The 142500-nt window shown below is 45.5% G+C and overlaps 2 protein-coding genes across 2 annotated transcripts in view; both read right to left on the reverse strand.

The window, feature by feature from the left end:
• Positions 1-17404: 17404 nt before the first annotated feature.
• LOC139575499 (CD82 antigen-like) lies at positions 17405-90210 on the reverse strand. The gene is made up of 9 exons (XM_071400497.1): positions 90052-90210; positions 62565-62637; positions 58896-58968; positions 34147-34271; positions 31016-31090; positions 23425-23523; positions 21047-21223; positions 19930-20013; positions 17405-17630 (listed from the first exon to the last, which is right to left on the reverse strand). The coding sequence occupies exons 2-9, from the start codon at positions 62625-62627 to the stop codon at positions 17553-17555; spliced, it is 774 nt and encodes a 257-aa protein (XP_071256598.1). The 5' UTR covers positions 62628-62637; positions 90052-90210; the 3' UTR covers positions 17405-17552.
• A 19779-nt stretch (positions 90211-109989) lies between these two features.
• LOC139575473 (tumor protein p53-inducible protein 11-like) overlaps positions 109990-142500 on the reverse strand; it is an 80791-nt gene continuing 48280 nt past the window's right edge. The window contains exons 6-7 of the mRNA XM_071400470.1: positions 120322-120423; positions 109990-111852 (exon numbers count right to left, since the gene is read on the reverse strand). Coding sequence (XP_071256571.1) covers positions 111695-111852; positions 120322-120423 — 260 coding nt within the window. The 3' untranslated portion in view covers positions 109990-111694. The remainder of the gene's footprint in view (positions 111853-120321; positions 120424-142500) is intronic.

The following is a 142500-nucleotide window of genomic DNA, read 5'->3' on the forward strand; positions in this document are numbered from 1 at the left end:
GGGGAAGGGTACTAACAAATATTCTGTAGCTTTGAAGGTCCCCAAGAACACAGTGGCCTCCATAAATGGAAGAAGTTTAGAACCACCAAGACTCTTCCTAGAGCTGGCCGTCAAGCCAAACTGAGCAATCGTGGAAGAAGGGCCTTGGTCAGGGAGGTGACCAAGAACCCAATGGTCACTATGACAGAGTTCCAGAGTTCCTCTGTGGAGATGGGAGAACCTTCCAGAAGGACAATCAGGCCTTTATGGTAGAGTGGCCAGACGGAAGCCACTCCTCAGTAAAAGGCACATGGCTGCCCGCTTGGAGTTTGACAAAAGGCACGTAAAGACTCTCAGACCATGGGAAACAATATTCTCTGGTCTGATGAAACCAACTTGAACACATCTGGAGGAAACCTGGCACCATCCATATGGTGAAGCATGGTGGTGGCAGCATCATGCTGTGGGGATGTTTTTCAGTGGCAGGGACTGGGAGACTATTCAGGATCGACAGAAAGATAAACGGAGCAAAGTACAGAGAGATCATTGATGGAAACCTGCTCCAGAGCACTCAAGGCCTCAGACTGGGACGAAGGTTCAACTTCCAACAGGACAACAACCCTAAGCACACAGCCAAGACAACGCAGGAGTGGCTTCGGTAATGTCCTTGACTGACCCAGCCAGAGCCCGGACTTGAACCCGATCGAACATCTCTGGAGAGACCTGAAAATAGCTGTGCAGCGACGCTCAACATCCAACCTGACAGAGCTTGAGAGGATCTGCAGAGAAGAATAGGAGAAACTCCCCAAATACAGGTGTGCCAAGCTTGTAGCGTCATACCCAAGAAGACTCAAGGCTGTAAACACAGCCGAAGGTGCTTCAACAAAGTACTGAGTAAAAGGTCTGAATACTTATGTAAATGTGATATAATTTTTTTCTATACATTTACAAAAATGTATAAAAACCTGCTTTTTCTTTGTTACTATGGAGTATTTTGTGTAGATTGATGAGGGGGAAAAACGTTTGAATCCATTTTAGAAAAAGGCTTTAACGTAACAAAAAACACATTTAATGTGGAAAAAAGTCAAAGGGGTCTGAATACTTTCCAAATGCACTGTATAGGGAAAAGCCCGAGACCAGGGGTGCGTGCCCATGTAGAGGATGACCTGTCTCTGTCAATTAACTCACATACTGCTCCCCTGTCAGTAGTGACAGCCCTGCCGTTTCTCCCTCCACACACACGCACACACACAAAGAGCGCGCACCCACACACCAATACATACCACATACCCAACCTGCAGCTGTCTGATGGATCAGCCCTGACAGCCCGGCCCACCGGAGGGGGAAATGGAGGCTAGAAGGAGTCTGTGAGAGGGAAGGAAGGTGGCCCACCGGAGGAGGAAGTGGAGGCTAGAAGGAGTCTGTGAGAGGGAAGGAAGGTGACCCACCGGAGGGGGAAGTGGAGGCTAGAAGGAGTCTGTGAGAGGGAAGGAAGGTGGCCCACCGGAGGGGGAAGTGGAGGCTAGAAGGAGTCTGTGAGAGGGAAGGAAGGTGACCCACCGGAGGAGGAAGTGGGGGCTAGAAGGAGTCTGTGAGAGGGAAGGAAGGTGACCCACCGGAGGAGGAAGTGGAGGCTAGAAGGAGTCTGTGAGAGGGAAGGAAGGTGGCCCACCGGAGGAGCAAGTGGAGGCAGGAAGGGGTCTGTGAAAGGGAAGGAAGGTGACCCACCGGAGGAGGAAGTGGAGGCTAGAAGGAGTCTGTGAGAGGGAAGGAAGGTGGCCCACCGGAGGAGGAAGTGGAGGCTAGAAGGAGTCTGTGAGAGGGAAGGAAGGTGACCCACCGGAAGAGGAAGTGGAGGCTAGAAGGAGTCTGTGAGAGGGAAGGAAGGTGGCACACCGGAGGAAGAAGTGGAGGCTAGAAGGAGTCTGTGAGAGGGAAGGAAGGTGGCCCACCGGAGGAGGAAGTGGAGGCTAGAAGGAGTCTGTGAGAGGGAAGGAAGGTGACCCACCGGAGGAGGAAGTGGAGGCTAGAAGGAGTCTGTGAGAGGGAAGGAAGGTGGCCCACCGGAGGAGGAAGTGGAGGCAGGAAGGAGTCTGCGGTTACTAGATGGTGGTAGTACAGGGTTACTAGATGGTGGTGGTACAGGGTTACTAGATGGTGGTGGTGGTACAGGGTTACTAGATGGTGGTGGTACAGGGTTACTAGATGGTGGTGGTGGTACAGGGTTACTAGATGGTGGTGGTGGTACAGGGTTACTAGATGGTGGTGGTACAGGGTTACTAGATGGTGGTGGTGGTACAGGGTTACTAGATGGTGGTGGTGGTACAGGGTTACTAGATGGTAGTGGTGGTACAGGGTTACTAGATGGTGGTGGTGGTGGTACAGGGTTACTAGATGGTGGTGGTGGTACAGGGTTACTAGATGGTGGTGGTACAGGGTTACTAGATGGTGGTGGTGGTACAGGGTTACTAGATGGTGGTGATGGTACAGGGTTACTAGGTGGTGGTGGTGGTACAGGGTTACTAGATGGTGGTGGTACAGCGTTACTAGATGGTGGTGGTAGTACAGGGTTACTAGATGGTGGTGATGGTACAGGGTTACTAGGTGGTGGTGGTGGTACAGGGTTACTAGATGGTGGTGGTACAGGGTTACTAGATGGTGGTGGTACAGGGTTACTAGATGGTGGTGGTACAGGGTTACTAGATGGTGGTGGTGGTACAGGGTTACTAGATGGTGGTGGTGGTGGTACAGGGTTACAAGATGGTGGTGGTACAGGGTTACTAGATGGTGGTGGTGGTACAGGGTTACTAGATGGTGGTGGTGGTACAGGGTTACTAGATGGTGGTGGTGGTACAGGGTTACTAGATGGTGGTGGTGGTACAGGGTTACTAGATGGTGGTGGTGGTACAGGGTTACTAGATGGTGGTGGTGGTGGTACAGGGTTACTAGATGGTGGTGGTACAGGGTTACTAGATGGTGGTGGTACAGGGTTACTAGATGGTGGTGGTACAGGGTTACTAGATGGTGGTGGTACAGGGTTACTAGATGGTGGTGGTGGTACAGGGTTACTAGATGGTGGTGGTGGTACAGGGTTACTAGATGGTGGTGGTGGTACAGGGTTACTAGATGGTGGTGGTACAGGGTTACTAGATGGTGGTGGTACAGGGTTACTAGATGGTGGTGGTACAGGGTTACTAGATGGTGGTGGTACAGGGTTACTAGATGGTGGTGGTGGTACAGGGTTACTAGATGGTGGTGGTACAGGGTTACTAGATGGTGGTGGTACAGGGTTACTAGATGGTGGTGGTGGTACAGGGTAACTAGATGGTGGTGGTACAGGGTTACTAGATGGTGGTGGTGGTACAGGGTTACTAGATGGTGGTGGTACAGGGTTACTAGATGGTGGTGGTGGTACAGGGTTACTAGATGGTGGTGGTACAGGGTTACTAGATGGTGGTGGTGGTACAGGGTTACTAGATGGTGGTGGTGGTACAGGGTTACTAGATGGTGGTGGTGGTACAGGGTTACTAGATGGTGGTGGTGGTACAGGGTTACTAGATGGTGGTGGTGGTACAGGGTTACTAGATGGTGGTGGTGGTACAGGGTTACTAGATGGTGGTGGTGGTACAGGGTTACTAGATGGTGGTGGTGGTACAGGGTTACTAGATGGTGGTGGTGGTACAGGGTTACTAGATGGTGGTGGTACAGGGTTACTAGATGGTGGTGGTGGTACAGGGTTACTAGATGGTGGTGGTGGTACAGGGTTACTAGATGGTGGTGGTGGTACAGGGTTACTAGATGGTGGTGGTGGTACAGGGTTACTAGATGGTGGTGGTGGTACAGGGTTACTAGATGGTGGTGGTGGTACAGGGTTACTAGATGGTGGTGGTGGTACAGGGTTACTAGATGGTGGTGGTGGTACAGGGTTACTAGATGGTGGTGTTGGTACAGGGTTACTAGATGGTGGTGGTGGTACAGGGTTACTAGATGGTCATGGTGGTACAGGGTTACTAGATGGTGGTGGTGGTACAGGGTTACTAGATGGTGGTGGTGGTACAGGGTTACTAGATGGTGGTGGTGGTACAGGGTTACTAGATGGTGGTGGTGGTACAGGGTTACTAGATGGTGGTGGTGGTACAGGGTTACTAGATGGTGGTGGTGGTACAGGGTTACTAGATGGTGGTGGTGGTACAGGGTTACTAGATGGTGGTGGTGGTACAGGGTTACTAGATGGTGGTGGTACAGGGTTACTAGATGATGGTGGTGGTACAGGGTTACTAGATGGTGGTGGTGGAAAAGGGTTACTAGATGGTGGTGGTGGTGGTACAGGGTTACTAGATGGTGGTGGTGGTGGTACAGGGTTACTAGATGGTGGTGGTGGTACAGGGTTACTAGATGGTGGTGGTGGTACAGGGTTACTAGATGGTGGTGGTGGTACAGGGTTACTAGATGGTGGTGGTACAGGGTTACTAGATGGTGGTGGTGGTACAGGGTTACTAGATGGTGGTGGTGGTACAGGGTTACTAGATGGTGGTGGTGGTACAGGGTTAGTAGATGGTGGTGGTGGTACAGGGTTACTAGATGGTGGTGGTACAGGGTTACTAGATGGTGGTGGTACAGGGTTACTAGATGGTGGTGGTGGTACAGGGTTACTAGATGGTGGTGGTGGTACAGGGTTAGTAGATGGTGGTGGTGGTACAGGGTTACTAGATGGTGGTGGTGGTACAGGGTTACTAGATGGTGGTGGTGGTACAGGGTTACTAGATGGTGGTGGTGGTACAGGGTTACTAGATGGTGGTGGTGGTACAGGGTTACTAGATGGTGGTGGTACAGGGTTACTAGATGGTGGTGGTACAGGGTTACTAGATGGTGGTGGTGGTACAGGGTTACTAGATGGTGGTGGTGGTACAGGGTTACTAGATGGTGGTGGTGGTGGTACAGGGTTACTAGATGGTGGTGGTGGTACAGGGTTACTAGATGGTGGTGGTGGTACAGGGTTACTAGATGGTGGTGGTACAGGGTTACTAGATGGTGGTGGTGGTACAGGGTTACTAGATGGTGGTGGTGGTACAGGGTTACTAGATGGTGGTGGTGGTACAGGGTTACTAGATGGTGGTGGTGGTACAGGGTTACTAGATGGTGGTGGTGGTACAGGGTTACTAGATGGTGGTGGTGGTACAGGGTTACTAGATGGTGGTGGTGGTGGTACAGGGTTACTAGATGGTGGTGGTGGTACAGGGTTACTAGATGGTGGTGGTGGTACAGGGTTACTAGATGGTGGTGGTGGTACAGGGTTACTAGATGGTGGTGGTACAGGGTTACTAGATGGTGGTGGTACAGGGTTACTAGATGGTGGTGGTGGTACAGGGTTACTAGATGGTGGTGGTACAGGGTTACTAGATGGTGGTGGTACAGGGTTACTAGATGGTGGTGGTGGTACAGGGTTACTAGATTGTGGTGGTGGTACAGGGTTACTAGATGGTGGTGGTGGTGGTACAGGGTTACTAGATGGTGGTGGTGGTACAGGGTTACTAGATGGTGGTGGTGGTACAGGGTTACTAGATGGTGGTGGTGGTACAGGGTTACTAGATGGTGGTGGTGGTACAGGGTTACTAGATGGTGGTGGTGGTACAGGGTTACTAGATGGTGGTGGTGGTACAGGGTTACTAGATGGTGGTGGTGGTACAGGGTTACTAGATGGTGGTGGTGGTACAGGGTTACTAGATGGTGGTGGTACAGGGTTACTAGATGGTGGTGGTACAGGGTTACTAGATGGTGGTGGTACAGGGTTACTAGATGGTGGTGGTGGTACAGGGTTACTAGGTGGTGGTGGTACAGGGTTACTAGATGGTGGTGGTGGTACAGGGTTACTAGATGGTGGTGGTGGTACAGGGTTACTAGATGGTGGTGGTGGTACAGGGTTACTAGATGGTGGTGGTGGTACAGGGTTACTAGATGGTGGTGGTGGTACAGGGTTACTAGATGGTGGTGGTGGTACAGGGTTACTAGATGGTGGTGGTGGTACAGGGTTACTAGATGGTGGTGGTGGTACAGGGTTACTAGATGGTGGTGGTGGTACAGGGTTACTAGATGGTGGTGGTGGTACAGGGTTACTAGATGGTGGTGGTGGTGGTACAGGGTTACTAGATGGTGGTGGTGGTACAGGGTTACTAGATGGTGGTGGTGGTACAGGGTTACTAGATGGTGGTGGTACAGGGTTACTAGATGGTGGTGGTGGTACAGGGTTACTAGATGGTGGTGGTGGTACAGGGTTACTAGATGGTGGTGGTGGTACAGGGTTACTAGATGGTGGTGGTGGTACAGGGTTACTAGATGGTGGTGGTGGTACAGGGTTACTAGATGGTGGTGGTGGTACAGGGTTACTAGATGGTGGTGGTGGTGGTACAGGGTTACTAGATGGTGGTGGTACAGGGTTACTAGATGGTGGTGGTGGTACAGGGTTACTAGATGGTGGTGGTACAGGGTTACTAGATGGTGGTGGTGGTACAGGGTTACTAGATGGTGGTGGTGGTACAGGGTTACTAGATGGTGGTGGTACAGGGTTACTAGATGGTGGTGGTGGTACAGGGTTACTAGATGGTGGTGGTGGTACAGGGTTACTAGATGGTGGTGGTGGTACAGGGTTACTAGATGGTGGTGGTGGTACAGGGTTACTAGATGGTGGTGGTACAGGGTTACTAGATGGTGGTGGTACAGGGTTACTAGATGGTGGTGGTGGTACAGGGTTACTAGATGGTGGTGGTACAGGGTTACTAGATGGTGGTGGTACAGGGTTACTAGATGGTGGTGGTGGTACAGGGTTACTAGATTGTGGTGGTGGTACAGGGTTACTAGATGGTGGTGGTGGTGGTACAGGGTTACTAGATGGTGGTGGTGGTACAGGGTTACTAGATGGTGGTGGTGGTACAGGGTTACTAGATGGTGGTGGTGGTACAGGGTTACTAGATGGTGGTGGTGGTACAGGGTTACTAGATGGTGGTGGTGGTACAGGGTTACTAGATGGTGGTGGTGGTACAGGGTTACTAGATGGTGGTGGTGGTACAGGGTTACTAGATGGTGGTGGTGGTACAGGGTTACTAGATGGTGGTGGTGGTACAGGGTTACTAGATGGTGGTGGTGGTACAGGGTTACTAGATGGTGGTGGTGGTACAGGGTTACTAGATGGTGGTGGTGGTACAGGGTTACTAGATGGTGGTGGTGGTACAGGGTTACTAGATGGTGGTGGTGGTACAGGGTTACTAGATGGTGGTGGTACAGGGTTACTAGATGGTGGTGGTACAGGGTTACTAGATGGTGGTGGTACAGGGTTACTAGATGGTGGTGGTGGTACAGGGTTACTAGGTGGTGGTGGTACAGGGTTACTAGATGGTGGTGGTGGTACAGGGTTACTAGATGGTGGTGGTGGTACAGGGTTACTAGATGGTGGTGGTGGTACAGGGTTACTAGATGGTGGTGGTGGTACAGGGTTACTAGATGGTGGTGGTGGTACAGGGTTACTAGATGGTGGTGGTGGTACAGGGTTACTAGATGGTGGTGGTACAGGGTTACTAGATGGTGGTGGTGGTACAGGGTTACTAGATGGTGGTGGTACAGGGTTACTAGATGGTGGTGGTACAGGGTTACTAGATGGTGGTGGTACAGGGTTACTAGATGGTGGTGGTGGTACAGGGTTACTAGGTGGTGGTGGTACAGGGTTACTAGATGGTGGTGGTGGTACAGGGTTACTAGATGGTGGTGGTGGTACAGGGTTACTAGATGGTGGTGGTGGTACAGGGTTACTAGATGGTGGTGGTGGTACAGGGTTACTAGATGGTGGTGGTGGTACAGGGTTACTAGATGGTGGTGGTGGTACAGGGTTACTAGATGGTGGTGGTGGTACAGGGTTACTAGATGGTAGTGGTGGTACAGGGTTACTAGATGGTGGTGGTACAGGGTTACTAGATGGTGGTGGTGGTGGTACAGGGTTACTAGATGGTGGTGGTGGTACAGGGTTACTAGATGGTGGTGGTGGTGGTACAGGGTTACTAGATGGTGGTGGTGGTACAGGGTTACTAGATGGTGGTGGTGGTACAGGGTTACTAGATGGTGGTGGTGGTACAGGGTTACTAGATGGTGGTGGTGGTACAGGGTTACTAGATGGTGGTGGTGGTACAGGGTTACTAGATGGTGGTGGTGGTACAGGGTTACTAGATGGTGGTGGTGGTGGTACAGGGTTACTAGATGGTGGTGGTGGTACAGGGTTACTAGATGGTGGTGGTGGTACAGGGTTACTAGATGGTGGTGGTGGTACAGGGTTACTAGATGGTGGTGGTGGTACAGGGTTACTAGATGGTGGTGGTGGTACAGGGTTACTAGATGGTGGTGGTGGTACAGGGTTACTAGATGGTAGTGGTGGTACAGGGTTACTAGATGGTGGTGGTACAGGGTTACTAGATGGTGGTGGTGGTGGTACAGGGTTACTAGATGGTGGTGGTGGTACAGGGTTACTAGATGGTGGTGGTGGTGGTACAGGGTTACTAGATGGTGGTGGTGGTACAGGGTTACTAGATGGTGGTGGTGGTACAGGGTTACTAGATGGTGGTGGTGGTACAGGGTTACTAGATGGTGGTGGTGGTACAGGGTTACTAGATGGTGGTGGTGGTACAGGGTTACTAGATGGTGGTGGTGGTACAGGGTTACTAGATGGTGGTGGTGGTACAGGGTTACTAGATGGTGGTGGTGGTGGTACAGGGTTACTAGATGGTGGTGGTGGTACAGGGTTACTAGATGGTGGTGGTGGTACAGGGTTACTAGAGTGTGGTGGTGGTACAGGGTTACTAGATGGTGGTGGTGGTACAGGGTTACTAGATGGTGGTGGTGGTACAGGGTTACTAGATGGTGGTGGTGGTACAGGGTTACTAGATGGTGGTAGTGGTACAGGGTTACTAGATGGTGGTGGTGGTACAGGGTTACTAGATGGTGGTGGTGGTACAGGGTTACTAGATGGTAGTGGTACAGGGTTACTAGATGGTGGTGGTACAGGGTTACTAGGTGGTGGTGGTGGTACAGGGTTACTAGATGGTGGTGGTGGTACAGGGTTACTAGATGGTGGTGGTGGTACAGGGTTACTAGATGGTGGTGGTGGTACAGGGTTACTAGATGGTAGTGGTACAGGGTTACTAGATGGTGGTGGTACAGGGTTACTAGGTGGTGGTGGTGGTACAGGGTTACTAGATGGTGGTGGTACAGGGTTACTAGATGGTGGTGGTGGTACAGGGTTACTAGATGGTGGTGGTACAGGGTTACTAGATGGTGGTGGTGGTACAGGGTTACTAGATGGTGGTGGTGGTACAGGGTTACTAGATGGTGGTGGTACAGGGTTACTAGATGGTGGTAGTGGTACAGGGTTACTAGATGGTGGTAGTGGTACAGGGTTACTAGATGGTGGTAGTGGTACAGGGTTACTAGATGGTGGTGGTGGTACAGGGTTACTAGATGGTAGTGGTACAGGGTTACTAGATGGTGGTAGTGGTACAGGGTCACAGATATTTTATCGTTCAGTGTTGTATTAAATTCTGTGCAGACATCCACCAACCACCTCTCTCTCTCTTCTCCTCGCGGCCCGTTAGCGATTTCAACCAGCCATTTCACCTTACAGCCATGTCACCTTACAGCCATTTCACCTTACAGCCATTTCACCTTACAGCCATTTCACCTTACAGCCATGTCACCTTACAGCCATTTCACCTTACAGCCATGTCACCTTACAGCCATGTCACCTTACATCCATTTCAACTTACAGCCATGTCACCTTACAGCCATTTCACCTTACAGCCATTTCACCTTACAGCCATGTCACCTTACAGCCATGTCACCTTACAGCCATTTCACCTTACAGCCATGTCACCTTACAGCCATGTCACCTTACAGCCATGTCACCTTACAGCCATGTCACCTTACAGCCATGTCACCTTACAGCCATGTCACGTTACAGCCATGTCACGTTACAGCCATTTCAACTTACAGCCATTTCACCTTACAGCCATTTCACCTTACAGCCATGTCACCTTACAGCCATGTCACCTTACAGCCATGTCACCTTACAGCCATTTCACCTTACAGCCATGTCACCTTACAGCCATGTCACCTTACAGCCATTTCAACTTACAGCCATTTCACCTTACAGCCATGTCACGTTACAGCCATTTCACCTTACAGCCATTTCAACTTACAGCCATTTCACCTTACAGCCATTTCACCTTACAGCCATGTCACGTTACAGCCATTTCACCTTACAGCCATTTCACCTTACAGCCATGTCACCTTACAGCCATGTCACTTTACAGCCATTTCACCTTACAGCCATTTCACCTTACAGCCATTTCACCTTACAGCCATGTCACCTTACAGCCATTTCACCTTACAGCCATGTCACCTTACAGCCATGTCACGTTACAGCCATTTCACCTTACAGCCATGTCACCTTACAGCCATGTCACCTTACAGCCATTTCACCTTACAGCCATTTCACCTTACAGCCATTTCACCTTACAGCCATGTCACCTTACAGCCATTTCACCTTACAGCCATGTCACCTTACAGCCATGTCAATAAGTCCAGCTCGGTGAGACTCATCCTAAATGACACTCTATTCCCTATATAGTGCACTACCCTCGACCAGGTGCCACAGGGCCCCCGTAGATTCAGCCCTCGGGGAGGAAGTGAATAGTTTGCCTTGACTCAGGATGGAGTTGTGAGTTCCCCTCAGACTCTTCTGAAGACAGTGAGTGAAGGGGCAGATGTTGAGCTTTGAGACACTAAAGGGATAGAAGGAACATGAGATGGGAACAAGATGTATGTTGAGTCTGAGATATGCATGTAGGATAGGACTCAGCTGGAGAGGAAGTGGATGTGCCTTAGACCCAGGTTGGATGTATGAGTCATGGTCTTCAAGACTCTTCTCTCAACAGTAGCCTATGTCAGTGTCATTGAGTTGGCTGGCTTGGTGTTGGAGTCTCCTACAGACCAGCAGCAGTAGAGACTGTTCTCTCAACAGTAGTCTATGTCCGTGTCATTGAGTTGGCTGGCTTGGTGTTGGTGTCTCCTATAGACGAGCAGCAGTAGAGACTCTTCAACAGTAGTCTATGTCAGTGTCATTGAGTTGGCTGGCTTGGTGTTGGAGTCTCCTATAGACCAGCAGCAGTAGAGACTGTTCAACAGTAGTCTATGTCAGTGTCATTGAGTTGGCTGGCTTGGTGTTGGAGTCTCCTATAGACCAGCAGCAGTAGAGACTCTTCAACAGTAGTCTATGTCAGTGTCATTGAGTTGGCTGGCTTGGTGTCTCCTATAGACCAGCAGCAGTAGAGACTCTTCAACAGTAGTCTATGTCAGTGTCATTGAGTTGGCTGGCTTGGTGTTGGAGTCTCCTATAGACGAGCAGCAGTAGAGACTGTTCTCTCAACAGTAGTCTATGTCAGTGTCATTGAGTTGGCTGGCTTGGTGTTGGAGTCTCCTATAGACCAGCAGCAGTAGAGACTCTTCAACAGTAGTCTATGTCAGTGTCATTGAGTTGGCTGGCTTGGTGTTGGAGTCTCCTATAGACCAGCAGCAGCAGTAGAGGGTCTAGATCCCCCCCATAAGACAATAGTCTTTGTTTGTTTATTTCCAATCAGGATGTGATTAATGGAGATGTTGACTAGGATTGTACCCTGGCTCCCTCCTCCACTCCACTGTACCCTTTGTGAATGAATACACCCCCATCAGGCCCTGTCCTGTTAATAGTACTAAATGACTTCCTGTCTGGCTCCTCATTACCCCTCATAGTGAGGTGAAATTACATTACTCTGGTTAGGGTTAGTGTCTGAACTCTGAGTGTGTGTGTCTGAACATACAAGACACAGAGCTCGTCTTTCATACAGATACTATCCCTCTCTACACACTCACACACACACACACACACACACACACACACCTGTTTCCTGTCAGCTGTTGTTCCTCACACAGAGAACTGCCATGATCCCATGTATGACCAACATGTCCCAGACACACACTCCACTACTCAACCAATCTACTCTGCTGTCCCAGACACACACCACTACTCAACCAATCTACTCCGCTGTCCCAGAAACACACCACTACTCAAACAATCTACTCCACTGTCCCAGACACACACCACTACTCAACCAATCTACTCTGCTGTCCCAGACACACACCACTACTCAACCAATCTACTCCGCTGTCCCAGAAACACACCACTACTCAACCAATCTACTCTGCTGTCCCAGAAATGGAAACCACTGTGGATCCAGAGTTACCTATCTAACAGAACACAGAGGCTGTTCTTTAATGGAAACCACTGTGGATCCAGAGTTACCTATCTAACAGAACACAGAGGCTGTTCTTTAATGGAAACCACTGTGGATCCAGAGTTACCCATCTAACAGAACACAGAGGCTGTTCTTTAATGGAAACCACTGTGGATCCAGAGTTACCCATCTAACAGAACACAGAGGGTGTTCTTTAATGGAAACCACTGTACTTTTGGTTCACCATTATATTTAGTCTGCAAAGACTCTCCAAACCTTTTTTTGTTTTTTATTCAGAAATACTTTCCTAACACTAGAAAACATACAAGAATATAGTTTTTTTTTTAAATCTACCAATTGGTGTTGAAAAGGAGTAGTCATGGCTCTATGTAGTACTGTGCACCTCCCAGAGTCTGTTCTGGATTTGGGGACTGTGAAGAAGAGACCCCCCTGGTGGCATGTCTTGTGGGGTGTGCATGGGTGTCCCAGCTTTGTGTTCAGCTGTTTGAATAGACAGACACGTCAATGCCTCCCACAAAGACAAGTGGTGATGCAGTCAATCTCTGCTCTACTTTGAGCCAGGAGAGATTGACATGCACGTTATTGATGTTAACTCTCTGAGTACATCTAAAGGCCAGCTGTGCTGCTCTGTTCTGGGCCAACTGGAATTCGCCTGTGTTCTATTTTGCAGCACTTGACGATATAACTGGACAGGAGTCCAGGTGGGATAAAACTAGGGCCTGTAGGACTTGTTTAGTTGATGGTGATGTCAAGACAGCCGAGCAGCACTTTATTACAGACAGACCTCTCCCCATCTTAGCTTGGGGCTCCCGAGTGGCGCAGCGGTCTAAGGCACTGCATCTCAGTGCTAGTGGCGTCACTACAGACCCTGGTTTGATTCCAGGTTGTATCACAACCGGCCGTGATTGAGAGTCCCATAGGGCGGCGCACAATTGGCCCAGCGTCGTCCAGGTTTGGGTTTGGCCGTGATAGGCCGTCATTGTAAATAGAAAAGTGTTCCTAACTGACTTGCCGAGTTAAATAAAGGTTCAATAATATTATTTTTAAATTATAATAATCTATGAGCAGAATTATCTCAATTAGCCACAAAATCCCTAAATCCCGAAAGTGATTGTTATTCTAGCAGCTGTGCTGCATCATTTTCCCTACATTTTCCCCCACGTGGGCCAGCCGCCCAGCAATTAGAGTTCAACCAATGAGCTTCAGCCCCTCGCCGTATGAGTGACAGCTAGTAATAAGCATATGATGCCCCCACAGCAGAGCGAGAGGAAGAGCAATGACGCGGTGCACAAATCTGAACACATATGCGATTTTCGGGGACCACTTTTGGCTCGTGAACCACTACTTTCACTATCTTTAAAAAGTATACAAATGTACCAGAGAATCTCTTTAACCTCAACGTCAACTTGTTTTAACTTCACATTGCTGTTTTTAGCTGTATAGATCATGTATTTAGGATGTTTACAGTGTATTTTGATTGTAAAAAAAATAAATAAATGTGTGCACTAAAATTGAACTGGAATGAACTGATTGACTCTGACAGCCCCAACACATACAGTATACCATACAAGACATACACTCCTATATACTACTAGTACACAAGCATGTGCTATCCCTCCAGCACACAGTGTACATGCATGCACAATGCTCTCACAGACAAGGGGCAACGTCCTCCAACAGACCATAGATCATCGCCAAGGGGCAACGTCCTCCAACAGACCATAGATCATCGTCAAGGGGCAACGTCCTCCAACAGACCATAGATCATCGTCAAGGTGCGACGTCCTCCAACTGACCATAGATCACCGTCAAGGGGCAACGTCTTCCAACAGACCATAGATCATCGTCAAGGTGCGACGTCCTCCAACTGACCATAGATCATCGTCAAGGTGCGACGTCCTCCAACTGACCATAGATCATCGTCAAGGGGCAACGTCCTCCAACAGACCATAGATCATCGTCAAGGCGCAACGTCCTCCAACAGACCATAGATCATCGTCAAGGGGCAACGTCTTCCAACAGACCATAGATCATCGTCAAGGGGCAACGTCCTCCAACAGACCATAGATCATCGTCAAGGCGCAACGTCCTCCAACTAACCATAGATCATCGTTAAGGGGCAACATCCTCCAACAGACCATAGATCATCGTCAAGGTGCGACGTCCTCCAACTGACCATAGATCATGTAGGAATGCTGGAATGAAGACTCTCAGCCAGTTTGTGATCAGAGTCCTATAGCTCCCCCTACTGGATTAATGCTTTAACAGCTGGGTAGGAGATCATCACCGTGAGCTGGCACAACGTCTACACTACATCTACAGGGGCGTTGGGCCAGTAACTGAAAGGTTGCTGGATCGTTCTGAGCAAGGCAGTTAACCCACAGTTCCCCGGGCGCCAAAGACGTGGATGTCGATCAAGGCAGCCCCCCACCGCACCTCTCTGATTCAAGAGGGGTTAAATGAGGAAGACACATTTAAGTTGAAGGCATTGAGAACTGAAATGAGTCTTCCACCATTAACCCAACCCCTCTGTTGGCCAGCAAGTGGGAGGGGTTTTCAGAGGTTAAATGAAATGTATTCGGTATGCACAAGGGAACCACACCTGCAAAGCCCATTACGCCTAAAAGGTACTGTAAGTCTGAATGGGGAAATGGAAATACCAGTCCCCAGTCTGCCCCTGAAGTGTCTCCAGGATGTTGAGACAACCCCTAGAAACTCCTGTCCTCATCTGGACCCTTTCCACATGGACACTCCTTCTGCTGGACTCCCTCTCCAGGAGGGCATGTTGAGACAACCCCTAGAAACTCCTGTCCTCATCTGGACCCTTTCCACATGGACACTCCTTCTGCTGGACTCCCTCTCCAGGAGGGCTTGTTGAGACAACTCCTAGAAACTCCTGTCCTCCACCTCATCTGGACCCACATGGACACTCCTTCTGCTGGACTCTGACCGGTGTTCAGCGCATCTTTAACCATTAAAACACTAAGACTTCTACTAGTCTCCTCTTCCTGTTTGCAGTGTGTGTGTGTGTGGTGATGATGACGTGTGTGTGTGTGTGTGTGTGTGTGTGGTGATGACGTGTGAATTGTACCCCCGTCTCTTACTGGTTCTCTCTAACTGGATAGTTGTACCTATATCTGAACCGCCACTTCTCTTCCAGGGTGAACAGCACGCTACATGTTTCTCAGATCAGATTCTCTCGAACACGGCCATTGAAAAATCGACAGACACACACAAGCCAGTCTATTCAATGTTTATTGACAAAATCAAAACCAGAATCAAATGGGGTGAGTATACTTCAACTGATCAAGCTAGCAGACACAAGTTCATCGAGTTCTAAATTAATAGTCCTACGGGTAAAAAACAAAAATTACTCTAAGGTCAAGGAAGGTTTATCAAATCAGACAACAAAAAAGTCTAAATATAAAACAAAAACCTTAATTCAAAGTTAAAAAATATACATGATTTTAATTCTGAATGATTTACTGTACATAAAGAATTTCTGGTCCAAAATGGATATTTTCTCAAAAACAAAACGGATGTTTTTCCTCTTAAAAAAAACAAAAAACAGAACCCAGCTTCTGTTATTTAAATTTGCTCTTCACTCACAGAAAAAGGTTACATAACCATGATTTTTTTATTGTTAAAACAAAATGGTTCATTTCTTAACGAAACACGTTTGTTTGTCTTTCTGAAGGAAAATTAGATATTTACGCGAAAGTCGTCATCACAGAAAAAGATGAAAAGCTTCAGAGTAACTCACAACCGAGGAGACGCCACAATCAACATATAATTCATTACAAACTATTCTGTTTGTCATCAAAAGACAATTGTAAACTGAGACTTTCCTTTGCCAATATGGGAGGTGGATTATTGGAGCACAGCCCCTTTAAAAGCAGTCATCCACTAGATTCATCCACTAGATTCATCCACTAGATTCAGCAGAGGGATGATTTGTTTCTTGAGCGGATGGTCAAGGGGCCGGAACATAATTACAAATCATTTGTAGACTGAAAATTGACAGCAAGAAGACCAAACAGATATAATATTTAACTTAAACTTGATCATTTCAAAGCTTGCTTAGATTTGTATACAGTCACATATATCCCTCTGTTATGCGTGGGAATACTACGGAACAAATTTCCAAAATGAAAATCACTTGGAGTTGATTTATTTATATCTAGCTCAGAAAACTTGGGGGGAACCCCCCCTACGGGCCACCAGTTGGGGGAATCCCCCCCTACGGGCCAAGCCACCCCCCTACTTTAAAGTATCTGAATCTCTTTAGTATCTCATTATTCCTATTACTTTAAACAAAATTATCAAGAAAAAAATCTTAAACTGCACCGACAAACATAAATGAAATACATAAAAAAGAAAACATGCAATGAAAAAACCTTTTGAAAAACAAACATCTTCACAAAAACATGGATTCAGACGCTCACGAAATACCAAACTAAATTATATACAAGGTACTATAACAAACAAAAATGTATAACAACTCAAAACAATGTAGTTTATTTTCCCAGGAGTCCAATAACCCGGACCCTTCCTCTTCTAGTCAGGTCAACTCAATAAAGACCGTTAAACCTAACTTGAGATCTGTGAACACAACTCACATTTTCACAAATCTCCCAATTAAATTCTCCAATTGAAAAATCTCATATTTGACATTTTCAATACATGAAAGTTACCCATGCATATCTGAAGTTAGGATTGGGACCCGACGAGAGCTGACAAACAATGACGATCATGATTGACTCCTGATGATAAAACGGATGTTCCCCAGAAGTCAAGGATGTGGTAGACTGTATCTGCCGAGGAGACAACCCCTCCATCTCTTTCTACATCTCCTCTGTCCTCTCTTCACGCTTTCCCGTCCTACTTTCTCCACATCTCTCTTTTCTGTTGTCTCTGTGACCCGCGGGTCTGCTCTCGTCCCGTCTTCCTCTCTAATCCATGACTACAGTCTCTAAAGTGCTCCAATGGAAACTGGACTGACAGAAAAGACACAAGTGCCTCCAAAAACAAAAACGAAACAAATGAAACAACGTGTGTGTGTGTGTGTGTGTGTATGTGTGTGTATGTGTGTGTATGAGTGTGTGTGTGTGTGTGTGTGTATGTGTGTGTATGAGTGTGTGTGTGTGTGTGTGTGTGTGTGTGTGTGTGTGTGTGTGTGTGTGTGTGTGTGTGTGTGTGTGTGTGTGTGTGTGTGTGTGTGTGTCATAGCGTCCCCCGTCATCATCTTCAGTACTTTGGCACTTTGGTGTACTCCTCAGTGTGTATGCTCTTACACAGCCCTATGGACAGGATCATACCCAGGAGCTGTAGGGGTCAGAGGTTAGAGGTCAGGTTAACAGTATCACTACATCTGAAGCCTTTCAGGAGGGTTCTCTCCATAGCTGTGATCAACGTACGCTCCTGTAGCAGGAAGTGTCTACATACACTGAAAAACAAGAGCTGCTGTCCTGGAAGTCACGTGGATTAAGTCAGAGGTCAGAAGCTGTTTCTGACAGGCATTTATTCCTCTTAATGATAAATATCTGTCTGGCTGAGATACCTGCCTGACAGACGTGATAAACATCTGTCTGGCTGAGAGACCTGCCTGACAGACGTGATAAACATCTGTCTGGCTGAGAGACCTGCCTGACAGACGTGATAAACATCTGTCTGGCTGAGAGACCTGCCTGACAGACGTGATAAACATCTGTCTGGCTGAGAGACCTGCCTGACGGACGTGATAAACATCTGTCTGGCTGAGAGACCTGCCTGACGGACGTGATAAACATCTGTCTGGCTGAGAGACCTGCCTGACAGACGTGATAAACATCTGTCTGGCTGAGAGACCTGCCTGACGGACGTGATAAACATCTGTCTGGCTGAGAGACCTGCCTGACAGATTCTATAGAATGTATATGTTGTTCTGATCCTATAGAATGTATATGTTGTTCTGGTCCTATAGAATGTATATGTTGTTCTGGTCCAGTAGAATGTATATGTTGTTCTGGTCCAGTAGAATGTATATGTTGTTCTGGTCCTATAGAATGTATATGTTGTTCTGGTCCAGTAGAATGTTGTTCTGGTCCTATAGAATGTATATGTTGTTCTGGTCCAGTAGAATGTATATGTTGTTCTGGTCCTATAGAATGTATATGTTGTTCTGGTCCTATAGAATGTTGTTCTGGTCCTATAGAATGTATATGTTGTTCTGGTCCTATAGAATGTATATGTTGTTCTGGTCCTATAGAATGTATATGTTGTTCTGGTCCTATAGAATATATATGTTGTTCTGGTCCTATAGAATGTATATGTTGTTCTGGTCCTATAGAATGTATATGTTGTTCTGGTCCTATAGAATGTATATGTTGTTCTGGTCCAGTAGAATGTATATGTTGTTCTGGTCCTATAGAATATATATGTTGTTCTGGTCCTATAGAATGTATATGTTGTTCTGGTCCAGTAGAATGTATATGTTGTTCTGGTCCTATAGAATGGTGTTCTGGTCCTATAGAATGTATATGTTGTTCTGGTCCAGTAGAATGTGGATCTGGTTCTATAGAATGTTGTTCTGGTCCTATAGAATGTTGTTCTGGTCCTATAGAACGTATATGTTGTTCTGGTCCTATAGAATGTATATGTTGTTCTGGTCCTATAGAATGTATATGTTGTTCTGGTCCTATAGAATATATATGTTGTTCTGGTCCTATAGAATGTATATGTTGTTCTGGTCCAGTAGAATGTATATGTTGTTCTGGTCCTATAGAATGTTGTTCTGGTCCTATAGAATGTATATGTTGTTCTGGTCCAGTAGAATGTGGATCTGGTTCTATAGAATGTTGTTCTGGTCCTATAGAATGTTGTTCTGGTCCTATAGAACGTATATGTTGTTCTGGTCCAGTAGAATGTATATGTTGTTCTGGTCCTATAGAATGTTGTTCTGGTCCTATAGAACGTATATGTTGTTCTGGTCCTATAGAATGTATATGTTGTTCTGGTCCAGTAGAATGTGGATCTGGTTCTATAGAATGTTGTTCTGGTCCTATAGAATGTTGTTCTGGTCCTATAGAATGTATATGTTGTTCTGGTCCTATAGAATGTTGTTCTGGTCCTATAGAATGTATATGTTGTTCTGGTCCTATAGAATGTATATGTTGTTCTGGTCCTATAGAACGTATATGTTGTTCTGGTCCTATAGAATGTTGTTCTGGTCCTATAGAATGTTGTTCTGGTCCAGTAGAATGTATATGTTGTTCTGGTCCTATAGAATGTACATGTTGTTCTGGTCCTATAGAATGTATATGTTGTTCTGGTCCTATAGAATGTATATGTTGTTCTGGTCCTATAGAATGTATATGTTGTTCTGGTCCTATAGAATGTATATGTTGTTCTGGTCCTATAGAATGTATATGTTGTTCTGGTCCAGTAGAATGTATATGTTGTTCTGGTCCTATAGAATGTTGTTCTGGTCCTATAGAATGTTGTTCTGGTCCAGTAGAATGTATATGTTGTTCTGGTCCTATAGAATGTATATGTTGTTCTGGTCCTATAGAATGTATATGTTGTTCTGGTCCTATAGAATGTATATGTTGTTCTGGACCAGTAGAATGTATATGTTGCTCTTTACCTCGATGACAGCCACTCCCAGGCAGACCCCCAGGATCACTCCAACGTTGGCAAACAGCCAGCTCTCTACACTGGAGTTACAGCCCTGAAAGACAGACAGACAGAGAGACAGACAGACGAGACAGACAGAGAGACAGACAGAGAGACAGACAGACGAGACAGACAGAGAGACAGACAGAGAGACAGACAGAGACAGACAGACAGAGACAGACAGAGACAGACAGAGACAGAGATGTATATTAAACACAGTCCAATATATTAACAGATGATGGTGGTGTTGAGTGGTGTTCAGTAACTCAGTGATGGAGTCAAACACTGTGACCATAATTCAACGCCATTTGAAGTTGACAGACTTACATTCAGTACTGATACATGTGTAGCACAAGTACTATGAGAAGCCTCTCTGTAGGACTGTTCTCTTAATCAATCAATCAACCAATATAATATATATCTGGAGTATTTCTCCTCTCTTATCCGGTGTCCTGTGTGAATTTAAGTATTCTCTCTCTAATTCTTTCTCTCTCTCGGAGGACCTGAGCCCTAGGACCATGCCTCAGGACTACCTGGCCTGATGACTCCTTGCTGTCCCCAGTTCACCTGGTCGTGCTGCTGCTCCAGTTTCAACTGTTCTGCCTGCGGCTATGGAACCCTGACCTGTTCACCGGACGTGCTACCTGTCCCAGACCTGCTGTTTTCATTTCTAGAGAGACAGCAGGTGCGGTAGAGATACTCTGAATGATCAGCTATGAAAAGCCAACTGACATTTACTCCTGAGGTGCTGACCTGTTGCACCCTCGACAACTACTGTGATTATTATTATTTGACCCTGCTGGTCATTTATGTACATTTGAACATCATGGCCATGTTCTGTTATAATCTCCACCCGGCACAGCCAGAAGAGGACTGGCCACCCCTCATAGCCTGGTTCCTCTCTAGGTTTCTTCCTAGGTTCTGGCCTTTCTAGGGAGTTCTTCCTAGCCACCGTGCTTCTACACCTGCATTGCTTGCTGTTTGGGGTTTTAGGCTGGGTTTCTGTACAGCACTTTGTGACATCAGCTGATGTACGAAGGGCTTTATAAATACATTTGAAATGTGATTAATATATGTAGTGTTCTTACCCTGTCGTAGACGGGCCAGTCAAGTGACTGTGCCTCACAGAAACCACTGTCAGAGGAGGAATTACCCTCAACCAGAGACGCGTTCTGGCAGGAACACGGGAACAACAGCTGGGAACTGTTCACTACGACAGCATTACCATGCCAGTCCATACGACCACTCCATCCACAACACTCCATCTGGAGAGAGAGGGGGGATGGACGGAGGGAAGGAGAGAGAGGATGAGAGAGAGAGAGAGAGGGATGAGAGAGAGGGAGAGAGAGAGAAGGGGGAGGGAGAGAGAGACAGAGCGAGAGAAACAAAGCGAGAGAGAGGTAGAGAGGGATTAGAGGTAGAGAGAGAGGGAGAGGGGGGGAGAGAGAGAGGGGGGGAGAGAGAGAGAGGGGGTAGAGATAAAGGTGATAAAACAATGGTGATTAAAGGCAGACAATAATAGAGAGGAAACATGTCCAGAAAGAGAATGGAAGGGGGGGAAACCCAAGAAGTCCAGTCGTTTTCAGATAGATTATCGCTGACTAGCAACCCTATACTGTAAGTATTGCTTTACAATGAACTAGGACAAAGAAATGTTCAAGCTGCTGAAGGGGTTTTTACAAGGAGCTGAGAGGTGAAGTATTCTCCACTTCCTTTGTTTGAAATAACTTTTCCCAGACGGACGGAGCTTTAAGAGCTTGGCGTAAGGTTCTTCGTGTCGATCCATTTCTAACCAGCTACGGTTTGGCTCCACTGAACAGTCCATGTAGATGTCTTTTACGACTGCGTCAAATGACACAGGGTGTAATTTCTGTACAGAGAGCCTTATACCAAGCACTAGACTCCTTCCGTCAGACAGTTGGTTTCACTTCAGGTAACTGACAATTCTATGCAAATGAACGGTTGTATTGTATTTTATAACATTTTTACACCACTTGGCACTTTACCGTAAAGCTACAGGTAATGTTAAATCGCTTAACCGTAAAGCTACAGGTAATGTTAAATCGCTTAACCGTAAAGCTACAGGTAATGTTAAATCTCTTTACCGTAAAGCTACAGGTAATGTTACATCTCTTTACCGTAAAGCTACAGGTAGTGTTAAATCTCTTTACCGTAAAGCTACAGGGAATGTTAAATCTCTTTACCGTAAAGCTACAGGTAATGTTAAATCTCGTTACCGTACATCTACAGGTAAATGTTAAATCTCTTTACCGTAAAGCTACAGGTAATGTTACATCTCTTTACCGTAAAGCTACAGGTAATGTTAAATCTCTTTACCGTAAAGCTACAGGTAATGTTAAATCTCTTTACCGTAAAGCTACAGGTAATGTTAAATCTCTTCACCGTAAAGCTACAGGTAATGTTAAATCTCTTTACCGTAAAGCTACAGGTAATGTCAAATCTCTTTACCGTAAAGCTACAGGTAATGTTAAATCTCTTTACCGTAAAGCTACAGGTAATGTTAAATCTCTTTACCGTAAAGCTACAGGTAATGTTACATCTCGTTACCGTAAAGCTACAGGTAATGTTAAATCTCGTTACCGTAAAGCTACAGGTAATGTTAAATCTCGTTACCGTAAAGCTACAGGTAATGTTAAATCTCTTTACCGTAAAGCTACAGGTAATGTTAAATCTCTTTACCGTAAAGCTACAGGTAATGTTAAATCTCTTTACCGTAAAGCTACAGGTAATGTTAAATCTCCTTACCGTAAAGCTACAGGTAATGTTAAATCTCTGTACCGTAAAGCTACAGGTAATGTTAAATCGCTTTCCCGTAAAGCTACAGGTAATGTTAAATCGCTTTACCGTAAAGCTGCAGGTAATGTTAAATCTCTTTACCGTAAAGCTACAGGTAATGTTAAATCTCTTTACCGTAAAGCTACAGGTAATGTTAAATCTCTTTACCGTAAAGCTACAGGTAATGTTAAATCTCTTTACCGTAAAGCTACAGGTAATGTTAAATCTCTTTACCGTAAAGCTACAGGTAATGTTAAATCTCTTTACCGTAAAGCTACAGGTAATGTTAAATCTCTTTACCGTAAAGCTACAGGTAATGTTAAATCTCTGTACCATAAAGCTACAGGTAATGTTAAATCTCTGTACCGTAAAGCTACAGGTAATGTTAAATCGCTTTCCCGTAAAGCTACAGGTAATGTTAAATCTCTTTACCGTAAAGCTGCAGGTAATGTTAAATCTCTTTACCGTAAAGCTACAGGTAATGTTAAATCTCTTTACCGTAAAGCTACAGGTAATGTTAAATCTCTTTTGGTCGACTGGTGAGTTGACTTTTGAACTGGTTGGAATTGACCTCCGTTGCAAGTCAAAATAACCCCCCCCCCCCCCCCCTCTTAGTTCAAAACGGTTCGAGTTCAGGGAAGATGATCCTAGATCTGTGCTCTCCACTCACCGTCCTCTGTACGTAATCCCAGGCCTGCTCGGTGGTGCTGTTCTTGCCAGGGTAGTTGTTTAGGATCTGGGTCACGATGTTGGACATCTCCTTATTTAGCTGAGACGGAGAGAAGGGGGGAAACCAGTCAGTAAACCCAGTCATTCAGTGAGTCAAATCAGACAGTGTTGGTTTCTAAACTACTCTAAAAGTTTCCAAACACAAAACCTGGAGAGAAAACACAAGGTCCAGAACTAGAGATAAAAATCAGTTGAATAAATCTGAGTAAATTCCTGGAGGAGAAATATCCCGGATCATTGAAAACTAGCCCTGTTCTGTAATGTGTAGATCTTATGTCTCCCACTCATCTCTGACCCCTCCCCATTCCTTCTCTGTTGAAACAGGTCATATAAAGTGCAGAGACTTTCTCCCAAATGACACCCTATTCCCTTTATAGTGTGCCACTTTTAACAAAGCTGCATAGGGCTCCAGTCAAAAGTAGTGCACTATATAGGGAATAGGGCTCTGGTCTATAGTAGTACCACTATATAGGGAATAAGGTGCCATTTGGGTCAGAGTTTCCAGCCTAAAAGCTTTCAGGTGTTTGTCGTTAAAGACCAGAACAGGAAGTTCATGTACGATGTTGAAACACGTTTTGTTTTGAACCTTCATTGAACCAGGAAGTCCCATTGAGGTCAGAAGGGAGACCTGGCATGTCTTCCTATGGTGAGACATGGGCTCTCTCTCAATGAGCCAACCCACCATTCCTCACTTCCTACATCCTCACCTCCTTCTCAATCGTATTGGAGGAGAAGGTTCAAGGTCCCTCCCTTCTGACCTCACTGTCCAATGGGTTTTGATAAGGAAATGAGGAGAGCGGAAGGGAGGAATCGACGGAAAGAAATTGAGAAAGAGCGCTGACATGTCCTCCTGTGGGGAGACTCTAGAGACAGGCCCAGCGACGACAGGCCCAGCGACGACAGGCCCAGCGACGACAGGCCCAGCGACGACAGGCCCAGCGACGACAGGCCCAGCGACGACAGGCCCAGCGACGACAGGCCCAGCGACGACAGGCCCAGCGACGACAGGCCCAGCGACGACAGGCCCAGCGACGACAGGCCCAGCGACGACAGGCCCAGCGACGACAGGCCCAGCGACGACAGGCCCAGCGACGACAGGCCCAGCGACGACAGGCCCAGCGACGACAGGCCCAGCGACGACAGGCCCAGCGACGACAGGCCCAGCGACGACAGGCCCAGCGACGACAGGCCCAGCGACGACAGGCCCAGCGACGACAGGCCCAGCGACGACAGGCCCAGCGACGACAGGCCCAGCGACGACAGGCCCAGCGTGATTAGCTACATGATTTGGACATGTCTGTTGTGTTGAAATGCTTAGTTACAGTGAACAGAGTATTACTGAGAAATCTGATGTTGTTTAAAGTACTGAAGCAACATGTACAGTCTTGAAAGTCCACTTGGCAGAGAGGCTGCTGCCGCAAAATTGACGAATTGCAAAAAACACTGAAGCTGGAGACGCTTAAAGTTAGTGAGGGAGATAAACATCAGCTGTCAGAGCAGCTTACAGACCATTGCATCTGTAAATAGCCCATCCTACTAGCTCATCCCCATGTTATTTTAATTTTTTTGCTCCTTTGCACCCCAGTATCTTTACCTGCACACTCATCTTCTGCACATCGATCACCCCAGTGTTTAATTTGCCATACTGTAATAATTTCGCCACTATGACTAATTTATTGCCTCACCCCCTTATCCTACCTCATGTACACTCACTGTATATAGACTTTCTCTGTTGTATTATTGACTGTATGTTTTGTTTATTCCATGTGTAACTGTGTTGTTGTTTGTGTCGCACAGCTTTGCTTTATTCTTGGCCAGGTCTCAGTTGTAAATGAGAACTTGTTCTCAACTGGTCTACCTGGTTAAATAAAGGTGATCTGGCCTACCTGGTTAAATAAAGGTGATCTGGTCTACCTGGTTAAATAAAGGTGATCTGGTCTACCTGGTTAAATAAGGGTGATCTGGTCTACCTGGTTAAATCAAGGTGATCTGGCCTACCTGGTTAAATAAAGGTGATCTGGTCTACCTGGTTAAATAAAGGTGATCTGGCCTACCTGGTTAAATAAAGGTGATCTGGCCTACCTGGTTAAATAAAGGTGATCTGGCCTACCTGGTTAAATAAAGGTGATCTGGCCTACCTGGTTAAATAAAGGTGATCTGGCCTACCTGGTTAAATAAAGGTGATCTGGTCTACCTGGTTAAATAAAGGTGATCTGGTCTACCTGGTTAAATAAAGGTGATCTGGCCTACCTGGTTAAATAAAGGTTAAATAAAGGTTAAAGGTTAAATAAATCAATACATGTTGGATACAGACTTCCAACGATGGTTCTATTTCAGATACAAAAAGCAGGAAGCATCAGGGATAATATCTATGTCTGTCCCAAATGGCACCCTCCTCCCTAAGTAGTGCACTACTTCAGGGATACATCAGGGATATGGCTGTTCCAAATGGCACCCTCCTCCCTATATTAGTGCACTACTTCAGGGATACATCAGGAATATGGCTGTCCCAAATGGCACCCTCCTCCCTATATTAGTGCACTACTTCAGGGATACATCAGGAATATGGCTGTCCCAAATGGCACCCTCCTCCCTATATTAGTGCACTACTTCAGGGATACATCAGGAATATGGCTGTCCCAAATGGCACCCTCCTCCCTATATTAGTGCACTACTTCAGGGATACATCAGGAATATGGCTGTCCCAAATGGCACCCTCCTCCCTATATTAGTGCACTACTTCAGGGATACATCAGGAATATGGCTGTCCCAAATGGCACCCTCCTCCCTATATTAGTGCACTACTTCAGGGATACATCAGGGATATGGCTGTCCCAAATGGCACCCTCCTCCCTAAGTAGTGCACTACTTCAGGGATACGGCTGTCCCAAATGGCACCCTCCTTCCCTATATTAGTGCACTACTTCAGGGATACATCAGGAATATGGCTGTCCCAAATGGCACCCTCCTCCCTATATTAGTGCACTACTTCAGGGATACATCAGGGATATGGCTGTCCCAAATGGCACCCTCCTCCCTAAGTAGTGCACTACTTCAGGGATACGGCTGTCCCAAATGGCACCCTCCTTCCCTATATTAGTGCACTACTTCAGGGATACATCAGGGATATGGCTGTCCCAAATGGCACCCTCCTTCCCTATATTAGTGCACTACTTCAGGGATACATCAGGAATATGGCTGTCCCAAATGGCACCCTCCTCCCTATATTAGTGCACTACTTCAGGGATACATCAGGGATATGGCTGTCCCAAATGGCACCCTCCTCCCTAAGTAGTGCACTACTTCAGGGATACATCAGGGATATGGCTGTCCCAAATGGCACCCTCCTTCCCTATATTAGTGCACTACTTCGGGGATACATCAGGGATATGGCTGTCCCAAATGGCACCCTCCTCCCTAAGTAGTGCACTATAGAGGGAATAAGGTGCCATTTGGGACTCGTCTATATTTGGGTCTGAGAGGTGGATTCCAGCTGTACGGCATTTCCTAGTCAGATGTTTCCCTTCAGGTCCTCTGGGAGAGACAGACAGTGTGTGTGTGTGTGTGTTGTTGAGGTGGCTGAACCAAGCCATTAAACTATCCTATCCAGCCAGGGTGGGTTCTGTTCCATTCCAAGTCTATAGCTTCTGCTACAATCTGCTAGATCATTCCAGACCAGCTAGAAAGTTATAGAAGGTGTGTGTGTGTGTGTGTGTGTGTGTGTGTGTGTGTGTGTGTGTGTGTGTGTGTGTGTGTGTGTGTTGTTGAGGTGGCTGAACCAAGCCATTAAACTATCCTATCCAGCCAGGGTGGGTTCTGTTCCATTCCAGGTCTATAGCTTCTGCTACAATCTGCTAGATCATTCCAGACCAGCTAGAAAGTTATAGAAGGTGTGTGTGTGTGTGTGTGTGTGTGTGTGTGTGTGTGTGTGTGTGTGTGTGTGTGTGTGTGTGTGTGTGTGTGTGTGTGTGTGTGTGTGCGCATGTTTCTCCAATTATCCACATCTGTGTTCACACATCTCTCCAGCTGGTGTGAGTGTGTTCCTACCAGCAGCAGTCACCCTCTCTCTGACACCTCTCTCTCTCTCTCTCTCTCTCTGACTACTCTCTCTCTCTCTCTCTCTGACACCTCTCTCTCTCTCTCTCTGACACCTCTCTCTCTCTCTCTCTGACACCTCTCTCTCTCTCTCTCTGACACCTCTCTCTCTCTCTGACACCTCTCTCTCTCTCTCTGACACCTCTCTCTCTCTCTGACACCTCTCTCTCTCTCTGACACCTCTCTCTCTCTGACACCTCTCTCTCTCTCTGACACCTCTCTCTCTCTCTGACACCTCTCTCTATCTCTCTCTCTGACACCTCTCTATCTCTCTCTCTCTGACACCTCTCTCTATCTCTCTCTCTCTGACACCTCTCTCTATCTCTCTCTCTCTGACACCTCTCTCTCTCTCTCTGACACCTCTCTCTCTCTCTCTGACACCTCTCTCTCTCTCTCTGACACCTCTCTCTCTCTCTGACACCCCTCTCTCTCTCTCTCTCTGACACCTCTCTCTCTCTCTCTGACACCTCTCTCTCTCTCTCTCTGACACCTCTCTCTCTCTCTCTCTGACACCTCTCTCTCTCTCTCTCTCTCTCTGACACCTCTCTCTCTCTCACTGACACCTCTCTCTCTCTCACTGACACCTCTCTCTCTCTCTCTGACACTCTCTCTCTCTCTCTGACACCTCTCTCTCTCTCTCTCTCTGACCTCTCTCTGACCTCTCTCTCTCTCTCTGACACCTCTCTCTCTCTCTGACACCTCTCTCTCTCTCTGACACCCCTCTCTCTCTCTCTCTGACACCTCTCTCTCTCTCTCTCTCTGACACCTCTCTCTCTCTCTCTCTCTGACACCTCTCTCTCTCTGACACCTCTCTCTCTCTGACACCTCTCTCTCTCTCTCTCTCTCTCTCTCTGACCTCTCTCTCTCTCTCTGACACCCCTCTCTCTCTCTCTCTGACACCTCTCTCTCTCTCTCTCTCTGACACCTCTCTCTCTCTCTCTCTGACACCTCTCTCTCTCTGACACCTCTCTCTCTCTGACACCTCTCTCTCTCTCTCTCTCTCTCTGACACCTCTCTCTCTCTCTCTCTCTCTGACACCTCTCTCTCTCTGACACCTCTCTCTCTCTGACACCTCTCTCTCTCTGACACCTCTCTCTCTGACACCTCTCTCTCTCTGACACCTCTCTCTCTCTCTCTGACACCTCTCTCTCTCTCTGACACCTCTCTCTCTATCTCTCTCTCTGACACCTCTCTCTATCTCTCTCTCTCTGACACCTCTCTCTCTCTCTCTGACACCTCTCTCTCTCTCTCTCTCTGACACCTCTCTCTCTCTCTCTCTCTGACACCTCTCTCTCTCTCTCTCTCTGACACCTCTGCTTACTGCCCCTCACTGACAGACACACACCTGGCCAGGCTTTCCTCTGGTCCTCCTGGGGCCTCTGGGACCTCCTGAAACAATAACCACCACTACACTAGTACCCTGCAGTTCTCATAGTGAACAACAGTGGGCACTGTGATACCAAAACACTGCTCAATCAGCTTGACATGACACTGGATATGTCCCAAATGGCCCCGTTTATTTATTTTGATCAGGGCCCGTAGGGATAAGGAATGGCCCGCTGTTCATTTACTTTGATCAGGGCCCGTAGGGATAAGGAATGGCCCGCTGTTCATTTATTTTGATCAGGGCCCGTAGGGATAAGGAATGGCCCGCTGTTCATTTACTTTGATCAGGGCCCGTAGGGATAAGGAATGGCCCGTTGTTTATTTACTTTGATCAGGGCCCGTAGGGATAAGGAATGGCCCGCTGTTCATTTACTTTGATCAGGGCCCGTAGGGATAAGGAATGGCCCGTTGTTTATTTACTTTGATCAGGGCCCGTAGGGATAAGGAATGGCCCGCTGTTCATTTACTTTGATCAGGGCCCGTAGGGATAAGGAATGGCCCGCAGTTCATTTATTTTGATCAGGGCCCGTAGGGATAAGGAATGGCCCACTGTTCATTTATTTTGATCAGGGCCCGTAGGGATAAGGAATGGCCCGCTGTTCATTTATTTTGATCGGGGCCCGTAGGGATAAGGAATGGCCCGCTGCTCATTTATTTTGATCAGGGCCCGTAAGGATAAAGGTTATGGTGCCATATGGGAAACAGCCTCTTTGGGCTTGTGAGGGTTTTTATATGATCAGAAACTCATCTTAGCTAAATGAAACCAACAGGGGGAAATTCTTTACACCGTTATTGACAACACACACATAGAAAGTCCCAGAGAAGCTGGGAACACTTTTCATTCCATGGAAATCACTGTCTTTTCATGGAAGATGTGCTCCAACACAGTCAGGTACAACGTATACAGTACACCAGTCAGGTACAACGTACACAGTACACCAGTCAGGTACAACGTACACAGTACACCAGTCAGGTACAACGTACACAGTACACCAGTCAGGTACAACGTACACAGTACACCAGTCAGGTACAACGTACACAGTACACCAGTCAGGTACAACGTACAGTACACCAGTCAGGTACAACGTACAGTACACCAGTCAGGTACAACGTACAGTACACCAGTCAGGTACAACGTACAGTACACCAGTCAGGTACAACGTACAGTACACCAGTCAGGTAGAATGTACAGTACACGTCATGTAGAATGTAGAGTACCAATCAAATGTTGGGACACACCTACACGTTCGGTCCCGTGTGGCTCAGTTGGTAGAGCATGGCGCTTGCAACGCCAGGGTTGTGGGTTCATTCCCCACGGGGGGACCAGGATGAATATGTATGAACTTTCCAATTTGTAAGTCGCTCTGGATAAGAGCGTCTGCTAAATGACGTAAATGTAAATGTAAGGAGTGTGCAAAGCTGTCATCAAGGCAAAGGGTGGCTACTTTGAAGAATGTCAAATACAAATATATGTGTTATTTCATAGTGTTGATGTCTTCCCTATTATTCTACATGTATATGTTGTTCTGGTCCAGTAGAATGTTGTTCTGGTCCTATAGAATGGATAAATACAGCTTTTGGTAGCGTGTTCTGACTGAAAGTTAAAAAAGGTGTAATCAGTCCTTAAACAAGGTGTAGTCTCAAGGGTGTAGTGAGTCATTTGCTACAGAACAGGTTGTGTTCAACATTCCGGAATGTTCTGGTACACATATACACCGTGTAGAACAGACGTTGGCAGCTAGTCTAGTGGTTAAGAGCAGCGGCAGTTAACAGCTTTGGGCCAGTAACCAAAAGGTCGCTGGTTCGAATCCCCGAGCTGACTAGGTGAAACAATCTGTCGATGTGCCCTTGAGCAAGGCACTTGACCATAATTGCTACTGTAAGTCATGCTGGATAAGAGCGTCTGCTAAATGACAAAATAAAATACTTTTCTGACATGTAGAGTAAGAATGGTAAAGTTATACACAGTATTTCTATCAGCCACAATCAGTAAGTTTCTCTTTACACCTGTTGTTGGTCGGATTCAGGAAACAGGAAGTGACATCACTCACCAGGTCCTTCTGGAAGTAGATGAGTACACCGGCTGCCACCTGACCAATCAGAATCAGCAGCAGGCAGGTGAAGTACTGGGGAGGAAGAGAGGATCGGTGGGATATATGAGACGACATCACCGTGGCAACAGTCCGTCATAACAATACATAAACACATCCGCCCAAATCCCCAACCCACATACCAGACATCCTCACCTGCAGCATCATTCAGACATCAACACCACCTTGCCTTCAAATAGAAATGCATTGAACTACGTATGTAAATAATTGACTAGGATGTGAACTTCCAAACCAAAACTACAGTAGTAACCCTGGAGAGGGTCTGCATCATCTCCTTTCTGCTGCTACAATATCCACTGGAACAGCCACGGGGCTTTCTGCTACAATATCCACTGGAACAGCCACGGGGCTTTCTGCTACAATATCCACTGGAACAGACACGGGGCTTTCTGTTGTTACAATATCCACTGGAACAGACACGGGGCTTTCTGTTGCTACAATATCCACTGGAACAGACACGGGGCTTTCTGTTGCTACAATATCCACTGGAACAGCCACGGGGCTTTCTGTTGCAATATCCACTGGAACAGACACGGGGCTTTCTGTTGCTACAATATCCACTGGAACAGACACGGGGCTTTCTGTTGCTACAATATCCACTGGAACAGACACGGGGCTTTCTGTTGCTACAATATCCACTGGAACAGACACGGGGCTTTCTGTTGCTACAATATCCACTGGAACAGACACGGGGCTTTCTGTTGCTACAATATCCACTGGAACAGCCACGGGGCTTTCTGTTGCTACAATATCCACTGGAACAGCCACGGGGCTTTCTGTTGCTACAATATCCACTGGAACAGCCACGGGGCTTTCTGTTGCAATATCCACTGGAACAGCCACGGGGCTTTCTGCTGCTACAATATCCACTGGAACAGCCACGGGGCTTTCTGTTGCAATATCCACTGGAACAGCCACGGGGCTTTCTGTTACAATATCCACTGGAACAGCCACGGGGCTTTCTGTTACAATATCCACTGGAACAGCCACGGGGCTTTCTGTTGCAATATCCACTGGAACAGCCACGGTCTTTCTGTTACAATATCCACTGGAACAGCCACAGGGCTTTCTGTTGCAATATCCACTGGAACAGCCACGGGGCTTTCTGTTGCTACAATACCCACTGGAACAGCCACGGGGCTTTCTGTTGTTACAATATCCACTGGAACAGCCACGGGGCTTTCTGATGCTACAATATCCACTGGAACAGCCACGGGGCTTTCTGTTGCTACAATATCCACTGGAACAGCCACGGGGCTTTCTGTTGCTACAATATCCACTGGAACAGCCACGGGGCTTTCTGTTGCAATATCCACTGGAACAGCCACGGGGCTTTCTGTTGCTACAATATCCACTGGAACAGCCACGGGGCTTTCTGTTGCAATATCCACTGGAACAGCCACGGTGCTTTCTGTTGCAATATCCACAGGAACAGCCACGGGGCTTTCTGTTACAATATCCACTGGAACAGCCACGGGGCTTTCTGTTACAATATCCACTGGAACAGCCATGGGGCTTTCTGCTGCTACAATATCCACTGGAACAGCCACAGGGCTTTCTGTTGCTACAATATCCACAGGAACAGCCACAGGGCTTTCTGTTGCTACAATATCCACAGGAACAGCCACGGGGCTTTCTGTTGCTACAATATCCACTGGAACAGCCACGGGGCTTTCTGTTGCTACAATATCCACTGGAACAGCTATGGGGCTTTCTGTTGCTACAATACCCACTGGAACAGCCATGGGGCTTTCTTTGCTACAATATCCACTGGAACAGCCATGGGGCTTTCTGTTGCTACAATATCCACTGGAACAGCCATGGGGCTTTCTGTTGCTACAATATCCACTGGAACAGCCACAGGGCTTTGTGAGCGACTCCTCCCTGTACAGTAGCAGTAGTTTGTAATGCATTCACACTAGCATACACTGAGTGGACAAAACATTAGGACCACCTTCCTTATATTGAGTTGCACCCCCTTTTAGTCCTCGGAACAGCCTCAACTTGTCGGGGCATGGACTCTACAAGGTGTTGAAGACGTTCCACAGGGATGCTGGCCCATGTTGACTCCAATGCTTCCCACAGTTGTGTCAAGTTGGCTGGATGTCCTTTGGGATGTGGATCATTCTTGATACACACGGGAAACTGTTGAGCGTGAAAAACCCAGCATCGTTGCAGTCCTTGATAAACTAAATCAGTGCACCTGACACCTATTACCACACCCCGTGCAAAGGCACTTCAATCTTTTGTCTTGCCCTTTCACCCTGAGAATGGCCCACATACACAATCCATGTCTCAATTGTCTCAAGGTTTAAGAATCCTTCTCCTCCCCTTCATCTACACTGATTGAAGTGGATTAAAGAGGTGACATCAATAAGGGATCATATCTTTCACCTGGATTCACATGGTCAGTATTTGTCATGGACAGAGCAGGTGTTCCTAATATTTTGTCCACTGTGTAAGTTTTGGAGATGCCAGCAATTATTTTTATTTTTTATTTTTTTTTGATCCCCTTTTCTCCCCAATTTTTGTGGTATCCAATCGCTAGTAATTACTATCTTGTCTCATCGCTACAACTCCCGTACGGGCTCGGGAGAGACGAAGGTCGAAAGCCATGCATCCTCCGAAACACAACCCAACCAAGCCGCACTGCTTCTTAACACAGCGCGCATCCAACCCGGAAGCCAGCCGCACCAATGTGTCGGAGGAAACACCGTGCACCTGGCCCCCTTGGTTAGCGTGCACTGCGCCCGGCCCGCCACAGGAGTCGCTGGAGCGCGATGAGTCAAGGATATCCCTACCGGCCAAACCCTCCCTAACCCGGACGACGCTAGGCCAATTGTGCGTCGCCCCACGGACCTCCCGGTCGCGGCCGGCTGCGACAGAGCCTGGGCGCGAACCCAGAGACTCTGGTGGCGCAGCTAGCACTGCGATGCAGTGCCCTAGACCACTGCGCCACCCGGGAGATGCCAGTAATTTTTTAAAGATGGTTTTGACTTTAGCTTCATGCACCACTGATTGTAAGTCGTGTGTGTGTGTGTGTGTGTGTGTGTGTGTGTGTGTGTGCTCACCAGGCCCAGCAGACAGCGGATCTCGTAGATAGCCCCCAGACAACCCAGGAAGCCCATCAACATGGAGAGACCACCTACACCTATCAGGATGTAGGAAGCTATCTTCAGCACTGTGGAGGACTCTTCTGTAGAGAGAAACAAGCAACACTCGCAGGTTAGCACATTAGCGTCGCTATGGCAAAAACCATATATAGGCTAGCATTTTAGCATACCTACAGTACACTATGGGAGACTCCTCTGTAGAGGTGGGAACAAGCAGACTCGTTAGCATATCTGCCGTAAACACATATAGGTTAGCAGTGTAGCAATCGACTACTGTGCAGGCTTGTATTTAAGCAGTCTGATGTAGGCTATACACAGGCTAGCATTTTAGCACACCTACAAAGTGACAGGCATTTTAGCACACCTACAAAGTGACAGGCATTTTAGCACACCTACTATGTATACAAAGTGACAGGCATTTTAGCCCATTCATCCCTTAGCAGCCACCATGTTCTGCTTCCTGTCTGACAGGTAGACAGACAGTAGAATATAACAGACATCTTCCTCTAAGGCAACTCATTCCCACAAAACCAAAAAGGAGACCTAGTCTCACACCAACATATCTGTTCATGGAAACAGTTCTGGGAATCCTGGCTTCTAAAAAACATTTTTCTTTAAAGATTCTACTGGAGCCAGAGAGAGATTATGTCTGCATTTCAAAATGGCACCCTTTTCCCTATTTAGTGCACTACTTTTGACCAAAAAGTTCACTTAAAAACTGTTAAAGTATTGTGCACTATATAGGGAACAGGGTGCAATTTGGGACATAGATTATGTCTGGCAAGAGGAGGACTGATATATGTTACTCTGAGGACACTGTTCTCAGTGTGTGTGTGTGTGTGTGTGTGTGTGTGTGGCAATGCCAAACATTCTGAGGCTTTCAAAGGAACGAGAGAAGCATGTTTCTGTGGATCACTCCGGAGGTCTGGAACCAAAAGTGTGTCATCACGGAGGCCCAAACTCTCTGCAAAGTCCAGAAACCACCACTGAGACAGAGAGAGAAAGGACAGTTCAACCTCATCTAAAGTCTTTAGTTTACGGAGACGTCCTCCTTGGAGACAGAGACTAGCTCCTGAGATCCCCAGAGGTTTTCAGTAGAAATGGCAGAAACATCTGGCACACCAGGCAATTCAAAGTGTTTTTTTTGTCAGCGCAGTGTCAGCGAAATACTTACTTGCAAGAAATGCTTATGCAAGATGTGAAACACGGCCAAATGTATATAGGTCATAGAGACAAAGTGGACTAAATACACAGAAAAAACAGTATCCTAGTTAATACTGTGATGAAATAGCTGTGGTTGGTTAGCGCTATACTAGCGTGTGACCAATGTGGAATACAGGAAGTTCAATAATGCCATGCTGGCTGATTTCTTCTTCTTCTGATTCTAAGCGGGATGACTGTGGCCATATTACTGAAGGAATATGTAAACCGCTGGTTGGGAACCCTCATTCCCAACAAAAGCAGTTTAACCAGACACGTATCTGGTTAAGAGAGACAGACCCTGCAGCACATCACAGACAGAGAGGAACGGCTAGAGAACAGATACCAGAACCCGGGGCGGTGGAAGGAGAGGCCTGGGGCCACTGGGATAGAACCCAGGGGAGTGGTGGGTGGAGGGAGAGGCCTGGGGCCCCTGGGATAGAACCCAGGGGAGTGGTGGGTGGAGGGAGAGGCCTGGGGCCCCTGGGATAGAACCCAGGGGAGTGGTGGGTGGAGGGAGAGGCCTGGGGCCCCTGGGATAGAACCCAGGGGAGTGGTGGGTGGAGGGAGAGGCCTGGGGCCCCTGGGATAGAACCCAGGGGAGTGGTGGGTGGAGGGAGAGGCCCGGGGCCCCTGGGATAGAACCCAGGGGAGTGGTGGGTGGAGGGAGAGGCCTGGGGCCCCTGGGATAGAACCCAGGGGAGTGGTGGGTGGAGGGAGAGGCCTGGGGCCCCTGGGATAGAACCCAGGGGAGTGGTGGGTGGAGGGAGAGGCCTGGGGCCCCTGGGATAGAACCCAGGGGAGTGGTGGGTGGAGGGAGAGGACTGGGGCCCCTGGGATAGAACCCAGGGGAGTGGAGGGTGGAGGGAGAGGCCCGGGGCCCCTGGGATAGAACCCAGGGGAGTGGTGGGTGGAGGGAGAGGCCTGGGACCCCTGGGATAGAACCCAGGGGAGTGGTGGGTGGAGGGAGAGGACTGGGGCCCCTGGGATAGAACCCAGGGGAGTGGTGGGTGGAGGGAGAGGACTGGGGCCCCTGGGATAGAACCCAGGGGAGTGGAGGGTGGAGGGAGAGGCCTGGGGCCCCTGGGATAGAACCCAGGGGAGTGGTGGGTGGAGGGAGGGAGAGGCCTGGGGCCCCTGGGATAGAACCCAGGGGAGTGGAGGGAGAGATGGGTACGACGCCTGCTGCTGGATCCCCAAAAACAAAGAAATCATAGGTTTACGTGGTGGGAGGAGAGAACGGTGGTGGGAGGAGGGAGTGGAACTACTTAGTCAAATGTAGTGCACTATACGTCGGGAATAGGGTGCCACTTGGGACAACCAGCTCTGGAATGATCGTTAGGCTGGTTGGGCTTTGTTTCAACTCCTCCTCACATAATTCCTGATTCAAACCACTACAGGCCACTATAAAGACCTTCATATAGACCCTTACTACAGATCAAACCACTACAGCCACTATAAAGACCTTCATATAGACCCTTACTACAGATCAAACCACTACAAAGACCTTCATATAGACCCTTACTACAGATCAAACCACTACAGGCCACTATAAAGACCTTGGTATAAACCCTTACTACAGATCAAACCACTACAGGCCACTATAAAGACCTTCATATAGACCCTTACTACAGATCAAACCACTACAGACCACTATAAAGACCTTCATATAGACCCTTACTACAGATCAAACCACTACAGGCCACTATAAAGACCTTGGTATAGACCCTTACTACAGATCAAACCACTACAGGCCACTATAAAGACCTTGGTATAGACCCTTACTACAGATCAAACCACTACAGCCACTATAAAGACCTTGGTATAGACCCTTACTACAGATCACACTAGTGTTGTCACGATAACATTTTGCTAACGATATACGACCAGGCCAAGTCTCACCAATTAGTATCGCGATATCACGGAGGGAAAAAATTAAATTAAATTAAATATCTGTGGCCTGGCATCCTGTTCGCCCCGTCCCCCGGACACGTGTTCCTGTTATCTAAACATTCTCTAAAAACCTGTCACTGAACTTCCCCCTTCTAGTCAATACAACACATTGAATTAAACTTCCCCCTTCTAGTCAATACAACACATTGAATTAAACTTCCCCCTTCTAGTCAATACAACTTATTGAATTAAACTTCCCCCTTCTAGTCAATACAACACATTGAATTAAACTTCCCCCTTCTAGTCAATACAACACATTGAATTAAACTTCCCCCTTCTAGTCAATACAACACATTGAATTAAACTTCCCCCTTCTAGTCAATACAACACATTGAATTAAACTTTCCCCTTCTAGTCAATACAACACATTGAATTTAACTTCTCCCTTCTAGTCAATACAACACATTGAATTTAACTTCCCCCTTCTAGTCAATACAACACATTGAATTTAACTTCCCCCTTCTAGTCAATACAACACATTGAATTTAACTTCCCCCTTCTAGTCAATACAACACATTGAATTAAACTTCCCCCTTCTAGTCAATACAACACATTGAATTTAACTTCCCCCTTCTAGTCAATACAACACATTGAATTTAACTTCCCCCTTCTAGTCAATACAACACATTGAATTTAACTTCCCCCTTCTAGTCAATACAACACATTGAATTTAACTTCCCCCTTCTAGCCAATACAACACATTGAATTTAACTCCCCCCTTCTAGCCAATACAACACATTGAATTTAACTTCCCCCTTCTAGCCAATACAACACATTGAATTTAACTTCCCTTCTAGCCAATACAACACATTGCATTTAACTTCGAACACGCTGCACCTGTCAGACTCGGCTTAATGAAAAATTCCCTTTAAATTTCAATCGCACTATAACACAGATCTTCCGCAATAAGGGTTGAATCCAAACCTTACTTTGTGCAGCGGTGAGAACATCCATGTGAGCAAGATGAGCATTGATTCCAAGATGGCGTAGCAGTCGGACGTGTGTTTGTCTTGTCCCGCGTAAATAGTCCTCGTTTTGTTTTTTTCCGTATGCATTTCGTATATATTTTAATTTCATTTAGGAACTGAATATACATTCCTGAATATACTGAATATACATTCCGCCTCACCCAATGTGGTACGGATCTGCTATTTCTTTTATACTTTAGAACCGTAACCCCAATCAGAAGCTAGCCAGATAACTAGCTACTAGCTAGTAGTCAGTTAGCCACTGCTGCGGTCTTCACCCTTAACTCGGACACCAGCCAGCTTCAGCTCGGGCCAATACCTGCCAGTCTGCAAGCGCGATATCAACCCAGAGCATATAGGACTGCTTTTTCACTACCACATCACCGGATTTTTTTTTCTTCTACTTCATCACCGGATTTCAGCCGCAGGCTCTGGACATTTGCACCTTGATTTCGCAGCTAGCTAGCTGCAAACCGTGTGTCTATTGGCTTACGTCGATCCCGGAGCAAACGTAATTTATTCCGGAGCTAGCTGAGGAGTTCCATCAGCCATTCCTGGGCTACAGTCACCTATCCGGACCCGTTTTTTTGTTTTTTTGTTTGTTGTTGCTGCAGATACGGAGCCCCACCGGGCCTTCACGACTGACTGCCGACGTTATCTGCCCGAGGGAGTTATCCAACTGGCACCCCCGTCCCGACGTTACCTGAACGCTCATCTGGGGCCCGCTAATCGTTAGCTGTCTTATCGGCTGCTATCTGAATAAGTATATCGGACAATTATTATTATTATTATTATTATTTTTTTTTTTTTTCTTGGGCCACTATATCTATTTTGCCAATTTGGATTGATCCCCTCTACCACACGGAACCCCACTAACCTACCGACGGAAACGCACGAGGTATCTACAATTAGACCTCCATCCTATGCTATCTTGCTACCGATAGCCTCTACCCGGCCTACTGTCTGGATCGCCGTGACCCCAACCAACCTCTACTCACTGGACCCTTATTGATCACTCGATTAAGCATGCCTCTCCTTAATGTAAATATGCCTTGTCCATTGTTGTTCTGGTTAGTGTTTATTGGCTTATTTCACTGTAGAGACTCTAGCCCTGCTCACTATACCATATCCAACCTCTCAGTTCCACCACCCACATATGCGATGACATCACCTGGTTTCAATGATGTTTCTAGAGACAATATCTCTCTCATCATCACTCAATACCTAGGTTTACCTCCACTGTATTCACATCCTACCATACCTTTGTCTGTACATTATTCCTTTAAGCTATTTTATCGCCCCCAGAAACTTCCTTTTACTCTCTGCTCTAGTAGCTCTAGACGACCAATTCTCATAGCTTTTAGCCGTACCCTTATCCTACTCCTCCTCTGTTCCTCTGGTGATGTAGAGGTGAATCCAGGCCCTGCAGTACCTAGCTCCACTCCTATTCCCCAGGCGCTCTCTTTTGATGACTTCTGTAACCGTAATAGCCTTGGCTTCATGCATGTTAACATTAGAAGCCTCCTCCCTAAGTTTGTTTTGTTCACTGCTTTAGCACACTCTGCCAACCCGGATGTTTTAGCCGTGTCTGAATCCTGGCTTAGAAAGACCACCAAAAATTCAGACATTTTCATCCCCAACTACAAGATTTTCAGACAAGATAGAACGGCCAAAGGGGGCGGTGTTGCAATCTACTGCAAAGATTGCCTGCAGAGTTCTGTTTTACTATCCAGGTCTGTTCCCAAACAATTTGAACTTCTACTTTTAAAAATCCACCTCTCTAAAAACAAGTCTCTCACCGTTGCCGCCTGCTATAGACCACCCTCTGCCCCCAGCTGTGCTCTGGACACTATATGTGAACTGATTGCCCCCCATCTATCTTCAGAGCTCGTGCTGCTAGGCGACCTAAATTTGAACATGCTCAACACCCCAGCCACCCTACAATCTAAGCTTGATGCCCTCAATCTCACACAAATTATCAATGAACCTACCAGGTACCACCCCAATTCCGTAAACACGGGTACCCTCATAGATATCATCCTAACAAACTTGCCCTCCAAATACACCTCTGCTGTTTTCAACCAAGATCTCAGCGATCACTGCCTCATTGCCTGCATCCGTAATGGGTCAGCGGTCAAACGACCTCCACTCATCACTGTCAAACGCTCCCTGAAACACTTCAGCGAGCAGGCCTTTCTAATCGACCTGGCCGGGGTATCCTGGAAGGATATTGATCTCATCCCGTCAGTAGAGGATGCCTGGACATTTTTTAAAAATGCCTTCCTCACCATCTTGAATAAGCATGCCCCATTCAAGAAATGTAGAACCAGGAACAGATATAGCCCTTGGTTCTCTCCTGACCTGACTGCCCTTAACCAACAGAAAAACATCCTATGGCGTTCTGCATTAGCATCGAACAGCCCCCGTGATATGCAACTTTTCAGGGAAGCCAGAAACCAATATACACAGGCAGTTAGAACAGCCAAGGCTAGCTTTTTCAAGCAGAAATTTGCTTCCTGCAACACAAATTCAAAAAAGTTCTGGGACACCGTAAAGTCCATGGAGAATAAGAACACCTCCTCCCAGCTTCCAACCGCTCTGAAGATAGGAAACACTGTTACCACCGACAAATCCACTATAATTGAGAATTTCAATAAGCATTTTTCTACGGCTGGCCATGCTTTCCACCTGGCTACCCCTACCCCGGACAACAGCACTGCCCTCCCCTCTGCTACTCGCCCAAGCCTTCCCCATTTCTCTTTCTCCCAAATACAGTCAGCTGATGTTCTAAAAGAGCTGCAAAATCTGGACCCTTACAAATCAGCCGGGCTAGATAATCTGGACCCTTTCTTTCTAAAACTATCTGCTGAAATTGTGGCCACCCCTATTACTAGCCTCTTCAACCTCTCTTTCGTGTCGTCTGAGATTCCCAAAGATTGGAAAGCAGCTGCGGTTATCCCCCTCTTCAAAGGGGGGGACACTCTTGACCCTAACAGCTACAGACCTATATCTATCCTACCCTGCCTTTCTAAGGTCTTCGAAAGCCAAGTCAACAAACAGATTACCGACCATTTCGAATCCCACCATACCTTCTCCGCTATGCAATCTGGTTTCAGAGCTGGTCATGGGTGCACCTCAGCCACGCTCAAGGTCATAAACGATATCTTAACCGCCATCGATAGGAAACAATACTGTGCAGCCGTATTCATTGACCTGGCCAAGGCTTTTGACTCTGTCAATCACCACATCCTCATCGGCAGACTCGACAGCCTTGGTTTCTCTAATGATTGCCTCGCCTGGTTCACCAACTACTTCTCTGATCGAGTTCAGTGTGTCAAATCGGAGGGTCTGTTGTCCGGGCCTCTGGCAGTCTCTATGGGGGTGCCACAGGGTTCAATTCTTGGACCGACTCTCTTCTCTGTATACATCAATGATGTCGCTCTTGTTGCTGGTGATTCTCTGATCCACCTCTACGCAGACGACACTATTCTGTATACTTCTGGCCCTTCTTTTGACACTGTGTTAACAACCCTCCAGGCGAGCTTCAATGCCATACAACTCTCCTTCCGTGGCCTCCAATTGCTCTTAAATACAAGTAAAACTAAATGCATGCTCTTCAACCGATCGCTGCCTGCACCTGCCCGCCTGTCCAACATCACTACTCTGGACGGCTCTGACTTAGAATATGTGGACAACTACAAATACCTAGGTGTCTGGTTAGACTGTAAACTCTCCTTCCAGACTCACATCAAACATCTCCAATCCAAAGTCAAATCTAGAATTGGCTTCCTATTCCGCAACAAAGCATCCTTTACTCATGCTGCCAAACATACCCTTGTAAAACTGACCATCCTACCAATCCTCGACTTCGGTGATGTCATTTACAAAATAGCCTCCAAAACCCTACTCAATAAATTGGATGCAGTCTATCACAGTGCCATCCGTTTTGTCACCAAAGCCCCATATACTACCCACCACTGCGACCTGTACACTCTCGTTGGCTGGCCCTCGCTTCATACTCGTCGCCAAACCCACTGGTTCCAGGTCATCTACAAGACCCTGCTAGGTAAAGTCCCCCCTTATCTCAGCTCGCTGGTCACCATAGCAGCACCTACCTGTAGCACGCGCTCCAGCAGGTATATCTCTCTAGTCACCCCCAAAACCAATTCTTCCTTTGGACGCCTCTCCTTCCAGTTCTCTGCTGCCAATGACTGGAACGAACTACAAAAATCTCTGAAACTGGAAACACTTATCTCCCTCACTAGCTTTAAGCACCAGCTGTCAGAGCAGCTCATAGATTACTGCACCTGTACATAGCCCATCTATAATTTAGCCCAAACAACTACCTCTTTACCTACTGTATTTATTTATTTATTTTGCTCCTTTGCACCCCATTATTTCTGTCTCTACTTTGCGCTTTCTTCCATTGCAAACCAACCATTCCAGTGTTTTTAGTTTTTATTTTACTTGCTGTGTTGTATTCACTTCGCCTCCATGGCCTTTTTATATTTTTATTTATTTATACATATATTTGTTTGCCTTCACCTCCCTTATCTCACCTCACTTGCTCACATTGTATATAGACTTATTTTTTCACTGTATTATTGACTATATGTTTGTTTTACTCCATGTGTAACTATGTGTTGTTGTATGTGTCGAACTGCTTTGCTTTATCTTGGCCAGGTCGCAATTGTAAATGAGAACGTGTTCTCAATTTGCCTACCTGGTTAAATAAAGGTTAAATAAAATAAATAAATAAAAACTTCCCTTCTAGCCAATAAAACATTGAATTTAACTTCCCCCTTCTAGCCAATACAACACATTGAATTTAACTTCCCCCTTCTAGCCAATACAACACATTGAATTTAACTTCCCCCTGTTCAGTGTATAATAGAATACTGCATAAAATTGGTGATTGGCTCATATTTGCAAACGCCTAGCTGTGATTGGTCTGGAGGAATGGGAGGAATGAATATAGATGCATAATGGGCTGTATGTCACTGTGTCGGTCAGGGGACAGCACTGCATGAAACCTTCTTTACTGTTTAGTTAACACACACAAGTTAGATATTACTGCACGGTCGGAACTAGAAGCACAAGCATTTCGCTACACTCGCATTAACATCTGCTAACCATGTGTATGTGACAAATAAAATGATTTGACACACACACACAACAGACACTGCTCCCAACTTTTAAAACGTTAGGCACCAAACAGAATGTAAGGAGCAGCAGAAAGAGAGTTGTTTTATAGTTTAGTCTCCCGTTAGGCCTATATGAATCCTATATAGTTTAGTCTCCCATTAGGCCTATATGAATCCTATATAGTTTAGTCTCCCATTAGGCCTATATGAATCCTATATAGTTTAGTCTCCCATTAGGCCTATATGAATCCTATATAGTTTAGTCTCCCATTAGGCCTATATGAATCCTATATAGTTTAGTCTCCCATTAGGCCTATATGAATCCTATATAGTTTAGTCTCCCATTAGGCCTATATGAATCCTATATAGTTTAGTCTTCCATTAGGCCTATATGAATCCTATATAGTTTAGTCTTCCATTAGGCCTATATGAATCCTACCATTGAATCACATCTCATGAGTAGCAGACCCTTTTCCTTTCTTCCTGGACCAATCAGATGTGACTAAACCTAGTGTGAAGTTACCAGGTTGTTAGCTAGCTAGGTAACATGACTGAACATGACGTTGTTCGTTATCAAACCAATAATTAGCGACCCAGGATTAGTTTAAAACCGCCTGCGACATGGTTTTGTGAAATTGTATCAAATGCCTGCGAATCCCAGTAGAAAGAAAAGTTGCCTCTGGTAATATGGGTCATATTATATAACCGTTTAGACTAGAGACAAGACCTCTGGTAATACGGGTCATATTATATAACTGTTTAGACTAGAGACAAGACCTATTATGGGTCATACAGAAAAGAGTAGAGGGCCTAGAGAGCTGCCCTGCGCTACACCACACGTTACATGTTTGACATGAGAGAAGCTTCCATTAAAGAAAACCCTTTGAGTTCTATGAGATAGATAGCTCTGAATCCATGATATGGCAGAGGTTGAAAAGCCATAACCTGTTGTTGAAAAAACATGTGTTATGGAGAATAATATCAAAGGCGGCACTGAGATCTAACATTACAGCTCCCACAATCTTATTATCAATTTCTTTCAATCAATCATTAGTCATTTGCAGTACATGTTGAGTGCCCTTCTCTATAACATTGATGAAAGTCTGATGTTAATTTGTTTACAGAGAAATAGCATTGTATTTGATCAAACACATTTTTTTCCAACAGTTTGCTAAGAGCTGGCAGCAAGCTGATAGGTCTGCTGTTAGAACCAGTAAAGGCTGATTTACCACTCTTGGGTAGCAGAATGACTTTGGCTTCCCTCCAGGCCTGAGGACAAAGACTTTCCTCGAGGCTCAGATGAAAGATATGACAGATAGGAGTGGCTATAGTCAGCCACCATCCTCAGTAGCTTTCCATCTAAGTTGTCAATGCCAGGAGGTTTGTCATTATTGATCGTTAACAATAATTTCCCCACCTCTCCCACACTAACTTTACAAAATTCCAACTTGCAATGCTTTTCTCTGTCATTATTAGTTTTTTTTATGCATGAATACGATTGCTCACTGTTCGTTGTTGGCATTTCCTGCCTAAGGTTTGCCCACTTTTCCAATGAAGTAATTGTGATGAATAAGCCATCTGATTGGATGAAAGATGGAGTTGAATTCTGCCCATCATTTCATTTAAAGTACTCAAGTTTTTCCCATCATTCTTAATATCATTGATCTTGGCTTCATAATAAAGTTTCTTCTTCTTTTAGTTGAGTTTTAGTCACAATTTCTCAATTTGACAGTGAACTTGCCAAGTCAACTCCAACTGGCCTGTGCTCTTGGTTCTAACAGGCGATGAAATGATACAATGTATCAACATGGGAGCAGAGCAAGCCAAGCCAGCGATGTAACAGATCTAACAGAAGACTCATCAGGGTCCCCTCTCGCCATCACGGCTACATTATATTATAAAACCGAGAGGAATAGATGGGTATGAAGAGAGGACAGAGAGAAGCAGGTGAGTGAGGGCTGGTAGGGGATGCTGAGAGAAGCAGGTGCGTGATGGCTGGTAGGGGATGCTGAGAGAAGCAGGTGAGTGAGGGCTGGTAGGGGATGCTGAGAGAAGCAGGTGAGTGAGGGCTGGTAGGGGATTCAGAGAGAAGCAGGTGAGAAGGGGCTGGTAGGGGATGCAGAGAGAAGCAGGTGAGTGAGGGCTGGTAGGGGATTCTCAGAGAAGCAGGTGAGTGATGGCTGGTAGGGGATTCAGAGAGAAGCAGGTGAGTGAGGGCTGGTAGGGGATGCTGAGAGAAGCAGGTGAGTGAGGGCTGGTAGGGGATGCTGAGAGAAGCAGGTGAGTGAGGGCTGGTAGGGGATGCTGAGAGAAGCAGGTGAGTGAGGGCTGGTAGGGGATGCTGAGAGAAGCAGGTGAGTGAGGGATGGTAGGGGATGCTGAGAGAAGCAGGTGAGTGAGGGCTGGTAGGGGATGCTGAGAGAAGCAGGTGAGTGAGGGCTGGTAGGGGATGCTGAGAGAAGCAGGTGAGTGAGGGCTGGTAGGGGATGCTGAGAGAAGCAGGTGAGTGAGGGCTGGTAGGGGATGCTGAGAGAAGCAGGTGAGTGAGGGCTGGTAGGGGATGCTGAGAGAAGCAGGTGAGTGAGGGATGGTAGGGGATGCTGAGAGAAGCAGGTGAGTGAGGGCTGGTAGGGGATGCTGAGAGAAGCAGGTGAGTAAGGGCTGGTAGGGGATGAGGTTGGGCTGCGTTCAAAGTGCCATTAATCATTGGTCCATGTGTTGTTGTTCAGTGTTCACTGGGGTGGCAGGAAGCCTAGTGGTTAGAGCTTTGGGCCAGTAACCAGCAGGTAGCCTAGTGGTTAGAGCGTTGGGCCAGTAACCAGCAGGTAGCCTAGTGGTTAGAGCGTTGGGGCAGTAACCAGCAGGTAGCCTAGTGGTTAGAGCGTTGGGCCAGTAACCAGCAGTTAGACTAGTGGTTAGAGCGTTGGGCCAGTAACCAGCAGGTAGACTAGTGGTTAGAGCTTTGGAATAGTAACCAGCAGGTAGCCTAGTGGTTAGAGCATTGGGCCAGTAACCAGCAGGTAGCATAGTCGTTAGAGCGTTGGGGCAGTAACCAGCAGGTAGCCTAGTGGTTAGAGCGTTGGGCCAGTAACCAGCAGGTAGCCTAGTGGTTAGAGCGTTGGGCCAGTAACCAGCAGGTAGCCTAGTGGTTAGAGCGTTGGGCCAGTAACCAGCAGGTAGCCTAGTGGTTAGAGCGTTGGGCCAGTAACCAGCAGGTAGCCTAGTGGTTAGAGCGTTGGGCCAGTAACCAGCAGGTAGCCTAGTGGTTAGAGCGTTGGGCCAGTAACCAGCAGGTAGCCTAGTGGTTAGAGCGTTGGGCCAGTAACCAGCAGGTAGCCTAGTGGTTAGAGCGTTGGGGCAGTAACCAGCAGGTAGCCTAGTGGTTAGAGCGTTGGGCCAGTAACCAGCAGGTAGACTAGTGGTTAGAGCGTTGGACTAGTAACCAGCAGGTAGCCTAGTGGTTAGAGTGTTGGGCCAGTTACCAGCAGGTAGCCTAGTGGTTAGAGCATTGGGCCAGTAACCAGCAGGTAGCATAGTTGTTAGAGCATTGGGCCAGTAACCAGCAGGTAGCCTAGTGGTTAGAGCGTTGGGGCAGTAACCAGCAGGTAGCCTAGTGGTTAGAGCGTTGGGCCAGTAACCAGCAGGTAGCCTAGTGGTTAGAGCGTTGGGCCAGTAACCAGCAGGTAGCCTAGTGGTTAGAGCGTTGGGCCAGTAACCAGCAGGTAGCCTAGTGGTTAGAGCGTTGGGCCAGTAACCAGCAGGTAGCCTAGTGGTTAGAGCGTTGGGCCAGTAACCAGCAGGTAGCCTAGTGGTTAGAGCGTTGGGCCAGTAACCAGCAGGTAGCCTAGTGGTTAGAGCGTTGGGGCAGTAACCAGCAGGTAGCCTAGTGGTTAGAGCGTTGGGCCAGTAACCAGCAGGTAGACTAGTGGTTAGAGCGTTGGACTAGTAACCAGCAGGTAGCCTAGTGGTTAGAGTGTTGGGCCAGTTACCAGCAGGTAGCCTAGTGGTTAGAGCGTTGGACTAGTAACCAGCAGGTAGCCTAGTGGTTAGAGCGTTGGACTAGTAACCAGCAGGTAGCCTAGTGGTTAGAGCGTTGGACTAGTAACCAGCAGGTAGCCTAGTGGTTAGAGTGTTGGACTAGTAACCAGAAGGTAGTCTAGTGGTTGGAGTGATTAAAAACTAGTGGACTAGAGAAAGAGCCCTGACAATTACTTTCTTTCTACCATTCCTCTGGTGGTGAAATGACTGTCACATTACTACCATTCCTCTGGTGAAATGACTGCCACATTACTACCATTCCTCTGGTGGTGAAATGACTGTCACATTACTACCATTCCTCTGGTGGTGAAATGACTGCCACATTACTACCATTCCTCTGGTGGTGAAATGACTGTCACATTACTACCATTCCTCTGGTGAAATGACTGTCACATTACTACCATTCCTCTGGTGAAATGACTGCCACATTACTATCATTCCTCTGGTGAAATGACTGCCACATTACTACCATTCCTCTGGTGAAATGACAGTCACATTACTACCATTCCTCTGGTGAAATGACTGTCACATTACTACCATTCCTCTGGTGAAATGACTGTCACATTACTACCATTCCTCTGGTGAAATGACAGTCACATTACTACCATTCCTCTGGTGAAATAACTGTCACATTACTACCATTCCTCTGGTGAAATGACTGTCACATTACTACCATTCCTCTGGTGAAATGACTGTCACATTACTACCATTCCTCTGGTGAAATGACTGCCACATTACTATCATTCCTCTGGTGAAATGACTGCCACATTACTACCATTCCTCTGGTGAAATGACAGTCACATTACTACCATTCCTCTGGTGAAATGACTGTCACATTACTACCATTCCTCTGGTGAAATGACTGTCACATTACTACCATTCCTCTGGTGAAATGACTGCCACATTACTACCATTCCTCTGGTGAAATGACTGTCACATTACTACCATTCCTCTGGTGAAATGACTGCCACATTACTATCATTCCTCTGGTGAAATGACTGCCACATTACTACCATTCCTCTGGTGAAATGACTGTCACATTACTACCATTCCTCTGGTGAAATGACTGTCACATTACTACCATTCATCTGGTGAAATGACTGCCACATTACTACCATTCCTCTGGTGAAATGACTGTCACATCACTACCATTCCTCTGGTGAAATGACTGTCACATTACTACCATTCCTCTGGTGAAATGACTGCCACATTACTACCATTCCTCTGGTGAAATGACTGTCACATTACTACCATTCCTCTGGTGAAATGACTGCCACATTACTACCATTCCTCTGGTGAAATGACTGCCACATTACTACCATTCCTCTGGTGAAATGACTGTCACATTACTACCATTCCTCTGGTGAAATGACTGTCACATTACTACCATTCCTCTGGTGAAATGACTGCCACATTACTACCATTCCTCTGGTGAAATGACTGCCACATTACTACCATTCCTCTGGTGAAATGACTGTCACATTACTACCATTCCTCTGGTGAAATTACTGCCACATTACTACCATTCCTCTGGTGAAATGACTGCCACATTACTACCATTCCTCTGGTGAAATGACTGCCACATTACTACCATTCCTCTGGTGAAATTACTGCCACATTACTACCATTCCTCTTGGTGGTGAAATGACTGTCACATTACTACCATTCCTCTGGTGAAATGACTGTCACATTACTACCATTCCTCTGGTGAAATGACTGTCACATTACTACCATTCCTCTGGTGAAATGACTGTCACATTACTACCATTCCTCTGGTGAAATGACTGTCACATTACTTTTTTATTTATTTATTTATTTATCCGTTATTTTACCAGGTAAGTTGACTGAGAACACGTTCTCATTTGCAGCAACGACCTGGGGAATAGTTACAGGGGAGAGGAGGGGGATGAATGAGCCAATTGTAAACTGGGGATTATTAGGTGACCGTGATGGTTGAGGGCCAGATTGGGAATTTAGCCAGGACACCGGGGTTAACACCCCTACTCTTACAATAAGTGCCATGGGATCTTTAATGACCTCAGAGAGTCAGGACACCCGTTTAACGTCCCATCCGAAAGACGGCACCCTACACAGAGCAGTGTCCCCAATCACTGCCCTGGGGCATTGGGATCTTTGTTTAGACCAGAGGAAAGAGTGCCTCCTACTGGCCCTCCAACACCACTTCCAGCAGCATCTGGTCTCCCATCCAGGGACTGACCAGGACCAACCCTGCTTAGCTTCAGAAGCAAGCCAGGAGTGGTATGCAGGGTAGTATGCTGCTGGTACTACCCTGCTATTACTACCATTACTACCAATACTACTACCACTATTACTACCATTCCTCTGGTGAAATGACAGTCACATTACTACCATTCCTCTGGTGAAATGACTGTCACATTACTACCATTCCTCTGGTGAAATGACTGTCACATTACTACCATTCCTCTGGTGAAATGACTGCCACATTACTACCATTCCTCTGGTGAAATGACTGTCACATTACTACCATTCCTCTGGTGAAATGACTGCCACATTACTATCATTCCTCTGGTGAAATGACTGCCACATTACTACCATTCCTCTGGTGAAATGACAGTCACATTACTACCATTCCTCTGGTGAAATGACTGTCACATTACTACCATTCCTCTGGTGAAATGACTGTCACATTACTACCATTCCTCTGGTGAAATGACTGTCACATTACTACCATTCCTCTTGGTGGTGAAATGACTGTCACATTACTACCATTCCTCTTGGTGGTGAAATGACTGTCACATTACTGCCATTCCTCTGGTGAAATGACTGTCACATTACTGCCATTCCTCTGGTGAAATGACTGTCACATTACTACCATTCCTCTGGTGAAATGACTGCCACATTACTGCCATTCCTCTGGTGAAATGAGTGTCACATTACTACCATTCCTCTTGGTGGTGAAATGACTGTCACATTACTACCATTCCTCTGGTGAAATGACTGCCACATTACTACCATTCCTCTGGTGAAATGACAGTCACATTACTACCATTCCTCTGGTGAAATGACTGTCACATTACTACCATTCCTCTGGTGAAATGACTGTCACATTACTACCATTCCTCTGGTGAAATGACTGCCACATTACTGCCATTCCTCTGGTGAAATGACTGTCACATTACTATCATTCCTCTGGTGAAATGACTGTCACATTACTACCATTCCTCTTGGTGGTGAAATGACTGTCACATTACTACCATTCCTCTGGTGAAATGACTGTCACATTACTACCATTCCTCTGGTGAAATGACTGCCACATTACTATCATTCCTCTGGTGAAATGACTGCCACATTACTGTCATTCCTCTGGTGAAATGACTGTCACATTACTACCATTCCTCTTGGTGGTGAAATGACTGTCACATTACTACCATTCCTCTGGTGAAATGACTGTCACATTACTACCATTCCTCTGGTGAAATGACTGTCACATTACTACCATTCCTCTGGTGAAATGACTGTCACATTACTACCATTCCTCTGGTGAAATGACTGTCACATTACTACCATTCCTCTGGTGAAATGACTGTCACATTACTACCATTCCTCTGGTGAAATGACTGCCACATTACTGCCATTCCTCTGGTGAAATGACTGTCACAATACTACCATTCCTCTGGTGAAATGACAGTCACATTACTACCATTCCTCTGGTGAAATGACTGTCACATTACTACCATTCCTCTGGTGAAATGACTGTCACATTACTACCATTCCGCTGGTGAAATGACAGTCACATTACTACCATTCCGCTGGTGAAATGACTGTCACATTACTACCATTCCTCTGGTGAAATGACTGCCACATTACTACCATTCCTCTGGTGAAATGACTGCCACATTACTACCATTCCTCTGGTGAAATGACTGTCACATTACTACAATTCCTCTGGTGAAATGACTGCCACATTACTGCCATTCCTCTGGTGAAATGACTGTCACAATACTACCATTCCTCTGGTGAAATGACTGCCACATTACTACCATTCCTCTGGTGAAATGACTGTCACATTACTACCATTCCTCTGGTGAAATGACAGTCACATTACTACCATTCCTCTGGTGAAATGACTGTCACATTACTACCATTCCTCTGGTGAAATGACTGTCACATTACTTTTTTATTTATTTATTTATTTATCCGTTATTTTACCAGGTAAGTTGACTGAGAACACGTTCTCATTTGCAGCAACGACCTGGGGAATAGTTACAGGGGAGAGGAGGGGGATGAATGAGCCAATTGTAAACTGGGGATTATTAGGTGACCGTGATGGTTGAGGGCCAGATTGGGAATTTAGCCAGGACACCGGGGTTAACACCCCTACTCTTACAATAAGTGCCATGGGATCTTTAATGACCTCAGAGAGTCAGGACACCCGTTTAACGTCCCATCCGAAAGACGGCACCCTACACAGAGCAGTGTCCCCAATCACTGCCCTGGGGCATTGGGATCTTTGTTTAGACCAGAGGAAAGAGTGCCGCCTACTGGCCCTCCAACACCACTTCCAGCAGCATCTGGTCTCCCATCCAGGGACTGACCAGGACCAACCCTGCTTAGCTTCAGAAGCAAGCCAGGAGTGGTATGCAGGGTAGTATGCTGCTGGTACTACCCTGCTATTACTACCATTACTACCACTACTACTACCACTATTACTACCATTCCTCTGGTGAAATGACAGTCACATTACTACCATTCCTCTGGTGGTGAAATGACTGTCACATTACTACCATTCCTCTGGTGAAATGACTGTCACATTACTACCATTCCTCTGGTGAAATGACTGCCACATTACTATCATTCCTCTGGTGAAATGACTGCCACATTACTACCATTCCTCTGGTGAAATGACTGCCACATTACTACCATTCCTCTGGTGAAATGACAGTCACATTACTACCATTCCTCTGGTGAAATGACTGTCACATTACTACCATTCCTCTGGTGAAATGACTGTCACATTACTACCATTCCTCTGGTGAAATGACTGCCACATTACTACCATTCCTCTGGTGAAATGACTGTCACATTACTACCATTCCTCTGGTGAAATGACTGCCACATTACTATCATTCCTCTGGTGAAATGACTGCCACATTACTACCATTCCTCTGGTGAAATGACAGTCACATTACTACCATTCCTCTGGTGAAATGACTGTCACATTACTACCATTCCTCTGGTGAAATGACTGTCACATTACTACCATTCCTCTGGTGAAATGACTGTCACATTACTACCATTCCTCTTGGTGGTGAAATGACTGTCACATTACTACCATTCCTCTTGGTGGTGAAATGACTGTCACATTACTGCCATTCCTCTGGTGAAATGACTGTCACATTACTGCCATTCCTCTGGTGAAATGACTGTCACATTACTACCATTCCTCTGGTGAAATGACTGCCACATTACTGCCATTCCTCTGGTGAAATGAGTGTCACATTACTACCATTCCTCTTGGTGGTGAAATGACTGTCACATTACTACCATTCCTCTGGTGAAATGACTGCCACATTACTACCATTCCTCTGGTGAAATGACAGTCACATTACTACCATTCCTCTGGTGAAATGACTGTCACATTACTACCATTCCTCTGGTGAAATGACTGTCACATTACTACCATTCCTCTGGTGAAATGACTGCCACATTACTGCCATTCCTCTGGTGAAATGACTGTCACATTACTATCATTCCTCTGGTGAAATGACTGTCACATTACTACCATTCCTCTTGGTGGTGAAATGACTGTCACATTACTACCATTCCTCTGGTGAAATGACTGTCACATTACTACCATTCCTCTGGTGAAATGACTGCCACATTACTATCATTCCTCTGGTGAAATGACTGCCACATTACTGTCATTCCTCTGGTGAAATGACTGTCACATTACTACCATTCCTCTTGGTGGTGAAATGACTGTCACATTACTACCATTCCTCTGGTGAAATGACTGTCACATTACTACCATTCCTCTGGTGAAATGACTGTCACATTACTACCATTCCTCTGGTGAAATGACTGTCACATTACTACCATTCCTCTGGTGAAATGACTGTCACATTACTACCATTCCTCTGGTGAAATGACTGTCACATTACTACCATTCCTCTGGTGAAATGACTGCCACATTACTGCCATTCCTCTGGTGAAATGACTGTCACAATACTACCATTCCTCTGGTGAAATGACAGTCACATTACTACCATTCCTCTGGTGAAATGACTGCCACATTACTACCATTCCTCTGGTGAAATGACTGTCACATTACTACAATTCCTCTGGTGAAATGACTGCCACATTACTGCCATTCCTCTGGTGAAATGACTGTCACAATACTACCATTCCTCTGGTGAAATGACTGCCACATTACTACCATTCCTCTGGTGAAATGACTGCCACATTACTACCATTCCTCTGGTGAAATGACTGTCACATTACTACCATTCCTCTGGTGAAATGACAGTCACATTACTACCATTCCTCTGGTGAAATGACTGTCACATTACTACCATTCCTCTGGTGAAATGACTGTCACATTACTTTTTTATTTATTTATTTATCCGTTATTTTACCAGGTAAGTTGACTGAGAACACGTTCTCATTTGCAGCAACGACCTGGGGAATAGTTACAGGGGAGAGGAGGGGGATGAATGAGCCAATTGTAAACTGGGGATTATTAGGTGACCGTGATGGTTGAGGGCCAGATTGGGAATTTAGCCAGGACACCGGGGTTAACACCCCTACTCTTACAATAAGTGCCATGGGATCTTTAATGACCTCAGAGAGTCAGGACACCCGTTTAACGTCCCATCCGAAAGACGGCACCCTACACAGAGCAGTGTCCCCAATCACTGCCCTGGGGCATTGGGATCTTTGTTTAGACCAGAGGAAAGAGTGCCTCCTACTGGCCCTCCAACACCACTTCCAGCAGCATCTGGTCTCCCATCCAGGGACTGACCAGGACCAACCCTGCTTAGCTTCAGAAGCAAGCCAGGAGTGGTATGCAGGGTAGTATGCTGCTGGTACTACCCTGCTATTACTACCATTACTACCACTACTACTACCACTATTACTACCATTCCTCTGGTGAAATGACAGTCACATTACTACCATTCCTCTGGTGGTGAAATGACTGTCACATTACTACCATTCCTCTGGTGAAATGACTGTCACATTACTACCATTCCTCTGGTGAAATGACTGCCACATTACTATCATTCCTCTGGTGAAATGACTGCCACATTACTACCATTCCTCTGGTGAAATGACTGCCACATTACTACCATTCCTCTGGTGAAATGACAGTCACATTACTACCATTCCTCTGGTGAAATGACAGTCACATTACTACCATTCCTCTGGTGAAATGACTGTCACATTACTACCATTCCTCTGGTGAAATGACTGTCACATTACTACCATTCCTCTGGTGAAATGACAGTCACATTACTACCATTCCTCTGGTGAAATGACTGTCACATTACTACCATTCCTCTGGTGAAATGACAGTCACATTACTACCATTCCTCTGGTGAAATGACTGTCACATTACTACCATTCCTCTGGTGAAATGACTGTCACATTACTACCATTCCTCTGGTGAAATGACTGCCACATTACTATCATTCCTCTGGTGAAATGACTGCCACATTACTACCATTCCTCTGGTGAAATGACAGTCACATTACTACCATTCCTCTGGTGAAATGACAGTCACATTACTACCATTCCTCTGGTGAAATGACTGTCACATTACTACCATTCCTCTGGTGAAATGACTGTCACATTACTACCATTCCTCTGGTGAAATGACTGTCACATTACTACCATTCCTCTGGTGAAATGACTGTCACATTACTACCATTCCTCTGGTGAAATGACTGTCACATTACTACCATTCCTCTGGTGAAATGACTGCCACATTACTATCATTCCTCTGGTGAAATGACTGCCACATTACTACCATTCCTCTGGTGAAATGACTGTCACATTACTACCATTCCTCTGGTGAAATGACTGCCACATTACTACCATTCCTCTGGTGAAATGACTGTCACATTACTACCATTCCTCTGGTGAAATGACTGCCACATTACTATCATTCCTCTGGTGAAATGACTGCCACATTACTACCATTCCTCTGGTGAAATGACTGTCACATTACTACCATTCCTCTGGTGAAATGACTGTCACATTACTACCATTCCTCTGGTGAAATGACTGCCACATTACTACCATTCCTCTGGTGAAATGACTGCCACATTACTACCATTCCTCTGGTGAAATGACTGCCACATTACTGCCATTCCTCTGGTGAAATGACTGTCACATTACTACCATTCCTCTGGTGAAATGACTGTCACATTACTACCATTCCTCTGGTGAAATGACTGTCACAATACTACCATTCCTCTGGTGAAATGACTGCCACATTACTACCATTCCTCTGGTGAAATGACAGTCACATTACTACCATTCCTCTGGTGAAATGACTGTCACATTACTACCATTCCTCTTGGTGGTGAAATGACTGTCACATTACTACCATTCCTCTTGGTGGTGAAATGACTGTCACATTACTGCCATTCCTCTGGTGAAATGACTGTCACATTACTACCATTCCTCTGGTGAAATGACTGCCACATTACTACCATTCCTCTTGGTGGTGAAATGACTGTCACATTACTACCATTCCTCTTGGTGGTGAAATGACTGTCACATTACTACCATTCCTCTGGTGAAATGACTGTCACATTACTACCATTCCTCTGGTGAAATGACTGCCACATTACTATCATTCCTCTGGTGAAATGACTGTCACATTACTACCATTCCTCTTGGTGGTGAAATGACTGTCACATTACTACCATTCCTCTGGTGAAATGACTGTCACATTACTACCATTCCTCTGGTGAAATGACTGTCACATTACTACCATTCCTCTGGTGAAATGACTGTCACATTACTACCATTCCTCTGGTGAAATGACTGTCACATTACTACCATTCCTCTGGTGAAATGACTGTCACATTACTACCATTCCTCTGGTGAAATGACTGTCACATTACTACCATTCCTCTGGTGAAATGACTGCCACATTACTACCATTCCTCTGGTGAAATGACTGCCACATTACTACCATTCCTCTGGTGAAATGACTGTCACATTACTACCATTCCTCTGGTGAAATGACTGTCACATTACTACCATTCCTCTGGTGAAATGACTGCCACATTACTACCATTCCTCTGGTGAAATGACTGCCACATTACTACCATTCCTCTGGTGAAATGACTGCCACATTACTACCATTCCTCTGGTGAAATGACTGCCACATTACTACCATTCCTCTTGGTGGTGAAATGACTGCCACATTACTACCATTCCTCTGGTGAAATGACTGTCACATTACTACCATTCCTCTGGTGAAATGACTGCCACATTACTACCATTCCTCTGGTGAAATGACTGCCACATTACTACCATTCATCTTGGTGGTGAAATGACAGTCACATTACTACCATTCCTCTGGTGAAATGACTGTCACATTACTACCATTCCTCTGGTGAAATGACTGTCACATTACTACCATTCCTCTGGTGAAATGACTGTCACATTACTACCATTCCTCTGGTGAAATGACAGTCACATTACTACCATTCCTCTGGTGAAATGACTGCCACATTACTACCATTCCTCTGGTGAAATGACTGCCACATTACTACCATTCATCTTGGTGGTGAAATGACAGTCACATTACTACCATTCCTCTGGTGAAATGACTGTCACATTACTACCATTCCTCTGGTGAAATGACTGTCACATTACTACCATTCCTCTGGTGAAATGACTGTCACATTACTACCATTCCTCTGGTGAAATGACAGTCACATTACTACCATTCCTCTGGTGAAATGACAGTCACATTACTACCATTCCTCTGGTGAAATGACAGTCACATTACTACCATTCCTCTGGTGAAATGACTGTCACATTACTACCATTCCTCTGGTGAAATGACTGTCACATTACTACCATTCCTCTGGTGAAATGACTGTCACATTACTACCATTCCTCTGGTGAAATGACTGTCACATTACTACCATTCCTCTGGTGAAATGACTGCCACATTACTGCCATTCCTCTGGTGAAATGACTGCCACATTACTGCCATTCCTCTGGTGAAATGACTGTCACATTACTACCATTCCTCTGGTGAAATGACTGTCACATTACTACCATTCCTCTGGTGAAATGACTGTCACATTACTACCATTCCTCTGGTGAAATGACTGTCACATTACTACCATTCCTCTGGTGAAATGACTGTCACATTACTACCATTCCTCTTGGTGGTGAAATGACTGTCACATTACTACCATTCCTCTGGTGAAATGACTGTCACATTACTACCATTCCTCTGGTGAAATGACTGCCACATTACTATCATTCCTCTGGTGAAATGACTGCCACATTACTGTCATTCCTCTGGTGAAATGACTGTCACATTACTACCATTCCTCTGGTGAAATGACTGTCACATTACTACCATTCCTCTGGTGAAATGACTGTCACATTACTACCATTCCTCTGGTGAAATGACTGTCACATTACTACCATTCCTCTGGTGAAATGACTGTCACATTACTACCATTCCTCTGGTGAAATGACTGTCACATTACTACCATTCCTCTGGTGAAATGACTGTCACATTACTACCATTCCTCTGGTGAAATGACTGTCACATTACTACCATTCCTCTGGTGAAATGACTGCCACATTACTACCATTCCTCTGGTGAAATGACTGTCACATTACTACCATTCCTCTGGTGAAATGACTGTCACATTACTACCATTCCTCTGGTGAAATGACTGCCACATTACTACCATTCCTCTGGTGAAATGACTGCCACATTACTACCATTCCTCTGGTGAAATGACTGCCACATTACTACCATTCCTCTGGTGAAATGACTGCCACATTACTACCATTCCTCTTGGTGGTGAAATGACTGCCACATTACTACCATTCCTCTGGTGAAATGACTGTCACATTACTACCATTCCTCTGGTGAAATGACTGCCACATTACTACCATTCCTCTGGTGAAATGACTGCCACATTACTACCATTCATCTTGGTGGTGAAATGACAGTCACATTACTACCATTCCTCTGGTGAAATTACTGCCACATTACTACCATTCCTCTGGTGAAATGACAGTCACATTACTACCATTCCTCTGGTGAAATGACAGTCACATTACTACCATTCCTCTGGTGAAATGACTGTCACATTACTACCATTCCTCTGGTGAAATGACAGCCACATTAGTATGTTCAGTTTGATAAACTTACGCAGGATGACCATGAAGCTCTCATTGTCCAGAAGGACCCACAGTCCGAACCCCATGATGAGGGCGCCAAACAGCTGCAGAGAGAGGGAGAAAGGCAGAGAGACAGAGAGAGAGAGAGAGAGAGAGACAGAGAGAGCGAGAGAGACAGACAGACAGAGAGAGAGTGAGAGCGAGAAAAATAGAGACAGAGAGAGCGAGAGAGAGAGCGAGAAAAATAGAGACAGAGAGAAAGAGAGAGAGACAAATAGAGAGAGAGAAAGAGAGAGAGAGAGACAGAGAGAAAGAGAGAGACAGAGAGCGAGACAAATAGAGAGAGAGAAAGAGAGAGAGAGACAGAGAGAGAGACAGAGACAGAGACAGAGAGAGAGACAGAGAGAGAGACAGAGAGAGAGACAGAGAGAGAGACAGAGACAGAGAGATAGAGAGAGATAGAGAGAGAAAGAGAGAGAGAGAAAGAGAGAAAGAGAGAGAGAGAGAAAGAGAGAAAGAGAGAAACAGAGACAGAGACAGAGAGAAAGAGAAAGAGACAGAGAGAAAGAGACAGAGAGAGAGAGAAAGAGACAGAGAGAGACAGAGAGAGACAGAAAGAGACAGAAAGAGACAGAAAGAGAGAGAGACAGAGAGACAGAAAGAGAGAGAGACAGAGAGACAGAGAGACAGAGAGACAGAGAGACAGAGAGACAGAGAGACAGAGAGACAGAGAGACAGAGAGAGACAAATAGAGAGAGAAAGAGAGAGAGAGAGAGAGGCAGAGAGAAAGAGAGAGAGAGAGAGAGACAGAGAGAAAGAGAGAGAGAGAGAGAGAGACAGAGCAAGACAAATAGAGAGAGAAAGAGAGAGAGAGAGAGAGACAGAGACAGAGACAAAGAGAGAGAGAGACAGAGAGTCAATACAAAAATGGTAAATAAGACATGCTCAACTCTTTACTAAGTTCTGTAAATGAGTCTTTTGGTGCTGTTGGCCAGGAGTAACGTTCCATAGACAACCATCTTCAGCAGTCCTGTTACATTCTAGTTTCTCTACATCAGTCCTGTTAGTAGTGACGTTATATTCTAGTTCCTCTACATCAGTCCTGTTAGTAGTGAGATCACACCATACATTCACACGCAGTGTAACTTAAAAGTCTTAAGCTCAGGATCACACTTTTAATTTATTCTGTTCAGAGATGGGAATGAGGGATGATAGAGAGAGGGGGGAGAGAGAGAGAGGGATTGTGGGAGCCTTGGACTGAGCGGATGAGTATCTCCGTGGTAACCAGGCCACAATCACTTAATCTGCTCTCTAATGAAGAAACCAGGGAGAGAGAAAGAGAGGGATGGAGGGAGGGGGGTGAGAGGGAGAAAGAGGGAGAGATAGAGGGGGAGAAAAAGAGGGCATGAGAGAGAGGGCATGATAGAGATAGATGTACTGAGCAAATGTCAAATTGGCTTTTTACCAAATTACCGTACAACAGACCATGTATTCACCCTACACACCCTAATTGACAACCAAACAAACCAAAACAAAGGCAAAGTCTTCTCATGCTTTGTTGATTTCAAAAAAGCCTTCGACTCAATTTGGCATGAGGGTCTGCTATACAAATTGATGGAAAGTGGTGTTGGGGGTAAAACATACGACATTATAAAATCCATGTACACAAACAACAAGTGTGCGGTTAAAATTGGCAAAAAACACACACATTTCTTCACACAGGGTCGTGGGGTGAGACAGGGATGCAGCTTAAGCCCCACCCTCTTCAACATATATATCAACGAATTGGCGCGGGCACTAGAACAGTCTGCAGCACCCGGTCTCACCCTACTAGAATCCGAAGTCAAATGTCTACTGTTTGCTGATGATCTGGTGTTTCTGTCACCAACCAAGGAGGGCCTACAGCAGCACCTAGATCTTCTGCACAGATTCTGTCAGACCTGGGCCCTGACAGTAAATCTCAGTAAGACCAAAATAATGGTGTTCCAAAAAAGGTCCAGTCACCAGGACCACAAATTCCATCTAGACACCGTTGCCCTAGAGCACACAAAAAACTATACATACCTCGGCCTAAACATCAGCACCACAGGTAACTTCCACAAAGCTGTGAACGATCTGAGAGACAAGGCAAGAAGGGCCTTCTATGCCATCAAAAGGAACATAAATTTCAACATACCAATTAGGATCTGGCTAAAAATACTTGAATCAGTCATAGAGCCCATTGCCCTTTATGGTTGTGAGGTCTGGGGTCCGCTCACCAACCAAGATTTCACAAAATGGGACAAACACCAAATTGAGACTCTGCATGCAGAATTCTGCAAAAATATCCTCCGTGTACAACGTAGAACACCAAATAATGCATGCAGAGCAGAATTAGGCCGATACCCACTAATTATCAAAATCCAGAAAAGAGCCGTTAAATTCTACAACCACCTAAAAGGAAGCGATTCCCAAACCTTCCATAACAAAGCCATCACCTACAGAGAGATGAACCTGGAGAAGAGTCCCCTAAGCAAGCTGGTCCTAGGGCTCTGTTCACAAACACAAACACACCCCACAGAGCCCCAGGACAACAGCACAATTAGACCCAACCAAATCATGAGAAAACAAAAAGATAATTACTTGACACATTGGAAAGAATTAACAAAAAAACAGAGCAAACTAGAATGCTATTTGGCCCTAAACAGAGAGTATACAGTGGCAGAATACCTAACCACTGTGACTGACCCAAACTTAAGGAAAGCTTTGACTATGTACAGACTCAGTGAGCATAGCCTTGCTATTGAGAAAGGCCGCCGTAGGCAGACATGGCTCTCAAGAGAAGACAGGCTATGTGCACACTGCCCACAAAATGAGGTGGAAACTGAGCTGCACTTCCTAACCTCCTGCCCAATGTATGACCATATTAGAGAGACATATTTCCCTCAGATTACACAGATCCACAAAGAATTCGAAAACAAATCCAATTTTGATAAACTCCCATATCTACTGGGTGAAATTCCACAGTGTGCCATCACAGCAGCAAGATTTGTGACCTGTTGCCACAAGAAAAGGGCAACCAGTGAAGAACAAACACCACTGTAAATACAACCCATATTTATGTTTATTTATTTTAACTTGTGTGCTTTAACCATTTGTACATTGTTACAACACTGCATATATATAATATGACATTTGTAATGTCTTTATTGTTTTGAAACTTCTGTATGTGTAATGTTTACTGTTCATTTTTATTGTTTATTTGACTTTTGTATATTACCTACCTCACTTGCTTTGGCAATGTTAACACATGTTTCCCATGCCAATAAAGCCCCTTGAATTGAATTGAATTGAATTGATAGAGAGCGAGAGAGGGGGCATGAGAGAGAGCGAGAGAGAGAGAATGATGTCAGAGAATGAGAGAGTGAGAATGATGTCATAGAGAATGAGAGAGTGAATGATGTCATAGAGAATGAGAGAGTGAATGATGTCATAGAGAATGAGAGAGTGAAACAGAGGACAAGGATGACAGAGTAGTTGGTGTGTGTTGGTGAGTTCCCTCCCACCGACTCGATCTCAAACCGGTCCAACGCGGCAATAGGGCTGTGGCGGTCATGCCATTTTGTCAGACGGTTATTGTCATGCATGTTTCATCCACTCAGAGTAGAGGCTGAGGTCCTGTACAGGCATGTTATCTGAGTCTGGGAAATAAGATACTTACGAAGAAGAGGACATTGAAGAGGAACAGGAAGTACTTGATTGCCTTCATGCATCCTTTCCCCATTGTGATCGCTCTGTAAACAACAGAATACACATATTTAGTAATACTTCATTTGAAGAGTACTTAATAATAAAATCATGAAGATGGTCAGTCAGACATCCCTGTGGTCTACTAAAGAGTTTAACACGATGCCATCAAAGTACAGAGGGGACATGATCCACATAGTGTGTGTGTCTGGATTTGTGTGAGAGGCCTACAGTATAAGTGGTGACAGATGCCTGGAACCCCCTGACCTGCTGGCTGAGATGATAGAGACCTGGACCACTAGGAGACAGATCCCTGGAACCCCCTGACCTGCTGGCTGAGATGATAGAGACCTGGACCACTAGGAGACAGATCCCTGGAACCCCCTGACCTGCTGGCTGAGATGATAGAGACCTGGACCCCTAGGAGACAGATCCCTGGTACCCCCTGACCTGCTGGCTGAGATGATAGAGACCTGGACCACTAGGAGACAGATCCCTGGAACCCCCTGACCTGCTGGCTGAGATGATAGAGACCTGGACCACTAGGAGACAGATCCCTGGAACCCCCTGACCTGCTGGCTGAGATGATAGAGACCTGGACCACTAGGAGACAGATCCCTGGAACCCCCTGACCTGCTGGCTGAGATGATAGAGACCTGGAACCCTAGGAGACAGATCCCTGGAACCCCCTGACCTGCTGGCTAAGATGATAGAGACCTGGACCACTAGGAGACAGATCCCTGGAACCCCCTGACCTGCTGGCTAAGATGATAGAGACCTGGACCACTAGGAGACAGATCCCTGGAACCCCCTGACCTGCTGGCTAAGATGATAGAGACCTGGACCACTAGGAGACAGATCCCTGGAACCCCCTGACCTGCTGGCTAAGATGATAGAGACCTGGACCACTAGGAGACAGATCCCTGGAACCCCCTGACCTGCTGGCTGAGATGATAGAGACCTGGACCACTAGGAGACAGATCCCTGGAACCCCCTGACCTGCTGGCTGAGATGATAGAGACCTGGACCACTAGGAGACAGATCCCTGGAACCCCCTGACCTGCTGGCTAAGATGATAGAGACCTGGACCACTAGGAGACAGATCCCTGGAACCCCCTGACCTGCTGGCTGAGATGATAGAGACCTGGACCACTAGGAGACAGATCCCTGGAACCCCCTGACCTGCTGGCTGAGATGATAGAGACCTGGACCCCTAGGATTACTGATATACAACCAGCCAGTGGTGGAAAAAAGTACCCAATTATCATACTTGAGTAAAAGTAAAGATACTTTAATAGAAAATGACTCAAGTAAAAGTGAAAGTCACCCAGTAAAAATACTACTTGAGTAAAAGTCTAAAAGTATTTGGTTTTACATATACTTAAGTATCAAAGTATAAATAATTTCAAATTCCTTTACATTAAGCAAATCAGGCGGCATAAATTTCTAGTTTAAAAAAATAAAATGTACAGACAGTCAGGGGCCACACTCCAACATCATTTATAAATAAAGCAGTTGTGTTTAGTCCACCAGTGACCATGTGTTCTCTTGAGAAGTACGTGAATTGGACCATTTTCCTGTCCAAATGTAACAAGTACTTTTAGGTGTCAGGGAAAATGTATGGAGTAAAAAGTAAAAAGTACATTATTTTCTTTAGGAATGTAGCGAAGTAAAAGTTGCCAAAAATATAAATAGTAAAGTACAGATACCTCAAAAACTACTCAATTAGTACTTTAAAGTATTTGTACACCACTGCAGCCAGCAAAACACAACCCCAACAACCTGCATCAGACTGTACAACCAGCAACACACAGCACAAACTGAACAGCGAGCACAACATCTATCTCAGAAATACAGCCTCAAGCTCTAAATCACAACCTCAAAACACAGCCTCTAGCTCTAAAACACAGCCTCAAAACACAGCCTCAAGCTCTAAAACACTGCCCCAAGCTCTAAAACACAACCTCAGAAACACAGCCTCAAGCACTAAAACACAGCCTCAAAACACAGCCTCAAGCTCTAAAACACAACCTCAAGCTCTAAAACACAACCTCAGAAACACAGCCTCAAGCACTAAAACACAGCCTCAAAACACAGCCTCAAGCTCTAAAACACAGCCTCAGAAACACAGCCTCAAGCTCTAAAACACAGCCTCAGAAACACAGCCTCAAGCTCTAAAACACAGCCTCAAAACACAGCCTCAAGCTCTAAAACACAACCTCAGAAACACAGCCTCAAGCTCTAAAACACAGCCTCTAAAACACAGCCTCAAGCTCTAAAACACAGCCTCAAGCTCTAAAACACAATCTCAGAAACACAGCCTCTAGCTCTAAAACACAGCCTCAAGCTCTAAAACACAGCCTCAAGCTCTAAAACACAGCCTCAGAAACACAGCCTCAAGCTCTAAAACACAGCCTCAAAACACAGCCTCAAGCTCTAAAACACAGCCTCAAAACACAGCCTCAAGCTCTAAAACACAACCTCAGAAACACAGCCTCAAGCTCTAAAACACAGCCTCAGAAACACAGCCTCTAGCTCTAAAACACAGCCTCAAGCTCTAAAACACAACCTCAGAAACACAGCCTCAAGCTCTAAAACACAGCCTCAAGCTCTAAAACACAGCCTCAGAAACACAGCCTCAAGCTCTAAAACACAGCCTCAAAACACAGCCTCAAGCTCTAAAACACAACCTCAGAAACACAGCCTCAAGCTCTAAAACACAGCCTCAGAAACAGCCTCAAGCTCTAAAACACAACCTCAGAAACACAGCCTCAAGCTCTAAAACACAACCACAGAAACACAGCCTCAAGCTCTAAAACACAGCCTCAGAAACACAGCCTCAAGCGCTAAAACACAGCCTCAGAAACACAGCCTCAAGCTCTAAAACACAGCCTCAGAAACACAGCCTCAAGCTCTAAAACACAGCCTCAAGCTCTAAAACACAGCCTCAGAAACACAGCCTCAAGCACTAAAACACAGCCTCAAAACACAGCCTCAAGCTCTAAAACACAGCCTCAGAAACACAGCCTCAAGCTCTAAAACACAACCTCAGAAACACAGCCTCAAGCTCTAAAACACAGCCTCAGAAACACAGCCTCAAGCGCTAAAACACAGCCTCAGAAACACAGCCTCAAGCTCTAAAACACAGCCTCAGAAACACAGCCTCAAGCTCTAAAACACAGCCTCAAGCTCTAAAACACAGCCTCAGAAACACAGCCTCAAGCACTAAAACACAGCCTCAAAACACAGCCTCAAGCTCTAAAACACAACCTCAAGCTCTAAAACACAACCTCAGAAACACAGCCTCAAGCTCTAAAACACAGCCTCAAAACACAGCCTCAAGCTCTAAAACACAGCCTCAAGCTCTAAAACACAGCCTCAAGCTCTAAAACACAGCCTCAGAAACACAGTTGACCTCAATATCTCACAGCAGAGCACAATTGGTGGCTGACTAAATACTTTTTTGCCCCACTGTATACACGAGGACTACTTTTTAACTATTTCCACTGAACATTTTTACAAAAACCACATTTCGGCTAGTCTGTTACACCCCGATGAAGACAGCCAGTCTGTTACACCCTGATGAAGACGGCTAGTCTGTTACACCCTGATGAAGACACCCTGATGAAGACAGCCAGTCTGTTACACCCTGATGAAGACGGCTAGTCTGTTACACCCTGATGAAGACGGCTAGTCTGTTACACCCCGATGAAGACGGCTAGTCTGTTACACCCCGATGAAGACGGCTAGTCTGTTACACCCCGATGAAGACGGCTAGTCTGTTACACCCTGATGAAGACGGCTAGTCTGTTACACCCTGATGAAGACGGCTAGTCTGTTACACCCTGATGAAGACGGCTAGTCTGTTACACCCTGATGAAGACGGCTAGTCTGTTACACCCTGATGAAGACACCCTGATGAAGACAGCTAGTCTGTTATACCCCGATGAAGACAGCTAGTCTGTTATACCCTGATGAAGACACCCTGATGAAGACGGCTAGTCTGTTACACCCTGATGAAGACAGTTGGTCTGTTACACCCTGATGAAGACAGCTAGTCTGTTATACCCTGATGAAGACAGCTAGTCTGTTATACCCTGATGAAGACAGCTAGTCTGTTATACCCTGATGAAGACAGCTAGTCTGTTATACCCTGATGAAGACAGCTAGTCTGTTATACCCTGATGAAGACAGCTAGTCTGTTATACCCTGATGAAGACAGCTAGTCTGTTATACCCTGATGAAGACAGCTAGTCTGTTATACCCTGATGAAGACACCCTGATGAAGACGGCTAGTCTGTTACACCCTGATGAAGACACCCTGATGAAGACAGCCAGTCTGTTACACCCTGATGAAGACAGCTAGTCTGTTACACCCTGATGAAGACGGCTAGTCTGTTACACCCCGATGAAGACGGCCAGTCTGTTACACCCCGATGAAGACACCCTGATGAAGACAGCCAGTCTGTTACACCCTGATGAAGACAGCTAGTCTGTTACACCCTGATGAAGACGGCTAGTCTGTTACACCCCGATGAAGACGGCTAGTCTGTTACACCCTGATGAAGACAGCTAGTCTGTTACACCCTGATGAAGACGGCTAGTCTGTTACACCCTGATGAAGACGGCTAGTCTGTTACACCCTGATGAAGACGGCTAGTCTGTTACACCCTGATGAAGACACCCTGATGAAGACAGCTAGTCTGTTATACCCCGATGAAGACAGCTAGTCTGTTATACCCTGATGAAGACACCCTGATGAAGACGGCTAGTCTGTTACACCCTGATGAAGACAGTTGGTCTGTTACACCCTGATGAAGACAGCTAGTCTGTTATACCCTGATGAAGACAGCTAGTCTGTTATACCCTGATGAAGACAGCTAGTCTGTTATACCCTGATGAAGACAGCTAGTCTGTTATACCCTGATGAAGACACCCTGATGAAGACGGCTAGTCTGTTACACCCTGATGAAGACAGTTGGTCTGTTACACCCTGATGAAGACAGCTAGTCTGTTATACCCTGATGAAGACAGCTAGTCTGTTATACCCTGATGAAGACACCCTGATGAAGACAGCCAGTCTGTTATACCCTGATGAAGACAGCCTGATGAAGACAGCTAGTCTGTTACACCCTGATGAAGACAGCTAGTCTGTTACACCCCGATGAAGACGGCTAGTCTGTTACACTCCGATGAAGACGGCTAGTCTGTTATACCCCGATGAAGACAGCTAGTCTGTTACACCCCGATGAAGACAGCTAGTCTGTTACACCCCGATGAAGACGGCTAGTCTGTTACACCCTGATGAAGACAGCTAGTCTGTTACACCCTGATTAAGACAGCCAGTCTGTTACACCCTGATGAAGACAGCCAGTCTGTTACACCCTGATGAAGACAGCCAGTCTGTTACACCCTGATGAAGACAGCCAGTCTGTTACACCCTGATGAAGACAGCCAGTCTGTTACACCCTGATGAAGACAGCCAGTCTGTTACACCCTGATGAAGACAGCCAGTCTGTTACACCCTGATGAAGACAGCCAGTCTGTTACACCCTGATGAAGACAGCCAGTCTGTTACACCCTGATGAAGACAGCCAGTCTGTTACACCCTGATGAAGACGGCTAGTCTGTTACACCCTGATGAAGACGGCTAGTCTGTTACACCCTGATGAAGACAGCCAGTCTGTTATACCCTGATGAAGACAGCCAGTCTGTTACACCCTGATGAAGACGGCCAGTCTGTTACACCCTGATGAAGACGGCCAGTCTGTTACACCCTGACGAAGACGGCCAGTCTGTTACACCCTGACGAAGACGGCTAGTCTGTCGAGATGTTGACCATAACATTTTTATACATCTGAGCTCCTAGAGAGCGACTCTCCTTTATGTTCTGAACTGATAAGTGCTGTAACATTATCTGTGATACTAACAAGAGAGTGACTCAGAGCATTATATTCTGTTGGGTTGAGGCCTCCATCTCCAAGACAAAGTGAAAGCAGAGAATAAAAGGTCCTCTCTTTAAACAAATGTTTCATCTCCAACCTCATTGGTTAATAAAAACACACTAGACAGTTTCAGAGAGTTCAGTGGCATAAAGACTTTACACAGCGTATCAAATCAATGTTTCTGTCTCAAATACAAAGGGCTGTCTACTAACCCTACGCTGAGGCACGGCCTCGTGTGTGTGTGTGTGTGTCTGTGTCTGTGTGTGTGTGTGTCTGTGTTCAGGGTGTGTGAGTGTGTGTGTGTGTGTCTTTGTTCAGGGTGTGTGAGTGTGTGTATCTTTGTTCAGGGTGTGTGTGTGTGTGTGTGTGTGTGTGTGTGTGTGTGTGTGTGTGTGTGTGTGTGTGTGTGTATCTGTGTTCAGGGTGTGTGTATCTGTTTTCAGGGTGTGTGTGTGTGTGTGTGTGTGTGTGTGTGTGTTCAGGGTGTGTGTGTGTGTATGTGTATCTGTGTATCTGTGTTCAGGGTGTGTGAGTGTATCTGTGTTCAGGGTGTGTGTGTGTGTATCTGTGTTCAGGGTGTGTGTGTGTGTGTATCTGTGTTCAGGGTGTGTGTGTGTGTGTATCTGTGTTCAGGGTGTGTGTGTGTGTGTATCTGTGTTCAGGGTGTGTGTGTGTATCTGTGTTCAGGGTGTGTGTGTGTGTATCTGTGTTCAGGGTGTGTGAGTGTATCTGTGTTCAGGGTGTGTGTGTGTGAGTGTATCTGTGTTCAGGGTGTGTGTGAGTATCTGTGTTCAGGGTGTGTGTGAGTGTATCTGTGTGTGTGTGTGTGTGTGTGTGTGTGTGTGTGTGTGTGTGTGTGTTCAGGGTGTGTGTTCAGGGTGTGTGTGTGTGAGTGTATCTGTGTTCAGGGTGTGTGTGTGTATCTGTGTTCAGGGTGTGTGAGTGTATCTGTGTTCAGGGTGTGTGAGTGTATCTGTGTTCAGGGTGTGTGTGTGTGTGTGTATCTGTGTTCAGGGTGTGTGTGTGTGTGTGTATCTGTGTTCAGGGTGTGTGTGTGACAGACATCTGTCGCCATTCAAAGAGGCCGTAAACACATTGCTACACACATCTTACAGAAGACTCATCAGTAGTTAAACACACTACCGTAGCCGACCAATCACAGACCAGGGCCCACATTCACAAAGGTTCTCTGAGTTAGGAGTGCTGATCTAGGATCAGTTTCTGTCTTTTAGATCAGAATGGAGTTGCACCCTATTCCCTATGTAGTGCACTACTTTTGACCAGGGCCCATAGGGCACTACAGTATATAGGGAATAGGGTGCCATTTGGGATGCAGGCCTTTTCTTCTACTTTCACTTCAGGGTGTCACCAAACAAGTCAGTTCAGTCCTCTCTCTCTCTCCCCCCTCCCTCCTCTCACTCTCTCCCCCCTCCTCTCTCTCTCTCCCTCCCCCCTCCCTCCTCCCTCTCTCTCACACACACTCACTGAAGTTGCTCTTGTTTCCCCACAGGATGTTCTGCTTTTCCTCTCCTGTTTCTATCTGTACCAGGCACTACTGAGAGAACACATTGTGGTCGGCTGATACAACACTCAGTACAGTGAGATAAGAGTATGAGAGGGAGAGAGGGGGAGAGAGAGAGAGAGAGGAGGGGGGGAAGAGAGAGGAGGGGAGTGAGGAGAGGGGAGAGAGAGAGTGAGAGAGAGAGAGAGAGAGAGAGAGGAGGGGGGAGAGAGAGGAGGGGAGTGAGGAGAGGGGAGAGAGAGTGAGAGGAGAGGAGAGAGAGAGGAGGGGGAGAGAAAGAGGAGGGGGAGAGAAAGAGTGAGAGTGAGAGGAGAGAGAGAGAGAGGAGGGGGGAGAGAGAGAGGAGGGGAGAGAGAAAGAGAGAGAGTGAGAGGAGGGGGAGAGAGAGAGTGAAAGCACTGGGTCAAGATCAGAGTTTGAAGTCAGAGTGAAAACTTGCAGGTCACTTCCACTTTCTGTTTGCATCAGAGGCGGTTGGTGCCGTTTAAGATGAGGGAGGATTATATATTTTTATTATGAACATGGCCTTATTTCTATTACAGCGTATTGGATGACTGTCATTCATATTCCATTCACCCAGTTCAATGTCACATTAATAGGTTTAGGCTCCTACATGATTCTCAAATTGTCCCTGTACCCATTATGAGGTTGCTACAACCTAGACTATGAATGAAAGTTTACAACGTAGGTGCACACAGGTCGAGAGAATTGAGTAATCAAGTTGACAGACAGTGACACATTCAATAGCGCTTTGCAGACTCTTGCCTGCATCTAGCTGATCTAGGGTATAACCAGTAGTCCAACAGTTGCAAAACAAGAGTTTCTATTGGACAAATTCAGGTATGTTTATCCCAGTTTTGTTACGTTTGCTTCCGTCGAAGAAAAACATTTAAAAACAGAATCGATGCAATGAATACACACCTGATCACTTTCATAGCAGCCAGATACAAACAGCTTGTTGTGTACAGTAATCCCTCGTTTATCGCGGGGGTTACGTTCCGAAAATGACCCGCGATAAGTGAAATCCGCGAAATAGAAAACTTCTTTTTTTTTTACAATTAGCAACTATTACATGTATACAAATACAGTGACTCACGTGTAGGCCGTTTCACTGCTCTTCAGACTGGGCCGCTGCATCCTGACTGCGCTCTGCAGTGTTCTCTTCTTCTGAAGCCCGCGGTGCAGGTGTGTTTGTTCGGGAGAAGAGCATAGTGATAGGCAGCTGTTGTCGCTCTTTTTTCTTCTTTGCAAAAAGATCCTTGTACACCGACATGCCACCATCGATTACGTTGGAGAACTGTAATGAACGGCTCATCAAAGGGTCCCATTCCTCAGCTACTCGCTTAAGTTCAGTGGCCATTCGCACCATGGTTGCTAAGCGACCAAGCGTTAGTCCTTCCTTCCTTCCTGGCCAACTTAATGTAAATTTGCCAAGCTGTTTTATGTACGTACACATAACTGCACGAGACGACAAAATGATAGCACAATTCGTAGCATGTTTTGATACAAGAAGCGGGAGTGAGTTTTTAGCGAATCAGAATGCAGAGCACAATGCACCAAAAAAAAATAAAAAATGCATTATGAAAATCCGCGAAATAGCGAATCCGCGATAAGTGAACCGCGAAGTGGCGAGGGATCACTGTATATACACATAAAATTCCTTCTGGCATCTACGCGCTCTCCTCCTCTCACCTTTTCCCTTCATTTATGAACTTGAGAACACAACACATCAGCAGTCTGTAACCAAGCCAACCGCTCCACACAGCCTACCATCGGTCACCATAGTAACGTCATAGTCAACACAGCCACTAGAACTAACGCGTTAGTAAACCTGCTACAATCATGCAGTACAGCTGTACAGTCAGCAGCAAGCAGTTTAGCAGTTACACCGGCAGCGCCCCCCCCCCCTGATGGAAATACATTTATAGTTAATAAAACCAAAAGCTTACCTTGACTTGGAAGAGTTCCAGCCATAGCCAGGTAGCGAACATAGCATCCCTCTCTGTTTGAGATGGTAGTTTGAGTAGGCTAAACTAGCTAGCGGCATTCAATGATAGTTAATTAAGTGAAACATAATATACTACAAAATCTCTCTCTCAACTACTCACCACATTTTATGCACTGCAGTGCTAGCTAGCTGTAGCTTATGCTTTCAGTACAAGATCCATTCTCTGATCCCTTGATTGGGTGGACAACATGTCAGTTCGTGCTGCAAGAGCTCTGATAGGTTGGAGGACGTCCTCCGGAAGTTGTCATAATTACTGTGTAAGTCTATGGAAGGGGGTGAGAACCATGAGCCTCCTAGGTTTTGTATTGAAGTCAATGTACACAGAGGAGGATGGAAACTAACTGTCCTCCGGCTACACCATGGCGCTACCCTACAGAGTGCTGTTGAGGCTACTGGATGTAAAAACAGACTTTGTTTACTTGCTTTCTGAGGTAAAAAAAAAAAAAAAAAACTTGAAAAGTTCCACAGTGGTGGTGAGTTAAGACAATCAGGACGTGCCAATTTGGGGATCTGATTGTATATTTATAGGCCTACCATTTATAGGCCTAAATTTGCGTGCAGGCCAGGTAGCCTAAACCTACTGATATGTATAATCAGATGCACGTACTTAGTCATTTTTTATATAATTTGCCGCTGCTCGACAAACAGCCTATCGATCCAACAATCGACCAGTTGACTAAATGGGGTCAGCCCTAAAATAAACTAAAGGAAAAGTAAGGACGTTCTAGACTAGATCTACACTGTTTCTAGACCAGGGATGGGCAACATTGATGTGGATGGGGGCCACAAGAAAAACAAAAACTCATCTTGAGAGGCTGCAGTGGCTTGTGGGTCGGCATACACACATCCATTTTTTTTGCACGATATTCCAAATGCCTGAATCGCAAGAATCTAGTTTTGTGTTTTTTAATGTTTTGATTTTTTAATGTTTCTGAGCGTTTAGGTCCGCTTGTTCTCATGTTGTCTTTTTGGTCTCGTCTCCTTGGCTCCTCTGTGCATCTGCCCATTTACACCAGAGATCTGGATATAAATGACGAGATGCTCATGTCTCCGCCCTAACAATGGGAATCGTTGTCCAAAAGGCGGAAAGGCAAGCGACAAACTTAGGTCCAAAACAAGCCCATAGAAACGCATTGGGCTGATTGTGGACAGATTTTGGAGTAAAACCTCATGCTTCGATCCTTCCTCTATGGTTTACACACACCAAGCCCCTCCCCCCTGCCACGCACACACAAGCCCCTCCTCACACCAAGCCCCTCCCCACACCAAGCCCCTCCCCACACCAAGCCCCTCACACCAAGCCCCTCCCCACACCAAGCCCCTCCCCACACCAAGCCCCTCCCCACACCAAGCCCCTCCTCACACCAAGCCCCTCCTCACACCAAGCCCCTCCTCACACCAAGCCCCTCCTCACACCAAGCCCCTCCTCACACCAAGCCCCTCCTCACACCAAGCCCCTCCTCACACCAAGCCCCTCCTCACACCAAGCCCCTCCCCCTCCCTTCACACCAATAGAGTTGAGAGATCTCATCTTCCTCTCTGACAAGCAGTTTCAACTCCCTGTCTGGTCCAACAGAATGGGTCATATTGACACCACAACACATTGAGACATTATGTCACTGTAAGAGAAGAGAACCTTTCTAATGACACTCTTATTATTTATGTCTCATTGAATGGCGCCCAGAGCAGACACTTCTAAAACAGTACTATCAATGAACATTGATTCTGGAAAATGAATGCTCAGTTTGTTGAGCGCAGCATTACCGCTAGCTGCATTTTAGCCAAAGACTGTTATGCTAGCGGTCTTGTCTGTGTTTATATATATATGCAATAATCATAAAAACACAATTATATAAGGAATTGTCAACTCATTCTCATTATGCGAACTAAGGTAAGTCACTTGATTTCAACATCAGCTGACATGCTGTTCAAACAGCTGGAGACAGAGGTGTGTCCATAACGATTCAACTGGTCTACCTTGTTAGCAGACAGATCCAAGCTACACCTGAAATATATAGATCAGCTGGCTAATTACTAACACGTGGGCTTGAGAGATTGTTGACGGAACCTGTGCTAATTTCATATAATAACTGCTACAAGAAGTCAGTCATTATTAGTGAATGCGCATTTTGCAGGTTTTGGGAAAATTTGTAACAAAAAAATAAATAAAAAACATTTCATAGACTTGAAAGCCAGATCAGTGATTATTGAAAAACAAAAAGCAGGTTAAACTATTTTGTTATAATAATTAAATTATTAGTGGATCTTGTGGCTTATATTCAGCCTGGGTGGAACGTCACAAGCTCTGAATGTGATTATTGCTGACTGTTTGAAATGCAGTGTATTTGACCTTTCATTGTACAACAACGCTTATTTAGAGAAAACATTAAATAACTAGATATGTGGTGAATTGCCCATAAGTTAAAAAATAAATAAAACAAAAACATTGAGATATGATATGGCCTAAAAAAAATCATATCAGCCAGCTCTAATTCTACTCATTATGCCATGGAACAGAGAGAATAACAGTTTTACAGCTCATTTCCTACTCTTCACAGGCTGGAGGCAAACGTTTGCAGTTTTTAATATGATAACTGATGATCAATGGGCTCCACCCCGGTCGGTAATTCAACCATGCTCACTACAGGTTTAGATAGCTGGGCGGTAGACTAACTTACCAATCCCCCCCACGCACAAAGAAATGGCTGACTGCTGACGCAAAACCCATTTTTTTTTATTTTAAATTGCACCTTGTGTATTCTACTATTCTAACTGTCAAACAGTAAGTTGAGACGCCGAATGAGTCCACCTCCGAAGGGCCTACAAAAAAAGGGGCTGCCAGTTGCCCATCCCTGATTTTGACATCATGTGTAAAAGGGATAAGAATCTGCTTTTGTTTACAGTATGTGTGTGCCAAGACACTTCCATTACTGCTGTGCCACAGGACTCTTCTTCAAATGTTAGTCTTTCTCTCCCCCCTAGTAACATAGTAACTAAAACTAGGAGGAAATAAGGACATTCTGTGAGAGACTGTATCTAGAGGGCCTACAGAGAGATAAGGAAAGAATGTGCTTCTGTGTGTTAAAAAGGTGAAATGTACAAAGATAAGATGACTTCTGACATCTGTTGTTCTGTCTGCAGGGTGACATTAGCGTCCATTCTGACACACACGATTCCGTTAACGATTCCGTTAAGACACCGACTCCTCTCACACTCCTGAGCTGGTTAGAGCCGTGCAGGAGGCGAGGACAAGACAATTTAGTCTATGGTTTCTTTGGGAAATACATACCCTCTCTGGAATGGATGGATATAGATATATATATACATACAGTTGAAGTCAGAAATTTACATACACCTTAGCCAAATACATTTAAACTCAGTTTCACAATTCCTGACATTTAATCCTAGTAAAAATTCCCTGTCTTAGGTCAGTTAGGATCACCACTTTATTTTAAGAATGTGAAATGTCAGAATAATAGCTTTTATTTCTTTCATCACATTCCCAGTGGGTCAGAAGTTTACATACACTCAGTTAGTATTTGGTAGCATTGCCTTTTATTTGTTTAACTTGGGTCAAACGTTTTGGGTAGCCTTCCACAAGCTTCCCACAATAAGTTGGGTGAATTTTGGCCCATTCCTCCTGACAGAGCTGGTGTAACTGAGTCAGGTTTGTAGTGCTCCTTGCTCGCACACACTTTTTCAGTTCTGCCCACTAATTTTCTATAGGATTGAGGTCAGGGCTTTGTGATGGCCACTCCAATACCTTCACTTTGTTTTCCTTAAGCCATTTTGCCACAACTTTGGAAGTATGCTTGGGGTCATTGTCCATTTGGAAGACCCATTTGCGACCAAGCTTTAACTTCCTGACTGAGGTCTTGAGATGTTGCTTCAATATATCCACATCATTTTCCTCCCTCATGATGCAATCTATTTTGTGAAGTGCACCAGTCCCTCCTGCAGCAAAGCACCCCCACAACATGATGCTGCCACCCCCGTGCTTCACGGTTGGGATGGTGTTCTTCAGCTAGCAAGCATCCCCCTTTTTCCTCAAAACATAACGATGGTCATTATGGCCAAACAGTTCTATTTTTGTTTCATCGGACCAGAGGACATTTCTCCAAAAAGTACGATCTTTGTCCCCATGTGCAGTTGCAAATCGTAGTCTGGCTTTTTTAAGCGGTTTTGGAGCAGTGGCTTCTTCCTTGCTGAGCAGCCTGAAAGGCTATGTCGATCTAGGACTCATTTTACTGTGGATATAGATACTTTTGTACCGGTTTCCTCCAGCATCTTGACAAGGTCCTTTGTTGTTGTTCTGGGATTGATTTTGCACTTTTCGCACCAAAGTACGTTCATTTCTAGGAGACAGAACGCGTCTCCTTCCTGAGCGGTATGACGGCTGCGTGGTTCCATGGTGTATATACTTGCGTACTATTGTTTGTACAGATGAATGTGGTACCTTCAGGCATTTGGAAATTGCTCCCAAGGATGAACCAGACATGTGGAGGTCTACAATTTTATTTCGGAGGTCTTGGCTGATTTCTTTTGATTTTCTCCATGATGTCAAGCAAAGAGGCACTGAGTTTGAAGGTAGGCCTTGAAATACATCCACAGGTACACCTCCAATTGACTCAAATTATGTCAATTAGCCTATCAGAAGCTTCTAAAGCCATGACATAATTTTCTGGAATTTTCCAAGCTGTTTAAAGGCACAGTCAACTTAGTGTATGTAAACTTCTGACCCACTGGAATTGTGATACAGTGAATTATAAGTGAAATAATCTGTCTGTAAACAATATTTGGAAAAATGACTTGTGTCATATAGTTGCCAAAAATATAGTTTGTGAACAAGAAATTTGTGGAGTTGTTGAAAAACGAGGTTTAATGACTCCAACCTAAGTGTATGTAAACTTCCGACTTCAACTGTATATAATGTGTTTATTAGAAGCCAATAAGAAAGCCAAACATATAGAATGTTGTGTTTATTAGTAGCCAATAAGAAGGCAAAACAAATGTGTTTAAATTTGACAGATCAGTGCTGTAGGGGTTGTCACTCTTCCAGTATCTTGATACCAGGAAGTAAGAAAGCGAAGGAAACAAAATATGCAGGGGACTTCATTTCAGGAAACACACTCATCATGTTGGCATCCAGAGTCACAATATTTTACATAAAGTAGGTTTTTAAAAAAGGACCAAAGTGTTTCATCTGCTTTAGGTTTTATTTTTTGGGGCCAAGGAAAGTCTGGTCTGGTAGTACGGTCATACTGGGAATTGTGACAACCCTACAAGCGCTCTCCTGTGTAGAGTCAAAGAGGCTGAGTGTGGACGTGTTGAACACCAGTCAAAGAGGCCGAGTGTGGACGTGTTGAACACCAGTCAGAGGCCGAGTGTGGACGTGTTGAACACCAGTCAAAGAGGCCGAGTGTGGACGTGTTGAACACCAGTCAAAGAGGCCGAGTGTGGACGTGTTGAACACCAGTCAAAGAGGCCGAGTGTGGACGTGTTGAACACCAGTCAAAGAGGCCGAGTGTGGACGTGTTGAACACCAGTCAGAGAGGCCGAGTGTGGACGTGTTGAACACCAGTCAGAGAGGCCGAGTGTGGACGTGTTGAACACCAGTCAGAGAGGCCGAGTGTGGACGTGTTGAACACCAGTCAGAGAGGCCGAGTGTGGACGTGTTGAACACCAGTCAGAGAGGCCGAGTGTGGACGTGTTGAACACCAGTCAAAGAGGCCGAGTGTGGACGTGTTGAACACCAGTCAAAGAGGCCGAGTGTGGACGTGTTGAACACCAGTCAAAGAGGCCGAGTGTGGACGTGTTGAACACCAGTCAAAGAGGCCGAGTGTGGACGTGTTGAACACCAGTCAAAGAGGCTGAGTGTGGACGTGTTGAACACCAGTCAAAGAGGCTGAGTGTGGACGTGTTGAACACCAGTCAAAGAGGCTGAGTGTGGACGTGTTGAACACCAGTCAAAGAGGCTGAGTGTGGACGTGTTGAACACCAGTCAAAGAGGCTGAGTGTGGACGTGTTGAACACCAGTCAAAGAGGCTGAGTGTGGACGTGTTGAACACCAGTCAAAGAGGCTGAGTGTGGACGTGTTGAACACCAGTCAAAGAGGCTGAGTGTGGACGTGTTGAACACCAGTCAAAGGCTGAGTGTGGACGTGTTGAACACCAGTCAAAGAGGCTGAGTGTGGACGTGTTGAACACCAGTCAAAGAGGCTGAGTGTGGACGTGTTGAACACCAGTCAAAGAGGCTGAGTGTGGACGTGTTGAACACCAGTCAAAGAGGCTGAGTGTGGACGTGTTGAACACCAGTCAAAGAGGCTGAGTGTGGACGTGTTGAACACCAGTCAAAGAGGCTGAGTGTGGACGTGTTGAACACCAGTCAAAGAGGCTGAGTGTGGACGTGTTGAACACCAGTCAAAGAGGCTGAGTGTGGACGTGTTGAACACCAGTCAAAGAGGCTGAGTGTGGACGTGTTGAACACCAGTCAAAGAGGCTGAGTGTGGAGGTGTTGAACACCAGTCAAAGAGGCTGAGTGTGGACGTGTTGAACACCAGTCAAAGAGGCTGAGTGTGGACGTGTTGAACACCAGTCAAAGAGGCTGAGTGTGGACGTGTTGAACACCAGTCAAAGAGGCTGAGTGTGGACGTGTTGAACACCAGTCAAAGAGGCTGAGTGTGGACGTGTTGAACACCAGTCAAAGAGGCTGAGTGTGGACGTGTTGAACACCAGTCAAAGAGGCTGAGTGTGGACGTGTTGAACACCAGTCAAAGAGGCTGAGTGTGGACGTGTTGAACACCAGTCAAAGAGGCTGAGTGTGGACGTGTTGAACACCAGTCAAAGAGGCTGAGTGTGGACGTGTTGAACACCAGTCAAAGAGGCTGAGTGTGGACGTGTTGAACACCAGTCAAAGAGGCTGAGTGTGGAGGTGTTGAACACCAGTCAAAGAGGCTGAGTGTGGAGGTGTTGAACACCAGTCAAAGAGGCTGAGTGTGGACGTGTTGAACACCAGTCAAAGAGGCTGAGTGTGGACGTGTTGAACACCAGTCAAAGAGGCTGAGTGTGGACGTGTTGAACACCAGTCAAAGAGGCTGAGTGTGGACGTGTTGAACACCAGTCGTATTAGTCACTCCCATCCTACAGGCACTGAGCTGTCATCACACATCATCCTATTGGTGTGATAATGAAGCTAGAATACAGGCTTCCCCTGTTAGAGGACAAATCTCACACACACACACACACACACAGTTTTAATGGAGCTGTCGTCCACTTGAACGAGCCTGTTCCCCAAGCAGGGCAAGGTTAAGTTTCATCAGTGTTCAGCTGGTCTAGCCAGTCTCTGGTGAAGTCTCTCTGGTGAAGTCTCTCTGGTGAAGTCTCTCTGGTGAAGTCTCTCTGGTGAAGTCTCTCTGGTGAAGTCTCTCTGGTGAAGTCTCTCTGGTGAAGTCTCTCTGGTGAAGTCTCTCTGGTGAAGTCTCTCTGGTGAAGTCTCTCTGGTGAAGTCTCTCTGGTGAAGTCTCTCTGGTGAAGTCTCTCTGGTGAAGTCTCTCTGGTTAAGTCTCTCTGGTTAAGTCTCTCTGGTTAAGTCTCTCTGGTTAAGCTCTGGTTAAGTCTCTCTGGTTAAGTCTCTCTGGTTAAGTCTCTCTGGTTAAGTCTCTCTGGTTAAGTCTCTGGTGAAGACTACACACATGCTCAAAACACTTTTCTCCAAACCCACACAACACGTCCCTTAACAACACCTGCCCTCATTAACAAAACCCATTGGCCCCCTCTTCTACATCTCTCTCACACACCAGAGCCATCATCCTCCAGCAACCATCCTCTAGCCTCACAGACAGACAGGACAAGACAGACAGGACAAGACAGGCAGACAGACAGGGCAAGACAGACAGACGGGAAGGACAGACAGACCAGACAGACAGACAGGACAAGACAGGCAGACAAACAGACAGACAGACAGAGCCCCGCTTTGAGTTGGCCCCCAAAACAAAGGCAGCTTTCAGCCACTCAGATCCCTGAACAAAAGGAGAAACTCAACACGGAGAGGAGAGGACCACTCCACTCCAGCCGTACATTCAAACAGCGTTCCAAATAACACCCTATTCCCTATGTAGCGCGCTACTTTGAACCAGGGTGCATAGGGCTCTGTTCAAAGAGTATTGCACTAGATAGGGATTATGGCGTCAGTTGGGACACAGGCCTCTTCACTACAACAGCAGACAGATATGAAAGATGTCTTCTTTCTCACCAGAACAATGTTTAGTTATGACCAAGTGACCTGAGGCTGTTTTTAAAAAGGTGTAAAACTATCCCTGCCTGGTTATCTGGGCTGGGAGGGCCAGAGAAACAAGGGGGGTTGAGGTAACTGGGCTGGGAGGGCCAGAGAAACAAGGGGGGTTGAGGTAACTGGGCTGGGAGGGCCAGAGAAACAAGGGGGTTAAGGTAACTGGGCTGGGAGGGCCAGAGAAACAAGGGGGTTGAGGTAACTGGGCTGGGAGGGCCAGAGAAACAAGGGAGTGTAGGGTGAGGATCAGAAAGGGGGTGAGAGGTGTCAACAGTGAGGGGTGCAGCCTGGACTTGTCAGCAGCGCGAGCCCCAACAGTCATGGGCTGAGTCCCAAATGGCACCCTGGCCATAGGACTCTGGTTATAATGGCACCCTGGCCATAGGACTCTGGTTAAAAGTAGTGTAATATATAATGGCACCCTGGCCATAGGACTCTGGTTAAAAGTAGTGTAATATATAATGGCACCCTGGCCATAGTACTCTGGTTAAAAGTAGTGTAATATATAAATGGCACCCTGGCCATAGGACTCTGGTTAAAAGTAGTGTAATATATAATGGCACCCTGGCCATAGGACTCTGGTTAAAAGTAGTGTAATATATAATGGCACCCTGGCCATAGGACTCTGGTTAAAAGTAGTGTAATATATAATGGCACCCTGGCCATAGGACTCTGGTTAAAAGTAGTGTACTATATAATGGCACCCTGGCCATAGGACTGGTTAAAAGTAGTGTAATATATAATGGCACCCTGGCCATAGGACTCTGGTTAAAAGTAGTGTAATATATAATGGCACCCTGGCCATAGGACTCTGGTTAAAAGTAGTGTAATATATAATGGCACCCTGGCCATAGGACTCTGGTTAAAAGTAGTGTAATATATAATGGCACCCTGGCCATAGGACTCTGGTTATAATGGCACCCTGGCCATAGGGCTCTGGTTAAAAGTAGTGTAATATATAATGGCACCCTGGCCATAGGACTCTGGTTAAAAGTAGTGTAATATATAATGGCACCCTGGCCATAGGACTCTGGTTAAAAGTAGTGTAATATATAATGGCACCCTGGCCATAGGACTCTGGTTAAAAGTAGTGTAATATATAATGGCACCCTGGCCATAGGACTCTGGTTAAAAGTAGTGTACTATATAATGGCACCCTGGCCATAGGACTGGTTAAAAGTAGTGTAATATATAATGGCACCCTGGCCATAGGACTCTGGTTAAAAGTAGTGTAATATATAATGGCACCCTGGCCATAGGACTCTGGTTAAAAGTAGTGTAATATATAATGGCACCCTGGCCATAGGACTCTGGTTAAAAGTAGTGTAATATATAATGGCACCCTGGCCATAGGACTCTGGTTAAAGTAGTGTAATATATAATGGCACCCTGGCCATAGGGCTCTGGTTAAAAGTAGTGTAATATATAATGGCACCCTGGCCATAGGACTCTGGTTAAAAGTAGTGTAATATATGATGGCACCCTGGCCATAGGACTCTGGTTAAAAGTAGTGTAATATATAATGGCACCCTGGCCATAGGACTCTGGTTAAAAGTAGTGTAATATATAATGGCACCCTGGTCATAGGACTCTGGTTAAAAGTAGTGTAATATATAATGGCACCCTGGCCATAGGACTCTGGTTAAAAGTAGTGTAATATATAATGGCACCCTGGCCATAGGACTCTGGTTAAAAGTAGTGTAATATATAATGGCACCCTGGCCATAGGACTCTGGTTAAAGTAGTGTAATATATAATGGCACCCTGGCCATAGGACTCTGGTCAAAAGTAGTGTAATATATAATGGCACCCTGGCCATAGGACTCTGGTTAAAAGTAGTGTAATATATAATGGCACCCTGGCCATAGGACTCTGGTTAAAAGTAGTGTAATATATAATGGCACCCTGGTCATAGGACTCTGGTTAAAAATAGTGTAATATATAATGGCACCCTGGCCATAGGACTCTGGTTAAAGTAGTGTAATATATAATGGCACCCTGGCCATAGGGCTCTGGTTAAAAGTAGTGTAATATATAATGGCACCCTGGCCATAGGACTCTGGTTAAAAGTAGTGTAATATATAATGGCACCCTGGCCATAGGACTCTGGTTAAAGTAGTGTAATATATAATGGCACCCTGGCCATAGGGCTCTGGTTAAAAATAGTGTAATATATAATGGCACCCTGGCCATAGGACTCTGGTTAAAAGTAGTGTAATATATAATGGCACCCTGGCCATAGGGCTCTGGTTAAAAGTAGTGTAATATATAATGGCACCCTGGCCATAGGGCTCTGGTCAAAAGTAGTGTAATATATAATGGCACCCTGGCCATAGGACTCTGGTTAAAAGTAGTGTAATATATAATGGCACCCTGGCCATAGGGCTCTGGTCAAAAGTAGTGTAATATAAAGGGAATACTGTGCTGTTTAGGTTGTAGCCCTGGACTCAGTAATCTATTCAACCAAAGACCGTTCCACTGATGGTAACAGAACCAGTTTGAACGTACTTCATTAACACTCCTTCTGTGACGTTCCCATGACAACCGCCTGGGGGAAAGGGGGGGGGGGGTAGGAAGATGGGGAGGGGTGTTTGTCTGAATGAGGGGGGCTCCTGCTGAGAAAGAAGTCTCACGCTTGGCCACCCCAAACCCCCCCCCCCCTCTCACATAGTCACCCCCCCCCAACTACCAGGGACATGTAAACAGAGGAGAAACACATGGTTCCCACTATAGAGGCTAGTAGTTACAGGGGTGCAATGTTCTCTACTGTGGCTGGGGGACTATATAGAGGCTAGTAATTACAGGGGTGCAATGTTCTCTACTGTGGCTGGGGGACTATATAGAGTCTAGTAGTTACAGGGGTGCAATGTTCTCTACTGTGGCTGGGGGACTATATAGAGTCTAGTAGTTACAGGGGTGCAATGTTCTCTACTGTGGCTGGGGGACTATATAGAGTCTAGTAGTTACAGGGGTGCAATGTTCTCTACTGTGGCTGGGGGACTATATAGAGTCTAGTAGTTACAGGGGTGCAATGTTCTCTACTGTGGCTGGGGGACTATATAGAGTCTAGTAGTTACAGGGGTGCAATGTTCTCTACTGTGGCTGGGGGACTATATAGAGTCTAGTAGTTACAGGGGTGCAATGTTCTCTACTGTGGCTGGGGGACTATATAGAGGCTAGTAGTTACAGGGGTGCAATGTTCTCTACTGTGGCTGGGGGACTATATAGAGTCTAGTAGTTACAGGGGTGCAATGTTCTCTACTGTGGCTGGGGGACTATATAGAGTCTAGTAGTTACAGGGGTGCAATGTTCTCTACTGTGGCTGGGGGACTATATAGAGTCTAGTAGTTACAGGGGTGCAATGTTCTCTACTGTGGCTGGGGGACTATATAGAGGCTAGTAGTTACAGGGGTGCAATGTTCTCTACTGTGGCTGGGGGACTATATAGAGTCTAGTAGTTACAGGGGTGCAATGTTCTCTACTGTGGCTGGGGGACTATATAGAGGCTAGTAGTTACAGGGGTGCAATGTTCTCTACTGTGGCTGGGGGACTATATAGAGTCTAGTAGTTACAGGGGTGCAATGTTCTCTACTGTGGCTGGGGGACTATATAGAGTCTAGTAGTTACAGGGGTGCAATGTTCTCTACTGTGGCTGGGGGACTATATAGAGTCTAGTAGTTACAGGGGTGCAATGTTCTCTACTGTGGCTGGGGGACTATATAGAGGCTAGTAGTTACAGGGGTGCAATGTTCTCTACTGTGGCTGGGGGACTATATAGAGTCTAGTAGTTACAGGGGTGCAATGTTCTCTACTGTGGCTGGGGGACTATATAGAGTCTAGTAGTTACAGGGGTGCAATGTTCTCTACTGTGGCTGGGGGACTATATAGAGTCTAGTAGTTACAGGGGTGCAATGTTCTCTACTGTGGCTGGGGGACTATATAGAGGCTAGTAGTTACAAGGGTGCAATGTTCTCTACTGTGGCTGGGGGACTATATAGAGTCTAGTAGTTACAGGGGTGCAATGTTCTCTACTGTGGCTGGGGGACTATATAGAGTCTAGTAGTTACAGGGGTGCAATGTTCTCTACTGTGGCTGGGGGACTATATAGAGTCTAGTAGTTACAGGGGTGCAATGTTCTCTACTGTGGCTGGGGGACTATATAGAGTCTAGTAGTTACAGGGGTGCTATGTTCTCTACTGTGGCTGGGGGACTATATAGAGTCTAGTAGTTACAGGGGTGCAATGTTCTCTACTGTGGCTGGGGGACTATATAGAGTCTAGTAGTTACAGGGGTGCAATGTTCTCTACTGTGGCTGGGGGACTATATAGAGTCTAGTAGTTACAGGGGTGCAATGTTCTCTACTGTGGCTGGGGGACTATATAGAGTCTAGTAGTTACAGGGGTGCAATGTTCTCTACTGTGGATGCAGGGATTAGGGACTATTAAGAGTTCTGGGTTCATCGGTTGAATTTGAAGAGTTCATCTGATTCAATGATGTCCTTTTGAATAAAGAAACAACCTGTTGGGTCAAACCACTACAGACGTCCTCCCATTAGTAGAGCAGCTGGTGATTGGTGGACCGTCCTCCCACTGGTAGAGCAGCTGGTGATTGGTGGACCGTCCTCCCACTGGTAGAGCGGCTGGTGATTGGTGGGCCGTCCTCCCACTGGTAGAGCAGCTGGTGATTGGTGGGCCGTCCTCCCACTGGTAGAGCAGCTGGTGATTGGTGGGCCGTCCTCCCACTGGTAGAGCAGCTGGTGATTGATGGGCCGTCCTCCCACTGGTAGAGCAGCTGGTGATTGGTGGGCCGTCCTCCCACTGGTAGAGCAGCTGGTGATTGATGGGCCGTCCTCCCACTGGTAGAGCAGCTGGTGATTGGTGGGCTTGATTCATCAACAGTTCATGTAGTCTACCACTAACAAGCCTAGAAAGCAGGTAACCTGCGTCCCAGACTGTCACCTAGGCTACATGAACAACACCTCAGTAGATAGGACAGTTTCTATGAACAAAGTCTGACACACGAGCTATAGCGTCAGTGTGACACACACACATAGAATGCAGGCAAACTGCAATCATGTTCATAAGAAACTGTTTGAAATTATTTACTGTGTGAGAGTCAAACGCAAAACATAAAACATTAAAAAACAAGACTTTCTGTACTCGGGCCTTTCCATCAGAATGGACTCATGAGCTCCCAGAAGCCTCAGAAAACAGACGTCCACCCATGAGATTTGTCTTTGATTCAGCTGAAACCAGCTTCATTAAATTGCTATCAATCAAGTTAGAGTAGCTATCTTGTCTAACTATCTTCGCTGACATGCCTGCTGGCAAGCTTGGTACCCTTTAGACAAAAAGCAAGCAATAACTCAAATGTAGTGAATAACTCACATTCCCTTTCAGTCTTTTACCCAGATTTGAGCAGAGGGGCACAGAAGCATATTTATCTTCTTTAATATAAATAAACACCAGTCAGGAGGATATAGACAGCTCAAGAGGAATGCTTAAATATGCAGAAAAATAGACATTCAAAACCATAATTATGCATTTCTGTTTAGGGACCAATTATGTCATTTTGTTACCGTAATTCCCGTTAATGGGTGTAAACCCACTTCACGTATTGTAGTTCAATAACCAAAACAAAAAGGAGAGAGATTTTCAAATCTCAAGGTGTGATGTCATAGCTGACAGACAGTTCTATCTGCAGACATCTTGGAATCTGAATTCAGAGCAGATATTTAAACAGGGTGTTTGTGGGAAAACGTTGGAATCTGAATTCAGAGCAGATATTTAAACAGGGTGTTTGTGGGAAAACGTTTGAATCTGAATTCAGAGCAGATATTTAAACAGGGTGTTTGTGGGAAAACGTTTGAATCTGAATTCAGAGCAGATATTTAAACAGGGTGTTTGTGGGAAAACGTTTGAATCTGAATTCAGAGCAGATATTTAAACAGGGTGTTTGTGGGAAAACGTTTGAATCTGAATTCAGAGCAGATATTTAAACAGGGTGTTTGTGGGAAAACGTTTGGATCTGAATTCAGAGCAGATATTTAAACAGGGTGTTTATGGGAAAACGTTTGGATCTGAATTCAGAGCAGATATTTAAACAGGGTGTTTGTGGGAAAACGTTTGAATCTGAATTCAGAACAGATATTTAAACAGGGTGTTTGGGGAACGTGGTCATAAAACACAGAGTGAGATTTTACTGTAATTCTGTTACCAAAGTCTACATCTGCACAGTTCTTCCACTAAGTTAGTTTTTGCTACATTTACCAGCGACACTTGTTCAACGTAGTCCTGGTGCATAGACTTGTATGGTTTGATAAACATTCAAATACAGTTTTTGTGTTTGGCATATATTTTAAAGTGTAATTTCGTTACCGTGGAATTGCCCACTCGTAGTACAATGATCCCATTCAAAACACAATTCACAATCAACTTAACTTGAAAAATAACTAAAAAACCACATTTATTTATATTTATTCTGGGTATGTGAACAGAGCTTAAGGGTTGGGCCAGTTACAACTATGTTGTCCACATCTTTCCTTCTGTCTCTAAAACACAGGGGGAAAAACCCAACTAAGTCCAGCGAGGGGATCAGATCAACAACTAAAGTAAAAGTGAAAGAAAGTCTCTCAGCCAGTCATCTCTGGCATTGATGAGAGAGTCCACACTGGGAGACTGGCCAACTGATGTCATCGGTGTACTCACCACCCACACGCTGGCATGATACCATTAGGGTGCCCACCAGTCACACACACAGCTCGCTCTGCCCACCAGTCACACACACAGCCCGCTCTGCCCACCAGTCACACACACAGCCCGCTCTGCCCACCAGTCACACACACAGTTAGCTCTGCCCACCAGTCACACACACAGCCCGCTCTGCCCACCAGTCACACACACAGCCCGCTCTGCCCACCAGTCACACACACAGCTCGCTCTGCCCACCAGTCACACACACAGCTCGCTCTGCCCACCAGTCACACACACAGCTCGCTCTGCCCACCAGTCACACACACAGCCCGCTCTGCCCACCAGTCACACACACAGCTCGCTCTGCCCACCAGTCACACACACAGCTCGCTCTGCCCACCAGTCACACACACAGCTCGCTCTGCCCACCAGTCACACACACAGCTCGCTCTGCCCACCAGTCACACACACAGCCCGCTCTGCCCACCAGTCACACACACAGCTAGCTCTGCCCACCAGTCACACACACAGCTAGCTCTGCCCACCAGTCACACACACAGCTAGCTCTGCCCACCAGTCACACACAGCTAGCTCTGCCCACCAGTCACACACAGCTAGCTCTGCCCACCAGTCACACACAGCTAGCTCTGCCCACCAGTCACACACAGCTATCTCTGCCCACCAGTCACATACAACAACTGTAATAAAACAAACATACACTATTGAGTTTAACCAACATCGACATTGTCCTGTATAACTGCATTTACATACACAGAGAGGAGGAGATATGAAACTAGACTGATAGTCTGTTACGTTACAGAGAGGAGGAGATATGAAACAAGACTGATAGTCTGTTACGTTACAGAGAGGAGGAGATATGAAACAAGACTGATAGTCTGTTACGTTACAGAGAGGAGGAGATATGAAACAAGACTGATAGTCTGTTACGTTACAGAGAGGAGGAGATATGAAACAAGACTGATAGTCTGTTACGTTACAGAGAGGAGGAGATATGAAACAAGACTGATAGTCTGTTACGTTACAGAGAGGAGGAGATATGAAACAAGACTGATAGTCTGTTACGTTACAGAGAGGAGGAGATATGAAACAAGACTGATAGTCTGTTACGTTACAGAGAGGAGGAGATAAGAAACAAGACTGATAGTCTGTTACGTTACAGAGAGGAGGAGATATGAAACAAGACTGATAGTCTGTTACGTTACAGAGAGGAGGAGATAAGAAACAAGACTGATAGTCTGTTACGTTACAGAGAGGAGGAGATATTAAACAAGGAGATATGAAACTAGACTGATAGTCTGATGTTACAGAGAGGAGGAGATATTAAACAAGACTGATAGTCGGATGTTACAGAGAGGAGGAGATATGAAACAAGGAGATATGAAACTAGACTGATAGTCTGATGTTACAGGAGATATGAAACAAGGAGATATGAGTTACTAAACAACCTCTGTTCTGGGTCATCACTGGTCTGGTAGGAACAAGTTACTAATCAACCTCTGTTCTGGGTCATCACTGGTCTGGTAGGAACAAGTTACTAACCAACCTCTGTTCTGGACCATCACTGGTCTGGTAGGAACAAGTTACTAAACAACCTCTGTTCTGGACCATCACTGGTCTGGTAGGAACAAGTTACTAAACAACCTCTGTTCTGGACCATCACTGGTCTGGTAGGAACAAGTTACTAAACAACCTCTGTTCTGGACCATCACTGGTCTGGTAGGAACAAGTTACTAATCAACCTCTGTTCTGGACCATCACTGGTCTGGTAGGAACAAGTTACTAACTAACCTCTGTTCTGGACCATCACTGGTCTGGTAGGAACAAGTTACTAAACAACCTCTGTTCTGGGTCATCACTGGTCTGGTAGGAACAAGTTACTAATCAACCTCTGTTCTGGGTCATCACTGGTCTGGTAGGAACAAGTTACTAAACAACCTCTGTTCTGGGCCCGTGTTCAAAACAGGAGCGCTGATCTAGGATCAGGTCCCTCTCTGTCCATGTAATATTACCCATTACAACTATAAGACAAAACAGATGCGAGATCAGCCTTGAGATAATATAATATAGATGGCCCTGGCCAAAAACGGTGAATGCTGCTGGTAAAGTACTTGGGCAGTATGTTCCATGTGTTGGAAGTATAATCTACACTACAGAATGTGTGGAGGTCAGTGGATGTCCTTAGGATACCGCACTGTTCAACCCTCCGTTTTAGTTTGAACGTTTAGACACAATATCAAATACAACGGGAAAGAATGTAACTTATACCAACGTGGTCGACCATTCCAGACCAGCTAATGGACGAAGAAAAACCTAAATCAGATGCCTTGTTTTTTTCATAACAATAGACTAAACCCTTCGTCTGTCAGAGACTGAAAAGCCGTGTTTCAGACTTCCATATTCAATTTCACCATTTAAAAAAAAGGCCTGTTCACACCTCTCAAAACACCTCTCAAATATATATATATAAAACACTACAAGAAACGTTGCAATGTTGAACACAAAAAGTGTGCATATTTTTATCATGATGCATCAACAATGATCAACAATGATGATTCAGCATATAACTTGGCTACAAATGTATCCACATCATCAGGAGAACAGACGATGGTAACGTTCTGGTTATAAAGTTTAAATGTCTGGGATACGACTGGTCTCAATTCCAGACGTCGGCGCTTGAGTCCTGGTGTTCAACCAACAGTTACACACATCGCACGCCACATCACCAGTAACGGAAGAAAACACAGCACCATTGCTTTTACCATTCCGAAGATTATATCCCCCGAATTCTGTTTAAATTCTACATACATGCCCCATTCGCCTTTTCTTTCTCTTCCAAAGGGCTCATCAAAATATCAAGCGTGTCAAACCCCAAAAACAATTGCGGCTTCTTTCCAAGGAAAAACGTAGGCTAACCATTTGCACAAAAAAAACTACAAATCATATTGTGCAATATCAATGCGCAAAGTTTGTCTGGTATAATTACTTACGGTTTGGCGTAAAGTTTGTAGGGGGGAAATAAAAGTTGGTGCAACGGAGTGGTTTGTCTCCTTGTCCTGTTGTGTGTGAGCTGTCTGTCTGTTGGACTTTGGACTGGTAATAACAAAGCCAAACCAAGAGTGAACAACACGACGCGGAACGGAGCGCGGACGGGACGGAGAAGCGTGGAGATCCTAGCTCTAGTCCCGGGCGTTACGTAACCAGCTGTTAACTTTTAGAAACGCTCAGCGTCAGCAACAAGCATGTTAGTGTAACGGCTCGGAACAGAGCTAGGGAATCCTCTGTAGTCTCCCACCATTTTAGCGAGCTTGCCCTTCTTTAACCCCTAAATCCCCGTGATGCTCGAGTGTAATTATCATGTCTGTATAGAACAAACACCAAATGCATTGATTGGGTAGGGCTACAGACCGAAATGGTATTTATTTCGTATACCATTGCACGTGGACCTACATTGAGGTATAAGTCAACGCGGATGATGTAGTGAAGAGACGTTTTGACTTTATAGATGGGTTTTAGTGCAGGTTGAAAGTAGGTTGATGCTGTCGGTAGGAGCTATTCTGTCATGAAACCATTAATCTGTGGTCCCAAAGCTGCAGCTACTAATAGCAGCATGATACCCTGTGGTGCAGAGTCTATTCAGATCATCTCATTGGACAGAGGGTCTATTCAGATCATCTCATTGGACAGAGGGTCTATTCAGATCATCTCATTGGACAGAGGGTCTATTCAGATCATCTCATTGGACAGAGGGTCTATTCAGATCATCTCATTGGACAGAGGGTCTATTCAGATCATCTCATTGGACAGAGGGTCTATTCAGATCATCTCATTGGACAGAGGGTCTATTCAGATCATCTCATTGGACAGATAGAGGCAGTACCCCCATGATGATCCACACATATGGTATCATCTCATTGGACAGATAGAGGCAGTACCCCCATGATGATCCACACATACGGTATCATCTCATTGGACAGATAGAGGCGGTACCCCCATGATGATCCACACATACGGTATCATCTCATTGGACAGATAGAGGCGGTACCCCCATGATGATCCACACATACGGTATCATCTCATTGGACAGATAGAGGCGGTACCCCCATGATGATCCACACATACGGTATCATCTCATTGGACAGATAGAGGCGGTACCCCCATGATGATCCACACATATGGTATCATCTCATTGGACAGATAGAGGCGGTACCCCCATGATGATCCACACATACGGTATCATCTCATTGGACAGATGAAGGAGGTACCCCCATGATGATCCACACATACGGTATCATCTCATTGGACAGATAGAGGCGGTACCCCCATGATGATCCACACATACGGTATCATCTCATTGGACAGATAGAGGCAGTACCCCCATGATGATCCACACATACGGTATCATCTCATTGGACAGATGAAGGCGGTACCCCCATGATGATCCACACATACGGTATCATCTCATTGGACAGATGAAGGAGGTACCCCCATGATGATCCACACATACGGTATCATCTCATTGGACAGATGAAGGAGGTACCCCCATGATGATCCACACATACGGTATCATCTCATTGGACAGATAAAGACAGAAGCCCCATGATGATCCACACATACGGTATCATCTCATTGGACAGATAAAGGCAGAAGCCCCGTGATGATCCACACATACGGTATCATCTCATTGGACAGATAAAGGCAGAACCCCCATGATGATCCACACATACGGTATCATCTCATTGGACAGATAGAGGTGGAACCCCCATGATGATCCACACATACGGTATCATCTCATTGGACAGATAGAGGTGGAACCCCCATGATGATCCACATATACGGTATCATCTCATTGGACAGATAAAGGCAGAAGCCCCGTGATGATCCACACATACGGTATCATCTCAGAAAGCATGGCCTTTTAACTCTCTCCAATATCCAGTCTGTTTGTGGGAACATTGCATGACAAAGAGTGCCAAGGAGGGTATTGACAGCGAAACAGACGGGAACCCAGGCTAGGGTTAATGTGCTAACGGTTCTCTAAGGAGTGTAATGAACGTTAAACAGACGGGTACCCAGGCTAGGGTTAATGTGCTAACGGTTCTCTAAGGAGTGTAATGAACGTTAAACAGACGGGAACCCAGGCTAGGGTTAATGTGCTAATGGTTCTCTAAGGAGTGTAATGAACGTTAAACAGACGGGTACCCAGGCTAGGGTTAATGTGCTAATGGTTCTCTAAGGAGTGTAATGAACCTTAAACAGACGGGTACCCAGGCTAGGGTTAATGTGCTAACGGTTCTCTAAGGAGTGTAATGAACGTTAAACAGACGGGAACCCAGGCTAGGGTTAATGTGCTAATGGTTCTCTAAGGAGTGTAATGAACGTTAAACAGACGGGTACCCAGGCTAGGGTTAATGTGCTAATGGTTCTCTAAGGAGTGTAATGAACGTTAGACAGACGGGTACCCAGGCTAGGGTTAATGTGCTAATGGTTCTCTAAGGAGTGTAATGAACGTTAAACAGACAGGTACCCAGGCTAGGGTTAATGTGCTAATGGTTCTCTAAGGAGTGTAATGAACGTTAAACAGACGGGTACCCAGGCTAGGGTTAATGTGCTAATGGTTCTCTAAGGAGTGTAATGAACGTTAAACAGACGGGTACCCAGGCTAGGGTTAATGTGCTAATGGTTCTCTAAGGAGTGTAATGAACGTTAAACAGACGGGTACCCAGGCTAGGGTTAATGTGCTAATGGTTCTCTAAGGAGTGTAATGAACGTTAAACAGACGGGTACCCAGGCTAGGGTTAATGTGCTAACGGTTCTCTAAGGAGTGTAATGAACGTTAAACAGACGGGTACCCAGGCTAGGGTTAATGTGCTAACGGTTCTCTAAGGAGTGTAATGAACGTTAGACGGGAACCCAGGCTAGGGTTACTGTGCTAACGGTTCTCTAAGGAGTGTAATGAACGTTAAACAGACAGGTACCCAGGCTAGGGTTAATGTGCTAATGGTTCTCTAAGGAGTGTAATGAACGTTAAACAGACGGGTACCCAGGCTAGGGTTACTGTGCTAACGGTTCTCTAAGGAGTGTAATGAACGTTAGACGGGAACCCAGGCTATGGTTAATGTGCTAATGGTTCACTAAGGAGTGTAATGAACGTTAAACAGACGGGTACCCAGGCTAGGGTTAATGTGCTAACGGAGTAAACATATACAGTGAAGAGATGTAGCAGACGTTCTCTCAGAGCCTGGCGTTTGACCTTCCCCAATGTCAAATCAAATCAAAGTTTATTTGTCACGTGCGCCGAATACAACAGGTGAAATGCTTACTTACAGGCTCTAACCAATAGTGCGAGAGAAAAAAAGGTGTGTGTGTGTGTGTAGGTAAGTAAAGAAATAAAACAACAGTAAAAAGACATTTGAAAATAAGAGTAGCAAGGCTATATACAGACACCTGTTAGTCAGGCTGATTGAGGTAGTATGTACATGTAGATATGGTTAAAGTGCCTATGCATATATGATGAACAGAGAGTAGAAGTAGCGTAAAAAGAGGTGTTGGCGGGTGGTGGGACACAGTGCAGATAACCCGGTTAGCCAACGAGCGGGACCACTGGTTGGTCGGCCATGTACTACTGAAGGTTCAGCTTCATGTGTTCCTCTCACACAATAACACAAAGGACTTGGTCTGATAGGTGCGTTCATAACCAAGCGGGAAGGTGGTATTTACCACATACGACTGGGGGAAAATCCACTTGAACACCCCTCCAACTGGTAATTACTAGTGGAGGAAACTCATCATCTCTGAACTCCTGACTTCTCCCACATGCTGACCTCTGATGTCACATACGAAGGAAATGACCTGGATAACATAATAAAGCAATCTATTAAAATGGTTTTTGAATATTATAATTTGTTTACAAGCATGACAGCTCTACTGTTAGTTTATGGTTGACGCAGTTTGTTAGCCATTAGCCAATCAAGCGTTTCTCAACGAGTTCAAAGTGAATGCATCCAATCGAACTGATATTTATAACTTCACAACCGGTAATTACCACGTTCCCACTTGGTGATGAACGCAGACACAGACATCCTATTAAAAGACATCATTCTGTTGGTCAGAGAGGTATTATGTTGGAAGCCAGGAGAAGGGTTTCCCCATAGAAATATAATGATTCTATTGATCGTCATGGTGATCATTGTAATTGTAATGGGCTGGCCAGCCCTGCACCGTGCGCTAGGCAGTGACACATAGCAGTACTCAGTGACAACAGAGAGAAGCTACACAGGAGAGGCCACTGTACTCAGCCTTGCATGCTACCATGCACCAGGCCAGGCGGCTAGCTAACACCATCCACTATTGATTGACCTGCCTGGGTAGAGTAGTGAGGTCAGGCTCAGACCAAGGCTAGGCCAGGCGGCTAGCCAACACCCTCCACTATTGATTGACCTGCCTGGGTGGAGGGGGGGGGTGGGGTGGGGGGGGGGCAGCAGAGTAGTGATGTCAGGCTCAGACCAAGGCAGGGCATTAAATAACACAATACAATACAATCGTCCGTTCACCTCCAACGTACACAGATGACACATGCAGTATGGCGCTATACTTGTGGTTCAATGGGATGCTGTGTTCTAACACGGTCATGTAGGATTGTATGAAATGGTCCAGGACAGGGCTCTCTGGTCCCTACAATGGAGAACTGTGTCTGTTACATAGGCCCCTGTCTGTCTGTCTGTCTGTCAGTCAATACACACTACTGAATAGGCCTCAGGTTCTTCTAAAGCAGAGTTGATCAGCTGTGTGTCTTACCACCCTGTCAGAGAGCCTAGCAGCCACGAGGGTATTTGTAAAGAATTCCTCATCTTCAGTGACCTCTTCTCCCTCCCTCTCTCCCTCCCTCTCTCGCTCCTCTTCTCCCTCCCTCTCTCGCTCCTCTTCTCCCTCCCTCTCTCTCTCCTCTTCTCCCTCCCTCTCTCCCTCCCTCTCTCGCTCATCTTCTCCCTCCCTCTCTCGCTCCTCTTCTCCCTCCCTCTCTCGCTCCTCTTCTCCCTCCCTCTCTCGCTCCTCTTCTCCCTCCCTCTCTCCCTCCCTCTCTCGCTCCTCTTCTCCCTCCCTCTCTCGCTCCTCTTCTCCCTCCCTCTCTCGCTCCTCTTCTCCCTCCCTCTCTCGCTCCTCTTCTCCCTCCCTCTCTCCCTCCCTCTCTCGCTCCTCTTCTCCCTCCCTCTCTCGCTCCTCTTCTCCCTCCCTCTCTCGCTCCTCTTCTCCCTCCCTCTCTCGCTCCTCTTCTCCCTCCCTCTCTCCCTCCCTCTCTCGCTCCTCTTCTCCCTCCCTCTCTCGCTCCTCTTCTCCCTCCCTCCCTCCCTCGCTCCTCTTCTCCCTCTCTCGCTCCTCTTCTCCCTCCCTCTCTCGCTCCTCTTCTCCCTCCCTTCCTCGCTCCTCTTCTCCCTCCCTCTCTCGCTCCTCTTCTCCCTCCCTCTCTCCCTCCCTCTCTCGCTCCCTCTCTCCCTCCCTCTCTCGCTCCTCTTCTCCCTCCCTCCCTCTCTCGCTCCTCTTCTCCCTCCCTCCCTCCCTCTCTCGCTCCTCTTCTCCCTCCCTCTCTCGCTCCCTCCCTCGCTCCTCTTCTCCCTCCCTCTCTCGCTCCTCTTCTCCCTCTCTCTCTCGCTCCTCTTCTCCCTCCCTCTCTCGCTCCTCTTCTCCCTCCCTCTCTCGCTCCTCTTCTCCCTCCCTCTCTCGCTCCTCTTCTCCCTCCCTCTCTCGCTCCCTCCCTCGCTCCTCTTCTCCCTCCCTCTCTCGCTCCTCTTCTCCCTCTCTCTCTCGCTCCCTCTCTCCCTCCCTCTCTCGCTCCTCTTCTCCCTCCCTCCCTCTCTCGCTCCTCTTCTCCCTCCCTCCCTCTCTCGCTCCTCTTCTCCCTCCCTCTCTCGCTCCCTCCCTCGCTCCTCTTCTCCCTCCCTCTCTCGCTCCTCTTCTCCCTCCCTCTCTCGCTCCTCTTCTCCCTCCCTCTCTCGCTCCTCTTCTCCCTCCCTCCCTCTCTCGCTCCTCTTCTCCCTCCCTCTCTCGCTCCTCTTCTCCTAGTGCCAGTGACCTAAGACGACGTCATACCAGAGCTCAGGGGTCCGTATCCACAAAGAATCTCAGAGTAGGACTGTTGATCTAGGATCTGTTCATATAAATGGTATTCATTATAATCTAAAAGGCAAAACTGATCTTAGATCAGCACGCTTTGTGGATACGAGCCCTGGTGTCCCCAGGTTCTGTAGATTCATGTACTTCTAAAGTAGTCTTGTTTCCCCATGAGCCGCGTGTCTAAAGACAACACTAGGAGTCTGGTATGAGAGACTACTTCTAGGAGAGGAGAACTTAGGAGTCTGGTATGAGAGACTACTTCTAGAAGAGGAGAACTTAGGAGCCTGGTATGAGAGACTACTTCTAGAAGAGGAGAGCTTAGAAGCCTGGTATGAGAGACTACTTCTAGAAGAGGAGAACTTAGAAGCCTGGTATGAGAGACTACTTCTAGGAGAGGAGAGGAGAACTTAGGAGCCTAGTATGAGAGACTACTTCTAGAAGAGGAGAACTTAGGAGTCTGGTATGAGAGACTACTTCTAGAAGAGGAGAACTTAGGAGCCTGGTATGAGAGACTACTTCTAGGAGAGGAGAGGAGAACTTAGGAGCCTGGTATGAGAGACTACTTCTAGGAGAGGAGAGGAGAAATTAGGAGCCTGGTATGAGAGACTACTTCTAGAAGAGGAGAACTTAGGAGCCTGGTATGAGAGACTACTTCTAGAAGAGGAGAACTTAGGAGCCTGGTATGAGAGACTACTTCTAGAAGAGGAGAACTTAGGAGCCTGGTATGAGAGACTACTTCTAGGAGAGGAGAGGAGAACTTAGGAGCCTGGTATGAGAGACTACTTCTAGGAGAGGAGAGGAGAACTTAGGAGCCTGGTATGAGAGACTACTTCTAGAAGAGGAGAACTTAGGAGCCTGGTATGAGAACCTACTTCTAGGAGAGGAGAACTTAGGAGCCTGGTATGAGAGACTACTTCTAGGAGAGGAGAGGAGAACTTAGAAGCCTGGTATGAGAGACTACTTCTAGGAGAGGAGAGGAGAACTTAGGAGCCTGGTATGAGAGACTACTTCTAGGAGAGGAGAGGAGAACTTAGGAGTCTGGTATGAGAACCTACTTCTAGGAGAGGAGAGCTTAGGAGTCTGGTATGAGAGACTACTTCTAGGAGAGGAGAGGAGAACTTAGGAGCCTGGTATGAGAGACTACTTCTAGGAGAGGAGAGGAGAACTTAGGAGCCTGGTATGAGAGACTACTTCTAGAAGATGAGAACTTAGGAGCCTGGTATGAGAGACTACTTCTAGAAGAGGAGAACTTAGGAGCCTGGTATGAGAACCTACTTCTAGGAGAGGAGAACTTAGGAGCCTGGTATGAGAGACTACTTCTAGGAGAGGAGAGGAGAACTTAGGAGCCTGGTATGAGAGACTACTTCTAGGAGAGGAGAGGAGAACTTAGGAGTCTGGTATGAGAGACTACTTCTAGGAGAGGAGAGGAGAACTTAGGAGCCTGGTATGAGAGACTACTTCTAGAAGAGGAGAACTTAGGAGCCTGGTATGAGAGACTACTTCTAGAAGAGGAGAACTTAGGAGCCTGGTATGAGAGACTACTTCTAGAAGAGGAGAACTTAGGAGCCTGGTATGAGACCCTACTTCTAGGAGAGGAGAACTTAGGAGCCTGGTATGAGGACCTACTTCTAGGAGAGGAGAACTTAGGAGCCTGGTATGAGAACCTACTTCTAGAAGAGGAGAACTTAGAAGCCTGGTATGAGAGACTACTTCTAGGAGAGGAGAGGAGAACTTAGGAGCCTGGTATGAGAGACTACTTCTAGGAGAGGAGAGGAGAACTTAGGAGCCTGGTATGAGAGACTACTTCTAGGAGAGGAGAGGAGAACTTAGGAGCCTGGTATGAGAGACTACTTCTAGGAGAGGAGAACTTAGAAGCCTGGTATGAGAGACTACTTCTAGGAGAGGAGAACTTATGAGCCTGGTATGGGAGACTACTTCTAGGAGAGGAGAGAAGAACTTAGGAGCCTGGTATGAGAGACTACTTCTACAGTTGAAGTCGGAAGTTTACATACACTTAGGTTGGAGTCATTAAAACTCGTTTTTCAACTACTCCACAAATTTCTTGTTAACAAACTATAGTTTTGGCAAGTTGGTTAGGACATCTACTTTGTGCATGACACAAGTCATTTTTCCAACAATTGTTTACAGACAGATTATTTCACTTAAAATTCACTGTATCACAATTCTAGTGGGTCAGAAGTTAAAGTTGACTGTGCCTTTAAACAGCTTGAAAAATTCCAGAAAATTATATGGCTTTAGAAGCTTCTGATAGACTAATTGACATAATTTGAGTCAATTGGAGGTGTACCTGTGGATGTATTTCAAGGCCTACCTTCAAACTCAGTGCCTCTACTTGACATCATGGGAAAATCAAAAGAAATCAGCCAAGACCTCAGAAATAAAATTGTAGACCTCCACAAGTCTGGTTCATCCTTGGGAGCAATTTCCAAACGCCTGAAGGTACCACGTTCATCTGTACAAACAATAGTACGCAAGTATAAACTCCATGGGACCACGCAGCCGTCATACCGTTCAGGAAGGAGACGCGTTCTGTCTCCTAGAGATTAAAGTCCTATATGGGCATAATCTGAAAGGTCGCTCAGCAAGGAAGAAGCCACTGCTCCAAATCTGCCATAAAAAAAGCCAGACTACGGTTTGCAACTGCACATGGGGACAAAGATTGTACTTTTTTGAGAAATGTCCTCTGGTCTGATGAAACAAAAATAGAACTGTTTGGCCATAATGACCATTGTTGTGTTTGTAGGAAAAAGGGGGCGGCTTGCGAGCCGAAGAACACCATACCAACCTTGAAGCACAGGGGTGGCAGCATCATGTTGTGGGGGTGCTTTGCTGCAGGAGGGACTGGTGCACTTCATAAAATAGATGGCATCATGAGGGAGGAAAATTATGTGGATATATTGAAGCAACATCTCAAGACATCAGTCAGGAAGTTAAAGCTTGGTTGCAAATGGGTCTTCCAAATGGACAATGACCCTAAGCATACTTCCAAAGTTGTGGCAAAATGGCTTAAGGACAACAAAGTGAAGGTATTGGAGTGGCCATGACAAAGCCCTGACCTCAATCCTATAGAAAATATGTGGGCAGAACTGAAAGTGACCTCTATGCCCTCTCTGTCTTACTCATAGAAACAGAGTTCTACAGAGTTCTACTAACATTCTAGAATTCCATGTCTTACTCATAGAAACAGAGTTCTACTAACATTCTAGAATTCCATGTCTTACTCATAGAAACAGAGTTCTACTAACATTCTAGAATTCCATGTCTTACTCATAGAAACAGAGTTCTACTAACATTCTGGAATTCCATGTCTTACTCATAGAAACAGAGTTCTACTAACATTCTAGAATTCCATGTCTTACTCATAGAAACAGAGTTCTACTAACATTCTAGAATTCCATGTCTTACTCATAGAAACAGAGTTCTACTAACATTCTGGAATTCTATGTCTTACTCCTCCTAGTGACAGTGACCTTTGATGACATCATACTGGCAGAGATCGTGGTGTATTCATTCCCACTACTCCGGATTCTCCACTTGCACACTTCCTGCCATTGATTTAAAAGTATTGCATTGGTGGAAGAATTGGCTGGAGGGAGTTTCCGCCATTGTTAAATCCATGTGAGAAAATGTGCAAATGAATACTTTGGGTGAAGGGTAGAGAATCAGGACGCAGCCTTTCTCTCCCTGCTGTCCCACTAGGGAACTTCTGTTGAGACTGAACAGAAATACGACCATACTACCACACAGTCTAGTGTTGTGATGCCGGGAATTAAAAAACATCATTCCGGGGCCTCCCGAGTGGCGCAGCGGTCTAAGGCACTGCGCTAGAGGCGTCACTACAGATCCGAGTTCGATCCCGGGCTGTATCACAACCGATCGGGTGTCCCATAGGGCGGCACACAATTGGCCCAGCGTTGTCTGGGATAAGGGAAGGGTTGGCTTATCGCGCTCTAGCAGCTCCTAGTGGCGGGCCGGGCACCTGCAGGCTGACCCCGGTCGTCAGTTGAACAGTGTTTCCTCCGACACATTGGTGCGGCTGGTTTCCGGGTTAAGCGGGCGGGTGTTAAGAAGGTGATTTGGCGGGTGATGTTTCGGAGGATGTATGACTTGACCTTCGCCTCCCGAGCCCGTTGAGGAGTTACAACTAGACAAGATCACAATTGGGGAGAAAAAGGGGCGGTACAAATGTTTTTTTTTTAAAGGTTCCTAATATAAGAACACTGTGACACACAATGACCTCTGAACTGGGGCAGAATGTGTGAATCAATGACCTCTGAACTGGGGCAGAATGTGTGAAACAATGACCTCTGAACTGGGGCAGAATGTGTGAATCAATGACCTCTGAACTGGGGCAGAATGTGTGAATCAATGACCTCTGAACTGGGGCAGAATGTGTGAAACAATGACCTCTGAACTGGGGCAGAATGTGTGAATCAATGACCTCTGAACTGGGGCAGAATGTGTGAATCAATGACCTCTGAACTGGGGCAGAATGTGTGAAACAATGACCTCTGAACTGGGGCAGAATGTGTGAAACAATGACCTCTGAACTGGGGCAGAATGTGTGAAACAATGACCTCTGAACTGGGGCAGAATGTGTGTGATGTCATTTGAAGAACCTTGATGGAGACATAACCCTTTCCTCTGACCTCTCATGACCCCGTTTCCATTAGTTACTGTAGTTCCAACAGCACACACACACACACACACACACACACACACACACACACACACACACACACACACACACACACACACACACACACACACACACACACACACACACACACACACACACACACACACCACACCACACCACACCACACCACACCACACACACACACTTAGTTCCATCAGGACACTTTACTTTGCGAGGGGAGGCCTTTCCTGTACCGGAAACACAGATAATAAAACATACAGATGAACGCACGCACACACGCCCTTAAGGCCTGTGGTTGTTATTGAATCTAGACACAGATGCCTCCCATATGGACTGCTGGTGGAGGGAGTCATTGCTTTATTACCCCTGGACTGCTGGTGGAGGGAGTCATTGCTTTATTACCCCTGAACTGCTGCTGGAGGGAGTCATTGCTTTATTACCCCTGGACTGCTGCTGGAAGGAGTCATTGCTTTATTACCCCTGGACTGCTGCTGGAGGGAGTCATTGCTTTATTACCCCTGGACTGCTGCTGGAAGGAGTCATTGCTTTATTACCCCTGGACTGCTGGTGGAGGGAGTCATTGCTTTATTACCCCTGGACTGCTGCTGGAGGGAGTCATTGCTTTATTACCCCTGGACTGCTGGTGGAAGGAGTCATTGCTTTATTACCCCTGGACTGCTGCTGGAAGGAGTCATTGCTTTATTACCCCTGGACTGCTGCTGGAAGGAGTCATTGCTTTATTACCCCTGGACTGCTGCTGGAAGGAGTCATTGCTTTATTACCCCTGGACTGCTGCTGGAAGGAGTCATTGCTTTATTACCCCTGGACTGCTGCTGGAGGGAGTCACTGCTTTATTACCCCTGGACTGCTGCTGGAAGGAGTCATTGCTTTATTACCCCTGGACTGCTGCTGGAAGGAGTCATTGCTTTATTACCCCTGGACTGCTGTTGGAAGGAGTCATTGCTTTATTACCCCTGGACTGCTGGTGGAAGGAGTCATTTCTTTATTACCCCTGAACTGCTGCTAGAAGGAGTCATTGCTTTATTACCCCTGGACTGCTGGTGGAAGGAGTCATTGCTTTATTACCCCTGAACTGCTGCTGGAAGGAGTCATTGCTTTATTACCCCTGGACTGCTGCTGGAGGGAGTCATTGCTTTATTACCCCTGGACTGCTGGTGGAGGGAGTCATTGCTTTATTACCCCTGGACTGCTGCTGGAGGGAGTCATTGCTTTATTACCCCTGGACTGCTGGTGGAAGGAGTCATTGCTTTATTACCCCTGGACTGCTGCTGGAGGGAGTCATTGCTTTATTACCCCTGGACTGCTGGTGGAGGGAGTCATTGCTTTATTACCCCTGGACTGCTGCTGGAGGGAGTCATTGCTTTATTACCCCTGAACTGCTGCTGGAAGGAGTCATTGCTTTATTACCCCTGGACTGCTGCTGGAGGGAGTCATTGCTTTATTACCCCTGGACTGCTGGTGGAGGGAGTCATTGCTTTATTACCCCTGGACTGCTGGTGGAGGGAGTCATTGCTTTATTACCCCTGGACTGCTGGTGGAGGGAGTCATTGCTTTATTACCCCTGGACCAAGACAGTGTGGTGACCATTATACAGAGGAGGAGAGGTGAGACAGTGTGTTGACCATTATACAGAGGAGAGGTGAGACAGTGTGTTGACCATTATACAGAGGAGAGGTGAGACAGTGTGTTGACCATTATACAGAGGAGAGGTGAGACAGTGTGTTGACCATTATACAGAGGAGAGGTGAGACAGTGTGTTGACCATTATACAGAGGAGGAGAGGTGAGACAGTGTGTTGACCATTATACAGAGGAGGAGAGGTGAGACAGTGTGTTGACCATTATACAGAGGAGAGGTGAGACAGTGTGTTGACCATTATACAGAGGAGGAGAGGTGAGACAGTGTGTTGACCATTATACAGAGAAGGAGAGGTGAGACAGTGTGTTGACCATTAAACAGAGGAGGAGAGGTGAGACAGTGTGTTGACCATTATACAGAGGAGGAGAGGTGAGACAGTGTGTTGACCATTATACAGAGGAGGAGAGGTGAGACAGTGTGTTGACCATTATACAGAGGAGGAGAGATGAGACAGTGTATTGCCCATTATACAGAGGAGAGGTGAGACAGTGTGTTGACCATTATACAGAGGAGGAGAGGTGAGACAGTGTGTTGACCATTACACAGAGAAGGAGAGATGAGACAGTGTGTTGACCATTATACAGAGGAGGAGAGGTGAGACAGTGTGTTGACCATTATACAGAGAAGGAGAGGTGAGACAGTGTGTTGACCATTATACAGAGGAGGAGAGGTGAGACAGTGTGTTGACCATTATACAGAGGAGGTGAGACAGTGTGTTGACCATTATACAGAGGAGGAGAGGTGAGACAGTGTGTTGACCATTATACAGAGGAGGAGAGGTGAGACAGTGTGTTGACCATTATACAGAGGAGGAGAGGTGAGACAGTGTGTTGACCATTATACAGAGGAGGAGAGGTGAGAGAGCGAGACCCATCCAGACAGTAACTCTAAACATATCAACGTCGCCCTCTGGAGGCGAACTACTGCACAACAGGCCTGCTGACATCAGGGCACAACGACGTGGCGTGTTCAGAAAGAAATAGATGACGTTAAACAAAACAGGAATAGCAGACAATAGGAATAGCTTGGAGATAAGAACTGTGAGTCTTAAGAAGTTAGAGCATCTCCTGGGCATAACGAGACCACTCAAAGAAAAACAGCGGGGGGGGAAAAAAGAGTCCATTTATTGTGGTCTGTCTATACAATAACAAATCCAATACAGCATGTCTATACATTTATGCACAATGTACATTTAAAATAGACACGAAATAACACGTAATCACATTTCCTAAAGCATTGATGCCGTTCATGATGAAAAATCCACCGTGGTCCCAAATACACTGAAAGATAAAGATGTGCCTGGATGAAGAGACGGTAAACTTCCTCTATTCTAATAAGAGATATTCAAATTGCTTGGTGTTCAGAGAAATTTAAAATCAGACGTGATACCATACCCCCCCCCAAAGAAGTACATCTCTGTAGAAGTGTCAAAACACAGCGATTAATTTTTTTTTAAACACGTTGGATCCAACGTTGTTACACAAAGTGTCCTAAACCTTCTATTGTTTCCTGAAGAATGCTTCTAGTATGTTCTCTCTACGTCAATGCCAAAGCAGCGGGCCCAGTTTCCACGACCCCAGGCTTAAGTACATCACGATTTTAAAGGATTTTTCCTTTTTGATGCACTGCTGAACAGAAAATAACTGTTCAGTGGGAGAGTATTAAAATATTGTCCTGATTTGATACATTGTCCTGATTTGATTCATTTTCCTCGTGTCACATTTTCCCAGACTGAAGGATTATCCTTCAGTCGTCCCACAAAACAAAAGAAGTGGAGTGTTCCTTTAATACGACATATATTAGTACAGAACAAAACCAGTGTTGTGGTCCTTTAATACAACATATATTAGTACAGAACAAAACCAGTGTTGTGGTCCTTTAATACAACATATATTAGTACAGAACAAAACCAGTGTTGTGGTCCTTTAATACAACATATATTAGTACAGAACAAAACCAGTGTTGTGGTCCTTTAATACAACATATATTAGTACAGAACAAAACCAGTGTTGTGGTCCTTTAATACAACATATATTAGTTCAGAACAAAACCAGTGTTGTGGTCCTTTAATACAACATATATTAGTACAGAACAAAACCAGCGGTGTGTTCATCAGGGAATGCAACGGGAAAACTGACATGAGCGTTTCTTATTGGACAGGTAAGTACCTCACTGTTTCACTCTGGGGGGTTTTCTTCTGTTTTGCGCCGATATGAACATGACCCAGAGCTACATGAAGCAGGACATTAGACAACACTCTCTGAGCCAGACCTACATGAAGCAGGACATTAGACAACACTCTCTGACCCAGACCTACATGAACCAGGACATTAGACAACACTCTCTGACCCAGAGCTACATGAAGCAGGACATTAGACAACACTCTCTGAGCCAGACCTACATGAAGCAGGACATTAGACAACACTCTCTGACCCAGACCTACATGAACCAGGACATTAGACAACACTCTCTGACCCAGACCTACATGAACCAGGACATTAGACAACACTCTCTGACCCAGACCTACATGAAGCAGGACATTAGACAACACTCTCTGAGCCAGACCTACATGAACCAGGACATTAGACAACACTCTCTGAGCCAGACCTACATGAAGCAGGACATTAGACAACACTCTCTGAGCCAGACCTACATGAAGCAGGACATTAGACAACACTCTCTGAGCCAGACCTACATGAAGCAGGACATTAGACAACACTCTCTGAGCCAGACCTACATGAAGCAGGACATTAGACAACACTCTCTGAGCCAGACCTACATGAAGTAGGACATTAGACAACACTCTCTGAGCCAGACCTACATGAAGCAGGACATTAGACAACACTCTCTGAGCCAGACCTACATGAACCAGGACATTAGACAACACTCTCTGACCCAGACCTACATGAAGCAGGACATTAGACAACACTCTCTGACCCAGACCTACATGAAGCAGGACATTAGACAACACTCTCTGACCCAGACCTACATGAAGCAGGACATTAGACAACACTCTCTGAGACCGACCTACATGAAGCAGGACATTAGACAACACTCTCTGAGACCGACCTACATGAAGCAGGACATTAGACAACACTCTCTGAGACCGACCTACATGAAGCAGGACATTAGACAACACTCTCTGAGCCAGACCTACATGAAGTAGGACATTAGACAACACTCTCTGAGCCAGACCTACATGAAGCAGGACATTAGACAACACTCTCTGAGCCAGACCTACATGAAGCAGGACATTAGACAACACTCTCTGAGACCGACCTACATGAAGCAGGACATTAGACAACACTCTCTGAGACCGACCTACATAAAGCAGGACATTAGACAACACTCTCTGAGACCGACCTACATAAAGCAGGACATTAGACAGCACTCTCTGAGCCAGACCTACATGAACAGACAAAGCTGTGTGTCTTAAGATATATATCTTGTGCTGCCAGTTAAAGTAAGTTCACTCTCTACACACAAGTTCCACCCCTAACCCAGGGTTTCCCAAACTGGGTCTCGGGGGACCCAAGAGGTGCACGTTTTGTTTTTTCGCCCTCGAGCACTACACAGCGGACTCAAATGATCAACGCTTGTCCCAACCCATTAAAGTAATGTTTCACTGTCTACACAGGCTTCTACACGTTCTACATGACTCAGGGGACCTGGTATCTACAGAAGAGACACACAGTCTGAACACAACTCTGCTCTCTTTCTGCAGGTACATGTTCAGTAAACTAGTAAATATGTATTGACATGTCTTAATAACAAGTGGCATATTGCAAAATACAATCACCTTCTTTGGCAATCACATTTATAAGCTTCTTTCCTAAACAGAAATTAAACCAGAGCTTTATCTATGAACACAATGGATTTAAGTGGCTGGGGCAGTCTCAATGAAACTGTGGTCAGAAGTGTACATGAACAATGGCACCCTATTATGCCCTATTATAGTGGTACTACTTTAGACCAGAGTCCTATTCCCTATATAGTGGCACTACTATAGACCAGAGCCCTATTCCCTATATAGTGTACTACTTTAGACCAGAGTCCTATTCCCTATATAGTGGCACTACTATAGACCAGAGCCCTATTCCCTATATAGTGTACTACTATAGACCAGAGCCCTATTCCCTATATAGTGGTACTACTTTAGACCAGAGTCATATTCCCTATATAGTGGCACTACTATAGACCAGAGCCCTATTCCCTATATAGTGGTACTACTATAGACCAGAGCCCTATTCCCTATATAGTGTACTACTTTAGACCAGAGTCCTATTCCCTATATAGTGGCACTACTATAGACCAGAGCCCTATTCCCTATATAGTGTACTACTTTAGACCAGAGCCCTATTCCCTATATAGTGGCACTACTATAGACCAGAGCCCTATTCCCTATATAGTGTACTACTTTAGACCAGAGTCCTATTCCCTATATAGTGGCACTACTATAGACCAGAGCCCTATTCCCTATATAGTGTACTACTATAGACCAGAGCCCTATTCCCTATATAGTGGTACTACTTTAGACCAGAGTCATATTCCCTATATAGTGGCACTACTATAGACCAGAGCCCTATTCCCTATATAGTGGTACTACTATAGACCAGAGCCCTATTCCCTATATAGTGTACTACTTTAGACCAGAGTCCTATTCCCTATATAGTGGCACTACTATAGACCAGAGCCCTATTCCCTATATAGTGCACTACTTCTGAACAGAGTCCTATGTGGGGTAAGTATAGGGGGCCATCTGGGCAGGGTAAGTATAGGGAGCCATCTGGGCAGGGTAAGTATAGGTGCCATCTGGGCAGGGTAAGTATAGGGGCCATCTGGGCAGGGTAAGTATAGGGGCCATCTGGGCAGGGTAAGTATAGGGGCCACCTGGGCAGGGTAAGTATAGGGTGCCATCTGGGCAGGGTAAGTATAGGGGGCATCTGGGCAGGGTAAGTATAGGGGCCACCTGGGCAGGGTAGGTATAGGGTGCCATCTGGGCAGGGTAAGTATAGGGTGCCATCTGGGCAGGGTAAGTATAGGGGGCATCTGGGCAGGGTAAGTATAGGGAGCCATCTGGGCAGGGTAAGTATAGGGAGCCATCTGGGCAGGGTAAGTATAGGGGCCATCTGGGCAGGGTAAGTATAGGGGCCATCTGGGCAGGGTAAGTATAGGGGCCATCTGGGCAGGGTAAGTATAGGAGCCATCTGGGCAGGGTAAGTATAGGGGCCATCTGGGAAGGGTAAGTATAGGGAGCCATCTGGGCAGGGTAAGTATAGGGGCCATCTGGGCAGGGTAAGTATAGGGGCCATCTGGGCAGGGTAGGTATAGGGAGCCATCTGGGCAGGGTAAGTATAGGGGCCATCTGGGCAGGGTAAGTATAGGGGCCATCTGGGCAGGGTAGGTATAGGGGCCATCTGGGCAGGGTAAGTATAGGGAGCCATCTGGGCAGGGTAAGTATAGGGCCCATCTGGGCAGGGTAAGTATAGGGAGCCATCTGGGCAGGGTAAGTATAGGGAGCCATCTGGGCAGGGTAAGTATAGGGGGCATCTGGGCAGGGTAAGTATAGGGAGCCATCTGGGCAGGGTAAGTATAGGGGGCATCTGGGCAGGGTAAGTATAGGGAGCCATCTGGGCAGGGTAAGTATAGGGAGCCATCTGGGCAGGGTAAGTATAGGGGGCATCTGGGCAGGGTAAGTATAGGGAGCCATCTGGGCAGGGTAAGTATAGGGGCCATCTGGGCAGGGTAAGTATAGGGGCCATCTGGGCAGGGTAAGTATAGGGAGCCATCTGGGCAGGGTAAGTATAGGGGCCATCTGGGCAGGGTAAGTATAGGGGCCATCTGGGCAGGGTAAGTATAGGGAGCCATCTGGGCAGGGTAAGTATAGGGAGCCATCTGGGCAGGGTAAGTATAGGGAGCCATCTGGGCAGGGTAAGTATAGGGGCCATCTGGGCAGGGTAAGTATAGGGAGCCATCTGGGCAGGGTAAGTATAGGGGGCATCTGGGCAGGGTAAGTATAGGGAGCCATCTGGGCAGGGTAAGTATAGGGGGCATCTGGGCAGGGTAAGTATAGGGAGCCATCTGGGCAGGGTAAGTATAGGGGGCATCTGGGCAGGGTAAGTATAGGGAGCCATCTGGGCAGGGTAAGTATAGGGGCCATCTGGGCAGGGTAAGTATAGGGGCCATCTGGGCAGGGTAAGTATAGGGAGCCATCTGGGCAGGGTAAGTATAGGGGCCATCTGGGCAGGGTAAGTATAGGGGCCATCTGGGCAGGGTAAGTATAGGGGCCATCTGGGCAGGGTAAGTATAGGGAGCCATCTGGGCAGGGTAAGTATAGGGGCCATCTGGGCAGGGTAAGTATAGGGAGCCATCTGGGCAGGGTAAGTATAGGGGCCATCTGGGCAGGGTAAGTATAGGGAGCCATCTGGGCAGGGTAAGTATAGGGAGCCATCTGGGCAGGGTAAGTATAGGGAGCCATCTGGGCAGGGTAAGTATAGGGGGCCATCTGGGCAGGGTAAGTATAGGGAGCCAACTGGGCAGGGTAAGTATAGGAGCCATCTGGGCAGGGTAAGTATAGGGAGCCATCTGGGCAGGGTAAGTATAGGGGCCATCTGGGCAGGCTAAGTATAGGGGCCATCTGGGCAGGGTAAGTATAGGGAGCCATCTGGGCAGGGTAAGTATAGGGAGCATCTGGGCAGGGTAAGTATAGGGAGCCATCTGGGCAGGGTAAGTATAGGGGCCATCTGGGCAGGGTAAGTATAGGGAGCCATCTGGGCAGGGTAAGTATAGGGGCCATCTGGGCAGGGTAAGTATAGGGAGCCATCTGGGCAGGGTAAGTATAGGGAGCATCTGGGCAGGGTAAGTATAGGGAGCCATCTGGGCAGGGTAAGTATAGGGGGCACCTGGGCAGGGTAAGTATAGGGGGCCATCTGGGCAGGGCAAGTATAGGGGCCATCTGGGCAGGGTAAGTATAGGGAGCCATCTGGGCAGGGTAAGTATAGGGAGCCATCTGGGCAGGGTAAGTATAGGGGCCATCTGGGCAGGGTAAGTATAGGGGCCATCTGGGCAGGGTAAGTATAGGGGCCATCTGGGCAGGGTAAGTATAGGGGCCATCTGGGCAGGGTAAGTATAGGGGTCATCTGGGCAGGGTAAGCACCAAGCAGTCACGTTGACTGGAGTGTTGCTTTGGAGCCACAATCTAAACCCGTCAAGGTTTTTATCTTAACTGACCGTCAAGGGGCAATCTGCAGTTCAAACAATAACAAAGTGTCCACCCCACCACTGTTTTGGTCAAAAGCTGAGGGATGGGGTTGGAGATTTGTAAACACTCAAATTCATAGACATTTACATTTAAGTCATTTAGCAGACGCTCTTATCCAGAGCGACTTACAAATTGGGTGGCTGGGGCAGTCCATAGACAAAGCTATGGATGCAAGGACTGACCAGCCATGCTATCAAATTGATATTTATAACACTGTTTTGGGAGAGGGGGTCTAATCAGAACTATATCTATGGTTCTGGGTCTTCTGGGTCTAATCAGAACTGCTATATCTATGGTTCTGGGTCTAATCAGAGCTGCTATATCTATGGTTCTGGGTCTAATCAGAACTAGATCGATGGTTCTGGGTCTAATCAGAACTATATCTATGGTTCTGGGTCTTCTGGGTCTAATCAGAGCTGCTATATCTATGGTTCTGGGTCTAATCAGAGCTGTTAGATCTATGGTTCTGGGTCTAATCAGAGCTGCTATATCTATGGTTCTGGGTCTAATCAGGGCTGCTATATCTATGGTTCTGGGTCTAATCAGAGCTGCTATATCTATGGTTCTGGGTCTAATCAGAGCTGCTATATCTATGGTTCTGGGTCTAATCAGAACTATATCTATGGTTCTGGGTCTAATCAGAGCTGCTATATCTATGGTTCTGGGTCTAATCAGAACTATATCTATGGTTCTGGGTCTAATCAGAGCTGCTATATCTATGGTTCTGGGTCTAATCAGAGCTGCTATATCTATGGTTCTGGGTCTAATCAGAACTGCTATATTTATGGTTCTGGGTCTTCTGGGTCTAATCAGAGCTGCTATATTTATGGTTCTGGGTCTAATCAGAGCTACTATATCTATGGTTCTGGGTCTAATCAGAGCTGCTATATCTATGGTTCTGGGTCTAATCAGAGCTGCTATATCTATGGTTCTGGGTCTAATCAGAGCTGTTAGATCTATGGTTCTGGGTCTAATCAGAGCTGCTAGATCTATGGTTCTGGGTCTAATCAGAGCTGCTATATCTATGGTTCTGGGTCTAATCAGAGCTGCTATATTTATGGTTCTGGGTCTTCTGGGTCTAATCAGAGCTGTTAGATCTATGGTTCTGGGTCTAATCAGAGCTGCTAGATCTATGGTTCTGGGTCTAATCAGAGCTGCTATATCTATGGTTCTGGGTCTAATCAGAGCTGCTATATATATGGTTCTGGGTCTAATCAGAGCTGCTATATCTATGGTTCTGGGTCTAATCAGAGCTGCTAGATCTATGGTTCTGGGTCTAATCAGAGCTGCTATATTTATGGTTCTGGGTCTTCTGGGTCTAATCAGAGCTACTAGATCTATGGTTCTGGGTCTAATCAGAGCTGCTAGATCTATGGTTCTGGGTCTAATCAGAGCTGCTATATCTATGGTTCTGGGTCTAATCAGAGCTACTAGATCTATGGTTCTGGGTCTAATCAGAGCTACTAGATCTATGGTTCTGGGTCTAATCAGAGCTGCTAGATCTATGGTTCTGGGTCTAATCAGAGCTGCTATATCTATGGTTCTGGGTCTAATCAGAGCTACTAGATCTATGGTTCTGGGTCTAATCAGAGCTACTAGATCTATGGTTCTGGGTCTAATCAGAGCTGCTAGATCTATGGTTCTGGGTCTAATCAGAGCTACTAGATCTATGGTTCTGGGTCTAATCAGAGCTACTAGATCTATGGTTCTGGGTCTAATCAGAGCTGCTAGATCTATGGTTCTGGGTCTAATCAGAGCTGCTATATCTATGGTTCTGGGTCTAATCAGAGCTACTAGATCTATGGTTCTGGGTCTAATCAGAGCTGCTAGATCTATGGTTCTGGGTCTAATCAGAGCTACTAGATCTATGGTTCTGGGTCTAATCAGAGCTGCTATATCTATGGTTCTGGGTCTTCTGGGTCTAATCAGAGCTATGTGTATGGTTCTGGGTCTTCTTGGTCCTGCGACCCAGGTGGTAGTAGTAGAGGAGTGTGATGATGAGGAAGAGGACTTCACTGAGGAGGAGGAGGATGGCAGAGTTTGACATCAGACCCAGCTCCACCAGAGTGATGCTGGTCACTGCAATGAGAGAGAGGACACACACCTTTTACAACTCGGGTTAAGTACCTTGCTCCAGGACACACACCTTTTACAACTAGGGTTAAGTACCTTGCTCCAGGACACACACACCTTTTACAACTAGGGTTAAGTACCTTGCTCCAGGACACACACCTTTTACAACTCGGGTTAAGTACCTTGCTCCAGGACACACACCTTTTACAACTAGGGTTAAGTACCTTGCTCCAGGACACACACACCTTTTACAACTAGGGTTAAGTACCTTGCTCCAGGACACACACCTTTTACAACTCGGGTTAAGTACCTTGCTCCAGGACACACACCTTTTACAACTCGGGTTAAGTACCTTGCTCCAGGACACACACCTTTTACAACTCGGGTTAAGTACCTTGCTCCAGGACACACACCTTTTACAACTCGGGTTAAGTACCTTGCTCCAGGACACACACCTTTTACAACTCGGGTTAAGTACCTTGCTCCAGGACACACACCTTTTACAACTCGGGTTAAGTACCTTGCTCAGGACACACACCTTTTACAACTAGGGTTAAGTACCTTGCTCCAGGACACACACCTTTTACAACTCGGGTTAAGTACCTTGCTCCAGGACACACACCTTTTACAACTCGGGTTAAGTACCTTGCTCCAGGACACACACCTTTTACAACTCGGGTTAAGTACCTTGCTCCAGGACACACACCTTTTACAACTCGGGTTAAGTACCTTGCTCCAGGACACACACCTTTTACAACTCGGGTTAAGTACCTTGCTCCAGGACACACACCTTTTACAACTCGGGTTAAGTACCTTGCTCCAGGACACACACCTTTTACAACTCGGGTTAAGTACCTTGCTCCAGGACACACACCTTTTACAACTCGGGTTAAGTACCTTGCTCCAGGACACACACCTTTTACAACTCGGGTTAAGTACCTTGCTCCAGGACACACACCTTTTACAACTCGGGTTAAGTACCTTGCTCCAGGACACACACCTTTTACAACTCGGGTTAAGTACCTTGCTCCAGGACACACACCTTTTACAACTCGGGTTAAGTACCTTGCTCCAGGACACACACCTTTTACAACTCGGGTTAAGTACCTTGCTCCAGGGCACACACACCTAGTCGGCTAAGGGATTCATAAACCAGCGGCCTTTCAGTTACTGGCCCAATGCTTTTAACCGCTAGGTGTGTTTCCCAACACTGATATAGGGGGCACGGTGACATCTGGGACGCAGCTTATACAAATGTAATATGTGTACTCATACAGAGCCATCGGAAAGTATTCAGACCGCTTGACTTTTTACACATTTTGGTAGGTTAAAGCCTTATTCTAAAATGGATCAAATAGTTTTTTCCCCCCTCATCAATCTACACACAATATCCCATAATGACATCACAATACCCCATAATGACATCACAATACCCCATAATGACATCACAATACCCAATAATGACATCACAATACCCCATAATGACATCACAATACCCCATAATGACATCACAATACCCCATAATGACATCACAATACCCCATAATGACATCACAATACCCCATAATGACAAAGCAAACACAGGTTTTTAGAAATTGTTGCTAATTAATAATTTAAAAAAAATCTGAAATATCACATTGACATAACTATTCAGACCTTTTACTCAGTACTTTGTTGAAGCACCTTTGGCACCGATTACAGCCTTGAGTCTTCTTGGGTATGACGCTACAAGCTTGGCACACCTGTATTTGGGGAGTTTCTCCCATTCTTCTCTGCAGATCCTCTCAAACTCTGTCAGGTTGGATGAAGAGCGTCTCTCCAGAGATGTTCGATCAGGTTCAAGTCCGGTCTCTGGCTGGGCCAGTCAAGGACATTCAGAGACTTGTCCCGAAGCCCCTCCTACGTTGTCTTGGCTGTGTGCTTAGGGTCATGGTGGTTTTCATCAAGGATCTCTCTGTACTTTGCTCTGTTCATCCTTGCCTCAATCCAGACTAGTCTCCCAGTCCCTGCCGCTGAAAATCATCCCCACAGCATGATGCTGCCACCACCATGCTTCACCGTAGGGATGGTGCCAGGTTTCCTCCAGACATGACGCTTGGCAATCAGGCCAGAGTTCAATCTTGGTTTCATCAGACCAGAGAATCTTGTTTCTCATGGTCTGAGTCTTTAGGTGCCTTTTGGCAAACTCCAAGCGGGCTGTCATGTGCCTTTTACTGAGGAGTGGCTTCCGTCTGGCCACTCTACCATAAAGGCCTGATTGGTGGAGTGCTGCAGAGATAGTTGTCCTTCTGGAAGGTTCTCCCATCTGCACAGAGGAACTCTAGAGCTCTGTCAGAGTGACCATCGGGTTCTTGGTCACCTCCCTGACCCAAGGCCCTTCTCTACCGATTGCTCAGTTTGGCCGGGCGGCCAGCTCTAGGAAGAGTCTTGGAGGTTCCAAACTTCTTCCATTTAAGAATGATGGAGGCCACTGTGTTCTTGGGGTCCTTCAATGCTGCAGAAATGTTTTGGTACCCTTCCCTAGATCTGTGTCTCGACAAAATCCTGTCTCTGAGCTCTACGGACAATTCCTTCGACCTCATGGCTTGGTTTTTGCTCTGACATGCACTGTCCACTGTGGGACCTTATATAGACAGGTGTGTACCTTTCCAAATCATGTCCAATCAATTGAATTTACCACAGGTGGACTCCAATCAAGTTGTAGAAACATCTCAAGGATGATCAACGGAAACAAGATGCACCTGAGATCAATTTACAGTCTCATAGTAAAGGGTCTGAATACTTATGTAAAGAAGGCATTTCAGTTTTATTTGTTATAAAATATGCAAACATTTCTAAAAACCTGTTTACCCTTTGTCATTATGGGGTATTGTGATGTCATTATGGGGTATTGTGATGTCATTATGGGGTATTGTGTTTAGATTGGTAAGGATCCATTTTAGAATAAGGCTTTAACGTAGCAAAATGTAGAAAAAGTCAAGGGGTCTGAATACTTTCTGAAGGCTCTGTATATGTGATCATCTTGACCATAGATTCAATTCAATTCAATTCAATTCAATTCAATGGGCTTTACGGTCATGGGAAACGTATGTTTACATTGCCAAAGCAAGTGAAATAGATAAACAAAACCATCAAAAATGAACAATAAACATTACACTCACAAAAGTTTAAAAAGTATTTCAAAATGTCATATTATGTCTATATGCAGTGTTGTAACGATGTGCAAATAGTTAAAGTACAAAAGGGAAAATAAATAAGCATAAATATGGGTTGTATTTACAATGGTGTTTGTTCTTCACTGGTTGACCTTTTCTTGCAGTTCTCTTCAGGGCTCATATATATCAAGCATCTCAGAGCAGGACTACTGATCTAGAATCAGATCCCTCGTTGTCTCTGTGATCTTACTCATTGCACTCTAAAAGGTTAAACTGATCCCAGATCAGCAGTCCTACTCTGATACAGTAAATACGGCTCCAGGTCCCCCCGTCCATGTAATGTTATTCACTACAATCTAAAAGGATAAACTGATCCCAGATCAGCAGTCCTACTCTGATACAGTACATACAGCCCCAGACTTCACTTCAGTCGACACTGCAGGACTGAACAGAGATTGATTATCCACTGATGTGTGAATGTCTCTTATTGGGGAATTAGAGGAGACGGGAGGAGACAACATGGACTCTCCTGGACTCTCAGTCCCTCTCTGAATACACTCTCTGATCATAGACACTACTGTTACTGTAACCAACTGATCATAGACACTACCATTACTGTAACCAACTGATCATAGACACTACTGTTACTGTAACCAACTGATCATAGACACTACCATTACTGTAACCAACTGATCATAGACACTACTGTTACTGTAACCAACTGATCATAGACACTACTACTGTTACTGTAACCAACTGATCATAGACACTACTACTGTTACTGTAACCAACTGATCATAGACACTACTGTTACTGTAACCAACTGATCATAGACACTACTGTTACTGTAACCAACTGATCATAGACACTACTACTGTTACTGTAACCAACTGATCATAGACACTACTACTGTTACTGTAACCAACTGATCATAGACACTACTACTGTTACTGTAACCAACTGATCATAGACACTACTACTGTTACTGTAACCAACTGATCATAGACACTACTACTGTTACTGTAACCAACTGATCATAGACACTACTACTGTTACTGTAACCAACTGATCATAGACACTACTACTGTTACTGTAACCAACTGATCAGAGACACTACTGTTACTGTAACCAACTGATCATAGACATTACTACTGTTACTGTAACCAACTGATCATAGACACTACTACTGTTACTGTAACCAACTGATCATAGACACTACTGTTACTGTAACCAACTGATCATAGACACTACTACTGTTACTGTAACCGACTGATCATAGACACTACTACTGTTACTGTAACCGACTGATCATAGACACAACTACTGTTACTGTAACCAACTGATCATAGACACTACTGTTACTGTAACCAACTGATCATAGACACTACTACTGTTACTGTAACCAACTGATCATAGACACTACTACTGTTACTGTAACCAACTGATCATAGACACTACTGTTACTGTAACCAACTGATCATAGACACTACTACTGTTACTGTAACCAACTGATCAGACACTACTACTGTTACTGTAACCAACTGCTCATAGACACTACTACTGTTACTGTAACCAACTGATCATAGACACTACTACTGTTACTGTAACCAACTGATCATAGACACTACTACTGTTACTGTAACCAACTGATCATAGACACTACTACTGTTACTGTAACCAACTGATCATAGACACTACTACTGTTACTGTAACCAACTGATCATAGACACTACTACTGTTACTGTAACCAACTGATCATAGACACTACTACTGTTACTGTAACCAACTGATCATAGACGCTACTACTGTTACTGTAACCAACTGATCATAGACATTACTACTGTTACTGTAACCAACTGATCATAGACACTACTACTGTTACTGTAACCAACTGATCATAGACACTACTACTGTTACTGTAACCAACTGATCATAGACACTACTACTGTTACTGTAACCAACTGATCATAGACACTACTACTGTTACTGTAACCAACTGATCATAGACACTACTACTGTTACTGTAACCAACTGATCATAGACACTACTACTGTTACTGTAACCAACTGATCATAGACACTACTACTGTTACTGTAACCAACTGATCAGAGACACTACTGTTACTGTAACCAACTGATCATAGACACTACTACTGTTACTGTAACCAACTGATCAGACACTACTACTGTTACTGTAACCAACTGATCATAGACACTACTACTGTTACTGTAACCAACTGATCATAGACACTACTACTGTTACTGTAACCGACTGATCATAGACACTACTACTGTTACTGTAACCAACTGATCATAGACACTACTACTGTTACTGTAACCAACTGATCAGAGACACTACTCCTGTTACTGTAACCAACTGATCATAGACACTACTACTGTTACTGTAACCAACTGATCATAGACACTACTACTGTTACTGTAACCAACTGATCATAGACACTACTACTGTTACTGTAACCAACTGATCATAGACACTACTACTGTTACTGTAACCAACTGATCATAGACACTACTACTGTTACTGTAACCAACTGATCATAGACACTACTACTGTTACTGTAACCAACTGATCATAGACACTACTACTGTTACTGTAACCAACTGATCATAGACACTACTACTGTTACTGTAACCAACTGATCATAGACACTACTACTGTTACTGTAACCAACTGATCAGAGACACTACTGTTACTGTAACCAACTGATCATAGACACTACTACTGTTACTGTAACCAACTGATCAGACACTACTACTGTTACTGTAACCAACTGATCATAGACACTACTACTGTTACTGTAACCAACTGATCATAGACACTACTACTGTTACTGTAACCGACTGATCATAGACACTACTACTGTTACTGTAACCAACTGATCATAGACACTACTACTGTTACTGTAACCAACTGATCAGAGACACTACTCCTGTTACTGTAACCAACTGATCATAGACACTACTACTGTTACTGTAACCAACTGATCATAGACACTACTACTGTTACTGTAACCAACTGATCATAGACACTACTACTGTTACTGTAACCAACTGATCATAGACACTACTACTGTTACTGTAACCAACTGATCATAGACACTACTACTGTTACTGTAACCAACTGATCATAGACACTACTACTGTTACTGTAACCAACTGATCATAGACACTACTGTTACCAACTGATCATAGACACTACTACTGTTACTGTAACCAACTGATCATAGACACTACTACTGTTACTGTAACCAACTGATCATAGACACTACTACTGTTACTGTAACCAACTGATCATAGACACTACTACTGTTACTGTAACCAACTGATCATAGACACTACTACTGTTACTGTAACCAACTGATCATAGACACTACTACTGTTACTGTAACCAACTGATCATAGACATTACTACTGTTACTGTAACCAACTGATCATAGACATTACTACTGTTACTGTAACCAACTGATCATAGACACTACTACTGTTACTGTAACCAACTGATCATAGACATTACTACTGTTACTGTAACCAACTGATCATAGATGCTACTGTTACTGATCATAGACATTACTACTGTTACTGTAACCAACTGATCATAGACACTACTACTGTTACTGTAACCAACTGATCATAGACATTACTACTGTTACTGTAACCAACTGATCATAGACACTACTACTGTTACTGTAACCAACTGATCATAGACATTACTACTGTTACTGTAACCAACTGATCATAGATGCTACTGTTACTGATCATGGACAACTACTGTTACTGTAACCAACTGATCATAGACATTACTACTGTTACTGTAACCAACTGATCATAGACACTACTACTGTTACTGTAACCAACTGATCATAGACATTACTACTGTTACTGTAACCAACTGATCATAGATGCTACTGTTACTGATCATAGACATTACTACTGTTACTGTAACCAACTGATCATAGACACTACTACTGTTACTGTAACCAACTGATCATAGACATTACTACTGTTACTGTAACCAACTGATCATAGACACTACTACTGTTACTGTAACCAACTGATCATAGACACTACTACTGTTACTGTAACCAACTGATCATAGATGCTACTGTTACTGATCATAGACATTACTACTGTTACTGTAACCAACTGATCATAGATGCTACTGTTACTGATCATAGATGCTACTGTTACTGATCATAGATGCTACTGTTACTGATCATAGATGCTACTGTTACTGATCATAGATGCTACTGTTACTGATCATAGATGCTACTGTTACTGATCATAGATGCTACTGTTACTGTAACCAACTGATCATAGATGCTACTGTTACTGATCATAGATGCTACTGTTACTGATCATAGATGCTACTGTTACTGATCATAGATGCTACTGTTACTGATCATAGATGCTACTGTTACTGATCATAGACATTACTACTGTTACTGATCATAGATGCTACTGTTACTGATCATAGATGCTACTGTTACTGATCATAGATGCTACTGTTACTGATCATAGATGCTACTGTTACTGATCATAGATGCTACTGTTACTGATCATAGATGCTACTGTTACTGATCATAGATGCTACTGTTACTGATCATAGATGCTACTGTTACTGATCATAGACACTACTACTGTTAACTGATCATAGACATTACTACTGTTACTGATCATAGACACCACTACTGTTACTGATCATAGACACCACTACTGTTACTGTAACCAACTGATCATAGATGCTACTGTTACTGATCATAGATGCTACTGTTACTGATCATAGATGCTACTGTTACTGATCATAGATGCTACTGTTACTGATCATAGATGCTACTGTTACTGATCATAGATGCTACTGTTACTGATCATAGATGCTACTGTTACTGTAACCAACTGATCATAGATGCTACTGTTACTGATCATAGATGCTACTGTTACTGATCATAGATGCTACTGTTACTGATCATAGATGCTACTGTTACTGATCATAGATGCTACTGTTACTGATCATAGACATTACTACTGTTACTGATCATAGATGCTACTGTTACTGATCATAGATGCTACTGTTACTGATCATAGATGCTACTGTTACTGATCATAGATGCTACTGTTACTGATCATAGACATTACTACTGTTACTGATCATAGACAATCCTGTAACCTACAGATAGTCTGTAAAGAACAACTCTGATGACATGTTCCAATCATAAACCAATAGGTGAAGCCCAGTGCAGCCTTACTGCATAGTTGATAGTTTGTGTTGTTAGTAAATGGAAGACAGAACAACGGATCCCTCACCCAGGAACTGGACAGACAGGAGACAGGCCTCGGTCAGCAGGGTCCACTGGATAATGGCCTTCTCTGCTGTGTACAGACCATTCCACATGATCAATGAGACACCTGGTGAGACACAGAGAGAGACACAGAGAGAGACACAGAGAGAGACAGAGAGAGAGACAGAGAGAGAGACAGAGAGAGAGACAGAGAGAGAGACAGAGAGAGAGACAGAGAGACAGAGAGAGAGAGAGAGAGAGAGAGAGAGAGAGAGAGAGAGAGAGAGAGAGAGAGAGAGAGAGAGAGAGAGAGATGTTTAGCATTAGGGTGAGGACTACAGTAGTCTAGTGTTGCCAGCCTTCTATAACCCAGTTGTCTCGATCACTCCACTATTGGAAGTGGCTGATTTTAACACTGTACTAGAGTAGGGCGTACATCCTGTCCATCAGGAAGTAGTGAGCCCTTCTGATGACCCCGGCCCACACAGAGCCTTGGATAGATACAGTATAATACTATATTTAGAACTATATAGTACATCTATGGCTCTGCTCCAACCCAGGATGTTACTGAACAGACAGTAGAGGAACTGTGCCTGTGTTCCAAAAGGCACCCTATTCCCTATTAGTGCGCACTACTTTTAACCAGAGCTCTATGGACCCTGGACAAAAGTAGTGCACTAAAACAAGGGAATAGGGTGCCATTTGGGACGAACACTGTATCTTCACCCTTGTTGCCTAAAGCCTTCCGCTGTAAAGGGATTATCCTCTCTTCCTGTCTTTCTCAGTAGGGTTCCTCCTTCCATCCCTCCCTCTATCTCTCCCTCCATCAGAGAGAGACTGTACAGTCACCTTCCATCCATCCCTCTATCTCTCCCTCCATCAGAGAGAAACTGTACAGTCACCTTCCATCCATCCCTCTATCTCTCCCTCCATCAGAGAGAGACTGTACAGTCACCTTCTATCCCTCCCTCCCTATCTCTCCCTCCATCAGAGAGAGACTGTACAGTCACCTTCCATCCCTCCCTCTCTATCTCTCCCTCCATCAGAGAGAGACTGTACAGTCACCTTCCATCCATCCCTCTATCTCTCCCTCCATCAGAGAGAGACTGTACAGTCACCTTCCATCCCTCCCTCTCTATCTCTCCCTCCATCAGAGAGAGACTGTACAGTCACCTTCCATCCCTCCCTCTCTATCTCTCCCTCCATCAGAGGGAGACTATACAGTCACCTTCCATCCCTCCCTATCTCTCCCTCCATCAGAGAGACTGTACAGTCACCTTCCATCCCTCCCTCTCTATCTCTCCCTCCATCAGAGAGAGACTGTACAGTCACCTTCCATCCATCCCTCTATCTCTCCCTCCATCAGAGGGAGACTATACAGTCACCTTCCATCCCTCCCTCTCTATCTCTCCCTCCATCAGAGGGAGACTATACAGTCACGCCTTGCTGTTCTCAAATGCACTCATTATGTAATACTGTAAAACATGACATACTGAATACAGAAATCTTAATACCCTGTGACATAAAACTATTAAAGCATTCATGATTATTACTATCTTATTTAACTAGGTAAACCCTAAGCTGGTTCCAGTCTTATCTGTTATTTAGCTAGGTAAGCCATAAGCTGGTTCCGGTCTTACCTGTTATTTAGCTAGGTAAACCCTAAGCTGGTTCTGTTCCTACCTGTTATTTAGCTAGGAAAACCCTAAGCTGGTTCTGGTCCTACCTGTTATTTAGCTAGGTAAGCCCTAAACTGGTTCTGGTCCTACCTGTTATTTAGCTAGGTAAGCCCTAAGCTGGTTCCAGTCTTACCTGTTATTTAGCTAGGTAAACCCTAAGCTGGTTCCAGTCTTACCTGTTATTTAACTAGGTAAGCCCTAAGCTGGTTCTGGTCCTACCTGTTATTTAGCTAGGTAAGCCCTAAGCTGGTTCTGGTCTTACCTGTTATTTAGCTAGGTAAGCCCTAAGCTGGTTCTGGTCCTACCTGTTATTTAGCTAGGTAAGCCCTAAGCTGGTTCTGGTCCTACCTGTTATTTAGCTAGGTAAGCCCTAAGCTGGTTCTGGTCCTACCTGTTATTTAACTAGGTAAGCCCTAAGCTGGTTCTGGTCCTACCTGTTATTTAGCTAGGTAAGCCCTAAGCTGGTTCTGGTCTTACCTGTTATTTAGCTAGGTAAGCCCTAAGCTGGTTCTGGTCCTACCTGTTATTTAACTAGGTAAGCCCTAAGCTGGTTATGGTCTTACCTGTTATTTAACTAGGTAAGCCCTAAGCTGGTTCTGGTCCTACCTATTATTTAGCTAGGTAAGCCCTAAGCTGGTTCTGGTCTTACCTGTTATTTAGCTAGGTAAGCCCTAAGCTGGTTCTGGTCCTACCTGTTATTTAGCTAGGTAAACCCTAAGCTGGTTCTGGTCTTACCTGTTATTTAACTAGGTAAGCCCTAAGCTGGTTATGGTCTTACCTGTTATTTAACTAGGTAAACCCTAAGCTGGTTCCAGTCTTACCTGTTATTTAGCTAGTTAAGCCCTAAGCTGGTTCTGGTCTTACCTGTTATTTAGCTAGGTAAGCCCTAAGCTGGTTCTAGTCCTACCTGTTATTTAGCTAGGTAAGCCCTAAGCTGGTTTCAGTCTTACCTGTTATTTAGCTAGGTAAGCCCTAAGCTGGTTCCAGTCTTACCTGTTATTTAGCTAGGTAAGCCCTAAGCTGGTTCTGGTCTTACCTGTTATTTAACTAGGTAAGCCCTCAGCTGGTTCTGGTCTTACCTGTTATTTAACTAGGTAAGCCCTAAGCTGGTTCTAGTCCTACCTGTTATTTAGCTAGGTAAGCCCTAAGCTGGTTCTAGTCCTACCTGTTATTTAGCTAGGTAAGCCCTCAGCTGGTTCTGGTCTTACCTGTTATTTAGCTAGGTAAGCCCTAAGCTGGTTCCAGTCTTACCTGTTATTTAACTAGGTAAGCCCTAAGCTGGTTCCAGTCTTACCTGTTATTTAGCTAGGTAAGCCCTAAGCTGATTCTGGTCTTACCTGTTATTTAACTAGGTAAGCCCTCAGCTGGTTCTGGTCTTACCTGTTATTTAACTAGGTAAGCCCTAAGCTGGTTCTGGTCTTATCTGTTATTTAACTAGGTAAGCCCTAAGCTGGTTCTGGTCTTACCTGTTATTTAGCTAGGTAAGCCCTAAGCTGGTTCCAGTCTTACCTGTTATTTAGCTAGTTAAACCCTAAGCTGGTTCCAGTCTTACCTGTTATTTAGCTAGTTAAGCCCTAAGCTGGTTCTGGTCTTACCTGTTATTTAGCTAGGTAAGCCCTAAGCTGGTTCTGGTCCTACCTGTTATTTAGCTAGGTAAGCCCTAAGCTGGTTCTGGTCCTACCTGTTATTTAGCTAGGTAAGCCCTAAGCTGGTTCCGGTCCTACCTGTTATTTAGCTAGGTAAGCCCTAAGCTGGTTCCAGTCTTACCTGTTATTTAGCTAGGTAAGCCCTAAGCTGGTTCCAGTCTTACCTGTTATTTAACTAGGTAAACCCTGAGCTGGTTCCAGTCTTACCTGTTATTTAGCTAGGTAAGCCCTAAGCTGGTTCTGGTCCTACCTGTTATTTAGCTAGGTAAACCCTAAGCTGGTTCTGGTCTTACCTGTTATTTAACTAGGTAAGCCCTAAGCTGGTTCTGGTCCTACCTGTTATTTAGCTAGGTAAGCCCTAAGCTGGTTCTGGTCTTACCTGTTATTTAGCTAGGTAAACCCTAAGCTGGTTCTGGTCTTACCTGTTATTTAGCTAGGTAAGCCCTAAGCTGGTTCTGGTCCTACCTGTTATTTAGCTAGGTAAGCCCTAAGCTGGTTCTGGTCCTACCTGTTATTTAGCTAGGTAAGCCCTAAGCTGGTTCTGGTCCTACCTGTTATTTAGCTAGGTAAGCCCTAAGCTGGTTCCAGTCTTACCTGTTATTTAGCTAGGTAAGCCCTAAGCTGGTTCCAGTCTTACCTGTTATTTAGCTAGGTAAACCCTAAGCTGGTTCCAGTCTTACCTGTTATTTAGCTAGGTAAGCCCTAAGCTGGTTCCAGTCCTACCTGTTATTTAGCTAGGTAAGCCCTAAGCTGGTTCTGGTCTTACCTGTTATTTAACTAGGTAAGCCCTAAGCTGGTTCCAGTCTTACCTGTTATTTAGCTAGGTAAACCCTAAGCTGGTTCTGGTCTTACCTGTTATTTAACTAGGTAAGCCCTAAGCTGGTTCCAGTCTTACCTGTTATTTAGCTAGGTAAACCCTAAGCTGGTTCCAGTCTTACCTGTTATTTAGCTAGGTAAGCCCTAAGCTGGTTCTGGTCTTACCTGTTATTTAGCTAGGTAAGCCCTAAGCTGGTTCTGGTCCTACCTGTTATTTAGCTAGGTAAACCCTAAGCTGGTTCCAGTCCTACCTGTTATTTAGCTAGGTAAGCCCTAAGCTGGTTCTGGTCTTACCTGTTATTTAGCTAGGTAAGCCCTCAGCTGGTTCTGTTCCTACCTGTTATTTAGCTAGGTAAGCCCTAAGCTGGTTCTGGTCTTACCTGTTATTTAACTAGGTAAGCCCTAAACTGGTTCCAGTCTTACCTGTTATTTAGCTAGGTAAGCCCTAAGCTGGTTCTGGTCTTACCTGTTATTTAGCTAGGTAAACCCTAAGCTGGTTCTGGTCTTACCTGTTATTTAACTAGGTAAACCCTAAGCTGGTTCTGGTCCTACCTGTTATTTAGCTAGGTAAGCCCTAAGCTGGTTCTGGTCTTACCTGTTATTTAGCTAGGTAAGCCCTAAGCTGGTTCTGGTCTTACCTGTTATTTAACTAGGTAAACCCTAAGCTGGTTCTGGCATTACCTGTTATTTAGCTAGGTAAGCCCTAAACTGGTTCTGGTCTTACCTGTTATTTAACTAGGTAAGCCCTAAGCTGGTTCTGGTCTTACCTGTTATTTAGCTAGTTAAGCCCTAAGCTGGTTCTGGTCCTACCTGTTATTTAGCTAGGTAAGCCCTCAGCTGGTTCTGGTCCTACCTGTTATTTAGCTAGGTAAACCCTAAGCTGGTTCTGGTCTTACCTGTTATTTAACTAGTTAAACCCTAAGCTGGTTCCAGTCTTACCTGTTATTTAGCTAGTTAAGCCCTAAGCTGGTTCTGGTCTTACCTGTTATTTAGCTAGGTAAGCCCTAAGCTGGTTCTGGTCCTACCTGTTATTTAGCTAGGTAAGCCCTAAGCTGGTTCTGGTCCTACCTGTTATTTAGCTAGGTAAGCCCTAAGCTGGTTCCGGTCCTACCTGTTATTTAGCTAGGTAAGCCCTAAGCTGGTTCCAGTCTTACCTGTTATTTAGCTAGGTAAGCCCTAAGCTGGTTCCAGTCTTACCTGTTATTTAACTAGGTAAACCCTGAGCTGGTTCCAGTCTTACCTGTTATTTAGCTAGGTAAGCCCTAAGCTGGTTCTGGTCCTACCTGTTATTTAGCTAGGTAAACCCTAAGCTGGTTCTGGTCTTACCTGTTATTTAACTAGGTAAGCCCTAAGCTGGTTCTGGTCCTACCTGTTATTTAGCTAGGTAAGCCCTAAGCTGGTTCTGGTCTTACCTGTTATTTAGCTAGGTAAACCCTAAGCTGGTTCTGGTCTTACCTGTTATTTAGCTAGGTAAGCCCTAAGCTGGTTCTGGTCCTACCTGTTATTTAGCTAGGTAAGCCCTAAGCTGGTTCTGGTCCTACCTGTTATTTAGCTAGGTAAGCCCTAAGCTGGTTCCGGTCCTACCTGTTATTTAGCTAGGTAAGCCCTAAGCTGGTTCCAGTCTTACCTGTTATTTAGCTAGGTAAGCCCTAAGCTGGTTCCAGTCTTACCTGTTATTTAACTAGGTAAACCCTGAGCTGGTTCCAGTCTTACCTGTTATTTAGCTAGGTAAGCCCTAAGCTGGTTCTGGTCCTACCTGTTATTTAGCTAGGTAAACCCTAAGCTGGTTCTGGTCTTACCTGTTATTTAACTAGGTAAGCCCTAAGCTGGTTCTGGTCCTACCTGTTATTTAGCTAGGTAAGCCCTAAGCTGGTTCCAGTCTTACCTGTTATTTAGCTAGGTAAGCCCTAAGCTGGTTCCAGTCTTACCTGTTATTTAGCTAGGTAAACCCTAAGCTGGTTCCAGTCTTACCTGTTATTTAGCTAGGTAAGCCCTAAGCTGGTTCCAGTCCTACCTGTTATTTAGCTAGGTAAGCCCTAAGCTGGTTCCAGTCTTACCTGTTATTTAACTAGGTAAACCCTGAGCTGGTTCCAGTCTTACCTGTTATATAGCTAGTTAAGCCCTAAGCTGGTTCTGGTCTTACCTGTTATTTAGCTAGGTAAGCCCTAAGCTGGTTCTGGTCCTACCTGTTATTTAGCTAGGTAAGCCCTAAGCTGGTTCTGGTCCTACCTGTTATTTAGCTAGGTAAGCCCTAAGCTGGTTCCGGTCCTACCTGTTATTTAGCTAGGTAAGCCCTAAGCTGGTTCCAGTCTTACCTGTTATTTAGCTAGGTAAGCCCTAAGCTGGTTCCAGTCTTACCTGTTATTTAACTAGGTAAACCCTGAGCTGGTTCCAGTCTTACCTGTTATTTAGCTAGGTAAGCCCTAAGCTGGTTCTGGTCCTACCTGTTATTTAGCTAGGTAAACCCTAAGCTGGTTCTGGTCTTACCTGTTATTTAACTAGGTAAGCCCTAAGCTGGTTCTGGTCCTACCTGTTATTTAGCTAGGTAAGCCCTAAGCTGGTTCTGGTCTTACCTGTTATTTAGCTAGGTAAACCCTAAGCTGGTTCTGGTCTTACCTGTTATTTAGCTAGGTAAGCCCTAAGCTGGTTCTGGTCCTACCTGTTATTTAGCTAGGTAAGCCCTAAGCTGGTTCTGGTCCTACCTGTTATTTAGCTAGGTAAGCCCTAAGCTGGTTCTGGTCCTACCTGTTATTTAGCTAGGTAAGCCCTAAGCTGGTTCCAGTCTTACCTGTTATTTAGCTAGGTAAGCCCTAAGCTGGTTCCAGTCTTACCTGTTATTTAGCTAGGTAAACCCTAAGCTGGTTCCAGTCTTACCTGTTATTTAGCTAGGTAAGCCCTAAGCTGGTTCCAGTCCTACCTGTTATTTAGCTAGGTAAGCCCTAAGCTGGTTCTGGTCTTACCTGTTATTTAACTAGGTAAGCCCTAAGCTGGTTCCAGTCTTACCTGTTATTTAGCTAGGTAAACCCTAAGCTGGTTCTGGTCTTACCTGTTATTTAACTAGGTAAGCCCTAAGCTGGTTCCAGTCTTACCTGTTATTTAGCTAGGTAAACCCTAAGCTGGTTCCAGTCTTACCTGTTATTTAGCTAGGTAAGCCCTAAGCTGGTTCTGGTCTTACCTGTTATTTAGCTAGGTAAGCCCTAAGCTGGTTCTGGTCCTACCTGTTATTTAGCTAGGTAAACCCTAAGCTGGTTCCAGTCCTACCTGTTATTTAGCTAGGTAAGCCCTAAGCTGGTTCTGGTCTTACCTGTTATTTAGCTAGGTAAGCCCTCAGCTGGTTCTGTTCCTACCTGTTATTTAGCTAGGTAAGCCCTAAGCTGGTTCTGGTCTTACCTGTTATTTAACTAGGTAAGCCCTAAACTGGTTCCAGTCTTACCTGTTATTTAGCTAGGTAAGCCCTAAGCTGGTTCTGGTCTTACCTGTTATTTAGCTAGGTAAACCCTAAGCTGGTTCTGGTCTTACCTGTTATTTAACTAGGTAAACCCTAAGCTGGTTCTGGTCCTACCTGTTATTTAGCTAGGTAAGCCCTAAGCTGGTTCTGGTCTTACCTGTTATTTAGCTAGGTAAGCCCTAAGCTGGTTCTGGTCTTACCTGTTATTTAACTAGGTAAACCCTAAGCTGGTTCTGGTCTTACCTGTTATTTAGCTAGGTAAGCCCTAAACTGGTTCTGGTCTTACCTGTTATTTAACTAGGTAAGCCCTAAGCTGGTTCTGGTCTTACCTGTTATTTAGCTAGTTAAGCCCTAAGCTGGTTCTGGTCCTACCTGTTATTTAGCTAGGTAAGCCCTCAGCTGGTTCTGGTCCTACCTGTTATTTAGCTAGGTAAACCCTAAGCTGGTTCTGGTCTTACCTGTTATTTAACTAGTTAAACCCTAAGCTGGTTCCAGTCTTACCTGTTATTTAGCTAGTTAAGCCCTAAGCTGGTTCTGGTCTTACCTGTTATTTAGCTAGGTAAGCCCTAAGCTGGTTCTGGTCCTACCTGTTATTTAGCTAGGTAAGCCCTAAGCTGGTTCTGGTCCTACCTGTTATTTAGCTAGGTAAGCCCTAAGCTGGTTCCGGTCCTACCTGTTATTTAGCTAGGTAAGCCCTAAGCTGGTTCCAGTCTTACCTGTTATTTAGCTAGGTAAGCCCTAAGCTGGTTCCAGTCTTACCTGTTATTTAACTAGGTAAACCCTGAGCTGGTTCCAGTCTTACCTGTTATTTAGCTAGGTAAGCCCTAAGCTGGTTCTGGTCCTACCTGTTATTTAGCTAGGTAAACCCTAAGCTGGTTCTGGTCTTACCTGTTATTTAACTAGGTAAGCCCTAAGCTGGTTCTGGTCCTACCTGTTATTTAGCTAGGTAAGCCCTAAGCTGGTTCTGGTCTTACCTGTTATTTAGCTAGGTAAACCCTAAGCTGGTTCTGGTCTTACCTGTTATTTAGCTAGGTAAGCCCTAAGCTGGTTCTGGTCCTACCTGTTATTTAGCTAGGTAAGCCCTAAGCTGGTTCTGGTCCTACCTGTTATTTAGCTAGGTAAGCCCTAAGCTGGTTCCGGTCCTACCTGTTATTTAGCTAGGTAAGCCCTAAGCTGGTTCCAGTCTTACCTGTTATTTAGCTAGGTAAGCCCTAAGCTGGTTCCAGTCTTACCTGTTATTTAACTAGGTAAACCCTGAGCTGGTTCCAGTCTTACCTGTTATTTAGCTAGGTAAGCCCTAAGCTGGTTCTGGTCCTACCTGTTATTTAGCTAGGTAAACCCTAAGCTGGTTCTGGTCTTACCTGTTATTTAACTAGGTAAGCCCTAAGCTGGTTCTGGTCCTACCTGTTATTTAGCTAGGTAAGCCCTAAGCTGGTTCCAGTCTTACCTGTTATTTAGCTAGGTAAGCCCTAAGCTGGTTCCAGTCTTACCTGTTATTTAGCTAGGTAAACCCTAAGCTGGTTCCAGTCTTACCTGTTATTTAGCTAGGTAAGCCCTAAGCTGGTTCCAGTCCTACCTGTTATTTAGCTAGGTAAGCCCTAAGCTGGTTCTGGTCTTACCTGTTATTTAACTAGGTAAGCCCTAAGCTGGTTCCAGTCTTACCTGTTATTTAGCTAGGTAAACCCTAAGCTGGTTCCAGTCTTACCTGTTATTTAGCTAGGTAAGCCCTAAGCTGGCTGGTTCTGGTCTTACCTGTTATTTAGCTAGGTAAGCCCTAAGCTGGTTCTGGTCCTACCTGTTATTTAGCTAGGTAAACCCTAAGCTGGTTCCAGTCCTACCTGTTATTTAGCTAGGTAAGCCCTAAGCTGGTTCTGGTCTTACCTGTTATTTAGCTAGGTAAGCCCTCAGCTGGTTCTGTTCCTACCTGTTATTTAGCTAGGTAAGCCCTAAGCTGGTTCTGGTCTTACCTGTTATTTAACTAGGTAAGCCCTAAACTGGTTCCAGTCTTACCTGTTATTTAGCTAGGTAAGCCCTAAGCTGGTTCTGGTCTTACCTGTTATTTAGCTAGGTAAACCCTAAGCTGGTTCTGGTCTTACCTGTTATTTAACTAGGTAAACCCTAAGCTGGTTCTGGTCCTACCTGTTATTTAGCTAGGTAAGCCCTAAGCTGGTTCTGGTCTTACCTGTTATTTAGCTAGGTAAGCCCTAAGCTGGTTCTGGTCTTACCTGTTATTTAACTAGGTAAACCCTAAGCTGGTTCTGGTCTTACCTGTTATTTAGCTAGGTAAGCCCTAAACTGGTTCTGGTCTTACCTGTTATTTAACTAGGTAAGCCCTAAGCTGGTTCTGGTCTTACCTGTTATTTAGCTAGTTAAGCCCTAAGCTGGTTCTGGTCCTACCTGTTATTTAGCTAGGTAAGCCCTCAGCTGGTTCTGGTCCTACCTGTTATTTAGCTAGGTAAACCCTAAGCTGGTTCTGGTCTTACCTGTTATTTAACTAGGTAAACCCTAAGCTGGTTCTGGTCTTACCTGTTATTTAGCTAGGTAAGCCCTAAGCTGGTTCTGGTCTTACCTGTTATTTAGCTAGGTAAGCCCTAAGCTGGTTCTGGTCTTACCTGTTATTTAACTAGGTAAACCCTAAGCTGGTTCTGTTCCTACCTGTTATTTAGCTAGGTAAACCCTAAGCTGGTTCTGGTCCTACCTGTTATATAGCTAGGTAAGCCCTAAACTGGTTCTGGTCCTACCTGTTATTTAGCTAGGTAAGCCCTAAGCTGGTTCCAGTCTTACCTGTTATTTAGCTAGGTAAACCCTAAGCTGGTTCCAGTCTTACCTGTTATTTAACTAGGTAAGCCCTAAGCTGGTTATGGTCTTACCTGTTATTTAACTAGGTAAACCCTAAGCTGGTTCCAGTCTTACCTGTTATTTAGCTAGTTAAGCCCTAAGCTGGTTCTGGTCTTACCTGTTATTTAGCTAGGTAAGCCCTAAGCTGGTTCTGGTCTTACCTGTTATTTAACTAGGTAAGCCCTAAGCTGGTTCTGGTCTTACCTGTTATTTAGCTAGTTAAGCCCTAAGCTGGTTCTGGTCTTACCTGTTATTTAGCTAGGTAAGCCCTAAGCTGGTTCTGGTCTTACCTGTTATTTAGCTAGTTAAGCCCTAAGCTGGTTCTGGTCTTACCTGTTATTTAACTAGGTAAACCCTAAGCTGGTTCTGGTCTTACCTGTTATTTAGCTAGGTAAGCCCTAAACTGGTTCTGGTCTTACCTGTTATTTAACTAGGTAAGCCCTAAGCTGGTTCTGGTCTTACCTGTTATTTAACTAGGTAAACCCTAAGCTGGTTCTGTTCCTACCTGTTATTTAGCTAGGTAAACCCTAAGCTGGTTCTGGTCCTACCTGTTATATAGCTAGGTAAGCCCTAAACTGGTTCTGGTCCTACCTGTTATTTAGCTAGGTAAGCCCTAAGCTGGTTCCAGTCTTACCTGTTATTTAGCTAGGTAAACCCTAAGCTGGTTCCAGTCTTACCTGTTATTTAACTAGGTAAGCCCTAAGCTGGTTATGGTCTTACCTGTTATTTAACTAGGTAAACCCTAAGCTGGTTCCAGTCTTACCTGTTATTTAGCTAGTTAAGCCCTAAGCTGGTTCTGGTCTTACCTGTTATTTAGCTAGGTAAGCCCTAAGCTGGTTCTGGTCTTACCTGTTATTTAACTAGGTAAGCCCTAAGCTGGTTCTGGTCTTACCTGTTATTTAGTTAGTTAAGCCCTAAGCTGGTTCTGGTCTTACCTGTTATTTAGCTAGGTAAGCCCTAAGCTGGTTCTGGTCTTACCTGTTATTTAGCTAGTTAAGCCCTAAGCTGGTTCTGGTCTTACCTGTTATTTAACTAGGTAAACCCTAAGCTGGTTCTGGTCTTACCTGTTATTTAGCTAGGTAAGCCCTAAACTGGTTCTGGTCTTACCTGTTATTTAACTAGGTAAGCCCTAAGCTGGTTCTGGTCTTACCTGTTATTTAGCTAGTTAAGCCCTAAGCTGGTTCTGGTCCTACCTGTTATTTAGCTAGGTAAGCCCTCAGCTGGTTCTGGTCCTACCTGTTATTTAGCTAGGTAAACCCTAAGCTGGTTCTGGTCTTACCTGTTATTTAACTAGGTAAACCCTAAGCTGGTTCTGGTCTTACCTGTTATTTAGCTAGGTAAGCCCTAAGCTGGTTCTGGTCTTACCTGTTATTTAGCTAGGTAAGCCCTAAACTGGTTCTGGTCTTACCTGTTATTTAACTAGGTAAGCCCTAAGCTGGTTCTGGTCTTACCTGTTATTTAGCTAGGTAAGCCCTAAGCTGGTTCTGGTCTTACCTGTTATTTAACTAGGTAAACCCTAAGCTGGTTCTGTTCCTACCTGTTATTTAGCTAGGAAAACCCTAAGCTGGTTCTGGTCCTACCTGTTATTTAGCTAGGTAAGCCCTAAACTGGTTCTGGTCCTACCTGTTATTTAGCTAGGTAAGCCCTAAGCTGGTTCCAGTCTTACCTGTTATTTAGCTAGGTAAACCCTAAGCTGGTTCCAGTCTTACCTGTTATTTAACTAGGTAAGCCCTAAGCTGGTTCTGGTCCTACCTGTTATTTAGCTAGGTAAGCCCTAAGCTGGTTCTGGTCTTACCTGTTATTTAGCTAGGTAAGCCCTAAGCTGGTTCTGGTCCTACCTGTTATTTAGCTAGGTAAGCCCTAAGCTGGTTCTGGTCCTACCTGTTATTTAGCTAGGTAAGCCCTAAGCTGGTTCTGGTCCTACCTGTTATTTAACTAGGTAAGCCCTAAGCTGGTTCTGGTCCTACCTGTTATTTAGCTAGGTAAGCCCTAAGCTGGTTCTGGTCTTACCTGTTATTTAGCTAGGTAAGCCCTAAGCTGGTTCTGGTCCTACCTGTTATTTAGCTAGGTAAACCCTAAGCTGGTTCTGGTCTTACCTGTTATTTAACTAGGTAAGCCCTAAGCTGGTTATGGTCTTACCTGTTATTTAACTAGGTAAGCCCTAAGCTGGTTCTGGTCCTACCTGTTATTTAGCTAGGTAAGCCCTAAGCTGGTTCTGGTCTTACCTGTTATTTAGCTAGGTAAGCCCTAAGCTGGTTCTGGTCCTACCTGTTATTTAGCTAGGTAAACCCTAAGCTGGTTCTGGTCTTACCTGTTATTTAACTAGGTAAGCCCTAAGCTGGTTATGGTCTTACCTGTTATTTAACTAGGTAAACCCTAAGCTGGTTCCAGTCTTACCTGTTATTTAGCTAGTTAAGCCCTAAGCTGGTTCTGGTCTTACCTGTTATTTAGCTAGGTAAGCCCTAAGCTGGTTCTAGTCCTACCTGTTATTTAGCTAGGTAAGCCCTAAGCTGGTTCCAGTCTTACCTGTTATTTAGCTAGGTAAGCCCTAAGCTGGTTCCAGTCTTACCTGTTATTTAGCTAGGTAAGCCCTAAGCTGGTTCTGGTCTTACCTGTTATTTAACTAGGTAAGCCCTCAGCTGGTTCTGGTCTTACCTGTTATTTAACTAGGTAAGCCCTAAGCTGGTTCTAGTCCTACCTGTTATTTAGCTAGGTAAGCCCTAAGCTGGTTCTAGTCCTACCTGTTATTTAGCTAGGTAAGCCCTCAGCTGGTTCTGGTCTTACCTGTTATTTAGCTAGGTAAGCCCTAAGCTGGTTCCAGTCTTACCTGTTATTTAGCTAGGTAAGCCCTAAGCTGGTTCTGGTCTTACCTGTTATTTAACTAGGTAAGCCCTCAGCTGGTTCTGGTCTTACCTGTTATTTAACTAGGTAAGCCCTAAGCTGGTTCTGGTCTTACCTGTTATTTAACTAGGTAAGCCCTAAGCTGGTTCTGGTCTTACCTGTTATTTAGCTAGGTAAGCCCTAAGCTGGTTCCAGTCTTACCTGTTATTTAGCTAGTTAAACCCTAAGCTGGTTCCAGTCTTACCTGTTATTTAGCTAGTTAAGCCCTAAGCTGGTTCTGGTCTTACCTGTTATTTAGCTAGGTAAGCCCTAAGCTGGTTCTGGTCCTACCTGTTATTTAGCTAGGTAAGCCCTAAGCTGGTTCTGGTCCTACCTGTTATTTAGCTAGGTAAGCCCTAAGCTGGTTCTGTTCCTACCTGTTATTTAGCTAGGTAAGCCCTAAGCTGGTTCCAGTCTTACTTGTTATTTAACTAGGTAAACCCTGAGCTGGTTCCAGTCTTACCTGTTATTTAGCTAGGTAAGCCCTAAGCTGGTTCTGGTCCTACCTGTTATTTAGCTAGGTAAACCCTAAGCTGGTTCTGGTCTTACCTGTTATTTAACTAGGTAAGCCCTAAGCTGGTTCTGGTCCTACCTGTTATTTAGCTAGGTAAGCCCTAAGCTGGTTCTGGTCTTACCTGTTATTTAGCTAGGTAAACCCTAAGCTGGTTCTGGTCTTACCTGTTATTTAACTAGGTAAACCCTAAGCTGGTTCTGGTCCTACCTGTTATTTAGCTAGGTAAGCCCTAAGCTGGTTCCAGTCTTACCTGTTATTTAGCTAGGTAAGCCCTAAGCTGGTTCCAGTCTTACCTGTTATTTAGCTAGGTAAACCCTAAGCTGGTTCCAGTCTTACCTGTTATTTAGCTAGGTAAGCCCTAAGCTGGTTCCAGTCCTACCTGTTATTTAGCTAGGTAAGCCCTAAGCTGGTTCTGGTCTTACCTGTTATTTAACTAGGTAAGCCCTAAGCTGGTTCCAGTCTTACCTGTTATTTAGCTAGGTAAGCCCTAAGCTGGTTCTGGTCTTACCTGTTATTTAGCTAGGTAAGCCCTAAGCTGGTTCTGGTCCTACCTGTTATTTAGCTAGGTAAACCCTAAGCTGGTTCCAGTCCTACCTGTTATTTAGCTAGGTAAGCCCTAAGCTGGTTCTGGTCTTACCTGTTATTTAGCTAGGTAAGCCCTCAGCTGGTTCTGTTCCTACCTGTTATTTAGCTAGGTAAGCCCTAAGCTGGTTCTGGTCTTACCTGTTATTTAACTAGGTAAGCCCTAAACTGGTTCCAGTCTTACCTGTTATTTAGCTAGGTAAGCCCTAAGCTGGTTCTGGTCTTACCTGTTATTTAGCTAGGTAAACCCTAAGCTGGTTCTGGTCTTACCTGTTATTTAACTAGGTAAACCCTAAGCTGGTTCTGGTCCTACCTGTTATTTAGCTAGGTAAGCCCTAAGCTGGTTCTGGTCTTACCTGTTATTTAGCTAGGTAAGCCCTAAGCTGGTTCTGGTCTTACCTGTTATTTAACTAGGTAAACCCTAAGCTGGTTCTGGTCTTACCTGTTATTTAGCTAGGTAAGCCCTAAACTGGTTCTGGTCTTACCTGTTATTTAACTAGGTAAGCCCTAAGCTGGTTCTGGTCTTACCTGTTATTTAGCTAGTTAAGCCCTAAGCTGGTTCTGGTCCTACCTGTTATTTAGCTAGGTAAGCCCTCAGCTGGTTCTGGTCCTACCTGTTATTTAGCTAGGTAAACCCTAAGCTGGTTCTGGTCTTACCTGTTATTTAACTAGGTAAACCCTAAGCTGGTTCTGGTCTTACCTGTTATTTAGCTAGGTAAGCCCTAAGCTGGTTCTGGTCTTACCTGTTATTTAGCTAGGTAAGCCCTAAGCTGGTTCTGGTCTTACCTGTTATTTAACTAGGTAAACCCTAAGCTGGTTCTGTTCCTACCTGTTATTTAGCTAGGTAAACCCTAAGCTGGTTCTGGTCCTACCTGTTATATAGCTAGGTAAGCCCTAAACTGGTTCTGGTCCTACCTTTTATTTAGCTAGGTAAGCCCTAAGCTGGTTCCAGTCTTACCTGTTATTTAGCTAGGTAAACCCTAAGCTGGTTCCAGTCTTACCTGTTATTTAACTAGGTAAGCCCTAAGCTGGTTATGGTCTTACCTGTTATTTAACTAGGTAAACCCTAAGCTGGTTCCAGTCTTAACTGTTATTTAGCTAGTTAAGCCCTAAGCTGGTTCTGGTCTTACCTGTTATTTAGCTAGGTAAGCCCTAAGCTGGTTCTGGTCTTACCTGTTATTTAACTAGGTAAGCCCTAAGCTGGTTCTGGTCTTACCTGTTATTTAGCTAGTTAAGCCCTAAGCTGGTTCTGGTCTTACCTGTTATTTAGCTAGGTAAGCCCTAAGCTGGTTCTGGTCTTACCTGTTATTTAGCTAGTTAAGCCCTAAGCTGGTTCTGGTCTTACCTGTTATTTAGCTAGTTAAGCCCTAAGCTGGTTCTGGTCCTACCTGTTATTTAGCTAGGTAAGCCCTCAGCTGGTTCTGGTCCTACCTGTTATTTAGCTAGGTAAACCCTAAGCTGGTTCTGGTCTTACCTGTTATTTAACTAGGTAAACCCTAAGCTGGTTCTGGTCTTACCTGTTATTTAGCTAGGTAAGCCCTAAGCTGGTTCTGGTCTTACCTGTTATTTAGCTAGGTAAGCCCTAAGCTGGTTCTGGTCTTACCTGATATTTAACTAGGTAAACCCTAAGCTGGTTCTGTTCCTACCTGTTATTTAGCTAGGTAAACCCTAAGCTGGTTCTGGTCCTACCTGTTATATAGCTAGGTAAGCCCTAAACTGGTTCTGGTCCTACCTTTTATTTAGCTAGGTAAGCCCTAAGCTGGTTCCAGTCTTACCTGTTATTTAGCTAGGTAAACCCTAAGCTGGTTCCAGTCTTACCTGTTATTTAACTAGGTAAGCCCTAAGCTGGTTATGGTCTTACCTGTTATTTAACTAGGTAAACCCTAAGCTGGTTCCAGTCTTACCTGTTATTTAGCTAGTTAAGCCCTAAGCTGGTTCTGGTCTTACCTGTTATTTAGCTAGGTAAGCCCTACGCTGGTTCTGGTCTTACCTGTTATTTAACTAGGTAAGCCCTAAGCTGGTTCTGGTCTTACCTGTTATTTAGCTAGTTAAGCCCTAAGCTGGTTCTGGTCTTACCTGTTATTTAGCTAGGTAAGCCCTAAGCTGGTTCTGGTCTTACCTGTTATTTAGCTAGTTAAGCCCTAAGCTGGTTCTGGTCTTACCTGTTATTTAACTAGGTAAGCCCTAAGCTGGTTATGGTCTTACCTGTTATTTAACTAGGTAAACCCTAAGCTGGTTCCAGTCTTACCTGTTATTTAGCTAGGTAAACCCTAAGCTGGTTCCAGTCTTACCTGTTATTTAACTAGGTAAGCCCTAAGCTGGTTCTGGTCCTACCTGTTATTTAACTAGGTAAGCCCTAAGCTGGTTCTGGTCCTACCTGTTATTTAGCTAGGTAAGCCCTAAGCTGGTTCCAGTCTTACCTGTTATTTAGCTAGGTAAACCCTGAGCTGGTTCCAGTCTTACCTGTTATTTAGCTAGGTAAACCCTAAGCTGGTTCTGGTCCTACCTGTTATTTAGCTAGGTAAGCCCTAAGCTGGTTCTGGTCCTACCTGTTATTTAGCTAGGTAAACCCTAAGCTGGTTCTGGTCTTACCTGTTATTTAACTAGGTAAGCCCTAAGCTGGTTCTGGTCCTACCTGTTATTTAGCTAGGTAAGCCCTAAGCTGGTTCTGGTCTTACCTGTTATTTAGCTAGGTAAACCCTAAGCTGGTTCTGGTCTTACCTGTTATTTAGCTAGGTAAGCCCTAAGCTGGTTCTGGTCCTACCTGTTATTTAGCTAGGTAAGCCCTAAGCTGGTTCTGGTCTTACCTGTTATTTAGCTAGGTAAGCCCTAAGCTGGTTCTGGTCTTACCTGTTATTTAGCTAGGTAAGCCCTAAGCTGGTTCTGGTCTTACCTGTTATTTAGCTAGGTAAGCCCTAAGCTGGTTCCAGTCTTACCTGTTATTTAGCTAGGTAAGCCCTAAGCTGGTTCTGGTCTTACCTGTTATTTAGCTAGGTAAGCCCTAAGCTGGTTCTGGTCTTACCTGTTATTTAGCTAGGTAAGCCCTAAGCTGGTTCTGGTCTTACCTGTTATTTAGCTAGGTAAGCCCTAAGCTGGTTCTGGTCTTACCTGTTATTTAGCTAGGTAAACCCTAAGCTGGTTCTGGTCTTACCTGTTATTTAACTAAGTAAGCCCTAAGCTGGTTCTAGTCCTACCTGTTATTTAGCTAGGTAACCCCTAAGCTGGTTCTGGTCTTACCTGTTATTTAGCCAGGTAAACCCTAAGCTGGTTCTGGTCTTACCTGTTATTTAGCTAGGTAACCCCTAAGCTGGTTCTGGTCTTACCTGTTATTTAACTAAGTAAGCCCTAAGCTGGTTCTAGTCCTACCTGTTATTTAGCTAGGTAACCCCTAAGCTGGTTCTGGTTCTGGTCTTACCTGTTATTTAGCTAGGTAAACCCTAAGCTGGTTCTGGTCTTACCTGTTATTTAGCTAGGTAACCCCTAAGCTGGTTCTGGTCTTACCTGTTATTTAACTAGGTAAGCCCTAAGCTGGTTCTGGTTCCAGTCTTACCTGTTATTTAGCTAGGTAAGCCCTAAGCTGGTTCCAGTCTTATCTGTTATTTAGCTAGGTAAGCCCTCAGCTGGTTCTGGTTCCAGTCTTACCTGTTATTTAGCTAGGTAAGCCCTAAGCTGGTTCCAGTCTTACCTGTTATTTAGCTAGGTAAGCCCTAAGCTGGTTCCAGTCTTACCTGTTATTTAACTAGGTAAGCCCTCAGCTGGTTCTGTTCCTACCTGTTATTTAACTAGGTAAGCCCTCAGCTGGTTCTGTTCCTACCTGTTATTTAGCTAGGTAAGCCCTAAGCTGGTTCTGGTCCTACCTGTTATTTAGCTAGGTAAACCCTAAGCTGGTTCTGGTCTTACCTGTTATTTAGCTAGGTAAGCCCTCAGCTGGTTCTGTTCCTACCTGTTATTTAACTAGGTAAGCCCTCAGCTGGTTCTGTTCCTACCTGTTATTTAGCTAGGTAAGCCCTAAGCTGGTTCTGGTCTTACCTGTTATTTAACTAGGTAAGCCCTAAGCTTGTTCCAGTCTTACCTGTTATTTAGCTAGGTAAGCCCTCAGCTGGTTCTGTTCCTACCTGTTATTTAACTAGGTAAGCCCTCAGCTGGTTCTGTTCCTACCTGTTATTTAGCTAGGTAAGCCCTAAGCTGGTTCTGGTCTTACCTGTTATTTAACTAGGTAAGCCCTAAGCTTGTTCCAGTCTTACCTGTTATTTAGCTAGGTAAGCCCTCAGCTGGTTCTGTTCCTACCTGTTATTTAGCTAGGTAAGCCCTAAGCTGGTTCCAGTCTTACCTGTTACTTAGCTAGGTAAGCCCTAAGCTGGTTCCAGTCTTACCTGTTATTTAACTAGGTAAGCCCTAAGCTGGTTCCAGTCTTACCTGTTATTTAGCTAGGTAAACCCTAAGCTGGTTCCAGTCTTACCTGTTATTTAGCTAGGTAAACCCTAAGCTGGTTCTGGTCTTACCTGTTATTTAGCTAGGTAAGCCCTAAGCTGGTTCTGGTCTTACCTGTTATTTAGCTAGGTAAGCCCTAAGCTGGTTCTGGTCTTACCTGTTATTTAGCTAGGTAAACCCTAAGCTGGTTCTGGTCTTACCTGTTATTTAACTAAGTAAGCCCTAAGCTGGTTCTAGTCCTACCTGTTATTTAGCTAGGTAACCCCTAAGCTGGTTCTGGTTCTGGTCTTACCTGTTATTTAGCTAGGTAAACCCTAAGCTGGTTCTGGTCTTACCTGTTATTTAGCTAGGTAACCCCTAAGCTGGTTCTGGTCTTACCTGTTATTTAACTAAGTAAGCCCTAAGCTGGTTCTAGTCCTACCTGTTATTTAGCTAGGTAACCCCTAAGCTGGTTCTGGTTCTGGTCTTACCTGTTATTTAGCTAGGTAAACCCTAAGCTGGTTCTGGTCTTACCTGTTATTTAGCTAGGTAACCCCTAAGCTGGTTCTGGTCTTACCTGTTATTTAACTAGGTAAGCCCTAAGCTGGTTCTGGTTCCAGTCTTACCTGTTATTTAGCTAGGTAAGCCCTAAGCTGGTTCCAGTCTTATCTGTTATTTAGCTAGGTAAGCCCTCAGCTGGTTCTGGTTCCAGTCTTACCTGTTATTTAGCTAGGTAAGCCCTAAGCTGGTTCCAGTCTTACCTGTTATTTAGCTAGGTAAGCCCTAAGCTGGTTCCAGTCTTACCTGTTATTTAACTAGGTAAGCCCTCAGCTGGTTCTGTTCCTACCTGTTATTTAACTAGGTAAGCCCTCAGCTGGTTCTGTTCCTACCTGTTATTTAGCTAGGTAAGCCCTAAGCTGGTTCCAGTCTTATCTGTTATTTAGCTAGGTAAGCCCTCAGCTGGTTCCAGTCTTACCTGTTATTTAGCTAGGTAAGCCCTCAGCTGGTTCTGTTCCTACCTGTTATTTAACTAGGTAAGCCCTCAGCTGGTTCTGTTCCTACCTGTTATTTAACTAGGTAAACCCTAAGCTGGTTCTGTTCCTACCTGTTATTTAGCTAGGTAAGCCCTCAGCTGGTTCTGTTCCTACCTGTTATTTAGCTAGGTAAACCCTAAGCTGGTTCCAGTCTTACCTGTTATTTAACTAGGTAAGCCCTCAGCTGGTTCTGTTCCTACCTGTTATTTAGCTAGGTAAACCCTAAGCTGGTTCCAGTCTTACTTGTTATTTAACTAGGTAAGCCCTCAGCTAGTTCTGTTCCTACCTGTTATTTAACTAGGTAAACCCTAAGCTGGTTCCAGTCCTACCTGTTATTTAGCTAGGTAAACCCTAAGCTGGTTCTGGTCTTACCTGTTATTTAGCTAGGTAAGCCCTCAGCTGGTTCTGTTCCTACCTGTTATTTAACTAGGTAAGCCCTCAGCTGGTTCTGTTCCTACCTGTTATTTAGCTAGGTAAGCCCTAAGCTGGTTCTGGTCTTACCTGTTATTTAACTAGGTAAGCCCTAAGCTTGTTCCAGTCTTACCTGTTATTTAGCTAGGTAAGCCCTCAGCTGGTTCTGTTCCTACCTGTTATTTAACTAGGTAAGCCCTCAGCTGGTTCTGTTCCTACCTGTTATTTAGCTAGGTAAGCCCTAAGCTGGTTCTGGTCTTACCTGTTATTTAACTAGGTAAGCCCTAAGCTTGTTCCAGTCTTACCTGTTATTTAGCTAGGTAAGCCCTCAGCTGGTTCTGTTCCTACCTGTTATTTAGCTAGGTAAGCCCTAAGCTGGTTCCAGTCTTACCTGTTATTTAGCTAGGTAAGCCCTAAGCTGGTTCCAGTCTTACCTGTTATTTAACTAGGTAAGCCCTAAGCTGGTTCCAGTCTTACCTGTTATTTAGCTAGGTAAACCCTAAGCTGGTTCCAGTCTTACCTGTTATTTAGCTAGGTAAACCCTAAGCTGGTTCTGGTCTTACCTGTTATTTAGCTAGGTAAGCCCTAAGCTGGTTCTAGTCCTACCTGTTATTTAGCTAGGTAAACCCTAAGCTGGTTCTGGTCTTACCTGTTATTTAGCTAGGTAAGCCCTAAGCTGGTTCTAGTCCTACCTGTTATTTAACTAGGTAACCCCTAAGCTGGTTCCAGTCTTACCTGTTATTTAGCTAGGTAAGCCCCAAGCTGGTTCTGGTCTTACCTGTTATTTAGCTAGGTAAGCCCTAAGCTGGTTCTGGTCTTACCTGTTATTTAACTAGGTAAGCCCTAAGCTGGTTCTGGTCTTACCTGTTATTTAACTAGGTAAGCCCTAAGCTGGTTCTGGTCTTACCTGTTATTTAACTAGGTAAGCCCTAAGCTGGTTCTGGTCTTACCTGTTATTTAACTAGGTAAGCCCTAAGCTGGTTCTGGTCTTACCTGTTATTTAACTAGGTAAACCCTAAGCTGGTTCTGGTCCTACCTGTTATTTAACTAGGTAAGCCCTAAGCTGGTTCTGGTCTTACCTGTTATTTAGCTAGGTAAACCCTAAGCTGGTTCCAGTCTTACCTGTTATTTAGCTAGGTAAGCCCTAAGCTGGTTCCAGTCTTACCTGTTATTTAACTAGGTAAGCCCTAAGCTGGTTCTGGTCTTACCTGTTATTTAGCTAGGTAAGCCCTAAGCTGGTTCTGGTCTTACCTGTTATTTAGCTAGGTAAGCCCTAAGCTGGTTCTGGTCTTACCTGTTATTTAACTAGGTAAGCCCTAAGCTGGTTCTGGTCTTACCTGTTATTTAGCTAGGTAAGCCCTAAGCTGGTTCCAGTCTTACCTGTTATTTAACTAGGTAAGCCCTAAGCTGGTTCTGGTCTTACCTGTTATTTAGCTAGGTAAACCCTAAGCTGGTTCCAGTCTTACCTGTTATTTAGCTAGGTAAGCCCTAAGCTGGTTCTGGTCTTACCTGTTATTTAACTAGGTAAGCCCTAAGCTGGTTCCGGTCTTACCTGTTATTTAGCTAGGTAAGCCCTAAGCTGGTTCTGGTCTTACCTGTTATTTAGCTAGGTAAACCCTAAGCTGGTTCTGGTCTTACCTGTTATTTAGCTAGGTAAGCCCTAAGCTGGTTCTGGTCTTACCTGTTATTTAGCTAGGTAACCCCTAAGCTGGTTCTGGTTCTGGTCTTACCTGTTATTTAGCTAGGTAAGCCCTAAGCTGGTTCTGGTCTTACCTGTTATTTAGCTAGGTAAACCCTAAGCTGGTTCTGGTCTTACCTGTTATTTAGCTAGGTAAGCCCTAAGCTGGTTCTGGTCTTACCTGTTATTTAGCTAGGTAAGCCCTAAGCTGGTTCTGGTCTTACCTGTTATTTAACTAGGTAAGCCCTAAGCTGGTTCTGGGTAGTGC

This window comes from Salvelinus alpinus, chromosome 5, assembly GCF_045679555.1.
Source record: "Salvelinus alpinus chromosome 5, SLU_Salpinus.1, whole genome shotgun sequence".
NCBI classification, from domain to species: Eukaryota; Metazoa; Chordata; class Actinopteri; order Salmoniformes; family Salmonidae; genus Salvelinus; species Salvelinus alpinus.

Coding starts and splice junctions, on each gene's coding strand:
- LOC139575499 (XM_071400497.1), bottom strand. CDS start 62,627: ATGGGGAAAGGATGCATGAAGGCAATCAAGTACTTCCTGTTCCTCTTC. Junction 58,969..62,564: donor TCTTCAATGTCCTCTTCTTC/GTAAGTATCTTA, acceptor CTCTCTCTGCAG/CTGTTTGGCGCCCTCATCAT. Junction 21,224..23,424: donor GGGATTACGTACAGAGGACG/GTGAGTGGAGAG, acceptor CTCTCTCTCCAG/ATGGAGTGTTGTGGATGGAG.